The sequence below is a fragment of the Cyrtonyx montezumae genome, unplaced genomic scaffold, assembly GCF_038088225.1.
Source record: "Cyrtonyx montezumae isolate F1298 unplaced genomic scaffold, pur_monq_1.0 scaffold_27, whole genome shotgun sequence".
Lineage (NCBI taxonomy): Eukaryota > Metazoa > Chordata > Aves > Galliformes > Odontophoridae > Cyrtonyx > Cyrtonyx montezumae.
Window position 1 is genome coordinate 243,818 of NW_027072014.1, and position 118,740 is coordinate 362,557.

The following is a 118,740-nucleotide window of genomic DNA, read 5'->3' on the forward strand; positions in this document are numbered from 1 at the left end:
GAGAAACTTCAACCCCAGAGCTTGCAGGAATCCAAGCACAGACACTGCAGCTTTTATATTTTGTGTTAGGGTGGCGAGGTATATTTTGTATCATACTCACTTCCGTACGTTGATGGAATAGAGAGATTGAGCATTTATTTTTTGGAATTTGGTCCATGGAAGGGTAACCTGTTCAAACCACTGTGAGTGTAGCTTTGGGGATGGTTGGTAAGCTTTGTAGGATGATGTCCCACACCAAACTAGAAATAGCTGCAATATTAAAATATCCACTCTTTTCAGATTGTCTGGCTGCTAGCAGAGCACCAGCTGCTCTAAGAAAGGGCTGGCTGTACAGCGCTTAAGCTGAAAAGGTCATTGTGTAGGTCCCTTTCAGTGAGAGCTTTCATTTGCTATCTGGGACCCAGCAATGGAATTGCTGTCTGTGGGAGCACTTTTTTGAGTTAGGAATATGAAAAACATTCTTGTGTGACTTGCTGCATGGCAGGAGAAATGTTAATATATGGGCAAATGTGAGCAGAAGGCCTCTAATATCTATTCCTTATGAAGACACATGATATGCAGCTGAACTAAGGCTCCTTTATGCTACGCAGGAGCTGTGGTGATGGTACATTTTGGTGGCAGCTTCTCAGCCTGGAGGTGGCTTTGGTTGGAGCAGCTCTGCGATGAGCACTGTTGCCAACGGCAGATGCATCTCTCAGTGTCCCAGCATGAGACACAGCATAAAATGGATAATTTTTCTGAATCCTCCTTTAGCCTTGGCTGTGCCCTTCAACAGCTGAAGCTATGCTCATGTTAGTCTTTCCTTTCATAATCCTTTGTTCATAAGACACTTTTCCATGTTCATGTCCTTGTCACTATCTTCTCCAAAAGAGTGATGAGATATTGGAATGTGCTGCTCAGGGAGGTGGTTGAGTCACCATCCTTGGACGTGTTCAAGAAACATTCTGATATTGTACTAAGGGACATGTTTTAGTAGGCAATATTGGTGGCAGGAGGACGGTTTGACTAGGTGATCTTGGAGATCTTTTCCAACGTTGGTGATTCCATGATTCTATAAAAAGGTTCCCTTCAAGGCTCCAGTAATTGCTTTTATGAATGGTTGGCTATTATGGTGTCATCTATGAGATCTCATGGCCCCTAATCTTTCAGCAGAGATGTCATACTACTCTCCTTTCCTGAGCTCCTTCTGATGCTGCCTGGCTTGGTTTGCTGTTTATGTATTTGTTCATTCTCAGTTGCTAGCAACCTCTCTCTCATGTTTTCTCCCTCTTTCTTGGACTAGGGTCTGTCACGGCCCACAGTCAGCACAGCCATGAGATTTCTCAAGTTTACACTGATTGAGCTGGTTTCCAGTTTGCTCACTCCACACACATTACCTTCAGTCCTACAGAATCAGCAAGTGTCTCTGCAGCTTTTCCTGACACAGGGCTTGTTGTGGCTGGATGACAGCCACAAAAACTGTCCCAAGTTGAAGGACAAGTCCACAGGTGTTTTAACCGTGAACCTAAAGGTAGTGAAAGGCCTGTTGCTGCTTTGTATCCTTAAGACCATTTTTGATCTAGTTCTTTAATTATCCATACTGTTTAGTATTTTGCAATTAGCTGTAAAAGAATGGAAAAAAGTTTAACAATCTAAAGATTTCCTCAACTTTGCCTCTTAACATAAAGGTTGAGATGGAATTCACTGCTGCTTCAAAAAGAAAAATAATAATAACAGCAAAAACTTTGCACAAAGCAATGAAAATAAAAACATTTTCTTCCTGATTCCCTGTTCAGCCTGCTTCTCATTAGTTTCGCAGTCATTTAATTGAATTGAGAGGAACAAAGCTTGTCAAGCAGATACATGCAGCACAGGTACCTCCACCCATGGTTTGTTCTGTCCTGTGCTGAAAGAAGGGGTTTGGGTTTCAGAGGCAGCACAGCATCATGTGGAGCATCATCCTGTTCCCAAACACAACTTATGAGTGAGGAGTTCTTCAGCTCACAGAGTGAGAGTACTTTCCCAAGAGCAGGGAGGCAAAGGAAGGAGGCAGATATGCCACATATTCATGAAAGACACATATGAGCAGAAGACACCAGGCATGCTCTCTTTACAAGAAGGAAAGACCCTGTAAAGTTTTCCCTGTCTGATTCTCCTTAACAGCTTTGCAATATGGCAGAAATAGGGAAAAATAATTTCACCTTACATCCATCCTGTGTGTCATACTCTTGTTCACTTTTTTTTCTCTCTCTTTTTTTCCCCACATCTTGTGTGTCTGGATTGCATACAAGAAAACAATTGCAGTGCATGGCCACGGTGACATAATTACTATTTGTCCGTAAGACACTGAATCTGTAGTATGGAATGGTGTGCTGAAAGTCATCAGGATGATGCTGAAAGCAGCAGAACAGGCTGGAGTGTGTTAGGAAGTTTTAAAGGGCATTAATTCTGAGGAATATCGAATGCTCAAGGCAGAAATAGTCAGGCCCTCTGTGAATCAAAGTGAAATTACCACAGTAGTGTAAGAAGTGGAGAGTGATCAGCAGAGGTTGTATGATGAGAGAGGTTTTGCTAGAGCCCACAAAGACTCTAGCATCACAAAATAATTAAAAGAAAAGCAGAATATTCTGAGAAATGAAAGACAAACAAGCAAATTTTATTTGTGTTGACTTTTATTTGAATAACAGAATAGCTAAGGAAGGAAAAGACCACAGGAAAAGGCCAACCATCAGCTCATCACCACCATGCCCACTAAACCATGGCATGGCTTTAGGGTTACTAAACTATTTCATAATGGGAAATTGAAGAGGACCAGATGAGGAGGGACACAAGTGATGGGAGACTACAAGTATGGGTGGATATCTGGTTGCAGTGCAGATGATGCAGTGTAAATATCCCTGTTCACACATTCAAAGACGTGTGGATCTTCTCATAGTGTCCCCACATGCATCTCTTGTGACCCCCCGGGCCACTTTGGGCTGTGTAAAAGAACTCACTGTTCACCAGAGGCCAGGAAGCCTAGGGCAGCCTCCGAGTGTGGAAAAAGCCACATTTCACTTATCTTCCCTCTTCTCCTCATGCCCAGATGCTTTGCAAAACAAACAAGCTACATATCTACGTATCATAGCCAAAGGCGGGTATCGGAGTGCTCTTGCTGAAAGCCTCACTGTCTGGGGCAGTGAGATTCAGCACAGCTTGGCGGGCCTGCCCGTGAGCCTGCTGCTTAATTTATGTTTTCAGATGGAAACTATATGAAGCTCTTAGTTATGCCTGGTGTTCTGCCAAAATCTGTTTGACCTAAACTACGCTTTATAGAAACTTAAAACACAAGGTGAAATGTCACATAATCCTCAGCGAAACCTGGCTGCTGCTGCTTTTTTTTTTTTTTTCTTTTCTCTTTTTAAAGAAAAGTTTTCTTGAGCCAAACTCTGAATTTTTCACTCCCGTTAAACTCCCCCTGTGAAAGGAGTATCTGGGAGGCCCACAGGTCTCAGCCTCGCCTTCTCTCACGGTGTATTGCTTGAGCCCGGCTCCAAGGCAACAGGAGAGGAATGAGTGCCGAGTTGGACTGAAGGCTGCCTGTTTTCAATAATAGGCACTATCTCCGGAGCAAAGGGTCCTTGGTACAAGCAAAGGGTACAGCTGGGACAAGTTTCTGCAAAACTGGAAAAGAAATTACAGTGAGCTCTGCTCTCATTGAAAAAAAAAAAAAATCTATATATATATACATATATATAAACAAAAATGTATATATACATATATACATATAAACAAAAAAAAGAAAGAAAAGATGAGGGAATATTCACTTATCTGGACTTTTGTAAAAAAAATAAATAATTCAAAATAATCTTTCTTCTTCCATCCCCCCCCCCTGACGAGCAGCACCAGGGGAGAGTTAATTGGTGTAATTTGCAAGAAGGGAAGTGCCACCTAGCGGCCGCCGGGGCCGACAGCCGCAATGAGTCCCGCTTTGGGGGCAGCGGGAGCGGTGGGTCCGAGCAGGCACCGCCTGATGTCCGGCGACAATGCAGCCCAGGGAACCCAAGATGGATGTCCCGAGTGCAGATGCCTTCCTCTTAATTCTGTTTGGTTTACCAAATAGGAATTCGTCTCGGAAACCTCAACAAAGAATGGATTAATGAGGACTCTAGCAGAGAGTGTTTGCTGTATAAGCAATTCTGAGCCTAAGTAAAGCAAGGGGCAAAGTCTGATGAGCGTTCAGTACCAAAGTCAAATTCTGACAGGAGCAGGCGAAAAATGGACCAGCTGCAGGTCAGCACGAAATGCTTACATCCCTCAAGCGCTGGCCTGCTTATTTTCATTAAAAAGCAAGCAGGGAGCAAAACAAACACTCATTTTTACCCTGACTTTTGTCATTCTCCTTCAGTTACAGTGCCTCCTGTTTTCCTCCTTTTTCATGGCACCTTGCTGCTCCTCATCCCTCTGCCTGTGCAAGGACAGACCTCTCCTGCAACCAGGCCACTTTGTCTCTCGCTGTGCTCCTGCCTTACTGCATCCAGGTCATTTTATGCTTTCATGCTCAGAAGCAGGCAGACCTCCCCCCCAAGGCTTCCTTCAGCTGCTCTCCAAGAGCATTCTGGGAGCACACTGCCTTTTCTTGCAACATCCTGACCCTGCAGTGATAAAGACTTGCTCCATACAAGAGGGGAGGGTTGCTTTTCCCTGAAGGACTCTTGAAACAGCTAGGTCATCACTGCCATGCAGCAGCATTGTCCAAAGGACCAGCCAACATTTACTTCACCATGAGTTATTGCTTCCGTGCTTTGGGATTTCCTCTGACTTACACACTCCCTATTACTTCGCTTTCCAGATAGGCCCCATGCAGTTTAGGGATGCGGAATAGTTAACAGGAACTAGCCAGAAAGCAGTCTGCAAAAAGCAAACTCCTCAACCCTACCATTCCACTCCTACCATACCATGACCACCACAGCCACAATGTCACCTGTGCATCTCACACATCTGTATGAGGGGATTAAAAGCAAAGAAAAAGATCAAGCAGCTGCAGGCTGGCATTCCTCAGAATATTATGTGCATGTAACTGGGGATAAAAGCAAGGAAAAGAAATGGATCCTTTCTTAATTCAAGCAGATCCAAACCACCCCTCTGAAATAAAATACCAGTCAGGTGAGTTTGTGTTCATTGTACCGCAGCCTCCTCCTTCCCTGGCTTGCAAGTCATGACTGCTGGCAGCACCAGTGGGAAGAGCTCGTGGTGATTGCGAAGTACCCATACAGCAGCAGATTGTGGCAGGTCAGGTCCCAGCCGAGCCACACTGAGGTGCGAGGCAGCCCCAGTGTGAGAGCTCCTTATCTGCCCAGCAGCATGTCACCATCAGCACAGACAGCACCAGCTGTTGTCTCAGTGCTACGGGCATGGAGTTGTTAGCTGCTGGGGGGGTTTGTGTGGAAGGTGTCCAGGGTGTCCAGTATGAATCAGAGATGGATGCACTCCTGCGCCGGCCTAGCAGCTGCAGTAGGTTCACTAGCATTAGCACAGAAAAATCTCACCAAGTTTATGCTACTTTTGTCTGATTTTACACTAGAAGGCACATTTTTAGCTCCTACAGCCAACATTAAGAACACTAGAGTTGTTCCCCTTCACCCCTATCATGGCAGACTTCACTCATGATAAGAGGAAACATTTCACTAATACCTGGATCTCAGAAAGGACTCTGATGCTCTTTTTATGTATATTATTTGAAATTAAAGTGTCACAGGCATTATCCTGGCCACATCTGGGAGCCAGTCAGCAATACCAGGAATAGGCCTGACCCTACTCTTTCTACTTCCTTGCACTCAACTCCTTGAAATAACTATCTCTGTAGACATGGATCTCTCTCTCTTTACTTGCTTCCTAACACCTTCCAGAATTTGTCTTTTTTATTTTAATCTTTCGACAGTGGTCCCTGGTGAGGAAAAGCAGAGACTTTCAGGGATGATGGAGGACAAGAAAAAAGGCCTGCCGCCTAGCACTCTCCTGTTTTTAGGACCTTCCTTTTCCATTTTATCTCTTTACTCCCCTTCAAATGTGGCAAAGGGGAAGCAACTACTGACTGATACTTGTGGAGTCAGCGGGGTCTTTCTAGTGACTTCAGAGGGTTTAGGATTAATCTCATTGCTAATGTTTGTTATTGCATTAGCAAGGGATGAGAAGGCCCAGGAAAAAAGAGATTAGTTAAGAAAATCTTTCTTGATCCGTTTCAGGAGCTCACCCTATCAGTGCAGAACCAGACCCAGCAAGCTTTTCTTTGCACAGTAGTGGTATCTTCATATCATATTAAATAAATTAAAAAAAAAAAAAAAGGTTATGAAAGACTCACTTCATTTGGTAACAGGGAACAAAACTGCATTTGATTCCTTGTGATTACTTCTGCACTCAAGCTCATGATGCAGCCACTGAGTTATCAAAATAAAAATAATGGCTGTCCAGGATGGAGTTTATCAGAGGAAGCCCAAGACAGCAGGGATTAGCAGAACACTTGACTATGGCCCAGCCTGCCCCACACTGATATGTTGCCCTGTTTCTTCCCTCTTCACTTTTCTTGTACTGTGTTCACTTCTTACTGGGATCACTGTGGATAAGCACCTTGTCTGTGACCTTCTCACCCTAACAGCTCCTCCCCAAAATTGGAAAGCAACTGTTCCTTCAAGAGTCAGATCTGACTGCATAAAGCAGACTGCTTTAAGAGCACAGCTTAAAGATAAAGCCTGAATTTTTTGCATATATGGGACGGAAACAAACACCACCAGCTTTCTAACATGGATTTCAGGGAGTCTAGCTGTGGAAACAGTGACGCCCTACACAAATGAAAGTATCCCAGTGCGACACCTCACCCAAAGCATCCGGGCAGAAATATCAGGGCAGGACAGAAGGCAGCATTAAAATGCAGGAGAAAAATACAGGTATGGGGTGTTAGAGCTTTGCCATAGTCAAAGGCTGCTGACTTTGTGTCCTGGAGCTCCTTCTGCCAAATGCAACCCTGGAAGCTGGCTATCCTTCTGTAGATAATGTGGTGTCTGAATCATTACATTTAACACAGAAATAATACCTAACCATCAATTGTGGCTTGTTCTGATACCAAATGAAACACTCTATTCATAGTTTTTCATAGCTTAGTGCTCCCTCCTCAGCTACAGAAATACAGAGCATAAATAGGTGGAGAAGGGCTTTGCCACAAAAGAAACATTGACATAAGCCATCATGTGCTTCTTTCCAGAATATGGTTGTGCTCACTGCTGCTGCTGAAACTGACTAACTTGAAGGTTTTTAATTTATCTCTACAGATCAGTGTGACTAGCAGGAAAGAGAACAACTGGCAAAAGCTTTTCTTAAATACAGCATGAGAACTTGTTGGTCTATTGTCCCCAAAGAATCTACTGTTTCTGGAAACACACTGGTTTAGATAACGGAATAACAGTAGAATCAGGAAGCAATATACATTTCTGTACAATTACAAGGAAGATCAGACCCATGCTCTCACTGTCAGCGCAGCTGGCTCGGCATGGCTTGTTAGTAGGTGGAAGGGCATGGAAAGTGGGACCTCCAGAGCAGATCCCAAATGGAGTAACTTTATGGGGATCTTTGATTTGCCTGAACTGCCGGCAGTGTTGCCGGCACTCATATTACGTTGTTTCTTTATGTCAGGCTTTTTGGTCACAGCAGCTTGGGAGAAAAAGAAAAGAAGGATAAAAAAGAACAAGAAAAGACAATGTGACTGTCAAGCCACAGAAGATGGGTCAGGAGAACCTATGCGAGATGAGTGAGATTTTCCTGGATAGTCTGTATTTCAGATTCACAATATTCTTTCAAGTGATGGGAAGCCTTTTTCTCTGCAGATGCTCAGTTTGATATTTGCACATTGGCCAAAGCCACAGCCTAATTAATTTCAGATATTTCAAAACAATGGTTTCTCATAAAGAGCCATTTAGGGTCTGTGGTTCACATTTAAAATGATAATCATTGTTGAGTCAGTAACATAAAACCTGTGCTTAAAAAGTGTGTAATGAAAATAATATTTTTCATCATCTCTGGACAATGATGTAGCTAATAGGTTTTGTTGGTTTTTTTTTCCCTTCCTCTAACGATATATGCTCTAGGTTTGAGACCGCCTAAATATCTTTGTTGAGTTTTCTCACACAAATCTGAACATCTGAAAACAATGATTTGTCATGGGAGACATTTGGCAGCCCGAGCAAAGGTTTACTGTTTCTACTTTGCCTAAAATATTTACAGAGAAAAAATATCTGACATTCACAGTAAATCAGACAGTGTTTCAGGCCCCTGACAGACCTCACGGAGGAAGTCTCGCTGCGAGGAGAAAAGGAGAGCCTGTTTCTGGGCGAAATTTCGTTCGGGCTCGAGCTCTCGAGGAAAAAGGGGAGAACAGAAGGAGGCTGAAAGCACCCAGAGGTCGACCAGGGCCTGCCCTTCCACCTCCTCACCTCCCCGGGATGCCCGAGCGCCTCCAGCCCCTTTCCTCGGGGAAAAATCCTTCGGCCGCCTCAACCAGGCGACACAGCCACACCTTCATGGCCTCCGCCTTTGTCTCACGGCCTCCACCTCGACCTCCCCACCCTCTCTCTTCCACCCTGCCGACAGCCGAAGCCCCGCGCGGGGGTCACAGCTCCGAGCCCCGTGGCTCCCCTCGCCGGGAAGGTGCGGGGAGGCGGTCCCGCATCCCACACCCCCCATTCTCCCCCTCCACCGCCGGCCTCCGCCCCGGGGCCTCGAGGCTCCGCGGGGGCGCCGGGAGCTCCGCGCCGGGGTTTGGCCGAGCCCGGGGAGGGGGCGAGCGGGGCCGGGGAGGGGGCGCGGAGCCCGCGGTGGGAGGGGGGGGAGGAGGAGGAGCGGGGGAAGGGGGTGGTTTGTGCAGCCTCCGCTTTCTTCCAGGCTCTGTGAACGAGCGGCTCGCTCGTCCGGTTCCCAGCAGCACTCCGGCGCTTGGGGAGGTTGAGTGGGGAAGATCGGGAGAGCAGGTCTTGTCCTTTAGTAAGCACCTCTTTTTCTTAGCCGTCGTCGAAGATGAGGTCCGAGTGAGAAGACCCGCGGCTGCCCTGCAGTGAGGTAGCCCAGGGGTTTAAGCCTCGTTGCTTTGTGGCAGTGGCCGTGGGCTAAAGGACTGACTTACCCTTTATCCTCTAAAAATCCTGCTCGTACGCAGTGTCTGCACCAGCTATTCAGATGAAGCCTGGGATGGCCAAACGCCATTACTTGGGCAGCCTAAGCTGCAAGAAAACCTTCTGGGCTCAGAGAGGGCTCAGAGAAAGCAGGAAAGCACTGAGCTCCCTTCCCTTCCTTTACCAGGTGAAACTGTCCAATCTCCAGTGGTTGGGAGTGAAGAAGCGAGTGGAGAAGCAAGACCAGGGCTGCAGAGGTAGCTTCTGCTTTGTGATAGATCCCCCCAGGCCTGTTGAGGCTGAGGGAAGGAGAGTAGATGGAAGCTGGATGAGAAGGGTGGTGGGGGCTGGAAGACAGATCTGATCGTCCTTTGGTTGGACCACGATGTCTCCTCATTTATAATGACAAGAAGGAAAGATGCCTCATCCCCCAAATTGCATTCCACTTTCCTTCCTGTGGCCTGGGACAGTGTCAGGGTCCCACCAGCTCCACTGGGAGCTGCAGTGTTGGTGATGGGCCACAGGGGGCTGGTTCACAGGGGAGCTTGATCCAGGCAGATGCTCATGTTGCCCAAAACTTTTCACAGCATTCAATTAAAAGCATGAATCAAACCAAGAAACCCACAGCACAGCTGGAGGAGGTCCAGTCCTCTGAGATAGACTCACCCAGGCAGCAGGGAACTGGAGGGCCTGCTGTCAGGCAGGTGGGGACGTGGCTGTGGAGGTGGGCATCAGCCACTCCTTGCAGCCCTTGCTAGCAGGGAAGCAATAGTGGGGTCCCTTTGGTTAAAGAGGGAAAAGCAGGACACTCTGAGAAGGTGTGATTAGGATTTCATCCCACGGTCCAGCTCCATTTGGGGCTGGCCCATGGCTCATCCAAACCTGAGCTGCTCTGAGCAGCCTGTCTCCCTGTTTGGCTGTCATCTCCTCTGCCTCCCACTCCTCCAGCCTGGCACCGAGGGCTGTGTTTGGAAACAAGGGCTCTGGGCTGGTTTCAAACCCGCTGTCAGCAAAACTCCAGGGACAGGGGGGATGAGGGGGTGAGGGGAGTTGGGGGGTGGGTGGATTAGAGGGTGGGGGGGGGGCGGAACAATAAGAGTGAGAGACACGAGGAAAACCCCTCCTGCTCACTGCTGGCGATGCTATCTGGGGCTGCCAGAAACGTGCCTGGAGCAGCAGATCAGACGCACCTATTTCTCCAGGCATCTCTTTCCTGGCTCCAGATTTGCACTTTCCTGGAGGAGGGGGCTGTGGCACATGCTGCTGCGGGCGCTTGTTCCAGGGTGGTGTGCCCTAAGTGTCTGCCACAGAGTGGGATAGGTACATTTTGGGGTAGGAGCTGCCTGAGAAGCACGAGAGATCCTTTATTAACTGGTGAAAGTCCCCTTTTAAAGAGTGGTTAGAGAGTTCTGCTTATGAGTTCGTCTCCGAGAGTTTTGGTAGAAAACGCAAAGGCCAATGTTAAAGCAAAAAAAAAAAAAAAAAAAAGAAAAAGAAAGAAAGAAAGAAAGAAAAGAAAAGTGGTTGGAGATGTGTAAAACTAGGGTGGAGAAGCTTGGCTCGGGAGTCTGCCGATGTAAGGCTGCCTGTGAATTGGCAGGGCTAGGGGAACTTTGGAACAATCACCCGTATATTCTTTTCTTGCAGCCTGTGCTGAGACTGGGGAGGCAGAGGGGAAAAAGGGATTTCGGTCCCAGCCACTTTCCCCACTGTAGCCGACTCCGGGAGCCAGAGTGGAGGAGGTCTCCCCATTCTCTCCCCGGTTAATTGTTTAATTGGGGAACAATGCTCCTCTCGCGCATGCCTGCCCCTCTCCGCGGGGCTGATGCCGGTGAGCGGAGAGACCCGTGCGGGGCTCCCCGGCTCTCGGGGGGCTGCGGGACCCCCGCGGGGGCTGCGCGGCGCAGGGGCGGTGCAGAGCCGGGGTCTGTCCCTCGCCCAGCTGCTGGCTGCGGGATCCTTGCAATCGCGAGGAGGCTGTGGTGGAGCCTGAGAACCCTCCTCTTGCCCAGCCAGCGCCCCTCCTCTGCAGCGCTGACGGTACAACGATATAATAATGATGGGTGGCTGAGGCTCGCATTTGAACTTGCATGCGAGCTCCGTGTGCCCGCAGCTCGGCGCGGCTCGCAGGCAGGTGCTCGCCGGTGGGAAGGGAGGGAGGGAAGGCTTGGGACGAAGGGGAGACCCCGGAACCAGCACCTCCTTCCAGCACCAACCAGGGAATTTACTCGTTCACGCGGCCACTGGGATCTCTGGACTAGCCTGGCCACCGCGTTGTGATTTTTTTTTTTTTTTTTTTTTGCAATCTCTGCAATACGCTACCTTTTAAGGTAACTATAACTCTTTTTAACGTGCTTTCCCCCCACCCCCTCCTTTACGTTTGGTCTCCGGCAAACACCTAGTGAGGTTTAAGGCGATCGTTTCGCTGTCGGTACCTGTAAGGACAAAGAGTTGAACCGCAAACCTTAAGCGGGAGAGGATAGTAATGATTGGTGAATTTAAACAACCTGGGGTAAGTTCAGCGACAGGCGGAGAAGGGATGCCCGGGCATCCAACGAAACCCCGCGGTGCAAAGAGGAGAACAAAGAGAACTGGGCAATTTTGGGGTTGGTGCCACAGCAGAAGTCTTCGTACCGGTTGCTCGGGAAGGTAGAGCTGCACCTTGGTGTGCGATGGGGCTCCGGGGGGGGGGGGGGGGGGAAAGAAGGAAGCTATTTCCTATGGGTACTGCAGACACAAAGCGCTCGTGCAGCAGGAGCAGGGAATGGCCAGAGGGAACCTTTCCGGCCACCAGGTCTCCTTGCGTTGGGAAAAGCGTGCACTCAGTTTCCTCTGCTCTTGTGTGCTCTCCACACCCCCACCCCCCACCTTTTTTTTTCTTTTTTCTTCCCCTTTTTCTTTCTTTTTTTCTTTTTTCTTTCTCTCTTTCTCTTTTGTCTTTTACTCTTTTCTTTTTAATTTCCCCCTCTGTGTTCCTGGAAAACTGCTGCCAGAGCAGAGTGGGGCAGAGGCGCTTGGGTAGCAGCATCTGTTCGGAGGAACCGGAGAACGGGCATCGTCCGAGCCACGTTTCCACGGCAGGGAGGGGGGTGGCAGGGGGCGCGGAGAGAGACCCCGGGGTCAGCGGAGCAAAGCAACCTCTCCAAACCGCACGGACTGCTCTCGGGGGCACGGGGCACTGCCTCCCCCCGCCACCCCTCGGCTTTTCGCCTTTGTGTCACAAAGAAAAGTGAGAGAGCATCGTGGAAGGAATTAAGGGAGTTCCGACGGCGGGAAAAAGAGGGTCTGTGTGTGCGATAGGGTGGTGGTGGGGTCTGCAGGAGGGTCGGGTACCCACTGCACGGGATGTGGCCCCGCGGGGAACCTCTGTCCCTCCATCCGCCTCCACGGGCGGCCCCGAGGTGACTCTGCCACACAAAGGGGCGACGGGGCGCGGGCCAGCCCTCATTGTCCCACTTGTCACGTCCTCCCGGCCACCCCCATTCCCTTTGGGCACTGGGATTAAGCCCCGAGGGCTTTTTTTTTTTTTTTTTTTCCCTCCCCTTTTTCTTTTTTTTTCTTTTTAGAGGAATGAAACGTGTTGCAGAAACCCATCCCAAGGCAACTACAGTGTAAACGTTGGGTGTTCTTTTCTTTCTTAAAAGAAAAAAAAAAAAGACAAGGGAGAAAGAAGGAAGTTTCCTTCCAGAAGGGGATGAGTAAGTGTTGGCGGCGGGCGGGGAGCGCTGGCTTGCGGCGGCGGGGCGGACCCCAGGGACGCGCTGATGGCCGGAGCGGGGGCAGCCGGCGGGGCTGGCTTAGCAGAGCGCTGAAACCGCGCCCGGAGCCCCATTCCCCGCGCTCGGAGAGCGGTCTCGGGGCCGTGCCCCGTGCCGGGGTCCCGCTGCCACCGGGCGCGGCCCCGCCGCTCTCGAGGAACGGGACGGGACGGGGCGCGGCGGCGGCAGCGTTATGGCGCCCCCTGGCGGCGGCCGGCGGCGGGGCGTGGGGGGGGGGCTTTGGTTGTACGAGGGTTTAATTTCCCGCCAGCGGCGTTGCTCACGTTCAGAAGGAGAAAGGAGAATGATTACGGGGATAAAATGGTCGCCGAGCGCCGGCGGCGCGGGGGGGGAAGGAGGGGTGCGGGGACACGTCGGGGCGGCGGTGGCACGGCCGCCGTCGTCGTTGTGCTTTGTTTGCCAGAGCCCTGAGGGGTGGGCGTCCCTCGTGTTGGTAACGGCTTTCACAGCGCGGGCGGACATGTTGTGAGAGCAGCACGGTGGGCTGAGTGATGGCACGGCGGAGATGCAGTGAAGCCAGTGAAGACAATTAAACAACACTTAGAGAAAAGCTGATGCGTGTCGGCAGTTAGCAGTCAGGTGGCATGGAGGGCATCAAAAGCGTGCCAGCAGAGAGGAAGAGTGCAGAGCTTTGAGAACGGGCATCAGCTGAGGATGTCGTAGCGCCTGGTGCTCCAGGAGAGGCACTGCATCTGGCACAGGATGTTTCCAGCTTGCGCTGGAAACTTGCTTAGTTTACTGCTTTTCCCATTAGTAGGAACTGCAGCTTCAACTCATGTCTCTAGAGCCAGGTTCTCCTAGGTGTTTCCCCTCTCCCGCCACACCCCCTTTTTTTTTTTAATTCTTATTTGGTATGAACCTTACCTTCATTATACAGGCAAAGAGGTGAAGTGGGCAGACGACTTCCTTCATACTCAACATACAGTGCTGCAGCTCATGCCAACTGCAAGAAGAATATGTGCTGAATCAGTGTGACCTGAGAAGCTGCAGCCTTTTATGACACTGTCACCTCCAGGACAGTAGTTAATGTCTCATTTTTCCAATTTCAGGGAAACCTTTTGGGTGGTACATCTCAGTCTGTCCCACACAGCTCAACTCACAGAATTCTTAACCTGGAATTAGAGAGACATGATGTTCTCCCATCTGGTTAAATTAAAATAGCATTGGTGTGAGATCAAGCTTGCACTGTAAACTAAACACAAGCTGGAATTTGATCAGAACTTACTGCTCCTATGACTTTCTGCTGTTGTAGGGGAAGGAGCAGCGCCTGCAAAAATAAAAGCTGTGTTTTCTCCCCAAAGGGAGAACCCCCACCATTAGTTTTCAGAGATGTAAATTTTGTCAGGGACTTGGTATCTTTTTACTTAAAGCTCAGAGCTGCATCCAGTTTGGAATCGTGAGGCAGATGACTGCTATGGATCGGCCTGTGTGCAGCAACTCGGAATGAAGTGGACCAGTCCAGTTGGACTCCTGTCAGCAGGCAACCTAAGTGTGGTCACATGAAGTAAGATGGTTTCTGTAGGTTTTTGGTTTTTATTTAATAGGAGGTGGAAATTAAACACTTTCTCAAATCGTGCAGCCTGCAGTTGGCAGGACTTTCTAGCTGTGTCCATAGTGTTACGGCTTTCTCATCCTCTAGGTGTAGTGACACCAAGGGGAAAAAAAAAAAGGTTATGGAAAAGGTATGACTGGATAGAGTTTGGCTACTTACTGCATACTTAATACTGCAGCCAGCCAGAAGAGGCTTTTGTAGAGGGCTAGAGTGGACTAGAAATCCACTCATAGAGCAGAGGTTCTGTTGTAGGAGCAGCCCCATCTGATCTCAGTGTCTTGAGTTGCTAGCAGGTTCCTCTGCCTTATAGGCTGCTCTTGAGGGAGATTGGTGCACACCCAGAGAGGCTGGGCTGCTGTTGGGGCTGGGCTGGGTGTTGCTCTTTGCATCTCCCTGCTGTTTCTCAGGCAGGGTAATGGGGTAATTTCACATTTAGTTCTGGCAGCTGTGGTGGAGCAGCACTCTATAACCCAGGAGTGTTTATGGGAGCCCATGGAGGACCAGGCTGTGAAAACTGTCATGCATGGCATGTTGCGTGGCAGTTGTGCTCATGATGCTCACGAACCCAAGGGGTGAAAATTGAACCTTTCCCCTAGCATTTTTCATTGCTTAAAGGCCTCAGGGTGGAGGAGATTTATAAAATCGAGTGAGAGGTGATTTTTGAAGTGCTGGGTGGGGATTTTTGGCAGGTGTCTCATAATTCTGTGCTCATGCGCAGTACAATTTTGATTTTTTTTTTTTGTTTTTGAGCTCTCAATATAGCAAATATTATTTCATCAGTCATCATCTAAAGGCTGAATCAAGATCCCAATCATGAGTGCTGTAATAGTTTGGTACCATCTGGACCTCAGCAGTTGCAAAGTGTATTGGAAGTCACTGGAAGTGCAGTTATCCTTTCTTTTTCCACATTTTATTTTGAGAACGTGTATTTTTTTTTTATTTTGTCTTTAGTGGTTGAAAGATGAAGGTGCCCTTATTATAAGATTCAGCAAATTACATTAAGAATGCCATTACCAGCATCATGCTGGAGGTGTGGCACTCTGCATGTGTGTGCAAGGAGGGCAGGAATGAGAAGGTGAGATCTTTCATGTACTAACTGCAGCTGGTTGTCAGCAGCTCTGCAATATGGCACCAGGTCTGGGGAGATTACAATGTGGGACTGGTTGCACCACTTCTTGTCACAATACTCCAGTGAGCTTCTGGAGACAGAGGACTTTGCATGGGTGCACATTGTTCACTGACAGAGGGGCAGCTACAACAATGGAGTGTGCAGCCCACCCTGCACACCTGTCTTCCAGGAAAGTAATTTATTCTTTTTTCTTTGTGAATTTGCATGATCCCATTGTCCAGTTCCCTTGCTTCTGGTCTCAGAAACCATGGTTGCCTTCTGAGGGAAAAGGAGGTGTATGGGTAAACATGGAAAGCCAAACTTGTAAATAGTTTGTTCTAGTTTTTTTGTTTAGTTGTTGATGCAGCCAGTGTGTGACGCATGGGAAACACATGTGGACAGAACAGCTTGCGAGGTTTGGAACTGCCATGTCTTCAGAAAGGCCAGAGGTTTTGCATTCACCATCTTTGAGGTTGGAGAACACTGTAGATCCTCTGCATTTTCTGCTACCTTTGCAGTTTCTGTGTTGCTGCAGGAGCTAGTTGGCAGTGAGCTGGGTGCTTTACAGCGATTTCAGGACACAAAGGTGCTTGAAGCATCTTCTGGTTTATGCACATCTGTAGGCTCACAGTGACCTCTCACTTTCTGAGATGTTGTGTAATAACACAACAATGGATCACTTGAGTGTTTATCTAAGAAAACATGTGGCTGCCTGTGTTTGAAAACTGTTCCATTGCATTAAAAGCACTCTGATGTCTGCAGCTCTTACCTAGTGCAACCTTCTTATTCTTACTCTTGACAGCATTCTACAGGGGCATAGTATTTTGAGGCACAGTATAGGCTTTTAAAGTTAGTTGTGAAATAACCACTTGTGTATTCTCCATTTGCAACTTTGCTTAAGTGAGCTGTGAGAAAGACAAAACCAGTTCAAGTCCTCAGAAAAAGCTTAGTGGAGGATGAGACTCAGACTGAATAAAGTGAAAGATGTCTTGGTTCTTGTTTGGGACTCGCTCATAAAAAGTGCGATTTCTGTGAAGTTAATATTGCCAGATCAGTGATATCACATCATGCTGTGAGCTCTGTCAAATGGACGAAGCGGAGATGAGGCGTCTTTGGCAACGTGCAGCCTGCTCCGTGGAAAGCAGCTGTATTCTTTCCTCCACGCCCTGGGAATAGGTTGCGGCGTATGTTTCCCAGTGTAACCAGCCAGCCCTGGACATCTGTGTATAGGGAATGAAAAAGTCTTGGGTTTTCAGTCCTTTTGGGTGGGAATTTTGAGCATGATGCTGTTATGTTAGAGATTGCCTCATTGGAAAGTCTTCGTTTGAGATGTTTTACATCTTTTCTGAACCATTCAGCCCTTACAGGTCAGGTGCCAATTCACACAGATTCATGGGCTGCAGCTGTTATCATTCTAGGGAGTTTTCCTGGGGTTGAGCACATCATCAGTAATTTTCTGAAGAAGTTACTCTGCATGTTTCGCTTTCGTGTTCAGTAAAGCTTATGGAGGTTTGTGGCTGTATTAGTTAAGGCTTTAACCCTAAAATATTACATGTAAATACTAAATAACAGAAATGCTCATGTAAAAAAAGGCTGAAAATGTATATATAATACAAGAGTCATAACATAAGTCTGTTTAATCTCTATTTTGCTGTTCATCCGTAATCTGTGTTTGTGTTCAGATTTCTTGTCCATTTCCTAGACTGCATAGTGTGTTTTGACAGCAGTATCAGGAAACTCACTGTTCTGTGATTTAAAACTTTTCAAGGCCATTTGACAAATCATTGCTGAGTGGGGCTCCTTATGATGTCTCAATAATGCGTATGTAAACTGTGTGGGGAAGGAACAAAAGCATGGTGGTGATGGGTCAGCTGTTGGACTAAGTGATCTTAGTGGTGTTTTCCAACCTTAATGATTCCATGATTCTAATAGTTTACGCTTATGGGAATTGTGATGCTTTTGCTAGAAGGCTTCTTAAGTTTTCAGGATAATTGCAGATGTGTAACTAGCAACTGGAATAGAAACGAGAACATACCATTATGAACATGCAGTGTATTGTTATGTATGTATTCTATATGCTTTCTGCTGTTAGAGCATGGAGCCTGTAAAAAGAGCAGTGGGTCAGCAAACGTGAAGGTGATGGACATGTTTATTACTGTAGACTCAATAATCTGAAATTAATTATCAATTAGTATTAAATAATCATTAGATTATTACATTGCCACTATAGTACATTTCCACTATGAAGTAATATGTACAGTGATTTTAAAACCAGGGAGATGGAAAGGGTCATAGTGCAGATGTTGATTCATGCTCAGAATTCATGAATTTATTGTAGGAGCCTCTTTGCAGAACAAGCAGGTTGTTTGCTGATTTGTAAGTGATAGGGTAATCTGTTTTACAGACACAGGGCTTCCTGGAGGCTGCATCTGAGTTGGCAGCACCACACCAGGAGAAGTCATCATGTTATACTTATGGACTGCTGTTGCTGTGTGGTATTAGATTTAAAACAATGAATAAAATGGTAAAAGATCAGTATATTGTCAGTTATTCACTGTCATCACAGAACATCATTTTTTGAGCTCATGACTGCTTCAATATCAAGCAATGATAAATAGAGTTGTGCTGACTTGCCACATTTTGTAAGGACACAGTGTGATAACTAACCACGTAATCCGTTTTTCTTTATTTGTAGGTCAAGATGTTAAATATAAAAAGCATCATATGGATGTGCTCTACATTAGCTATAACATACATGCTACCTAAAGGTAAGTCTGTTATGTGTGGAATCATTTATTAAATTCATTCCAGTGACAGTGGGAGGCAGCATGGTTCAATTGGTAGAGAATTTCCCAGGACTGAGGAAATTTATTTTCTGATTTTTCCTTTGCCACTCTTTGCTGTACTGTGTAACTGACTTTGTTACTGTTTTTTCCCTTTTGCCTACTGGTGTACATAGAAAACTCTTGGTGGGTGAGCGCAAGGTTTTTACACATCTGTTTGTGTCTCCTGAGGTTTGTAAGTGCTATTACTGTAAGTCAAGTAATGATAAAGACAGTGTGATAATGTGATAAAGACATTACCAAGTATAAAGCTAATCAGCTTGCCTTCTTCAAGTGTTCAGGAGTGTGACTTACTGCTTTAACCTCTGTTGTGAAATGTATAGGACCTGTTGGTCAAGATATGTCTCACATCTTCATTTGGTGTGGCCCACAGAGGAGTTTCCCTGCATGGGCGAGGTGGAGGCTACTGGGAAGGGATAATTTTAGTGCAAGGAAACAGCTTTCATGAGGGCTTTAGCAGCAAGCAGTGCCAGTGAATGAGAGAAAGAGCAGCTTGATGGTACAGACCTAGTGAGGCTGCAGAGGTGGCAAATTAAGAGGGGGAGTCTTGAGGCTAGAGGATCAGCAGTTCTGCACGCCTACCAGTCAGGTCCCAGTATGCTCATGTAGTTGATGCAACAGCAGTCTTATGAGTTTGTACATCTATTATACTCTATATTCAGGGTGAAAAGTGCCACTTACAAGTGAGATATGGAGGATCAGAGAGCCCTAGTCTCTCCCTGTCACTGTGAGTGTTGAAGAATGAGCCTTAGGAGACCTGCATTTGGGATGGGCAGTGTGTCCCAGACCCTCCACTGTGGGGGCTACTGTAGGCCAAGGTGGTTGGAAGCTGTGGCAAGCTCCTAGCTGCTGGGACCTGGAGCAGGAGAATCTTAAAGAAGCTGCAGGTCTTAGCTTTGGATAGGGAGGAGGAGCACTGTTTACTTCTCATGGTGATTACACGTTAACACTGAAATATAGATTCATATATAATTGTTACGGTGGTTTGAAACTTGACTCAAGGTTAGTGAGGAGCAGGTCCCTACAGCAGCTGCGGACTCTGAAAATTGGGATGGTGGTTTTCCCAGGCCTCAAATCAAGACAATTTTTATTCTTCTTTCTTCGTCTCAGGAGCCTTTAGAAAATCAAATATCTTTTATTTGTAGCTCTTACACTGTGTCTAGCGAAGTTCTTCCTTAGGTTGCTCCTCCTGTAAGATAAAAACTATTGTGCTTAGTGTTGACTTCAGAAGAAAAGTTGGTGGGCTTTTTTTTTTTTCTCTTCATGCAGTTTGGCCATCCTTCACTTGTTTCTGTCAGCACTTCCTCCTTAAATCTAGTTTTCTTTTTCCATTCTTCACTAAACACACAGCAGACCAAGACAATTAGAAGACGTTCTCAGAGACAACAGACTTGAGGCTTTGGGGGAGGGCAAGGCACTAAAACTGAGCTTCCATTTTCTCAGACTTCAATGAGGGCTGAGGCTCATTTGGTTATTAAATGTCAAGTTTTTGGGTTTTTATTTTTCCTCCCATTTTTTACTCAGTAAAATGTTTGTAAATGTACACTGATGTACAGTTCTTGGATCTGCAGGCATTTAGCTATTCGTTCATATGAAGTATTCTGGAAGGCAAAGCAAGTGTTTGTCTGAAGAGGTCATGCACTAACAGTGCCAGTTTACATAGGGAATTTATAAAATTTTATTTGATAGATTATAGCATGATTAGTCAGCTTTGGAGTGGTGTAAATGCTAGTACATCACTCACATGAGGGGAGGTATGAAGTTAAGATTTTACCTGATAATCAACCTTTGGGTGGAGAGCATGTAAGAAGAGAATAAGCAAAACAAATGCATCTGACATGATATGTAAAGGTGACATTTCTGTTACAGCGTATTCAAAATATGATAATGTTTAGTTAGGGCATAATTAAGTGGTAACTCTAATCTCATATACATCATTTGGCACTACATGGGATAGTTCTACCCCTTCTCTGTACCCTGGTGCAGGCTGACATGCTTTTCTTTGTGCCGACAGAGTATTTATGGGGATATATGTCCAGCTCAGCCAGGTACATTACTTGTCTGAAAGACAGGAAATAACGCCTTGTGCAACTTACTTTTCAGCTGGATCAGATCTTTGATGCCCCTTACTACTTACTACTGCAATTGCTTGAACTGATAGAATTAGGGGATTGGGAGAGCATCAATGTTTGTGGAGCAATGAGACTGACTGCTGGAACGAGGGATGACACTGTTAGGTGCCCTTCAACTTACAGCAGCCTCCATTACTTCTGAAATGGTTTGGAAATGGTTCATATGACTTCCAGAAGAGAATTTTGAGAACTCAAGTTACCTGTGAATTTTAGAATCACTCAGGTTGGAAAAGACCTCAAAGATTGAGTCCAACCATGACCTAACCATTCTACCCTAGCAACCTGCCGCTGAATCCTGTACCTGAGCACTGCATCCAAACAGTTTTTAAACACATCCAGGGATGGTGACTCAACCACCTCTCTGGGGAGCCTCTTCTAGTGGGATACTATACTTTCTGTAAAGGTCCTACAGCCCTTTCTGTAAAGAAGTATTTCCTGATTTCCAACCTAAACTCAGCCTGGCACAACTTAAGGCCACTTCCCCTTGTCCTGTCACCTGTCACCAGTGAAAAGAAACCAGCCCTACTGTCACTGTAAGCACCTTTCAGATATTGGAAGGGAGCAGTAAGGTCTCCCCTCAGCCTCCTTTTCCCCAGACTAAACAGTCCCCATTCCTTCAGTCTGTCCTCATAGGGCACGTTCTCCAAGCCCTTCACCATCCTTGCTGCCCTTCTTTGGACCTGCTCCAGCACCTCGATGTCCTTTCTGTACAGAGGTGCCCCAAACTGAACACAGTACTCGAGGTGAGGCATCACCAATGCCAAGTATAGCGGCAGGATGACTTCCCTAGTCCTGCTCACCACACCATCCCTGATAGAAGCTAGGATGCCATCGGCCTTCTTGGCCACCTGGGCACACTGCTGGCTCATATTCAGCTGACTGTCCATCAGTACACCAAGGTCCCTTTCCAGCAGGCAGCTTTCCAGCCACTCCTCCCAAAGCCTGTACGGTTGCCTGGGGTTGTGACCAGAATGCACGACCTGACACTTGGCCCTACTGAAACTCATACAGTTAACCTTGGCCCATTGATCCAGTCTATCCAGGTCCCTCTGTAGTGCCCTTTTTCCCTCAGGCAGATAAACACTCCCTCCCAGATTAGTGTCATCTGCAAACTTTCTGAGGGTGCACTCAATTCCCTCATCAAGATCATTAATAAAGATGTTAAAAAGAAGTGACCCCAGTACAGAGCCCTGGGGGACACTGCTCAGGATCGGTTGCCAACTGGATTTAACTCAATTAACCACAGCTCTTCGGGCCCAGCCATCCAGCAGTGTTTCACCCAGCAGAGTGTACACCCATCCAAACCATGGGCAGCCAGCTTCTCCATGAGAATGTTGTGGGTGACAGTGTGAAGGGCTTTTCTGAAGTCCAGGTAGACCACACTGACAGTCTTACAGTCATCTACTAAGTGGGTCACCTTGTCATAGAATGAAATCAGGTTTGTCAGACAGGATCTACCATTCATAAACCCATGCTGACTGTGCCTGATCCCCTGGTTGTCCCTTAACTGGTCCTTGATGGCTCCTGTGATTATCTGTTCTGATTGTGCTGGTACAGGCATCTCAGGAGTATGGACCAAGTTCTGACTTGTCCTTATTCACTTGAAATTTTTGAAAGAAGTGCAGAAAAACCTTTGTGTTCCTAAAAATATATTGTGGACTTCATGGGTTTTATTTTTGAAGTTGAGGATTATACTTGAGCCACGGATGTTCTCGAATGTGAGATTTTTTTCAGAATATGGCCACGGTGAAGAGAACAAAGATGAGGTAAACTTTAATGTGAATCAATCCAGGGCTTGCTCCATATCCTTCTGTTTTGTAGAAATATTAGAAAGTTTATGTAATGAAGTTTATGTAATAACTTACTAATGAATGTTTTTTTGAGGATGAATGAGAAGGATGAATGATGAACAGACTTTTCCAGTCCAGCTTTTAAAAAAAAGAAAATAAAAAAGAAAACCACCTTTAAAATAAAATCTGTTTGCATTTTGAAAAGTTAGACAGCAATTTCTTACATTTTAATTTTTTTAAAATCTTGAATTTTAGTGCAAAAATGATGTCTTGAAATCTTTTGTGAAACGTGGAAGATTTCCATGCTTCCTGTCACCAAGTGGGTTTGGTTGACCATGTGGGTTAATTGAATAGTCACTTGCTTATGATTAATGGCAACATTTCCTTCTGGGATTAAAATCATCTTTTGAAACTCATATGGGAAATGTGTCAAAATCAGCAATTATTTTGTGAAAGAGATAAGCTTTGTTGAGTTGGCATTTTCTCCAAGGAAAAATGTAGTGTTAAAAAATGTTTGAAAATGTGTGCTGTTTAGAAGTTAACCTTACTGTCCAGTCTGCACAGCACTGTAATCATCTGTCATTCAGTCTGATGTTTGATTTTGGCACCATTGTAGCTGCTTCTTTTATTCAGTCGCTTATTACAGCATCTTCCCAAGCACTTCCTTTCCTTTTCCTGTGCCTCCAAAAGGCATTATTTGGATGTTTCCCCAGACACCCCTTTTTAGAAGATGAGCAAACAAAGCTGTTAATTCTGGAATCCAAGAGATTAATCAGGTTATAGAATCATAGAATTGTAGAGTCATCAAGTTTGGAATAGCCTGTAGACCAGCTGTCCACCTAACAACAATATTTCCCCACTAACCTATGTCCCTTACTACAACATCTGAACGTTTCTTCAACACCTCTGGGGTGGTGACTCCACCACCTCCCTGGGCAGCCTGTTCCAGCACCTGACTGCACTTTAACAGATATCTTTCCTGATATCTGACCTGAACCTTCTGTGGCACAACTGGAGGCTGTTCCTCCTTGTCCTGTCGCTAGTTATGAGGGAGAAGAGGCCAACCCCCATCTTACCACAGCTTTCTTTCAGGCAGTTGTAAAGAGTGTTAAGGCCTTCTGTGACCATTCTCATCTCCAGACTAGACAATCCCAGTTCCCTCTGCCGTTCTTCATGAGGCTTGTGCTCCAGACCCCTCTCCAGCTTCGTTGCCCTTCTCTGGATACTCTTCAGAGCCTTGATGTCTTTCTTACAGTGAGGGGCCCAAAACTGAACACAGTACTCCATGTGCTGCCTCACCAGAACTGAGCACAGGGGGATGGTCACCTCCCTGCTACTGCTGGCACAAAACTGAAGCTTCATTAAAAAAAAAGATTATAAGCACACAAAGTTTTATGCCTTCACCAAGTATGATTCCTGCCTTTGTTTTCTTTTCTGCTCTCATCTATTTGAATGATCACATTCATAAATACCTAGCATATTTGCATGGCTTGCTCTTTAGATTTTATGTAGTGACAGAAGTATGTTTCCTTAAAGAACTGAGAATGCTTTTGCATGCATTCTTTAAAGCTTGAAATACTCAGAAGGCATTTTTTTAATAGGAGGGCAGCAGGAAATACAGTGTAAGCTTCTGGGGTTGCAGGAGTGCCCTTCTTGTAAGACCTCTGCTATTTGCTGTGGTGCATGTGAAGAATTAATGACAGAAGTTCATGAACAAGGTTTACACCTATTTACTCACTGGTGTTACAGTTCTGTAGATTACAGTCTGGACCTTGTGATTACGATCATTGCTGAAGTTCACCTCACTCATTATAAGCTACTATTTGTCATGTCATGAATAAGTGTGCTTTCATGAAAGCTCTATAATCCAGAAGAGAATACAAACACCCTAGGTTGCAGTATGTGATAATGTCATTTTGAAGTTGTATATATATATATACATAAGTTTGGCATGTCAAGTTAATGTTACATATGTGCTAAAAATATGTGCATGCATATAATGTTAGCACATCTGTATGCATGTTACAATGAGTTCAGCAGCTGGGATTTATGTTTTTCTGGCTTCCCATGATTTTCTTGCAATAATTGTTTTTTCATTACTTGGCTTACTTCTCTTACTGTTTCCTCTCAGGACAGTGCATGAGAAACGTTTTCATTCTGCTCCTGCTTCTTATTCTGATATTGAAGCTATTTAATATTTAAACTGAGGAAGACACAAAAACCCAACTGCTAAGACACAGAGTGTCTGCTGGTAACCTGAATGCATGTCATGCTCTGGGCTTGGATTTGCTGTCCCATCATCGAATACAAGACTCCCATTGACTTTACTGGCAGTTCTGGCAGGATAGATCTGTAGCAAGGTTACTTGGATTAAACTGTGTATTTTATTTCTTTATTGTCTATGTGTTTTCCCTAGTAACTTAAATATGCTCAAGAGTTATGCATTTTAGTTTGCAGCAGAAGAGAATGCTCATATTAATTACCAGCCAGCTTAGTCATATCAAATCCATATCTAATTTAGGGATGTTATCAGTGTTTAGGTTTTACTTGGGTAGGGGAAGATGTGGTTTGAAACAGTGTCCAGTGCTAGGGTAGCTCTTCACTGGAGACTGGGCAAATATCTGTTTTTCTCAGGTTGTATTTAAATTTATAAACACAAAATATTTGTTTGCATTTTACTGGCCACATCCCTTCTAAGGAACTATCTTTCTCAACTACTTTGGACTACTGCAAGAAACCAAGCTTTTTAAAGTGTACAGGAATAGCTCCTAATCTTCAATGCCAAATTTTTTTATTTTATTTTTTTTCAGTAGAGTAAGGTGTCTTTTCTCCCGTTTTCTCCTAATCTGCTAGTCAAAACAAGGAGTGCTTTTTAAAAGCACATTATAGTGCTTTATACAGCCAGATGAGTTTGTTTGTAGGTACATAATTTTCCCTTTTTCTGGGATCTAGTCCAGTTTAGGGTAGATCTAATTTGCGTATCATTATGATATGTGTTTGCTGTTGAGGGTTTCATTCTACTGATGAGAAGACACAAATTCTAAAGAGGAAATTTCCTTAGGGTTTGGTACTGATATTCTAGATCACACATAGCTGAAAACTACTCTTTTGAAAGTTTATTAAAATTCTGTCAGTCAGCGTAATTATAACTAGATCATTTTTCATTTGAGAAGTTCCTGTAATGTATATAGATGACAAGAGATCATAATAAAAACTAAATATTTTGAAACTGATTTTAATCTCCCACCTGTGCAGTTTGGCATTTTTTCCATCACAACTGATAGGAATGAGTATTCATTCTATTTCTCTAGCTCTTCCCAAATGTAATTAAATTAAGTTTCAAGGAATTAAAGGTGATGTAAGAATCAGTGATGTTTACCTACTGTAAATCTTTGGGATAATACCAGCTCATTACAGTTTTTTAGCAGTCAGCTGGCTCTAGGGAAGAAGTCAAGTATTTATTTCTTTTTAAGCAATATCCAGCTTCCCAAAATTCTTGTTTCAGTATTTTTTTTTTTTTGAAAGAAATGTGTTTACAATCAAAGCTTTTCAGCTAGTCTTCAGTCTTCAGTAACTTTCTTCAAGCATTGTGAATTCTCCAGTCTTAGTTATGTGTTGGTCCTGTTTTTGTCATTCACTGTTTTATATATGCATCTTTGATAGATCTTGCTCAGGTTGTGTGAAGCAGTTAGGTTGTGTTTCTTAAATGTGGGTTGTAGCATCTCACCAATGTTTGTCAGACTGAAAATCTCACTGCATGCCTGAATCGGGGTGAAACGTCTTGGTGGTAAAGCAGCTCAGTTCTGTGTAAACTTTTCAGCTGAGCTTTGGATGCAGTGCAGCTGTATTGGCACAGCACTACGCTGTTGTTGTTATACTCTCTCTGGTCTAATCAGTTCTGATATAGCTAGCTTGAGTGTTTCTGCACTGAGTTCCCAAGAATCTTAACTTAGGTAGGCATGAATGGAAATGATTTGAGGACATCCGCTCCAACTTCTTGGTCATCCTTGGCTGGGCCAGTATTTTTCTGGTTAGGACTTCGTTATCAAAATGCATGGCTGTCATTCTGGTGATCGTTGAATTGAATCTTCGTAGATGTTACTGTTAATGTTTTATTCTATGTATAACCATGTGCGTCTGTTAAAACTCATCAGCTTAATAAGGAGTTTTTCTTTTTTCTTCTTTTTCTCTTCTGTTTTTCTTCCAAAATGTTCTGCTCTTTACAGTATTATGATATTTTTGATGGTAGCCAAATAGCTAGATAATTTTCAAGTGCTGGTATCTCATATTTCATGCTGGTGCCTGGTATTTGAAGACATTTTGTTTCTAAACTTTGTGAATCCTAGATGACTTCAAATTAATGATTAGCATTTTCAGTCTTTGAAAAAATGTTTGATTGCAGGTCAGTGAAAGAGGAGATACAGATTCTATTATATGTTAGCCTTTAATCTTCATTAGGCCATTATATATGATGAAGTAACATCACATAATGGCATAAATCTAACTGAAATCCTGTTTTCAGACAGTTGCTGTATGCAGGTTGGATGAACAGTAGTCAACTTTCCCCTTGGGATATTGTCAGATGGAAGTATTTCACTGTAAAGTGTTTGCAGCTGGAGATGTCATAAAAATGATAAAGGTCCTATCAAGTCAAGTTTGAGCCTAGCAGGGACTTTCTGTGTGCTTGCTTCCTTCTTTGCTTTAACATCCTAAAATACCCCTTTTCTGCAATATGTTAAAGGCCCCTGGGCTACAAGGAAATAATTTTGAAAGAATGACAACTTAGGATAATCTCACTGGAAAGGCGTTTTTATTGTATACGTTTCAGCACGTATACAATAAAAGAGTTAACCCTTGAAAGAGGGGTGGAGTAAGGAATGCAATGTATGCAAAGTCCTGGGCTGTATTTTACTTCTGGGACACGAGCACAGGACCACGCTGCTGTGAGGTAAAACAAAGTGGAAACATCACTAGCTCCCCTAAGTGCCTGGTTTTGGCCAGCAACAAATGTGAGATAGCTGGTTGTCTTTCACCAGGTGGTTTTAGTCCGGTGAAGTTTGAAAACATAGCTCTTGCAATTCAGCTGTCATCTGTAGACTTCCAAACAGTTTCCAAGGGAAGCCAATACCCGTACATGTTACAGTCAATGACTACAACAAATGGAAAAAATAAATCAAAGAACAGTGAATTAATCTACGCAGACAGGAAAGGGCTCAGTCAAGGGCTAAGGATGTTGGTACAGACTCTGTTTTGGCTTACTCCTGTCAGACCTGTTGTGAACCAGCTAGGGTTCATGGAGTTCAGATCTTAAAAGTATGTTAATCATTAAATGGTGATGAAACGTAACTGTTTCAGATTTTGCTTATGTGATTTATCCTTTCTCTTCCTCTCTCTCCCATTCTTCTAGTTAAAGCAGAAAAAAAAACCCTGGTGAAGGGATCCCTCTCTGGAACGTCAGTCCTTCCGTGCTTCTTTTCAACCACACCCACCATAGCCTCCAGCTATGCAGCTGAATATCTTCGAATCAAATGGTCAAAGGTTGAACTGGATAAAAGTGGAAAAGATGCAAAAGAGACAACAGTCCTTGTGGCCCAGAACGGGAACATCAAAATAGGCCAGAACTACAAGGACAGGGTATCTGTTCCAACCCATTCAGAGGAGACCGGCGATGCTTCGCTGACTTTCTCTAGGCTGCGTGCAAGTGATGCAGGGGTGTACCGCTGTGATGTGATGTATGGAGTTGAGGACACACAAGGCATTGTATCTCTGGCTGTTGATGGTAAGAATTCATTTATTTCATTTGTAGTTAGCAGTAATCCCAGACAAACTGGTAGCAGCACATATAACACGTAAATATAAATAGAAGGCAACTAGAAGGCTCTAAAATATGACCATTTTTAGGAAATTGCTCTTCCCTCACTATTCACTTGTCCCATTCTCTTTTTGGTTATTTAAGAATTTTTTTCCAGCCCATATTTTTCTGATTTCTCCTGCATGTGTTTTGGGAGGGTACTCTTGATTCACAGGGCAAATGCTGTTCTCTTGTCCCAGTAAAACATTGATCAGTTCTATATTCTTTACAAGATGAACTCCTGCTTATTACATGTTATTATATATCCTGCTATTACATGTTTTTTAGCAGGTTCCTCTAAAGTTTTCCAAAACCAATCCTTTTGAACCATGGTAGATAACAATATATCTCTCTGAAAATGTCTGTGTCTTTATAAGGAGACACTATGAAGGCAGAAGCAGTTTCTTAATAGTTGTTCCTGTAGGATGAAAAGAAGCAACTGCTCTGCTCTACTGGGGCTCTGGCTGCCTTCTTTTACTACTTGGCATGTGAGAACATAAACCATCTAATCTCAGATAGCTCTTTCAGTGATAGAAACATCCAGCACCAAGGAAGGGTTTCTTTTCTCTCTGTAATAACAGTTGAATAGGTAGGAGAATCAATCTGCCAAAAGCTTCAGGAAGACAAGTAGGTAGAAGGCTGCTAATATTCTTCTGTGTGGAAGAGCCAGGCCTAAGAGCTGGCTTGCAAACACTTAAGGAAATAGCCTCCAAAATTTTGAGGAAGAGAATTGTTCTTGTAAAGAAGCAGAAGAGACAAAACGTTAAATAAGAGTCCAAGTGGCAAAAGGAGCATCTCCTCTGTTGCCCTTTTTCTCCTAAGATCCTGCTTTTGCAGCACCATGTGTAGACTGCTCCAGAGCCTGATGTTGTATAGCCCTGTCAGTTTGGCACTAAGCCTGAGCTAATAAACTGCTGAAAGGCGGGACATGTTAGCCCAGGCACTGTGCCATGTAAATGCAAACTCTGGACCAAAATTACTCAGGAGAGCACTGGTCTGTGTGGATGTACCAGCTTGCATAAGCATTGGTTTGGACTCTACCTTGCACGTCTTTGCACTCAGGTGTTTTTGAAACTTAGATAATTACTCAAGTGACTGAGTCCCAAAACAAACATTAGGCTCTTCTGTTGGAAATCATGGCTTTGGCTAAGATTTCTCTTAAGCTTAATACTGTATTGTTCTTCCACTGTGCTTAACCTAAGTTTAGCAGTCTTTTGGCATCTGTTCAATGAGAGGTTTTGAAGGTGTGTTCTTAATTTGGAAATACAATAAATCAGTGTAACTTAATGTCTTTCTAACTTCATAAGCTGTTTAGTCTTAATGGGAAAAGCAAAAGAATCCTGGTTTGAACATTATTTTTCAGTAATGAATGTACCTGACATTCCTTAGTCCTTAGCACTTTAAAGTGCTCCCTTGACTATGTATCTATATCCAGGAGCAGCAGATGTTCACTACAGTAAAATATCATATGATTTATGGCAATACTTTAGCTTGTGTTACTGCTGCTGCAGAGCACTGCAATGAGATGCACAGTTCAGTTATTTTTTAAATTGAAATAAAATTTCATACACAGCATTTTCTTTCTAAAATGGCTCTTTTCTATGATTACTTTGATGTCAAAATCTGAGGAACAAAACAATCTGTATCTTCACCCACACAGTAAAATAGAATTGTTAAATTATCACTTGTGCACTTGATTTATATTTGTTTAGTTAATGTAGAAAATGGAAACTTATCAAACTTCGAAAGATGCCAAATCAGTATTGTTGCTTAAATTTTGTACCCACGATTTTTGTGAGTTAAGCTATTATCTTAAAAAAACCCCCAAAAAACAACACAACAATCATGTTACTCACAAATACAATTTTGTTCATGTCATCTTTTTGAATCTGCGCCCCAAAATAATAACAATTACTGAAGGAGAGATATGTGTTCTTTGTGCATTCTTCCTCACTTGGTGTTAGTACAGTATGGGAAAATCTTTATGAGTTAACTGCAGTAACTTCTGAGTTGAGAGCTGTGTGGCTCAGTGCTGCTTTGGTCCACTCTTCCAAGCAGAGCTGATGCTGTTGCTTGCATAAAGCTGGGTAAGATTATCACTCATTTTGCTAATGTCATGGAGTGAAAGATAAAATGCATTTGTGTAGCACTTCTTCTCTGAGGCCTGAATAAACACCTTTTGCTTCACCTTTTCAGTGCATTAAAATTGTGTAGGCAAAGAAGTTACTGTGGCTCTTGATTGTATAGCTGAACCGTACACAACTAACTTATTGGAGGCTTTTGCCAACTTCACTCTCACCACCCTCTCAGTGAAAAACTTCCCCCGACATCTAATCTACATCTTCTCTCCTTTTGTTTAAGACCCCCTTGTCCTATCACTATCAACTTCAGTAAAAAGTTGTTTTCCCTCCTGATTATAATCTCCCTTTAAATATTTTATTTCAAGTATTTGAATGCCAACACTGTTCTGTGTGTTAAAGCAAATTAATAGATTAAGGGAAAATCATACCAACATATAACCAGAAGGACCTGCTCGTTCATTTGAAATCTAGCTCTTCTGGTGTTGCAGATAACTGTGTTTCATGTTGTGTTATATGCCTTCATTAACACCCAAATTGGACAGCAGGCCAAGTACGTGAAAGCCCATCTTGTTCCAAACCCCTGCTATGGGCATGTTGCCACCTAACTGATAGGACCCCATTCAAAGTGGCCTTGAGCACCTCCAGGGTTTTTCACTGGGCAGCTGTACCACCACCTCGCCAGTCTGTTGAGTGAAGAATTTCCTCCTAATGTCTAATCTGAATCTTCTCTCTTTTCCTTTAAAGCACTTCCCCCTTTTTCTGTCACTGTCTGCCTGTGTAAGGAGTTGGTCTCTCTCGTGTTTATTATTTCCTTTAAACTACTGAAAGCACACAATGAGGTCTCCCTGGAACCTTCTCTTTACCAGGCTGAACAATCCTAGCTCCCTCAACATTTCTTCCTAGGGGAGATGCTCCAGCCCTCTGATCATCTTCATGGCCCTCTTCTGGACCCACTCCAACAGCTCCACATCTTTTTTGTGTTGGGATCTCCAGGCTTGTATGCAGTACCCCAGTTGGGTTTTCACAAGGGCAGAGTAGAGGGGAACAGCCACCTCCTTCTCCCTGTTGGTCACTCCTCTGTTGATTCAGCCCAGGATACAGTTGGCCTTCTGGGCTGCAAGTGCACATGGCCGGCCCATGTCCAGCTTTCTGTCCACCAGAAAGCCCAAGTTCTTCTCAGTGGGGCTGCTCTCAATGAGTTGTTCTCCCCCTCTGTACTTATATTTGGGATTGCCCAGACCCAAGTGCAGCACCTTGCACTTGGGCTTGTTGAACCTCATTATGTTCTCATGTGGGCTCACTTTTCCAGCCTGACCAAGTCCCTTTGGTTGGCATCTCTTCCTTCTGTTGTATTGTCTGTATCACTGCTTGGTGTCATCAGCAGGCTTGCTGAGCAGTGCACTCAGTCCTACTGTCTATGTCACTGAAAATCAGCAGGGCCAGACTGAACTTGTACCCCTTTTGTTAATATTTTCACTTTAGAGCTGATGAAAGCTTAAGAGAGAAGCTTGAAATACTTAATTTTAGATGCACAGGAAGCTTCAGTGCTGCCAGATGCATACCCTTTTTAGTTAATGGCAGTTATGGGTAGTCTTGAGACTGGGGAAGGAGTCTGCATCAACAGCTCTGCAGTTTTGCATAGTTTCATCATGCTGGATACCTCCTTTTCCATTACTAATTGTATGAAATTCTTTCCTTACTCCCTGCTTGTTGCTATAATTACATCAGCTTCACAGAAAGGATGATTTTTTGTTCATAACAGGTTTCGTAGTCTCCAGTATTATGCACTTGGACCTCTTACAAAAAGTGGAATATGCAGAACACTTCGTTCATATTTGCTTTTTCTTTGAGATACTGTCTCCTCTTTACACTTCACTGTTGGAAAATTTCTTTTTCTCATGAGCAGTTCTTCCTTTTCAGCTGTTGTAATGTTATATTTCTATGGTGTTTTAAGCTTATCTTCAGGACCCTTCTTGTTACTGATATTATTAAACCCACATCATAAACTGTCTCCTGTTAGGAGTTCACAGTGTACTTATTTTGCCATTGTTCTTGGTTGCTTCCTTGTTACTGTTACCCAAAAATGCCTACCATCAAGAGCCTTCAAGTGCTGAGGAGAGATTATTTTCCTTTCTCCTTAGCTGTCACTGAGCCATGTCTCCATTCAGACTTTGAGCTGCTTTTTGATGCAGATGGGGTTTCATCTGTATCTCAGTGTAGACATATGGATAGAGAGAACGTAGACGCTGGTTACCACCAGGCAATGTTCTTGAGGTCTTCTGATCATCATCCCTGAGTGTTCAGCTACCCACTAATAGTTCATTTTTCACAGCTGTGTTGGGTGCTGTCTGAGGTCAGGAAACATGAAATCGGGGTGGAATTTGCTTTATCTTCAGTGATTTAAAGCCAGGTGCCTAGTCTAAGCTAAGCACTCAGCTCTTTTCTGATGAGAGTTGTGGGTAAGATGAGCTCTCTGGCAGTTCTCATTCCTGTTCCTTGATCTTAGGCAGCATAAACTGGACTCCTAACCTTCAGGAGCAAATTGTGTTGAGTTTGAATCCCACAAAGGCTTTAATAAAGTTTGACTGCAGCTCTCCATGTTTATTCCATTTCTCTAGGTATAATAACGTCCACTTGTATAAGACACATGTAAGATTCCTTATAAAAAGCAGTCCTGGACATGCAGAGTAACAGTACTCTTCATAATTGAACATTTAATGGAACTGTTGTTTTTTATAGAGATATGAGATATTAAAAAGCAATGTGTTTGGCCAAGTGTAAGCAAAATGAAGGAATCTGAACTGACCACTCTTTCGAACCGTTTTTCAGTTGTTTACCTTGGAGATGTCCACATGTTTAATTGAAGTGTTGACTGTGGTCCTACGGTTTTCTTGCTCTTTTTGAAAATCTTGTCAGAGAGTATTTTTCGGCAGTAATGTTACCCTTTTCTTACTGTTGTCTTGGGAGCCCACTGCTTTCATGGGCCTTCTTTTGTTAGCTTCTATTTGAATCCACTGTTTGAGAGGCTTTTTACAAATTAGATTTAAAAAAAAAAAGGCAATAAGGAAAATCCTAAGCTTAAAATACTGACCTCTTTAATGGGAAGAAGCAGCAATTAGGGAGGCAGAGTAGACTGTAATTCACAATTTCATTTTTATGCAAACTCTTCTTTCTTGCTGGCATTATAATGATAATTAATGGATGTTATTTCCAATGTGGGAACACTGCCTCTCAATTGTGCCCTGAGCCCTAAGAGATCGAGTGTTGACAACTTAATTGATTTATTCTTTCTAAAGCCAGAGTTCCCCTTTATTAACGCTGGGCATTTGAAGAGATGGAATTTTGTAATCTTTTAGATTTACCTATCTTAAATTCTTGTCACCTATTGATGTTGAAATTCCATACTTTCTTGATAACTAAATAAAAATTGCTGCATTTTTAAGCTTAGTCTTTACTGTCCTGAGGAAGTGATGGTAAGGGAGATAGAGGTTTCTTAGCTACGAGGTAAAGAGAATATATAATGGCTGTCAAAGGGAGGAGAGGAGAATGACTTCTATGTTTAAATACCCGGTTCCTAGTGAAGTGTGCCTAGGGAGTGGGCATGAAGATACTGTGCTGCATCTGGCACAGGGACTTGGGAGGTGGCAGCTGATGCTCAGGCTGCAGGTGATTTGGAGTCAGACTGATGACCTGCAGAGGTCCCATAAGAAGATAGAGCAGATGGTGATATGCATGTCCTGTCAGTCGCCTCCCATTGTGAGAGCAGTTCAGAGAGGCTGTGTTTTTAATTTTAATTTATTTTTTTTAACAATTTATATTTTAATAGCAGTGCCTTGGCCTCACTGAATGTTTGCGTGTCCAAGTACCTCACTGTGCAGAGGTCACAGGGCAGATAGATGATCTAGGCTATCTGAGCACAGGTAGTGCAGGTCTAGTAACCAAGTCCTCCACTTTGACAAATCATCCCTGAGAAGAATGCAGTCCAGGCTCATCATCAACTGCTTTCCTTCTTTGAATCAGCTTGTTTGGAGGAGTCTGTGTACACTTGCATACTGATGCATTACTCTGTGAGGATGGAGGCAAAGGTTTTGGGCAGAGGAGCAGTTTGTGAGTTGGTGCAAGAAGTCTTGTCCCTGGAGAGCTAGCAAGAGTGTGTTTGGTTTGTGCTTTCTCTTTGCATGCAGAGAGGATCTTGGAGGCATGTTGCAACCAAGATGCTGTGGATGTGATGCAGGCCTGCTCTCAGGTTGCCAGAGCCAAAGATGGGAGTCACAAGATGGCTGCAGAGCCTGGAGTGGGGAACACAGATTAATTATTACAGGAAACTCAAAATACCATCCTTTTCATTCCTTTGAAGGATGCAGTGCTCTGCTCCGTTGTCTCTGTTTTGGATTGTGTTTGTAATGTAAGTTGATTTCTGCATAAGAGCAGGGAGGATCACCAAATTTTTTTAGAAGTCTATTTGATTTGGTGTTAAGGGATGCTTGAAGGTTCTGTACCACTTCAACTGAGATCTGAAAATAAAAATGAGCAGAATAGCAACCACTACCATCATTATCTTTTCTCTTTACGTAGTCTTTGCAGTATGAGACTACTTCTGAAGTTCAGTCTTTATGTGACTCCAGGAGGCAAGTTGCAGCAGCATGAGCTCACCAGTGAAAGCTGTTGTTTATTAGCCACAATAAAGCAGGAAGTGTCTTGAAGGAGCCCTTCCCTCCAGTTCTAGGGAGTGTTGCAGCATGATACCCTGGCAAGTGATAAAGCGAAGCTGCAACCCAAAGGTGTGAAACCACAGTATCAGTCTCTAACTCAGAAGGGTCCTAGTTTGCTAAGTGAAACAGTTCGTGCTTTCCTTCTCTGGTATAAGGCAAAGATAAGTGAATAAAAGACATTCTCCCTTGCTCAGGCAGAAGTGAATTTTGGATGCTGCAAATTACTTTCCTATGAGTGCTCTTTTTTGCAGACGCTGCTGCTCCTTCCTGTAATTAGACTGACTTTGCCAGATGTTCAGTGACAACATTACACTCCTGTAGTCTGTTTTCCAGTTGCTTTATTTGTTCCTAGGACAACTCCTTTCTTGCCTTTTCTTTCTGAGGGCAAGTGGACAAAGGGGAAAAATCTTTTACAAATGTTGTAAAGTGCAAGAACTCGGACAATGGATTTTGCCCTCTTCTCTCTGTCTTACTGAAACAATGAAAGTCCTGCACTTTAATCTCCTTAGCCCCAGGGGGTCTTCTAATTATTGCAGCTGTTGCACGGGCTTATACATACTGAGTCCTCCTTCCCATTCATCTTGGGGGCTCTTTTATGTCCATTGGCTCCTCACTGGAAATGGAAGAGCCTTAAACTCTGAGAATAGGTGAAGTTTACCTTTTGGATCTGGGTGAGCAGAACAAAGCATTCCGCAAGTTCCTTTCCAGGATTTACAAATGACCAAAGGCATTTTCCCAGCAGCTCCTTTAAAGTGATGTTAGCATTAACTCTTTAGTCTTGCCTTACTAAGGTAATGCAAGGTCTACATGTATGCCATCAACAAGGACACTGATTGCTTTCTTTCAGTTTGTAAGAAGGAAGGGGCAAGATAACTGCTTGTTGAGAATGCACTCGAATTTAGGCAGCTTAGAGCTGAGTTCAGAGGTGTGTGTTGCCTTCTCCTGCTAAGTTAATAAGCCTTTCTGTGGTTTTAATGGAAAAGCAGTGTTCTTGTGCCTGGATGAAGTCATGTTACATTGGTTAAGTGAACTTGCAGGGGGAAAAACTTATTAGAGGCAATGAATCTAAACTTCCATAAAATACGTTTTAATTAGAATTAAAACAACAAGCCAGATGAGCAAATTACTTCACATACTTGTGCATTTCTGGTTTACCCTGCAGAATAATCAGTATCAAATGCTGTATACCACTGGTACAGTGACATCCAGTGAGACTGAGTTAGCCACCTTGTGAATAATACAATGGCCAAACTGGTCAGTTGAACCTCAGAATTTTTATTTACTATTGTACAACTGAATAGAGTCATGTTGATTTATGCTAGCAGGTATGTGGCTCAGAGTATTGACTGTTACAAAATACCTAATGTATTAAAATAATGCTCTTAAATCTTCAATTAATTTTTTTTTTATTTTGGACTTTTAAATTCCAGAAGTAATTAGTTGCTGTTACCTTAACTTTTTTGTGTTGTTAAGGCAGTGTTCTGTGTTGGGCATGTGATAAGGAACTTTACGGTTTTGGAGTAAACAAAGCAAAAATTCTGCTACACATATGCTTATACGTATGCAAGCATATACAAGCTTTGCACAACCTAAAGCAAATGATCTGTAAATTTTCCTGAAGCAGGTAGTGGAAGATGCCTTACAACAGGGAAAGTGTAGGGCATAGGAACTGGGAAATCTCTCTGACATTCCCTTTCTGTGTCTCCAAGCATGGAGAGTTTACACTAGTAAGAACATATACTTCCTTGAGGCTGTGCCATAGCGCATGGGCCATTGGAGTGCTGTGATCCTCATTTGTACCGTTATGCTTGCTCTTCTCATTCTCAAGAGAGCTGAAAGGTACCCACTGAAAGTTGTCCCAAGTTGTCCCTGCTCTTTGCTAACTCCTGAAGTCAGCCTAGAAAATTTTACAGAAGGATGTTACAGGGCCTGAGCAAGTAACTTAGTGAACTAATCCATCAGTTTAACAGCCATGATGATGGAACTGCAGGCACCTGGAATACTTAGTTTACAAACAGAAAGAAACATAGCCACAGTTTTTTGTGATCTGCTCTTCACTTGGGGCTTTGCCAGTTCAGTATTTGAAGTTGAAATTACGTTGCTGCTTGGAAGAAGCACTGTGCATTATGTATTCTGCCAGTGACTCTGAAAATGCACGTTGTAGGAACAGTAGTGGCCTGTTGAGGTTCCAAATGATGGCTGCAGCTGATGTCTGCGTCCATAGTAAAGTTGCAATTTCTGGTGCTTCTTCCATTTCTCGTTTCCCTGCCAGAAGCTTTGATGAAAGTTGATGTCTGATGTCTGAGATTTGAAATACCTGTGTGTGAGTACACACAGTGTATTCTCTTTTTGTTTGAGAAACTTTCTTAGCAAATCCCATTGAGGAAGAAAAACATAATATTGTCTGCTTATTGCCCATGGTTAGACCTTTGATAATAGGATAATTTTACTGAATAAATCTTTAAGAAAAAAGCATACAATTTCTAAGTTTGTTGGAATTTCGTCATTTAGTTTAGTAAGTTACTCATATTGCTACTTCCTAGTAATTTGACTTCCTTCTTTAAACAATATAATAATAACAAAGACTTGTCATTATATTTATTGTTGCTTCAATGCCACCATTTCCCAGGTCATTATAACAGGATGCTGTTTCCTCATCAGGAAGTACTCCAATAAAATAATCATAAAAAATAACATTTTTTTATTTATTTTTCTTGTTCTGTACCAATTCTGTGTAGCAGATGATTTATGGTGCTATAATGCTTATGAAGTTTTTGAGTGAAGTAGAAGAAGTTAGATGTAATTTTTAAAGCATCATCAGTAGACATCTTTTTGGTGATAAGTTGTAAAATATATTAGCAATGGGGAGAGATGTGATTTGTCCAGGTGGAGTATCTGCTGTCTGACATCTTCTAATTGGTGCCCTTTATGGGTCATTTTAGGAGTGCATGCTCAACTGTTATCAAATTGATTGGGAATCATAAGGGTTTGGAAAACAGAATGTGGTTCCTTGACAGAACATGTCGTAACCAAAACCATGTTCTCTCCAGACATCTGACTTGTTCATGTAATTTTGGAAATTGTCTAGATTCTTTCCAGAACCAGGAAGGCCATAATAAAAGCAAGCTTTGTTTTGTCTGTATCATTGGTACTGTATGCAAGAAAGCCTAGTTATGAAAAATAGGCCAACAGACATATATTTATACATGTTGTGCTTGCAGTAATCTGTGAATGGGTAGATTCAGACACCATGGCCAACTCTGATGATCCAGCCTGCATCAGAAGAACAGTCTGTTTGGTGTGCCCACTGGCTGCATGCTTCCCTGTGTCTGGCAGACCTCAAACACTCAAGAGATGCCCTATTCACTCTTGGCACTTCTGCATGCAGTTACTGTGGCTGACTGCTTCCAAAAGTCTGGTTTTAATCTCACTTTTTCCAGTGATGAGGTGTGTTTAGTCTTGCCTGGTCACACAATTTGACTTGCAATTGGATGGGACAACACAACAGTTTGTCAGGTAGTGCCCTTAGCATTTGGAGGTACTTCAGTGTGAAGTACTCTTCCTTTTGATCACAGTGTTCCATTTTTACTTAAGTGAAAATGCTCACATGATTTAATTACTTTTTCAGAGTATGTTGAATACAGCTCCAACTGTCAACAAGGTAGGGTGTCATATAGTTACTGGTAGTAGCTACAAGAGGTGTGAACATAATTCAAATGATGGAATATCTCAGACTTCTAGTATTTTAATTGTACCCATCTGTTTTTACCATCATAACAGTATCTAGGCAAAGTTACAGCATAATGGTGATTGCAGAACTAATGCAAGATGTGTCAGTAATCTGAGTTTGTTATCTTTTCAGGTGTAGTATTTCACTACCGTGCAGCCACCAGCAGGTACACTTTGAATTTTACACAAGCTCAGCAGACATGTGTGGACAACGGTGCTGTCATAGCAAGCCCAGAGCAACTGAAAGCAGCTTATGAAGATGGATTTGAACAGTGTGATGCTGGCTGGTTGTCTGACCAGACTGTTAGGTGAGACATTTAAAAGGCACTTTGACAGAGTTTCCCCAAATTAGTATACTTAGTCTGTACAGACTTAATGTTCTGACCTGTGTTAATAAACCTGGGACATGCTGCATTTCAGATATCCAATTAGACATCCAAGAATTGGTTGCTTTGGAGATAAAATGGGAAAGAAAGGAGTCAGAACATATGGACGCCGTTTTCCTAATGAAACGTATGATGTGTATTGCTATGTGGAACACATGCAAGGTAAGATAGATCCATATTTATTCTGCGTGACAAATTTAAAAATAACTTGGTGTTTCAGTGTGGAAAAGCAAAGAAATAAGTTCTGTGTACAATGCACTGTGGCTGTTTTGAATCTGAACTGAATTGCTATATGAAGTGAACGTATAGTTTGTGGTGTACCAGACCTTAATTAAGAGCAAATGTGAAGTCTACAAAGAGACAGTCAGGTTTAAAGCTGCTATAGTTAGTGACAGCAGACAAAAGACACAAAACTGGTGTTGAAATGTCTTATTTTTTGGATGCTATAAAAGGATATTCAAAGAACTGCATTAAAAGTTTGAGAAACTATATATGTTCTATTTATATATATATGCAGATGGATATAGTATAAATTCTGCTATTATAGCTTGTAAGGAATATAAATGAGGATTTTACATGATGTGAACATAAAGTTAGAAATATATTTAAATGAAATCCAAGTTGAATCGTTTTAAAGAGAGGTATCCAAACATCAAAAAGAAAAAAACAAGCATGAACTTTCCATTGTGGATTAGCATCTTTAGATAAATAATTTGCAGTTCCGTAGTATAACCATAGTCTTTGCAAAAGTTGCTAGTTAAATGGCTCTAATACAGCAGAGAGATTATGATTCTGTCACGTGTTAATTACAAAGCATGTATCATGATGTGAAGTCCATGGTATTTCATGATCCATTATATGACTCTGTCATTAGACTTAGTTCAACAAAGGGTTGGATGGTGAAAAGAAAACATGTTAAATTTTCCTGTAATTGGTCTATTCTCATATGCACAAGTCCATTCACTGCAGTGGTTTGAAAATGTAACATTTCTTCTGTGTTGGCAGATTTTTATTACATATCAGTTTTACTGTTATTTTCTAAAAAAAAAAAAAAAAAGTACTTTTAGTTCCTAATTATAGATTTTTTTGAGCTGATCCTTGACTGATATACATTTGATTTACTGAGGTTAGTGGAACAGTAAGTCAGCTATGGTTTTGGGTAAAATACATCTTTGTATAAGTACATATACCAAAATTAAGATACTAACTGCTCATTTGTACTCTTATACAAGAGCAGAAATACATTGGAGCACACAGAGTTTTTCTCCTGATTATGACTTCTGGAGACCTTAGTCACTGAAATCAAGGATGCAGTTTTCTCTTACATTTAGAAGCCGTCTGTGTTCATTCTTTAGGAGTTATCAAATACAATCAATACAGCTCTTGCAAAGACTATAGAATCATAGAATTGTAGAATCACCAAGTCTTGAAAAGGCCTACAAGATCATCTAGTCCAACCATCCACCTGTCTCCAATAGTTCTCTCTAAATCATATCTCTCAACGCAATGTCTAAATGTCCCTTGAACACCTCCAGGGTCGGTGACTCCACCACCTCCCCTGGGCAGCCTGTTCCAGTCCCTGACCACTCTTTTTGTTCCTAGCTTTCAGAAGCAGTTTTGACAAATCTGTATTGTTTTGGAATGAGGAACTGATGTGTTCTTCAAAAGTGAATCTTCATTTCCCTCTGAAGAACAGAGAACTGTTATAATGTGGAGAAACTCATCCTGGATCCTACTCCATCAGACCCACATCTCTACTGAAGACACCAGAACTAAATATAGGTGGCACCTCATGAGAGTGCATTAGAGGGAAACAATTACTTCCCACAACCTGCTGGTCAGGTGGACCAGGGGCTTTGGGGACCACTGGTTTTGTGGGCTGCATGCTTCAGTTGCTCTTCCCTTATCCACCAATGCTGTAAGCCCACTGTTGAGGGCTTGAAAGCTACAGAACTTGTCAGGCAGAGTGAAGTCATATTGCCTGTCATCAGTTACTTCTCTGTTTTCCATGTGCCTTAGCATAGTTTCCAGAAAGATCTGCTTTGTGATCTCACCAGACACAGGAAACTTGCTGTTCTGTGATTTGCTGATTGTTCCTTTTTGCTTCTTTTTTTTTTTTTTTTTAATTGGGGTTATGTTTCTTCTTTTCAGTCAATGAAAACCTCACTGGGCTACAACTGCTTCAGAAATAAGGTGGATGGTGGCTTAGCAGCTTCATCTTCCAACTTCCTCAGAACCCTTGGATGCATCTAATCAAGTCCTGTATACTTGGGCACCTTTGGTTTCCTTAGTTAGCCTCAAACCTTATCTTCTCTTTTCCTATAATGAGTTTTTCTTCATTCTCCCAGTACCTGCCTTTGCTTCCTGTGACTTGGTAATAAATGCTATAGCATTTGTTAGTGAAGACTAAGGCAAAAAAAAAGCTGTTGAGTACATCACCATTCTCTACAACCTGGGTAACAAGGTGTCTGGTTTTCTTCTGGACAAGGGCTCACATTTTTCCTACACTTTCTTTTATCGCTTACGTACTAGTAGCAGTCTTCCTTGTTTCCCTTGACATCCTTGACCAGGTTTAAATCAGATTTAATTCTGTCAGGACTTAGATTTCCTGCCCTGATCTTGACTGCTTGGACAGTGTCACTGTATACTTCCTATGATTCATGTCCTTGCTTTCACTCTTTAAAGTCTTCCTTTTTGTGTTGGAGTTTGTCCAGGATCTCCTTGTTCATTTCAGGCCTCCTGGTGCTTTTATCTGACTTCTTTGTTGGAATGTATCACTACAGAGCTTGGAGAAAGTGGTTGCTGAATACTAGCCAGCTTTATTTGACCTCTCCTCCCTCCAGGTACTCTACAAAACAGATCCCTGAAGAGGCCAATGTCTGCTCTCCTTAAATGTGAAGAATTACACTAGTTCTATGTCCTCTGTATTGCTTTAAGAGTCTTGAACTCTGTGTTAGGGTTTCTCGAACCAGAGCTGCCCTTGTTTACATTCCCTGCTAGGGGCTCCTTGCAAGTCTACCATACCACCTCTCCTCGTTGGCTTCTCTTGGTCTTGGAGGAGGAATTTATCATCAGTGCACCCCAGAAATCTTCTGGTTTACTTGCACTCTTCTGTCTTGTCCCACCAACAGATATTGGGGTGTTTGAAGTCCCCCTGTGAAGACCAGATGGTCACAGAATGGTCCCAGTTGCTAGAGTGTGTGGGTTATGTTCATATATGATGGTATTGCTACACAAAATACTTAACTGTGGTAATAAACTGAATCTGAGAAGAGGGCAGAATTCCAGTAGGTCAATCACAGTTTTACCGCTGACTTCAAGACTGTACAGTCAGATCAATAGTGAGCACATAATAAAACTTAACCTTAAGTTCTGTATTTATGTAGCCAGAAAATCCTTTACATGAAGAGGCAGCTGTGGTGGAAAAGATAATCGCCAGTTAACAGTTGAGTCTCAGCCCACTGAAGAGGGATTTTGTTGCTTCTGTTGATTTTAATGTCAGATGATTAGATTATTGCAATAGCTAAGCACATTTTTTTGTCTATTTGCTTAGTTTTCAATGAACTTGAGTCAGAAAATAGTATCTACAAGTCAGAGGTGTGTTAAGTGCAAGGGAATTCATTTATTCTCTTTGGTGAAGAGGAACAGAAGCAGTACCATGTTATGGTATAATACAGGATAACTTTTTTCCACCAACTTCATGCAAATGTGTGCCTCTGAGCCAGACTTACTTTTTAAGAAAGAGCTACTGAGCCCAAACAGCTTTGTCTAAATAACAGAAACTGTGGCTTTTTTTTTTTTTGTTTGTCTGTTCTTACTTTGCTTTTATTTATTTATTTTTTTATTTTTAAATTTCTTTTTAAGAACAAGTGAGAATTTTAAATGCAGAACTTGTTCGAAGTTACATCAGTGGGATTACACTTTGCAACCATTCATTTGCAAAAAACAGACTAAACTTAGATAAACTGCCAACAGAAATTATTGGAAAGTAAAAGCAGAAAATACAGAAAAACAGCTTCTGTGTTTTGTCTCTGTATTGTAGCATGATCCTCCATTGGTGAGAAATTCAGCAGTTTAAGTTTTAGTCAAACTTCTCATTTCCCTACTTACCCCACCTGAGGTTCATTCTGTAAGGTGCAACCCATCCCTCATACAAAGTGCTAACAATGCTTGATTAAAAACAGTTGATGCTTGACATAGTGTAGAACTGTGCTTAAACATGATTATTTCCACCCAAATTTGAAACTTTTCATCTACATAGTCTGTTCTGTTTCAGTGCCAAATCTAGTACTTGAGCTCAATAAATCCTTATTCAGAGAGCTCATGTCGGGGGATGACTATTCATGGAAAAAAATGACTATTTGATTAATGATATCAAAATCTGGACCATAATGAGATGTCATCATGGAAGTCATTGAATAGTTAATGGTCTGTTGGCCAATACTAGAGATATTATTAGTCTAGAAGGCCATAAATGGTGGTAGAATACTTGAAATACATTGTATTACTGAGTTTGTATTGAATTTGCAGTACTAATTTGGATTTGTTACACTGAGGATTTGTAGGAGCAACACCATTTCAGTTTTCTCCCTTTCTGGCCATATAAGTTAGCCAGAAACTTGGATTTCTTCTTGAAACACAAAAAAAATTAAATTAAAGCCAGTTGTCTAAACTAAATCTTAGCATTTCCTTGCTCTAAGGAAGGCCATAGAAATAAAAGACTTTACAGTTATGCATAAAATATTTTGAGTTTTACTAAAAATAAACAACAACACAGGGTAGTACTTCTGGGAATGATTTTCAGTTTCTGAGCTCCTAGTGATAAGAATGTGGAGATTCTAAAAAATGGAGTTAAATCTTGTTAAATATGTACTGGGCTTGGAGGTCTTACTATGCACTTATATACTTTTTATTCTTCGTATTTCATTGAATATTTGAGTATGCTAAGTGTTTAAAAAATTAGAATATCTATCTTTAAGTGTAAGAGAGGATTCATAAATAAGAGTTTCACCTAAAGAAATTCATTGCCAAAGGTAAAACCTCCAACTGAGAAGTGTCCAGTGTCTGCTGTAGGAGACTCCTTTGAAAGGAGATGGTTGATGAGGGACGAGGAGTTCCACTCTGTCTTCAGATAAGGTTGAGTATGATTGATTAAACACTGATGTGGTGTCAGAAATAGAGACAAAGTGAAATCTGGTCGCCAAGGCCTAATGATGAAGTGAGGGGCTGTGAAAGTGTGCTGCAGAGCCAAAGTACAAACTACTCTATGCAGCATTATCTTCTGGCCAAAGCCAGTTAGAAACCATATATGTCTAATTAGCATATATAATATGCAGATGGGAAGTCATGCTACAGAAGTTATTTTTGGGTGACTGTGGGGAAGACTATAAAGTCTCCTTTCCATGCACCATTTTCAGCCCCCCAGTGAGTGTGGGGAAGAAAAAGAAAACAAAACCAGATGGCCTTTAAACGCTGTCTGATTAGTCTCTTGAGTTTTTAATATTGTCATGGAAATTTGTGTGAGAGCAGTAATGATTTAAAAGGTCATGGTCTAAAATACAGCTTCAGGTGTGAAGTCTCTTTTGTGTTTTGGGCAGCTGAAAGTCTTCTCTAGAGTCCATTCTGACTCTGGAGCAACAATTGGATTTTAAAAAGGAAGCACAGAGAGGTATTTTTTCTTTTCAGTTCAAGGCCTGTGATGCAGTCACAGTTTGTGCTGGCATGTCAACCTTGAACTACGTGACTTAATGTAGATTTAAGGATACAGGAGTTCCCAAGAACCCAAGTACTGGGAACTAAATAGAAAGTAATGGCATGCTGCTTTTTGTGCATGACATGATATTTGAGCTTCTAACATGAGAAATCTTGTCTTTAGGGAGATCCAAAAATCCTGACTTCTGAGTACTTGCTGTGATTGTAGAGCACAAAAGGAAAACAAAATATACATACGTATGGAATTCAGAGTTCATTTTTTGCTTTTGTATGCTGCAGTGACACTATGGCAAAGCTCTGTGAGGTTATAGCAGTTGCCAAGGTATTCTGCATGCTTGAGGGCAAGCTGATGGAAGAAGTATACCCTTCCAGTCCTGTCAAGTGCAATAGATTCCTGTTCAGCCTGTGATTTTGCATAGAACGGATCTAAGACAATCAGGAGAGTTTAATTAAATCATTACTGATGTGTATCAGAAGGAATCAACTAACTTGTTCTAACGTGTAACAGAAAAAGACTTGCTCAGTTTGTCTAATACTGTGCTTTAAAGTTCACCATAACTGTTTAAGTCTTTGTGATAAAATGTTCAAAGCAGCATAAGTCTGTCTATGTTTTCTCTAAGTAAACTTGAGTGAAGCTGTACATCCAGGCTGGTTTTCCAGGTTTTCTTTTCCTAGAAAGCATTTCACCATTGTTTGGGCTGCTGCTAAGGATGCTTCAGCAGAGACAGGATGGAGGAAAAGTACAGCTGAGACAACAAATCTTGTCTGTGCAGCTTGGAAAATGAAGGCCAGTTCAAGAGCTGGACTAATAAACAAGCTAACTGCACATAGCATCTAAGGACCCTGCCTGTGATGAAGACAGATGAAAATTCTGAGGTCTGTCTTGGCCCAGATGTGTATGTGCTTTTTTTTCCTGATTAAGCAAAACAGAGTTAATGGTCTCTGTTGTCTTCACCCATGTGTATACTGGTAGCATGGATGTGGACAGTAACTCTCTGTGGTGCACAAGCAGTCTGATAGCCCCGTTGGTGTCTGCATTTTGCAAGGGTATTTTGGCCAGAGAAAGAGAAGAGAAAATGAAAGTTCTTTGGAACTACTAGTTTCTTGTGTATTTAGTATTCCCCTGGATTCTCTTGATTTTTCCCCGTCTTTCTTCGAATGACACTGATGATAGTGGAAGTAGAATCTGAGCACCCAGCCATATGATCGGTGAATGCTTGTGAATTCTTCTTCCCCATCAGTGTTGCTGAACCCTAGATGGGATATTGTTTGTGAAGAATCTTGTTGCTCTGTGAGAGTAAAATGTTCAAAAAGGCTAAAAATACTAAACGCTGAAAAATATAAGGGTCTTTTGGTCATTCCCCAAAGGTGGGCTGGGTAACAGGTGGGATGCTGGTGGTTAACAGCCACCATCCACACCATTTGGTGTGCTACCACATGTACCTTCAGCATATTCAGTGAGAGACTCACAGGTTCTCTTGTAAGTCTGTCTGCAGGTTGAGGGAATCCTTCAGACATCTGTAAAACTGTTGTTGTGGACTTGCATGAGATGCCTGCTTCTGTGAGTGTAAGTGGCTTGTACATGATTTTGTTGTGCCTGTCACACTGAGTGAACCTGGAGGGTCGATGCTGTACTCGGGAGGAAGAGTGCCACATAGCCGGGTTCAAAGAGCTACTCTAGGAAATAGCAGCATACCAATCCCTTAGTTGTGGTTTCATCTATTGGAAGATAGATTACTGGTGAGTTCTGAGCTGAAGGACTAAAACTAGCTTCATTACTTTTGCCCTAGTCCGATACATGTTGCATTTTTACCCCTGGCTATGCCTGCCCTTATTTCTGTGCTTGCCTTTAAGATGTGTGATTCATGAAAGTCACACCTACAGACATGCCTGGCGCAGTGAGATGTGTCTGATGAGAGAGGATAAGTGAACTAGCCTTCAAAAGAATTAAGTTTGCTATAAAACTAGCTGATAAATGTGTAGATTTTAAGCTTTTTCCTTGGGTGTTGCAGTGAATCAGCTTTTGTCTTCAAGAGAAAAAGCTGATTACCTCTACATTTTTGATCTGTTTGAAAGAGGGAAGAAGCAATGCAGAGGTAAAAAGACAGCTATTATGGAGGACAGTGTGACTTCAAACCAAGTTCTCTTTCTGACTTAAAGCACAGGTTTACAGTGGAGCATGACCAACACTCTTTGAAAAGTCTATGAACTGAATTTCCACTCTGCTGGAGGGATAGAAGTGCAGGGAAAAGAAGTGGGGGATTATTAAATAGTCTTTCCAGCACATTCACCAAAAGTTTTGGTAATTTGGTCATCACTTCCTGACCAAATACTAATAATGTCAGAGAGATGACACAGATAGCAAAGTATCTCATTTAAACATAGAGATGGGAGACTTCTGCATGATCTGAGCAGTGTAAGGCTGGTTTTAGGAAATACTGGACATTTTACATCCCCACATCTCTCAAGTGATTGCACTTGGTGTCTACAAACAGTAGGTCCTGATGAGTTGTTCCTGTGTTCTATGGGTCAGCAGATCCCTCAAGTGCAAAGAATTCTGTACACTCATGTGCAGGAAGGATTGTGCAGACTCTCTTACACCACATGTTTTTGGGCTGCTATAAATGAAACTGATGTGCTCCAGCTGATAAAAGAATTCTCTTGATTGTTGTGGTACCTTTTTACATTCTTTGTGAATTTATCTTCAGATTTTATTTTTAATATGCCAAATAGGTGGAAAAGAAAAAGCATGACTTCTACTTTGCTTGCTGATCTGTCCTAGTCAGGCTGCATTTTTTCTTAAGTGTGTGGGTTTTTTTTTTATCGTGGGGTTTTTCTGATAAGATACCCTTTGACAAAGATTGTCTGTATGGGTACATACAGCTTCTAGAGATGAAACAAATAAATTGGTGTTGCATCAGTAGAACCGATTCAGTACAGACATGCTACTCACCTTTTAAAATTGCAGTATTATCACTATTGCATATACAGACAAATTCAGGCATATGTCCACATAAAAATCTTCCTGATTGTTTTGGGTAAGTTCTCTGCTGACTACAGAGCAACCTATGTAATTTCTGTACATATCATGGCTGCTATGTGAGCACGTAGTCCTCAGAGAAGAGGGAGCTGTTCTAGGGAAGTGTTCAATGATGTTGGTGTCGGGATGGTGTTATGGGATATCTGCACTCCTCATTTTGTGTTGATCATGATTCCAGGTCTGCCCCACAATGCAGAAAAAGCTGACTTCTGCAGATCTGTTAAATAAAAAGGTGTATTATCTGTGTGGTCTGGAGCACTGGATGAAGCATTCTGGTACTTCTGAGGGTGAATGAAACTTCACTTTCTTTATCATGAAGTGTCCCTGGTAGACATGTTCTGTTCTTCAGTTGCTGCTTTACCTTTAATTTAGAAACTCCCTACAGCATGTATGAAGAAACTTACACTGTGGAATTGATATTACAGCTGTAATAACAAACGAGAGTTTCTACCTAGGAGGAAAAAGAAAACTGGCACATTGCCTTCTTTCACACTTGCATTCCTTTCAAGCCTGAAGCAAGTGTAATATGTGAATGAAATTGCTAGGGGTGATGTAGTCTGTCTGCCTTTTGCTAGGTTGCATTGAGACAGCTGTTGAGGTAGGACAGAATGCATGTACAGTGTGAATAAGCAGTTATGTCCTGCAACACTGGTTGCTGTGTTCTGGTCTGCTTGGAAGGTGTAGGGAAGAAAATTGCTATCTTGTAGCAAGGATTTTGAGTTTGTGCTGTTTTCTGCAAATGTTTGATCAGTGCTGTCTGAAGCCTGAGCAAAAACTGGAAAGAAGTCAGTTTACTTCTTCATTCCCAGGACAGAAAGATCAGAGCCTTGATTTTGATTATAGTGTTTGGGTGAACAAGGCAACAAATCAACTACATAATGACTATTTAACTTTGGAGCAAAGTATTAGACATCCTGTTTGTTTTCAGTCTCTAACTGAGAGGTTATTAAGTGCAAATTAGTATTTAATGAAAACAAAACTATAGTAGGAGTAGTCTAGATTAATTTAGCTTCTTCACAAAAAGGGCTGTGTGCACACAAGTCTAGTGTATTCCCTCATCTGTGTTTCCCCACAAGGCAAGAGCAAGATTGATGTGCATACTATATTTGAAGCTGCTGTGAAGCAGACGGGGAAGTGTGTTTGCTCTTTGTCTGTGTCCCAGATGAGATTTTAGTGATGACTAAAAAGGCTAGGTAAAAGGTTTGCAGATGTAAAGGATTTGTTATACTGAGAAAGTAAATTCTGTTGGGCTGGATTTAATTAGTGAAGTTGAGTTGGAAAGTCTGCTCCAGCAGAGGTCACAGAGGAGCATCAGGGCTCTTGTTACCACTGGCTGTAGACTCAATCTCCAACCACGATGTAGGTCATTGTGTATAGTATGAGTCTAAATGCTTGGGCTTTCTGGTAGACACTTTTTTTTTCATATGAAAACACGAGAATTTTGTTTCCTGTCTGCTTTTTTTTTGTTTGTTTGTTTGTTTTGTGTAAAGTGGTAACCAAAAGCTAAACAAGCAAAATTTGAAAGTAAACTTGCAGAATACGGGCAGGATGAGGGAATTTAACTATTTGACTAGATCACAGAATTTGATATTCAGTCTTTGTTGTCTTTGTTTTCTTCCTGCAGATGAAGTTGTTCACGTTTCAGTTCCTGAGAAGCTCACCTTTGAGGAAGCAAAAGAGCTATGTCAGAAAAGAGATGGTGTTCTCGCTTCTGTTGGGAACATGTATGTTGCCTGGAGGAATGGCTTTGACCAGTGTGACTACGGCTGGCTGGCAGATGGAAGTGTTCGTTACCCGGCCTCTGTGGCTAGGCCCCAGTGTGGTGGAGGTTTACTTGGGGTGAGAACCCTGTATCGCTATGAGAACCAAACAGGATTTCCTTACCCAGATAGCAAGTTTGATGCCTACTGCTATGAACGTAAGCTTTCTTTAGTCGTAATTTTCAGATCACTCATTCTAAATCTGGAAACTGTTCACTACAATATGTTTTGTTTCAGTTCTTGAAGTGCACGAGTTCTTAAAAAATGCTTTATCTCAGTGGCTTTAAAAAAATAATAAGAGAAAAGCCAAACTGAGACAAACGTCTTAAGGTAACATCTTGGCACATTGATGCAAAATTTGAAGGTAAGATTTCTTCCTGCTGGGTACTGTTGCATTTATGCAGTGATACAGAGTATCCACAATCACCCTGAGACCAGGGACTGTGAATACTATGTTATTCGTTGCCTGATTGTGCCCTGATATCTTCTGTGTAATGTCAATGAACATGAGAACAGAAAAAATGTCTTCCCTTCATGAAGTGAATAACTATCATCTAACTTGATGCTCTATTCCAAATGATGGCAATAAGAGAGGCTGTTTACAGACTGCATACAGCCCTAGCCATGGAAATGCAAGTAAGCTGTCATTGGATTCTAGACATTTCCTCCATCATATTTTTCTGCTTCTAAAGCAGTTGTAACTGCTGCTCTCATCCACCTAATGTTTCATGCACTTTTCAGCTGGCACTGTGGATAGTCTAAATTGCCTTCCTTACTGATGCTTTTATTTACTCTGGTGTTTTCCAAAGAACATCAAGTATTTGCCACATCCATCTTTAGACTGTATCAGTCTAAACCAGATCTCTTCCATGCCTGTCAGCTTTCCTTGGTCTTTGGGGTTAAATGTTTCTTTGTAGCTTCTTCCATCTTCTGTTCAAACAGCCTTGCTCTGCTGTTATTATGGTGTTGTCTGTTCCTACACAAATTCCATTTTTCTCCAAGGTTCCCCAGCTTCTCTCCCCTGTAGCATCACCTCACCTGTGCATTGCAGTTCTTTATCCCTGCCTCTCTCTCTGGCTTCCTGGAACTGACAGTGCTTCATATACCACCATGAAGGGCCTGGCCTCATCTGCCCAGCTTCCTCCAGAGTGCCTCTCTGACATTTCTATCATTATTGTCATTATTGATGACTACTTACACCTCCACCTCCCCTACATCTCCAGATAACTTATCCACACATCACATGATGTTAAACATGTGATCTGCTATGTAGACCTTTCAGATATCTCAGACCAGCTAACTGTGTCTATTAGCAGAGGATTCCGTCACCTTGTTTCTGTCCTTTGTGATCCCGTCTATCACAGGACTGTTCCTGCTGCAAGAGGACACTGATACTATTAGAAGGTGGGTCATGTTTAAGAGGCTGGAGTTTGTGTCTTCTCAGCTGAACATCCTAAGTTTTGCAGCCTCCTCACCTGCACCAGGGAGGTTGAAGTGCTCAATAATTTCCCTACAGTCCGCTCTGACGAAGTTTCTGTGGTTGCAGACAGTGCTATTGGCATTAAGGAGTAAAGACTGCTTGTGATGTGTTGGTCTTTAGGTATGAAGGTACAGTTTGAAGGAACTCACATCAATGACTGTAAGTCACCATTGCTTGAAATCTGCAACCTGTGCTATCCCCCATTTTGTCAGTGATGAGCTAGCTGAAGATGTTGAGCTCTTCAGTCAAGGCATTGAAGACTCCTTTATGAACAAATAGTATTGCTTGAGAACAAATCCCAAAATCTAATGTAATGTTACACTCTGTTCTCACACACTCAAACATACACTTTTTTATTTTTAATGTTGTTATTTATTGCTAGTGAGTTAGATGCTGCAAAGCTTTGCATGTGAAAGTACTTCTGGTGGACTTCAGAGGCGGTGTACACCAGGAATAAGTCCTTATAGTTATGTTCAGGAGTGTGTGTTTTAATCTGCAGGGCATTATTTTGTCATATCACTCCTTCTGCCTCTTCACTATATTTGTTATTTATAAGTTGCAGGTAAAATTGATTAATGGACATCAAACTTACTAATCCCTGTAAAAAGCCTAGGTAAGGACTGAATAGTTTGCCTATAGTCTAGTCTGCAGTTAGGACAAATTCCTGCTTTCTAGCATACTCGTGTAAATGAATTTCACCCCTTTCAAACAACATGAGCCATTTCAGTGCACTTTTAGGAAGTTTTATGTATAAAATATTAGTGACATATCATTTTTCCTAAAAGATATCCTTGATAAGAATTGGGCTGGAGCTTTTTATCTAAGTGCTTTTCTGTCTGCTGTTGCCTTTGATAGATGGAGAGTCAGTTTGCCACCCAAGAAGTAGACAGTCTATGATTATGGATCTTTTTACAAGATAATAAAGAAGACTATAACAAACCAGCATAATTTGTTAGATAGTAAGCTTGCGCTGTAGGAATTCTGATTGAAGTCAACGTTACATCAGACATTCTTAAACGCTTCTAGTTAGATGACTTTGCCAAATATACCTTGTTTTGTGCAGGGAGAAAAGAGAAGTGTAGCACTAAAATGTACACCCCCCTCCATAGTTACTGAAAAGTCTCTCTCCTTCTCATAAGATGCTTAGAATTTCTCAGAAACATCTGAAGTTCTCTGTTGTTTTTTTTTTTTTTTGGTTGTTTGTTGTTGTTGTTGTTGTTTGTTTGTTTAAAGATTTATGCACATGATAATGAGACTTTCTGCCTAGTGTTTTGGTCTTTCATATCCCAGGCTGCTGCTTGAAATGGCAACTGCAGTGAATCACCCTCTGCTGGTGGAGCCAGTCCCTTTTCTGGGACAGAGGAACAGGGAAAAAGTTAAAAATGACTTTGCAGCATAGCAGGAGACATGAATTAAACTCTTTGTTTCAAACGATCCTTTATATGGAAGTCGCATCTAAAGCTTCCCAACTGTCTTTGTTTCAGAATGGTAAATATAACATGAAGTCTTCTATCCTGATGTTCTGAGTGCTTTCAGCTTGATGTGAAGTCTAATGCAGTGATTCTTGCAGCGCCAAGCAACTAAACATTCTTCCCTCAAACCTTGATTCTTTGCAGCTAACTCTGATAGATCGCCTGTAAATCTTGCTATGCTCATTAGGTGTCTGATACTACAAGCATTCCTGTGTCTGAAAAAGAATAAAAGAGGGAACTGGCTACACACATCTGCTAGAAGGAAAAACACTGAGTGCCTCTGCAAACAAGGAGCAAGCTGACTGTCCAGGTGGCACCAGCACCAAAGGTCTGCAGCACAGGTGCTCATGCAGTAACCTGAGGTTTTTAAAGCATCCCCGTACAGTTTCCTCTGCCAGCAAAGTTTGCATTGACTCAGCCTCGAGGGCCATACCCACATGTTGCTGTATTTTTAAATGCAATGGCAATGGCTGAAGACCTGCTTCTCACAGTTTTGCTCATGCTGAGCAAGTTTCCTCCCTGAATAAGGCCACTATAGCAAATGCTGCCTATCACCAGGAGTGAGTCTTAACTCTCAGATTTACATGTACTCTGAAGCAATAGGTCTGTGACAAAGCAGGCAGCTGTTTGAATTATTATGAAGACAAGTATTGACTTTACAAAAAGGGATACCTCTTTCTTCAGCACTCCTTGAAGTCTTTACTTCTAACTTGTGAATAGAAGTATCTTAGATGGAAAATCACAAAATACTAATTTTACATTGCAGTACAGTTAGAAGAAGCCATAACTGATGCTTTGAAAATCTTAACTTTCAAACTCACAGTGATCAAAGTATACACATTGAGAAAAAATAAAAAGTCATAACTCAAACGGTGAATTAAAACTGGTAGGCACTAGTTTCAATAAAGCAGCTGACCTGAACAACATTTAACAGTAAAGTTCAGCCTTTTAACTTTGGCTCTTTCTGGTTACATAATCATGTTGTGCAAAGTGTCTTTACTTCTGGAAAGCAGAAGTGGCCCAGACTAATAATATGTGATTTCAAATCTAAAAATCTTGTTAAAAAATAACAACCCTCTTTACTTTGATCACAGGCTTTCTTGTTCTACAGAAACCACATGGCTCTGAGTTTCTGAAACACTATCCATGTGTTTCATCTCATCCCTTGACTATTGCCAGACATCTTAGTTCTTTTTTTTTTTTTTTTTCCAGAGGTGCTTAGTTGTGTATCTGATGAAGCTTCAAAAAGTTTCAGGTTAGACACATGATTAAGTACTTGAAGCTCCTTGGAGGCCATCAGCAGGGGAAGTTTTTCAGGTGTTAAGCTATAGGACTTCTATTCACAGTTTGAAAAAAAAAAAAGAACAATCCACAAAGTAAATAAATAAATTAAAATAAAAAACAAACCAGAATTAATAGTAGAACAATTGTAGAACACTGATGTTTAATAGGACAGCAAAAAAAATTCCTTCATTTTTAATGGATACCTGTTTAATATTTAGTTGCTGCATAGAGCTGTGGGCTATTTATTTAACCCTGTTCTCACCCCAGCCTCTGTCTCTTCACGCTTAATTCAGTGAAGTGTGTGGGAACCTTGCCACAGACTTCAACAGACTTTGGATTAGGCATTTTCTACTGCAGTATCTGTAGAATAAATTGTGCTCCAGAAATGCACTAAGCAACATCTGAGCAGTTTTGGACATGAATATCTGTAGCAAAACAGAGATAGATACACATGGAAGTCAGTGAATCTTTTAAAATCAAATATGTGTTTTGTTGAGAAATACTGGTTTATTGAAGCTGAATACTTTCATAGACCTCTATGTTTTTTGTGAATTTCTCAGTAAACATTTTTTGCTTGACTCAGAACACCTCTTTTGGTATTTTGGAATAATTTTATTCTGAATTGACCATTTAGTTTCATGTTTGCTTTTTCATTTTGACATTTTATTTCATGCACCTCTGCTGATTATCTTTGGTTTGGCTTTATGATTTCATTTTAGCTGGGAATCGGAAAATTACAGATAAGACACCTCACACTGCCTTACATGGTCATACATGAATAGGATCTGTGTTGTTCTGTTTCAGTAGAGCTGTGTCAAGAGTGATTTCAAGTTATCTACTTCTTGTGAATGGGTCTTGCTCATTTTCTGCTTCATCTGTAGTTCAAAACCAGTGCATTTTTACAAAGAAATACAGGAAACAACACTCTTCATATATGCAGTAGGACACATTTTTGTAAGACCCAAAGGGAAAATATTTGTCTTTATGTAAACCTCTCCCCTGTCTACCCCAAAACCTCTCCAACCTGAACTCTCTGTGTTTTCATTCAGTTATTTCATTTGCTGTGTTTCAGTGGGACATGGGTTTTGGTAATTTGATAGCAGTTTTCTGTGGAAGTGGGGAGAGAGAAAAAATTAGGAAGAGGAAAATGTCCTTCAGCATGAGCCATCATAGCAGCAGACTGCTGCTGAGGAACATTAACTGTGTTTCGGTTGCCTGACAGCGCAAAGGACAACATTTTAATAAAAATAACTCACATAGTTATAAGGTTATATAGTGTATATATATATATAATATATATAGGTATACTATATAACTATATAAAGTTATAACATATTTTATTCATAAAATAACTCACAAGCTGGCAGAAACACTTGTGTTTGTTTGCTGCGTGTACCTTGCTTTTGAAAACTGTAATTAACTGAGCAGTCCTGTCCTTCTCCACAGCATCTGTTAGTGGCTGCATGTCCCACCTATTTCCTGGATGAGAGGATTACTTCTAGCCTGATGTCAGGGGCAGCACTAAGGGAGATCTGTGGGTTTTTGTTCAGCTTGAGAATGGTTGCAGAATGCTGTAGACATCAGCTGTAGTGATACTCAGCACGCAACAATGTAAACATGAATGAAATTTTTTTTTTAACAAGTTAATCTTTAGAGAAACACAATAGAATACAGATTTTATCAAAGCCAGCATTCCCCACCTCTTCATAGCTTAGTTCAAGTTGTCAACATGGGCAAAATAACACTGAGCAGGCAGATGTTTCGAGGTGGCGGAACCAACTGCTGTGAACAATGCTGTGGGCTGTGCTCAAGCTCCCTTTCCCTTTGTGGAGGTAAGGCCTTACTGCAAAACAACATTTCTCAGGCTTTCATTATTTGGCTCAGATCTCCCATGCATCTCCCAAGTACACTGTTTAGCCAGGACTATGAAGCAGTAGAGCTGTCCAGAAATATCTTGGGCCTGGTGCAGGAGGACTAAATCACCAAACTCTCTGCAGGGTCTGTGGATGAATGTCATGAAGGCAGTCCAGGAAGGCTGTGCATGAGGACAACTTCCAGTGATTCTTATCTCAATCTGCCACATTTACAGAGCATAGGGATTTTGGGAAAGCATTCAGAGCATGCCAGAAACGAGCAAGGAGTTTTTCTCTCTCTGCCACACACTCCCTAACAACTGTAGAATGAGGGGGAGATGGTGGCTGGGTGCAACTTAACCCTCTAAATATCATGCAAAGTATAAAGACAGGATTTGATTTGTCCTGGACCAATCTCTGTAATCCAGCTGCAGCCCTTTGGTGCCCCTGGAGCTACAGCTTCAGGTACATGCACTTCTTTTCCCAGAGAATGTGAACATGTGTTTCTCTGAGATGTCCACAGGTGGGGTTGCTGAAGAGTATCCCTGAACACAAACTCTGAACAGGGGAGGAAAGGGGAAGCAACAGGACACATATTTTTCTTTTCATCCTCTTTGATGAAAAAGGTAAAAGGTCCGTCCCTCTTGGTGTTGAAGTATAGGGACGACAAATCTTTTTTGCTCTTTATTGTCTGTGCTTATTGATTTGGGAGCTGCATACCACCCACAACAGGACATACAGGTAATTTCTTTCCTTTCACAGGAGTGGGTGGGGAGAGCAAAGCAGCAAAATTTTTTGTACCAGTTCCTGACTGAAGTTGCAGTCTTGGCTTTCTTTATTCTTCCATCATTTATTTTTGCTGCCAGAAAACAAAGGTTGTTTCTTCTATTTGGTTCTGGAATGTGGACTTTGTTAGGAAGAGGTGAGTGAAGAGGCTCACCTCAATTTTGTTTCCTTTGGCAGTTTAATTATAAATAGCATGGAAAGAGAAGTACTTTATGCTTATTTTCTTACGTAGGTAGGCAAGTTATAAGTTGTTCACAGAACTACATTTACATCTGGGGAAAGTGGGGAATAACATCCTTCCCCCCTGAGCTGCCTGACTTCTGCTATTACAAAACAGCAAATGGTTTAACTCAACAGTATTTGTGTTCATAGTGCTCATGGTGCTGCTGCCCATTCTGCTTTGTTAGCTGGAAGGAAGCAAACTTAGCTGCTAATGTCAAGACGATGGATAACCTTTCTGAAGTTTTTCCTTTCAAATAAGGTAGAATGCCAACTAGTTATTGATTTTAATTATTACTTTTAAGAATCCCACTTAGTTTTCCTGATTTTGCATATGTTTTGTAAGTGGGAAATGACACTACATACAGATTTTTCTTTTTTATTTGTTTTTTCATTACATTTGGCTGGTGTTCTGTCTGTAGCCCAAAGTGCAGTTTTTATTTTTTACTGTTCTGGTCTTACTCTTACCAGGCTGCGAGGTTCTGCCAATAGTTTAGCTTCAGCTGGGACATCCTGCAGGGGAACATTCAAGACTGGGCAGGTGGCAGGGAAGGAACAGACACCCAGAGCAAACTTAATGAAGCAACAGGTAGGAATGGACTTTCCGTAGTATATAGAAATGAAACACAGCGAACTGTTAGTGTAGGCAGTATGGTCAAAATGGATGGAAGATGTCAAACCATTAATTTAGACTTTTTCAACATCAGTGTTATTCTGGAAAAATTTCTTTTGGCTGCTGTGTTTCATAGAAAGAATTCAGCAATTCCAGGTTTTAGTGAGATCTATTTATTTATTTGTTTATTGTCCTAAGTTCTGGCTATGACTTGAAGAAATCTCTTTTTTCTATCTGTAGGGTCTGTGTTCATCCAGGTTCTTACATACATACCTAAGTGTAAATACAAGAGCAGTATTTTCAAGTGCAATGAAACTGCTCAAGTGGCTTATTTTGGACACATGATTAAAGTTTTGTGGAACTGATTATGCTGAAAACGTATATATAAAAGTTATAATATAGATAATGTATGCAGTCTTTTAAAAAAGCATTTTCTCCTCCAAGAGGTACACCTAGATATCCTGATATTATTATGAAACAGAACAGAACATATTAAAATCCTTTTTTGGTAATTACAAAGTTAAACCACATATAAAGTAGTGCAGTGTAATTTCCTTGAAAAAATATTAAGTTTTAATATTACTCCATTATTTTCAATCCTTCTTTAAACAGTAGTGGAACAGAAGAGGAAGAAAATGCTGTATAGTGAAAGCTTAAAATAAATAAACAGAGAATGGAAATGTGCAGTATCTATAAAACAATATACTCCATCCAAAATCAACTTTATTCAGATTGTTCCATATGAAATGAATCAATTAAAAACCTGAAATATAGTCTTTGATATGAACAGCTGTTGGTGAGATAATTTGCTTTCTTGCTGCTAATATGTTCGTGAATTTTATTAGGAAAATCTGCATCATGTCTTGCATAAGAAGGACAAAGGAGATAGCATATTGCATGCATGACGCAAGGAGTACAGTAATACAAAACATCTGGGTGGAGAGGACAACAGTTCAAGCTGATGTTCAGTCTGCTAAAAAGGCAACCTTCTCTTTGGTTTGATTTTTTCCACAGAGAGAAAAATAATAATAATAATAAAAAAGAACACTGATATATTTCTCCATGAAGAACCTCAAAACACAAACTCAAAAAAGTCTGTGAACCTGAACGATGTGTATGGAAAGCCTTATTTATCGTATATATGATGAGCCAGTTTTAGAGACCCTGAAGTTTATTTGAGCCAGAACTACTCTTTCTATGTTGTCAATTGCATGTCTTGGAGAAGAAAAAGTTTGGCTGTTCATTGGTTCATTATTAAATATATATATATATATATATATGTATATATATATATATATATATATATATATATATATATATATATACATATATATATATATATATATACACTTACATCAGTATATGGATTCACATTTGCTCAGTCAAATACACCTAGTGTTTGGTCAAGTTTAGAGTTAGGGTTAGGGTGTTCTGATTTTATCAGTGATAAGCAGAAAATTATAGGGAACAACAAGTAACTGCATTTTGGGCATAAATCTATGATTTTTTTGTCACTTACAAACATTTCCAGATCATGAAGTTACTTAAATTTCCCAGCCACAGGGGAGTAAGAATGAAATTACCTTTCACTTCGTTGTCTGTAAAATCTACTTTCGTACGGTCACTTTTTTTTTTTAGCTTTATTAAAGAGTATTAGATACCAGTATTCTTTCAAAGAGAGGTCTTGATTGTCTCTTGAAAGAAAGTAATTGGGCTCTGAATTGATTTGGACTCTGAATTTGCTGCAAAACAAGTTCAGGCTTCATTAAGGAAACGTATCCTGTGGTTGGAAGGGATAATTGTGGGCTATGTTGTGTGCTTCCCACTTTGCTATATAGAAAAGCTGTATGACAGATCCGTGAGTTCTTTGGTGTTAGTGCAGCAATTTGCTGCTGCCACTCAGCAGAGCTGTTCTGATTTACTTTTCACCTTCTGCTTATGAAGAGAAATTCCATGCCTTTGACCACCCTGTACACTCAGTGATTAAAAATACCTGTAACTCATAGCACCTTTTAAGTTGATGATTTTGGGAGCAACATCTTATACTCAAATATCATAGGCATTGAAACAGTTGTCCTCTTCAAGTCATAGGACCCCAGAATTCAGAAGCTACTAGCATTGAGGCTGTCCTTTGCTTAGTGAGCTTCCAAGAATTTTGCTCCTACTTGCTCAGCTGATCCACTTTGGCCTACAAAAAATGTATATAAGTGGCTAAATCTTCTTTATAAGGCCGCGCACGCACACAAAAGATCAGATATATGGTGGAGACTGAATCTATTCTGCTGGCAAAGTACATCATCATTTTGAACACAGCAACATCCTGTCTTTCTACCCTCACAATTTCTTTTTCACTTTCACTTCTAGAAAGCTGAAATATCAGTTCTTTTTCCTCATTCCATGGCTCTGTTATTCCACCTAGAAATTCTAAGCAGCAGCATCTGGCAAGCAGCTTCCGTCTCCTTCAGGGTAGATCAAATAGGTCTCTTGCAAAGGTGACGTTTTCAAAGTTTGGTGTGTGAAACTAAACAAATATTTGCATGACCTTCACTTGCGCAGGCAGAATCCATATATTCAGTATCAAAGGATCACCCATTTAGGCACGGTTATGTGCATACATGCTGTGTCTGCTTCAGTATAAACTGTCACTGTACAAATATATATGGCTACAGTTGAGCCTTCCTGAGTGTTTTTCACTTGTTTACATTCTGTTATTTCTGCATACTCTTTTAACTCCTTTAATTTTTCCAGTGCTAATGAAGTCCCTGGTCAGTGTCTGGAATATTTTCATCTCTGCTCCAGGCAGTAAAAATCTGTTCTCAAAATGAACTTTTCCCCCAGTAACTAACTTGTATTCATTCCTTACATTGGATAGAGTTTCCTGGTCTCTTTTTACTATCTCACATAGTATCTTCCACCTCTCTATTCCCGTTGCTGAATATTGCTGACCTGGAAGAACTGGCAGAAGGGGAGACATTTGGATTTGGACTTTTCCTGAGTAAATCTTGCTTTCTGAGCACAAACTCACCTTTTTCAAGAGTTTAAATTCCAATCCCAGACTTCGGAGTGGAATGGTGCATTTCCTGCTCTGGTGGGATAGCAGTCTGTGGCAGGAGAGGACAGAGAAGCAGAACCACAGTCCTTTAGATCATCATAATTTGGTTCAGTGGAAAGACACAAAGTTCTTTGTACCTAGATAGTTATGCAGCATAGCTGCTCCTTCCTGCCCCCATATTCAACACTCTGCTTTTTCATGTTCAGCACTCTCATAGAAACACTTCTGCCTGTGAAAGAGGTTCAGAGTTATATCTTTGAAGTGTTTTCCAGAGATCAACATCATCATAGATTGAATTTTATAGTCTTATGGTTTACTGTTCTCACCTTTACACATAATCAGAATTTCTCTCAGTGTAATTTAAAGCAGTACAGCAGTTTTTGCAGATTTTAATATTGTATTTTCTGATGGCATGTTTGTTCCTGTTGCTCAAGCATGCTCTTGCTCCTGTTAGGCTTCCTTTTTTGCAATTAGTACTTATGTACTGAAAATAAGATGAAGTGCTGTTTCAATCCCTTTATGCATTTGAGTTCTATGCTATAATAAGTTTTGAAGAAAACCTGCAGAGTTGCAGTACCATTCATTATGACATTGTGAAATAAACTTCTGTATTTCCCGATCAGTATTTAGCTGTCTAATGGTTACTTGTATAGTGTTATGACATCCAGGGGTAATTATATAAATAACAGCTATGAAGAATACTGCTCCTGTTCTCATTTCATCTGACATTAAGTTTCATGCTACTTAAATAATATGATATTTATGTCATTCAGAGCTCAGTTTTATGCTCAACAATTGTCTAAAGCTTTTTGCCTCTATACTTATTTCTCAGTGTAACTTCTAATTTCTTCTAGGAACACGTGAACTAATTGAAAATGTTTGTAATCTTACTAAGTGATTCGTTAACTTTTTTTATTCTCTTTTTTTTTTTTTTAAGGTAAAAAAATTGTAACAGAGCCTACAACTGTTAAGCTGGTTACAACTCTCAAAACTGACAGTGTGAAACCATCATCTGCTAAAGTTACTCTTAAACCTTCTGTTTTTGAGAGTTCAGTTACTGAAGTGGCTGTCACTGAAACAAAGGTCCCTGCTTGGGAGGAAGCAACCCTAGAGACTGAAGATACAAAAATGACTACTGAAGTTGCTGAGGAGAAAAGGGAAATGGAAGTGCTTATGGAGAACATTAAGTTAACCACCCTTTTACCTCAGACTGTTACAGATGGTGAAATAAGCCCTTATGATACGCTGGGAAGGACTGAATATGATGTTTCACCTAGGTTAACAGAGAGCACATCTGCAGCTTTGGAAGTGGAGCACACTTACTCTGAAGCAGAATTATCCGAGGAACAAGGTAGGTCTGAAAGCACTGAGGACGCTTTCTTGACCTCTGTAGTTTTTCAGGATAGCACAACTGTAGCTAAGAGTTCCACTGGTTCATGGGAAGATGTTGAAACGGGAGATACACAAAAACATGATGCTGATAATCAGACTGAACAAATAGAAGTGGGCCCTGTGCTGGCAGCTACAGATAGCTTGGTACCAACTTCTCAGAGAGAGTTACCCAGGACAGGGACTTCAGTTTCACTAACAAAGGAAAATCTGTATCTTGGTTCTCACTCAACAAAAGAACCCACAAAAAAATCAATGGAAGCAAAATCTGACAAGAAACTTACAACTGTTGTAATCCCTAAGGCTTTGTTCACTGATCAGTATGATCTTACTACAGAGGGGGAGGGAAGAGAGAGCATGTACACCGTTATGCCTGATAGAGTTTCTGGCGTGGCTCTGGTTAGCGTCCCAGAATCAGATGTGCCTGCTGTATCAGAGACACTTGTGGATGAGTTTGCAGTAACCACCGGACAATCTTCTACAACACACGAGTCAACATCATTCATTAAATTTAGTTCCTCTGCAACTGTGTTTGATAATGAGGCGTCAGCTGAGGGAAGCCAGGACACCGTGTCATCTGGAATACCTGTATCCTTTTCGGTATTTACTGCCAATGAGACAGGATCTGAGGTCACTGCTCTCACAGGAGGTACCACTGCCCCACAAAAGTTTGAAGAAGGCATCACATCTGTTCTTCACTCATCTCGGAAAACAGAAGGATCAGCTATTTTAGAAAAGCAAGAAAAAACAAAGGAGCCAGAAGTAAAAACAGTAGATGATAAGGTTCCTTATATCACAACTGTTGTTCCTACTTCTGTTACAGCAGGATCTGAGGGACATTTTGGAAGTGAGAAGTTCACACACACTCCTCCAGTTTCTGGAATGGGGCTGCAGACAGATAAAGATCAGGGCTATATGACAGAAGAAACATCTCATACTAAGAGAATTGAGTTAGATACTGAAGATGGTATCTCTGGTATGGAGCCTACATCTCCAGGGCAAATTATAGAATATACAAAGCATCTAGGAGCTCCAGTTTCAGCAGTAACAGATGAAACCATGACAAGCATGGTGACAGCAGAAACAAAAGATGATGAAGAAGCCGTATCAGCTGATTTTGATCAGAGTAAAAGTACTACAGACGTCTTCCATTCAGGCAGCTCTTTAGATTTGGAAATGTTTACTGTATCTAAAATGTCAGTGCATGAAAGTAGTGCAACAATGAAATCGTTTAGCTCTTCAAGTGGTACTGTGTTGCCAACTGCTGTGCCCACTGTCCTGGAGGTGACTGATCATGAAGCAGATGAAACATCAGGATATGTTTTGAAAATGACCATTTCTACCCCAGAAGGTGAACAAAGAAAGGCTACTGAGAAATCGTCAGCAACCTCTGCTGAAGACAAAGTCTCTTCAAGGATGGAATTGTCAAAATACACAGTGACAGAGGAAAGCCAGATGAGTGCTGTGACATCCACTGAGGAGTCATCACTGGCAACACTTCAGAAGGGAAAAGGGGCACCATCTGTTGGCTTAGGAGAAACAAAGGAACCCTTGAATTTTACAGGTGTAACAGAGATAGAGACAACAGTTCCACAGAGAGAAGATGATTCTTCCCTAGTTCCAGTCACTGTAGGTAGTGAGAACATTGGAGAGATGCAAGTTACTGATCAGACTCCTTTTGACAGTGTCATTCATACTGAAGCAATAGTAACAAGTGCAAAAGCTAGTGAAGTGTTTCCAAAGGAGCTCTCCACGAAGGATCAAGATAGGGAACTAGATACTGCCACGGGGTCTGCCTTACCTGTAACATCTGCCCAAATGCATGCACAGAGGACAACAGCAGGATTTGCATCATCTCAAACAAGCACTCAGGAAAAACACGACGAGATGGGTTCAGCCTATGATGAGATGTATCCAGCAACAGAAGTATCAGTGCCTGCATTAATACTTACAGAATATGGACAAGTTCTGAGGCCTGTTGAAACTAGCACCAGGTCTTTGCATCTCACAGTGACGCCCAAAGTTGAGACCACTACCGACCAAGAAAAGAAGATTACAGAAGTGATGCCTGTAACATTTGGTACACAAGCAAAAGTGCATGAAAGCAAAGGAACCACCACAAGGGAAGAGGACAGAGATGTAGGAAGCAGGGTTTCTGTGTTCCCCGCCCATACAGTGCTGACTAGTCCTACTGCAGGAAGCATTAGTCTTCTGACTTTGGGAGCTTCTCCAAGTGAAACTCCAGAAGGTTCAGGAATATCAGAAGAGCTGGAAGAAGTCAAAACAGTTCCATTTTTATCTAAGGCAACAGATAAAACATCAGTTCTCAGTGATGTAACTACACCTTCCGTTAGCGCTGTGGACAAAATTCAGCCTACATCAGCATCCAAACTTTTTGTTTCTCCAAAGTCACCCCGTCTCATTCCTGAGGAAGATGAGGAGATAACAAGCAGTGACATCATAGTAATTGATGAATCTATTTCTCCCAGTAAAGCCACTACTGAAGATGATCTGACAGGAAAGATGGTAGAACCAGAAATTGATAAGGAATATTTCACATCATCAACTGCTACTGCAGTTGCACGGCCTACTGCACCACCCACAGTGAAGGAGGCCACAGAGGCCTTACAACCGCAGGAGGTGTCTCCTACTTCACACCCTGATAGTGGAACTGACATAAGATTGTATGTTATTCAAATCACAGGCAATGATACAGGTAAGATTTTGCCTTTTAGACCTACAGTCCATCGAGATGGACAGTGTATCATAACAGGCTGGTGTGACACTTTTAGAACATACTGGAAGTGCTGCTTGATCACTGAAGCGTACAAAGTACAAGTTTTATCTAGACAACAATTTGCTAAGTATTGGTAGGTCTATTTTTTTATCAATTAAAAATGATTGGAAAAGCATTTTATGTATGGTTTCAGGTGAGATTAATTTATATGAAAGAATAATACTGAACTGTTATACTTTCTATTGAGGTTAATGGTGGTTAATATTACAGTTTTTGTATTTAATGTTGTCACGTCACTGATTTAACTTCAGCTATCTGTGAAACAAGCATTTTAATTTCACAGCTTCCATTCCATGCATTACTAGTCCTAAAAAAAGCACTAGATTACTTTAACATTCCATTAGTCTGTAGCAATTAACAATGCCATGTACATGTAGTCAGCTAAAAAAGGCTAATGCATTCTGCTGTGTCCTAAGATGGATCTTCTGTCATTTTAGAGAAGGACTTTTAGAAGTTTTCTTAGATTCTTTTCTATCAATGTTGCAGAATTTGTGTTGCAAATTGATATAATTTCTGCAGTTTCATTCTGTTTTTAGCTGATGGCATTGTACATGTGTATGCAGCTTCAATTCCATGGGTATCCAGAACAGAAACTTCTGAAGTAGGAATGAACTCTTTAGTTTTATTATGAATGTGTCTCCGTAATTCAAAAGTTGAAGACTATTTTACAATAAGGAAGCCTGTAAAATGAACGTTATTTAAGAAGCCTTGGTAAAACCTCATTTTTAAAAATTAAATGCAGAAGAAGTGATAAAAAGGAAAAAGCTCAAATACCTAGTAGGTTCAGTATTGTATTCCGTTTATTTATTTGTTTATTTTTAAACAAAAATGATAAGAATCCATTCTATGATTTTTATAGCTTAACTGTATGTAATGCCTTTGAATGATTATGCAAGAAAATGTGTTCTCATTCATTCTTTGCCATAACATCCATATTTTGAATAATATATCCAACAGAAATCATAATTTCTGGAAGTTTGAAAGACTGTTTTTATCAGGTTTATGGTTGGTAGAATTATGTTCAAAATCAAGAGGGAGAGGTACATCTCTGCTCTGAGAGGTACATACTGCTGTATCAGTATTTGACTTCCCAGTGGACTTTCTGCTTGATACTGTGCTTTATATTTCCTAGAGATAAAACTACACGTCATATCAACAGTGACAGTATTTCAGAAAATAATAGTTATGTTGTTTTCAAACTTAAATGCTACCTTTGTTTCTGTGATATATTATCATTATCTTTACTGAAGTTGTAGTTGCCAGTGTCTTGGAAATCTCAATTGAGACAGGACTGGTAAGTCAGAATGGAATTTTTCAAGATTAGAGTGAAGTTACATGTTTTTGTACCTTTGGGAGTTTGGTTTATTCTGTTTAATAACTAATATTTGGACTGTGTAGTAGTGAAATAGTTTTCTTTGTTCCATTGTTGATTTATAGAATAGTTTGTTGCGCAATTGAGTAGATGTCTTCAGGCAGCTGTTTGTTCCAGGTGGATGGGAATAAGTAGGATGGTTTGGGAGTGTGTGGAGTCTTCTTGTTCTCTTCAGATAATGCCTACAATGTGTGATCTGGGATTTCTCTCCATCTCACTCAGAGAGTCTTTTTTTGTGCTTTCTTTGGAATGATGTTGGTAATGTGATTCCATAAGGTAGGAATTAGTCCAGTTCCTAATTTCTGGACTGTCTAAAGAACAGCAAATCAATGCACAGCCATGATTTCTCTCATCCGGGTGATACAGTCCTCAGGATTGGCTTTATTCAGGGTTTACCTTTTGTGTCTTCAATTTTCTAGTTACATATGTGCATTTTTTGATGGTTATATGCTGAATTAAAATTTGAAGCCTTCAAATTCTGCCTTTAGGAATGATGTAGTCTATCAGCATAGGAAAAAAAAAATTCCTAAAATAGTATGAAATTCCATGTATGGCAATATCTTCATTTTGCTTAAACATAACAGGATTTATCATGTTTCCAGTTTTCTTCATTTTTCTATTTTCAGTATGTCAGTGGTAATTCCTCCATTTAGATATTCAGAGGGAAAAGCCGCCCTATACCTACTTGCAACAAGTTAAATCAGAGCTGCAAATGATTTGTTTTGTCTGAGGGTATGGTTTAGGGCTTTATTTTCTTTCTCCAGAAATGAGAGGCTGTGTTTGAAACAGGCTGCCAAGCCCAGTTTCGCTTCATTGTTCTGCAGTCCATAAACTGTTCTTTGTACTGAAGAAAATGTATATAAGGGGTGCTAAAGAGAAATGAATTTGGCAAGTATTACTAACATACATCCTTCACTCAGACACGGTTCAACCTTTTATTCTGTCATTGTTTGAAAATTGATCTGCAGTCATACTCAAGCTACATAAATTCTACCTCTGACGTTTTGTTCCCAGCTAAATGACGACAAGACATGGTTTTTACTACCTCTCTGCAGCTCCATTTACTCTCTGTAGTGTAGTCATAACAATATTTCTGTGGCATTACCGCTGGATTTATAAGCCGTGAGAAGTATTTCACACTCCACGAGGGGGACTCACACCAAGGGATGTAGAGAGGTCATGGGCATCTCTCCTGTGCCCATTGAAGCGAGGAGCATTTCCATGGCCTTGCTCTGAGATGAGGAGGAGAAGTAGGGAGGTTTTCTTGCGCCTTTCTACTTGATCTCAAGCCCTTGCTAAAGTGGCATCACCTTCATTGAGGTGCTTTGAAGTCCTCAGCTGGAATGTGCTGTAGATGCATGGAATGTGTTATGGATGTATGGAATGTGTGGGATATGGTTCTTGATTATTATTGTGGACTCAAGCTGCACTTGAAAGACTTTGAAAATGTTGATGGTGTTAAAGTCAATTAAATCTACTGTCTAGAATTTCAGGTTCTCTTAGAACCCCCCAGATTACTTCGTAGTGGTACCATATATAAGTCAAATATTTGATTTTGAATAAAATAGGCCTTTGGTTTGTTGGGACAGCCATCCAGGAACGTTTTCGCCTAGAGGGCTCGTTCTCTTATGCTATGCAAGAGCTTATCAGTTCTCCTAGTTTTTAAAATGCATGCTTGCAATCCATTAAAAATTTAAAAAAGGAAGTTTCAGTTAGTTTTAAATTATTAAATTCAGCTATGGAAGCAGAGTCAATTTAGGGGCCTGTTGGAAGGTCATCCTCATTAACTTAAATTCTGGTAAATACACTCAAATGCTGACAGGACAGAACACATCATTGGATGGATTAGACAGCTTGTTTGTATCAGAATGTGTCACCTTTCAGTGAGAAAATGTCATGTATAACACCGCTGAGGATAGTGTTTCTGATGGGCTATTATGGTACGTGGACATATCTGGAATGGGTGTTCCAGTTAGTGAGGAAAATATATTTACGTTCAGGAAACATTCTGCTGTTGTTATAAAGAGCATCACACATGTTTCATGGTGGAGAAAGCCAGGAACTTCATCCTCCTTTATGAAGCAGCAGACTCCTGCTGCACAGTGACACGAGAGCGGCTCTTGCCCTGGTGTCTGACCACATGAGCACTTCTTCATTACATAGGACAGGACAAAGGAGTCATCTCTTTGAAGGCAAAGAGGGAAATCGTGTCCCTTCATGTCCTTTTCTCCTCACAATTCTGCTACCTGTTGTAGTGGTGAGTTCTGGTTGTATTACTGGAAGGTAGAGTGTATCAGCAGCTGGAAATAAAAGAAGAAATAAAAACCAAACCTGAAGGAACTTTTCAGCTCATAAACATTTTATGAGCTGAAAAATGCTTGTGGGGGTGTTGTTGAACAGTGATACTGGAAACAACTTCTGTCTGTATCAGGAGTAATTTGCACACCTGCATTTTTTGGAGACATTTAAAAGTCTTTGCTTAGTGAATATGTTTCAAATTGCTTATTGGACCCTGGGATTCACACCAGCTCCGTCTGTTTTCTTGTCTCCTCTAGCTTTGAGCAGAATGAAATTGCAGAAACTTGTGCTTTGTAGTTGAGGAATTTTATGGAAAGAAGGCTACAAACCTTTTGTGTTTCAACATGTAATTCTCTGACATGCATATTTCTTTCTTAGAAGTGTACGAAGATTGTGAAATTTGAAGGAAAAGGAATACTGTAGAATGCAGGATGTTAATGAGTCATAGTCATAAAGCTGAACAAAGGAGGCAGAATAGGGTCTTTGCAGGTCCATCTTAAAATTCATTTAGTCCTTTTGTCTTCCCTGCTCCCTCTGGAAGGCTGTCCCAGATGATCGTGGCTCTCCTAAAGTCTGATTCTAATATCTAGCCTGAATTGTTTCTTGGCGAGTTCAAACCCGTGTTTGTTCTTGCCAGCATTGTCTTTAGCTTGAATAGGTCTTTTTTCTTCTTGACACTTATCCCTTGATACTTTTATTTCTCTGTTCAGTCATAGAGAATAACCATGTCTCCTTTCAGCCTTTATTTTTCTCATTACTGGAGGGAGTGTGGATATGCTGTGGGAGCCTGCAAGGAGGAGGCTCTGCTGCTCAGGGTTGTTGGTGTGGTGCTGGGTGATGGTGTGGAGGGCCAGGACTGCTTGCCTCCCAGCTTTCTCCATGTGGAACTTCACATGTCATGGAGCCATTTTAGAAGCTCGCAGCATCTGCGCTTGTAGCTGTCTTCACTTGTACCCACACTGTTCTGTTGTTTTATTTATGCCTGCTGGCAAATACCTATCTGGACACTGTTCTTTGTAGTAGGCACATGTGTGCTACATGCAACTTTTGGTGTACTTTTCAGAAATTATTAACATAACAATTTTTATGTTGGAGTTCTGCTGAAGGGGGAGAAACGTTGTCATTTATGTGCTGAAATAGCTTATGTCCTCCTGCAAATGATAGATATTTGCTATTGAAACATCGTTTATGCTTAGTAATGATTTCAAATCAAAGTCTATTGTAAAGAGAAAATTGCTGCCCTGCATGAAGCGTTCTCCTGCTTTATGAATGCCTGCTAACACACTCCAACATGTATGGCTAGAACATCCCTGCCTGCACAGGTTGTTCAGCTTTCTTAGCAACTATGTGATTCTTGATACCAGTTGTGCATTTAAGAGAAAGATAACTGAAAATGTGCCTGAGCATCATGGTGAGCAAAATGCCATTTAATTTTCAAATGCATCTCTTCTGATGTGGTATTCTATGGCTGTGGTTCTATTGGTGCTCTGCTGAGCTAAGTTCATTTCTGATGGGATGTTGGAGCAATAGTTAGGTGACTTCACTTGGGCTGACCCAACTTCCTCTCTTATTAAATGCAATATCTCCTATTTGTTTAATGGAAACTGGATTTCTCTGCTTACAAAGTAACATTCCAGCTGATACTAAAACTGTGGGGCTGCTGGCCTTCACTAGCCCCAGAGGTGGTCACCTTCCCTGCTGTTCGCAGCAGTCAATGGGCATGGTTTTATTTCAGTTATTGAATTATTAATGCACTCTTTCCTAGTGGTGTTTTGTTTTGAGCTCTGGGCTGTTTGTTCAGATAGGAAAGAAAAACACCTAGCAGTTCTGAAACACATTTCTCAATGAAATAGATTTGTCTATATTAGCCTGAGTATATTGCATATAGCTACACAAATAATTTTCATACCCTGAATGACCGAATTCTCCATATCTTGTAGCATACAGACAGACAAGTTTTCATTTTGTTAGAGTAACTCAGGTGTTAAATACCAGCAAACATGGCCAGATTCTGATATCATCTTCCCCAGTGTAATTACACCACAGTAATTCTAATGAGGTGATTGAAAGCAGAATTGTTTAGGGGATGTTAGGTGTCTGAATGTATTTATTACATTTGCAGCTTCGCTTTTGTTCTATAATTAGTTAATTTTTACTTCAAAAGACACTTGTACCATAGGGACTTAAAGGAACATGTTTAACTTTAACTGATAGACCTGTTACTGAATTAAGCCAGATAGAATTTTTCTGTATTAGAATATTCATGTTGTACAGGTACGATGAAGGGCCTTTTAAGAAGTGCCCTTCAGTTAGGCACTGTCACGTGTAAATTATAATTAAAATACACCAGCAAAGATGTCTGGCATGAGAGAAAGTGCTAACAAACAAATAACAGTCAAAAACCCAAAGTACCCCAGGCCTTTTGTTCTCTGTTCTTCTTTTCAAAAAAAAAAAAAAAAAAAGAAAGAAGGAGGTGAAAGAAACAACTCCAGACTCAACAGAGCTGAAATTTGATATTCAGAAAATACGACAAACTAAGACTGAATTAATAAGAAGTTCTTAAGGCACTATTGCTGGCTCTTCCTGCAGTCTTATTAAAGAGCAATAATTTCTTTTTTTACATTCCTTTATAGACTTCCATAGATACAAGAAACAGTACCTTCACATTAAATACTGCTCGGAGGATGCGTACACATTCCCTGCTGTTCTTGCATTGTTTCCAAGGAAACGTCTCAGTCCTAGACTTAGGGATTACACATTTCTAGCTTTCTTATAGCTCTTTGTTTATTCATGAGACAAATGAAGGAATGTTATTCATAGGTACAATGTAGTTTTTCATACATCTGCTGTAAAGGAAGAAGAACCCTTTTAGGAGTTTTGTTTACATGTGAAGAACGCCTTAAAAATCCTTTGGCAGAAAAAGAACTGTCATTAACATGGAAACTACATCTACAAGATGATTTTTTTTTTTTAAGGAAAATGATTGTTAAAAGTCTTCTGAGCTTATCCCCTTTGTAAGAAATCTAGTTACTTACGATGAGTATATCAACTTTTTTTTTTTACCATTTTCAGAAAACATTATCTACGCTATTTTGCTTTACATGAAATCTTAATTGGATACTGTGAGATTGTGAGTGCATGCAGGATATGATCCCAGAAATAGAAATAAAGATATTTTTATAAGTGCTTCATATAATTAAATTGCAAATAGAAAATCATTCCTTTAAGACAGGTCACTTCATATCTACTCTGATAATGGTGCTCTAAAATTGTAATATTCCTTCTTTTTGAGTGCATAGTTTTAAGTGGTCCTTTTTACAGCTGTTTTTTGTCCCTTTTAGATGTAATGATTGAATTCACTCCTGCTGATGCAGCTAGCCTTTTTCCATCACCTTTTTTTTTTCTTTTTTTAGTGTTGAAATGATAAATTTGATCAGTAATATACATAATGCCCACTGGTTTCTTTCAAGAGATTTGTGAATTACTTCCTGGCACAAGTCAGGATGTGTTAGAGAGTCTGCTGCATATTTTCTGTAGCCTTTGGGAACATGGAGTTGAAGTCATTCATCTTGTTCTTTGGAGCAATTCACATTTATTAAAAAAACTGCTGGCTGAATTGTATTAGGACTTGTCTGACCAGTCTTGTATTACTGGGCTTGCTTCAGAAAGGATAATTCAGCTTCTAAAGTCATATGAACATTTCTCTTCATTAGTGATTAGAGCTGAAATTTTCTCTTTCCCTTCCTGATAAGGAGAAATGCAGTTGGAAGTTTTGTCTTCTTGAGGATTGATTTTGTCTTTCAGAATCCTCTGCCGTATTTGATTACTTTTTTTCTTTTTGTAACTGTAAACTTAATTTTTCATCATCCAGTGAGAGTTTGATAGTTTCAAGATGGAATATTTTGTCATTTGAAGAAGAATTTCCACATACTTGATGTAATAATAGGATAAAAAATAGGATAGAATAAAAGGAATATACCTATATGTACACAGAGTGACATTCTTTTAATTCAAGAATTTGTAGTGGGATTTTACCTAAACTATTTTTTGTTTATTTGTTTTTTTCCTTTTTTAAAAGTGGTGACTGAAATGACTCCTGGATTGCTCATGCACTTGTAGTGAGTCACCATTAGATGTTACAAGCAAAATTCTAAAGTCCCTTGGACAAGTTGTATAATCAAGGTCTAACTGGCAGTTTAAGAGGCACTTAAATAATTATTGACAGATAAGCTGGAGGTTGCTTTCAGATAAGACTTCTGTAGTTATAACCTCATTCTGAAGTTTTTCTACTCCACCAGGCTTCCTTTTTGGCAGTACTTCTCTTTCTGTCTCATTTGCTGTGCACATGTACCTTCAGATGTTGAAAAGTGTTGAAAAAAGAAAAGAGGATCAAAAACATCCTAAAATTAACTCAGGAATAAGTTATGTATCAAGTTTAGTCTTTAGTTAGTTGTCCAGTTTATTTCCAAACTGCTTTGAATTTGTAGTACCCAAAGCAATCATACTTATTAACCCACCTACTGATAAACTTCAAATGGGTGAGGGCATTTTCATTGTTTTTCTCGCATATCAAGAGATGATACTCTGAACAGTCCATTAAAATTGTGATTACAGAATCTATTCTGTATCTTCTGTGTAAATTTGTAGTGCATAAAATATGCAAAATCAACATGCTAAGTAATCTATGTGTGCATATCTATGTGTACAATCACTCTAACTATTTGAAAGCATACATTTGCATTTAAGGTATTATGAAGATAAGTATAGTAACACAAGTATATAGGTCTTGGCCAAGATTGATTTCCCCCACAATGGACTATTCTAGAAAAACATTTCAGTGAAGAAAACTCAAGCCTAAAGATTGGTGAAAGTAGGTTGTCACAAAAGTGATAGCTATAAATTTGTCCCAAGAAGGAACAGGAGCTGCAGCTAAACAGTGTGTCTGACTGGCCGTGGTTTTGAGAGCTGTTTGCTTGGCCAGTGGGCTTGTGCAGAGGTTAAACTTTTAAGTGTGCTTATGGGGTGTTTGAGAGATGGTATTTTTTTGAGAATTTTAGGGGATACAATTTCAGAGAAGCATTATAATAAATGGCAGCAAAATGTATGAATTACTCCAATTTTCTGTAAAAAAAGCATTGTGAGTTAGATCAGGTGGGACATATTCACCTAACTGTGTGTCTGTATGTATCAACACAATGGCCTGCTGTAGAGCTTGAACCTTGGCACATTTTCTAGTTTAATTTTTTCCACATAAACTTTCATCTTTGAAGCAAATGACATTGACTGAGAAAGTAAAACTGAGCCCATGCCTACTCCATAAAACCTGAATTACTCCTATGTTAATATGAAATCAACCTACATTTTTTTTTGGAACTACCACTGTAGGGAGTGTACTCTAAGTTTTGCTAAAGCTGAAGAGTGTTGACGTTTACCAGGGGATTGGGCATTAATTACCCATCATTTCATGTCTGAGCAGCCTTTGGAGTTGCCAAATGGTGGACATCTGCTTCAGCACAATGGCTGCTGCATTTTGACATTGGCCCAAATTTTTGTGGCTACAGGTCATTTTTCTGCTGGGAAGGGGCACGCACTTCCCACATTAATAGGGATGGAATTAATTCTATCTTGTTCCAACAGTGTAGTAACAGAAGCATTTTGGGGCTGCCCTCCTGTAACTGACAGTTAGCAAAGGGCTGTTTCCTTCTTTACCATGCAGGAGTACCCGTGGGATCAAAGCTGAAGTTTTGGTGAGCAGTTGCTTTCCTTTCCCAGCCAAGTCTTCTGTCTGCCCTGGTGAGCTGGCCTCTGGAGTTGGTCTTCTATATATAACAGACAGAACGGCTAATCTAGGCTGCGCAATTTGACTTTTTACTTTGTTCAGGATTTCAGCTACAGAAAAGGATGTAGTACTTGCCAGTGGTTTGTTTTGGGTTTGTTTAGTCCCGCAGAGTTTTAAAAGTGTCTTCTCTGTAGTCGTGAAGTAAAATGTCGTTGTTGGAAGGATGCTTAGGAGCTGGAGCAGAGTTCTGTTAGTGAAACATGGGAGCAGAGAGGAAATGGAAACAAAATAGTTGTGCTTAGGATATCGTATGGCAAATACTCACTTGTTATCCAGGAGGGTATATCCTGCCCTTGCAGGGGTTCAGACTTGACACTACAATACTGCCGTTTTTAACAACTTGACATTTACTCAATCTGTTTTTTCTTAACAAACTTACCATTGTGTCAGAGGGGGAAAGCAGGAAGCAATGAAGCTGAAGGAAACGCCAAAGGCTGCCAGAAAGTTTCATGATACTCTTTTATAATAAAACAGTTCCTTTATTTCTGACATGGTTTTTGCATCATCTTGTCTATTACTTTAAAATTTGGCACGGATGCTGAAGCAAAACGATGCTGTCCAGAGCCCTGTGCAAAACAGATGTCCAGATGAGTGACATCCTTTACACAGGTGTTTCTGGTCATGGCCAACAGTTCACTTGTTTGAATATGTGGGAATGGCATAGTTGGAGATAGGCCGTAGCTTAACAATATGCCAGCAACTGATACTCAGGTTTCCAGCAGGACTGTATCTCACATGGAAACTGAGGTACCCAAATAAGGTAAAGCAGAATGGTGAGATGAATTTGAGTAGACAAAGCTGACCACCCACCTTGAATTGCTTTCAGCTCCTATCCATCTAGCTGTACACAAACTCTTCCTTCCCAATACTTTATTCCAGATATTTACTTGAATAATTTAGATTTCTATTCAAGCTCAATGTATATGATTTATATATGATTTTTATGTTTTATTTCTTTTTTTTTAATGGCTGATGAGATTTAAAGAATAATAACTTCACTTTTGACTGTCAAACAGAAAACAAAATATAAATTTTGATTAAGTTTATAAAGGAAAAAGGAGCAACCAAAAAGCCCCAATGGAAATGTGTATTACATCCTAAAAATTTTCTAATGGGAGTCAGAGTTAACAAAACTTTCAGAAATATGTACCTAACTGGGGAACACTTTTAAGTGAACTAAAGAAAACCCTTGATTTGTGTAGACTGAAGAGTAATCAAGGACTGGCTGTAACTAGACCTCATTGTACACATTGTCTATGTTAATGGGGAGTAAAAGGATTAAAATAATCAGAAGTTTAATTATTTCTGGACTTGTCTTTGTTGCCTTTTACTTAGGCATACGTGTACAGTAGTAGCCATGTTTCTTTAACACCTCAGACCAGCTCCTTGGCAGCATTCCCACCTTTTTCTGGTGGGGGAGATGAGGTATGCCTGGAGCACTGCTGCACTTTGACCGTGCCTAGGTAGGATAATGATATTACAAGATGGCACAAGTTAGAGAAATTGCATATACTGTAGACTGACACTTGGAATTTTCCTTCAGCAGGAAATGTCTGTATTTCAAAATCTTATTTCTTTTGAAATGAGATGAAAAGAATAATAATAATAATAAACCCTCGCTATGAAATAAAACAGTCCAAAAGATGTTATCAAAATGTTTTATTCTGTAAAACAGGCATTCTATACCAATTTAAATGTAACTTTCTTTTTTTTTTTAGTAGGGAAAAAAAATAATTCTACATACCCACTTTTTGAAATGTTAAAATCTAGTACTTTTTGCTCAAAGGCCATCTTGTCTAATTGCTCCTTCAGCGTGCTTTTAAATCAAAATATCCATTGAGACTGACATACTGCTGTGGGATTGATTAAGCTTTCTTTCACGGGAAGATTTTCAGCAGGTTCTGGTCCTCAGACTGCTTGAGTGAGCTTCTACTGCAAAGCTGATCCTCAGCAGAGCTGAAAGCTCCGGTGGGGTCAGTGTGTCACCTGGAGCTCTTTGAGTCATTCCTCAGGCTTGGTGTTCTCCAAAGCCTAGATGTGAGCCCTCACTGACTTTTTTTATAGTTTAAATAATTCAGTTTGGACTCTTTACTTTGAGGACTACTAAACATTTTACAGAATAAATTTAACTGTCTGTTGTCTGATCTGCTATCTAGTGACTCTGTGATTATTGTTTGGTAGGTCACACTTGCTAACCTATCAGGTGTGTCCCACAGATGTGTGTGAACTTTGAGATAATGCGTAAAAGTCACGAGTCTGGGTTCTGCAGTGTCTTAATAATTGAGCACAACATGCATGTTGACTGAAGAGTTCCACGGATTTATCTATTTGGATCAGTTTTTCAAAGTGTCTTTTATCCATGGTGTAAGGTTGGACTTAGTGAGATTCTGTGACCCACTTCATGTGGGAGACTAGGCTAAATTCTGTGAGTATGCAGAAGTAAATCAGGTGCTGATTTGTGCATCTGCCCCCAGTCCTCTCTTCTGTCAGTGTGCTTTCTATAACATGTTTTTAAAGTATGGCCATGCTCTGCACTGCCTTTTTCTGAATGATGTTTTCAGAAAAGTCTGATCAGTAGATGATTTGAAGAGGCATCTGCTTGAGATCTCAGACTTGTGTTCTTTTATCAGCTTGCCCAAGCTGTTGATCTGTTCTTCCACACTGCTAAGGATTACAGTTTTGTCTGTCTCCTAGTCCCCATCCCAGACATCCCTGACCAGAGGCCCAGAGCATGTGGTCTTTTGGAGGTGATGTTTAAGGCTGTTGCTGAGGTGCACGTTTATCATAGCAAATGTGATGAAGGTCTTCTGCAGGAGGTGGTGGTCATTGTTCTGTGCTGACCAACTGTAGCAAAGAAGAGGAGGTATATGAAAATAAGTGCAGACTGTACAGCTATGGGGAAGAAATAAGGTGATTTAACCAGCAAAGCACAGAATTTAACAAGTAGGCTTAAATAGTTAATCACTTTTCCTTCTGAGTCAAAGGTTTTTTTTGTTCGTTTGTTTTTAATTTTCATTGCTAGTTGTCACGTTATCTTTTTTACATTCACTAAATGGCACATTTACAGAAATATGAAAAAAACACATTTTTACAACGTACAATCTGTTATTGTAGTCATCATGTGAACTAAATCCACTATGATGTAGTTCTGATGGAGCCAAAATAAAGATTTCCTGATTATCAAATGCAGGAATAAATATGAGTAATGCAAACTATATTTTTTCTTTCATCCTAGCCTTGTGGTTTTTCTAGATAGTGAATGCTATGTAATTTGTGGTAGTGTCACACTATGGAATGATATTCACACTTAAAAGACAAACAATTCAAAATGTTTTTGTTCTTCTTTTAAAATCATCTTTTATTTTTATATTCTAAATAAAACATAGGGCCTGAATCAAAGTCCACAGAACTTTATGTGAATATTTGAGTGGCTATTGTGGGTTTATCAGACCTCTAGTCCTGCAAAACAACAAACTGTATGACTTCTTACACACAACTTGGCAAGTTTCACTGTTAGTGGAAAAGTTGCAAGAATCCACAGGTGAAACTGTGCTGTTTGTAGAATGTCAGATTGAGTACTGATTGTCCTGTTATGAACAAGACTTAAAAAACATGCTTAATCCACAAGTCTACTGATTTTTTATATTTGAGTTTTTTAAAAGTTTGAAAAAATCAGAATGTTTTTCATTTAACTTTTTATTCTAATTCAGCTGCTTTTCAGAAGGGTTTTTAGAGGAAAAGCCCTCTCTAATGCCTGTCCCCTTCCCAAATGATCTTGGAAAAGCCTTTTAGAGTTCTTTGCAGAATATTACTAGTGTTTGAAGAGCCAAGGATCATGAGAAGGATTGGAATGAAAGTTAATGCCACCTTAATCCATTTTCAGTGGTAGCAGTCAAATCCTCTTGTGTCCAGAATGTACCTGGAGCAGGGGCATGTCCATTTCTTACACACAGTTATGCACATTATGAGATAGATGCCTGTGCTATGCAGGTAATTTAAACATCTAAATGTATTGAATTGATTAAAAAGCACTCTAGGTTGCATGTAAACCTACCCACCTATCTATTCCATCTTTATTTTGCTGCATACCTCTTCAGTTTTCCCAGTAGAAGGCTTTACTGGCAGATCTCAGTTGGACTGACAAACTAGGCCAACTGCACCTGTTTAGACTACGTGCTCGTTTTTACTTTCTTCTTCTGGGAGTGATAGTAGAAGAGCACCTCTTTTAAAAAAGTGCTACTTTTGTCTTATTTGTCATTGTAATGTGTGAACTATTGATAAGAGCATTTAGGAACTGAATTTCTTTGTCCTCACCCCACCTCTTAATGACAGACTCCAATCTATATGTCTTTCCCTGCAGATGAAATGGGCAGAAACATATACATAGATAGCATCTTTCAGCTACATCTAGTCAGTTTAAAGCTGCTGCAAATGTTTATGTGTCTGCCCTGTGCATCTAACAGTCTACTTTTTCCCTCTCTATTCACATTTAATGATTGTATGTAAGTTTTCATCCTAGAGTCTTGCTTACTCGTAGAGGACAAGGTTACATGGTATGTTAGCTGTATTGTTTATTAGATTATTGGTCATCTCTAAGGCTTACAAGAATTTACCATAGCTGTTACTGCTAGGTATTGGCAACTTGAATATCCAAAAATACAGAAGGAAGAAGAAATTTTAATAAAAAATAATTCAATTGGAATCTCTATTGTTTTCTTAAAAGCTGGTAATCTTGTCCATGGGAAAAACAAAACAGTAATACTTAGTATTTGATGAAAGTGTCTTCTTAAAATTTATTATTGGAACATCATAGCCAGTGTTCTTTTATGTGGATCTCCGTGGCATGTGAGGTCTTGAAAAAGCTAAGAAAGGTAGAAGTAATGTCTGATAGAGATCTTTGCATGTGTAAGAATTTGTATATGTCTTCTAAGTGAGTTTGGAACAGATGTTGTTCATTAAATTTATTACTTACTGTGATTTAGCATGAGCTAGTAATTTGAGGGTCTCCCAGGTGTGCACTGCTACAAAAAATAGTGCACTGGTCAGAACTTGTTAGTCATGGTACCCTCCTACAGATTTACAAATTATAACCTATGCTGTTCCATCCTAGTGTTTGTTTTGTTTTTGTTTTTTTGTAAATGTATTGTTCTGTGCAAAAGGATTCTTTGTGCACACAATCGTACTGGCAGTACATGAAATCATAATTAATCCTTATTCCATGTTAGTCTATGTACTAAGTATTTATACACTGTCCTTTTTAAACTGTGAACACAATCATCTTTCTTGTCTGTGCACATTTGCATATGTAATTTTCTGTTTCTGTATTTCTGTATTTCACATTATAGTGAATTTACCAAGTATAAAAAATTCTCAAAGCTCCCTAGTAGATTTAGTTTGCCATTCCCTTTTTCACTGATTGACTTGTGTGTGTTTTTTAATTCAGGATTTTAAAACAAGGTCTACAATCTTGTGCTGATAAGAGCTTCTACTTCTTACGAAAACACAATTCCTTGATACCCTGGTCTTCACTGGGGCAATACCCTAGTAGCTGAGCAGAAATTAGGTAGAAGCTGTTTTCTTTGTAGTGGAAACCCTGAACTTAATGCTGTATAAACTGAATCTTTGGAGGAAATAAACATCACTGAAGAAGGTTTATTCCCTGTAAGGATGACATGGATCTTAATTTTTTGCAAATTCTTTATTGATTAGGTCACAGCCTCTGATTCAGTGCACTTAATACTCATTCTTTGTGAAATGGGCCTAAATTTGCCATTACTCTTCAGCGTGAGATTTATCAAAATGAAGATTCAGTGCTACTTAGCAGTAAGCACAGGGTGAGTTGCTAGAACACTGATTCGTCTTTGAGTTGCAGTAGTCTTTATGAGTTGCAGGCAGTTTGCATGCACAAAAAATCTCAAGCTGAAGATTTCACCAGCCTTTCAGAGTGTTCTGCATCAGTTCAATGTAATAAATCAATTTAATATATTCTTCTCCAGAATTATCTCCTGATTATCTCTGAGGGCTCAATTGTGCTAGAGATTAAGTGATGTTCATATAGAATCATAGAATTGTGTAGGATAATTGGTATAAACTAATGAAATACTTTTCCTGTCAGTTTCTTTTCTTTTCTTTTTTTTTTTTTTTTTTTTTATTTTTAAGATATATTTGTAAATTGTACTCTGTCATTTATTTGGTTTGCTAGAAGACCTAAACATATTCTCTGGATAGTAACCATCAGTGATGGTGTTGCAAGGAGTCCTGTATGTTGGTTTAGACAGGGGTTTGTTTGTTACTTGGCTTTATACCAGCAAATTTTACTTTGCTTTTTTTTTATACCAGTAATTTTACTTTGACAATATGGCTTTGAAAATATCCTCAGAAGCAGAATATGTTCATGGATATACACTCTGGAACAAATTTTTCAGCTTCAAGTGAATAGACTATGTGTTGTATCAATCAAAGCCTGAAAATTGTTTCTTCTCTGAGTCTGTAGTCTGGATGGATGGATGGATGTAAGTACATTCAATGTGGATAGCATCTATTATCTAGTATAGAAGGTTTGAAGTAATGTTCATTCTGAGAAGGAGCATGTACAAAGTGCTAGTGGACTTCATGATCATAGGTCTTAGAGGAATTCACGAGGGCTTCTATAGATGTCTTCTTAGAACTGGAACAGAAGGTGAGAGGTCTGTACTCTGTGGGAGTGTGTAAATCTTCTAAAGTGAGTATTAAACAGGAAAAGATAGCCAGGATTTAATCGTGTTACTGTCTGAATGATTAATTGGGTTTTGTTTGTTTGTTTGTTATTTATTAAATAATTTAGAATGGCAAATTGTGACAACTTTGTAAAGTGAGACTATTTTCTGACCAGTGGTCTGAGTGTAAAGAATAGAGCACATGGCATGGTTTTCATGGTGTTACTAGTAATCTGAGTTACTCTATACTGAAGATAAATGGAGCTATAGAGGTATATTCTGTGTGTCCCACTTAAATTTAAATTTCACTTTGCTTAGCTTCATCTAAGCTCAGTTTTAGTGAAGATTAGGTAACATCACTGATCAGCACAAGCATTTAGTGCAGGTTGAAACCATAGTCTTGTGGCCTAGAAATAGTTCTCATAACTCTTATATGGCACAGGAAAGGTTAGCTCTGGTGTGAACAGCATTACAGAAGCAGTGAATTCAATATTCAGACGGTCCGAAATAAGAAGAAAATACTGTGACAGCATTTAACACACTGTGACTAGAAGAAAATACTGAAGTTGCTGTGTTTTGATTTTCTGTTGTTTTTTTTTCTTGCTCTAAAAGATTGCTTATACTTCACGTGTCTGCAGTAATGCACAACCATGACTGTTACTTAGGGATTATGAAAAGCTCTTTTTTTTTTGCAGATCATCCGATGAATGAGTTTTTGGATCTGTTCAGTCGCCACATGCTTCCTCATACAGTAGATGAATCCCACACTGAAGCAGAATCAACTCAGACTGAACCCTGTACTTCAGACTCTGTGCAGGATTCATCTGAATATATAATATTGGATCCTTTCTTTCCAAATTTTATGGACTTTGAAGAGGAGGAAGAAGACTGTGAAAATACTACTGATGTTACAACTCCTCCAGCTTTGCAGTTCATCAATGGAAAGCAACAAGTCACAAGTGCACCTAAAAGCACGAAAGCTGAGGAAGCTAGAAGTGACCAAATTGAAAGCGTTGCACATTCAAAAAATGTAACCTTTTCACAAATCAATGAAACAAACACCTTTATAATATCTGAAACCGAAGCTTCTGGTACAATGCAGCCAAGCAAAGCTGGGGAAGTAATAGGGGCATTTGAAGTCACACAATCGGCAGCAGATGTTGCAATGTTAGAACCAGTATATAGTGGTGAGTCAGAAGTTACCACAACAGACAAATATTTTGAGATTACTTCTATGTATGAGCAATTACCACCAAAAAATAAGGAGAGAGTAATGTGGCATGGAACTGAGGAGAGTTCTACCAAAGACACAAAGAACTTGCTTTGGATTGCTAGTGAATCTTCTGGAGGTGGTTCCACTGAATCTGATTTGACTAGGTCTGTGTTCACAGAAATTGTGAGAATGTCAAGTCATGAAGATAATGAAAAAAATTCTGGTACGACTTCTGTTCCCAGTGTCTTTTCTGTGGAAAATTCTGCTGTAACTGCTGCTCCAGGTGCAAGTTTTGATCCTGCTACTGTAGGAATAGCTGCGAGAGCCCTTATTCCAGAAGAAGGTACCACTACTCCGGGAAATTATTATAAATCAACTATTAAGCTTGATGCAGAGTCCCCTTTTGAAAGTATTTTGGAAGCAACAAATGGTGCAACAAAGCCAGAGATAAGTGCTTCTCCTTTTATAGTTCTTGAAGGATCTGGAGATGTGGAAGAGAACAGCACTTCAGCTTCAGCTGTGACAACAGAAACAGCAGTTTCAGAAACACTTTCAGTGCAAGATATTTCTTTTGGCTCTGGCAGAGTACTGCCAACAGAAATTCCTGTAACCATTTCAGAAATCACCTCTACTTTGCCTGGGAGAACAAGAAATCTTTATTCTACTTTTGATCAAAGTTCTGAAGCAACTGTTTCCACCAAATCTGTATTAATAATGGAGCAAGTAGTTGGCAGCTCTGTTGCAACTGAAAAGAAAACTGAAGATGAAAAAGAAGTACAAACTACTGTTTACTCAAGTCAAGAAATTTCAGCCACTGCTGCAAAGGGAAAATCAGAACTGGATGAGCTTCGAAGCACTACTGACGAAGTCAGCACTATAAGTCAGGAACCCATTCCTCTCAGAGAAACAGTACCAGTAACAGGTACCATGCATTCTGAAATCAAAAAGGTTACTGCCACTCCTTTCCTGAGAGAGAAGAAGTTTTTTATAAATGAAGGATCAGCTGAAGAACCAGCAGACTTATTTTCAGGGGGTCCCACAAGAAAAGTGGTAAGTACTGACTCCCCATTTACTGATTCAGGTTCTGGAGATATAGATATTATCGAGTCTGCTACTTTGACTTCAGTTCCATCAAGGTCTGTCATGGAAACAGAAACAGTAAAACATGAAGGAAATATTTATGTCGTTGATGTTTCATTGGAGAATGCCACGACAGAATATGAAGAGCACTTAGGAACAGGTGAACCAGAAACATCAGTTTCAAGTACTGGGTCATATGGATTGACAAAGGTGCCTGAAGTAGCTATTCAGATGACTGAGAATGTCTTTACTACAGAAAACCAAGGAGAACAAACACATGAAGCAGAACCAACTCACACAGCTCCTTCTGACATCAAATCAAGACCTGGTTCTAGAATAGAGGTAACATCTCATGTTGCAGCTGTAATCGGAACAAAGGATTTAGAAACAGCTGAGGTCACATCATCTCCAGAATCAGTTGTTAATAGCAGCACACTTGACACCATGGTGACACATGATAGCATAATAGCAGTAGCTGAGTCTACAGAAAGCAAAAAAGGAAAAGGTGGCTTTTCAACTGTTTCTTTGGGAAAAATTCTAATGATTGAGCATGGCTCTGGAGAAGAACTCAAAGCTGACAGCAGCACCACAAAACTGATGTCTAATGGACCCACTGAAAAAGCGCTTGGAAGCCATTTTTCATTTTTTGATCAGGGATCTGGAGAAGCAGAAAGTTTAACTGAATCATTTACAAAACCATCAATTTCATCCACTGGGAAACCACAACCACGAGAGCAGTATGGCAGAAAAACTGTCAGCATGCCATTTGCTGTGGTTCATGCCTTCACTGCTGAACCTAATGAGCCAGTCACAATTACTGAACATGACATAACCACTTTGCAAACTGTAACTGACACAAAAGTGGAAGAGAAAACAGCTAATGAGGTGACAGTGACATCTTTTGCTACAAATCTTCCTTTGGCAGAAGATGGGCATTCATGGGAAGACAGGTCAAGGGAAGTTCTACCAAAAGCAATAGAATCTTCTGGAGAAGCAACAGAAGATCCATTCTTTGAAAGTACACAGGCTAACCATGAACATGTGGAATTTTTAAGTTTTCCCACTGTCAGACCATATTCAGAAGAAAACAAAGTAGAAGCTGAATCTGGTGAAAAAATATTGCTGTTTAATGACAGAGTTACCGAGTCTGCAGTAATCGAAAGGAAGTACTTAAGTTCTCCAGTTACTGATACAGAGCAAGAAGAGGAGTTGGTACAAAATGTTTTTCCTACAGAATATATTCCCAGATTACTCCTGACACCTAAAGAAGAAAAAACAACAAACAATGAGCTCATCAGTGATCCATTAGTTTCAGGACAAGGATCAGGAGATGAGTTTACTGTTCTTCCTTCAGCAGAGTCGTTGGCTGTCAAAGAAACCACAAATACTTTAAGTCCTCAGCCTTTTTATCCTGCAAGTGTAGTAACCAAACTTTCAACTGACAAGACACGGGACTTTGAAAGCAGAAGCACTGAATCAAATGCTGAAATTAATGAAAAGATTAGAACTACTACAGCAGAGCTGCTGACAGAAACTGCATACTCAACGGCCACCAGTTCCCCAAATTTTGAAGAAGAGAATTTCAATCATTCCAACTCTAAAGACAAAGATGTAACACATTATTTTGCTGTGATTGAAGAACCTTACAATGAGGAAATGGACCATAAGAGGAGAGAAAATGAAACAGATGGGACAGTAGCTGCTCCTGGAGATGTTTCTCATGAGGAATCTTCACATATGCTGACTACAGATGATGTAACTCCTGTTTCTGTAATACTGAGTGAAACTCCTTTCCTTGAAATGGAAAAATCTCTTGCAACATCAACAACAAAAATGCCAAGCAGATTATTACCTGAAAGCTCTGGAGAGGGATCTGGCTGGGCTGGTGTTTCAGATTCATTTCCCCCTGATACATTTACTCATTTGACAGTACCTCCTGTGACAAAAGTCAAACTAACTGCTTCATCTCATGTTCCTGGGGAGGTTTATTCTGGAGTTATGACAACAGATGCACCAGGAGATGGATCACAGACTGTGATCACAGGATTAGAATCTCTTTTTACAGAAGAACAAGAGATTGTGGCAAATCAAACTGCTGCTGACCCAAAGACAGCTGCATTAGAAGAGCTGACTAGTGATACTGGGATATCACTGGACATTATTCCAGTGGTTGATGACAGGAGACACATTATACTGAATGTTTCTGTTTATGGTGATATTACACTAATTGAAGAACGACTTCAAATCCCATCAGAAAAAACAACTATTATAGACATGGATCACTCGAAATCAATGCCTGAAGATATACTGAGTGTGCAGACAATGCCAAATCTTGTCATACAGTCAACATATGGCAGTGATGATAGCATGAAAGCTGAAGAGGACAGGTATGATTCAACACATAATTTTTCTGTAATAGAAGAGAATTCACTTGGATCTGGTGATAATCTGTCTTTGACTACTTCCATTCAGCCAAGTAGTGAATCAGTAACAGCTGGACATGGACAAAAATCAGTAGACAAGGATTTAGGTTCAGGGTATGCTGTGCCATTTGCAACAAAAACTCTCACAACTACCGTACTCAACGAATTGGGAATTTTCCTTCCAACAGTACCCTCACTGGTAAGCCCTCTTATGCCTCATGAGTCTAAAGAACCCGAGTTTGAGGATAATCATGTTGGAAGGACAAGCACAGCAGAAGTCATGTATGAGGCTTATACTTCAGCAAATAACCGAATAATAACAGATCAAAGTGAAACAATGTCTGTTTCTGGATTTTCTGGAATGGGACAAGAAGAACCAAGTGATACAAAGCCTACGGTTCTTTCCCTTACACCAGATTTAACTATGGAGACAGAAAAGGCTTTGACAACTGACACATTTGATGTAAGTATGGTCACCACACAGAGTATGTCCCAACATGCAACTGTATCATCGAGCAATAGTGAAGAAAAGCATTCTACAGTATATACACAAACAAAATCAGCATCAGCAGAGTATGAAGAAACAGATTCAGTGAGTTTAAATTCTGTATCTCACAGTCCTAAATCCTCAGTAACGGTTCAGTTAGTTAATGGAGTATCTGAGTATCCTGAGGTAATCATTCCAAGTACATCATCTGCAAAGGATTCAGATCAGTCTGATCATTCATCAGATGGAACTTTCAAAGAGGTTAGTTCTGATATTGCAGCGACTTATAAACCACCCACTACAAACCTAGATACAACAGAGTCTGCTCTACTAGAGTTTTCTCCTGAGCCTGAATCAGAAAGCGTCACTGCTGAAAGTACTACTCACTTTAATAAACTTGTAACAGAGAGGTCAGAGGAGACAGAACCTTCTGCAAATGATCTGGTTGAGGAAAATGCTACTGTTTCTGGAGATTCTCCATCAGTACATGACTACCCTACTGCTTTTCTAAATTTTGGAGAAAGAACAAGCACGGATGTTCCAAAACTTAGCACAATAGAAGTTGAATTTTCTTCAGAGAGAGTGAAAAATCCCAGTCAAGAAAGTGACTGGAGTACTGAGAGAGAGAGACCAGAGCTTTCATCCACACCTGTTTCAGATTCACCCAACAGTGGAGTATTTGAACCTGACCAGGAAGCAGTTACAGTGCTAACTTCATCTTTAGAGCCTTTGGATAGAAACTTGGAAACACAGTCAGCTTTGCTTGGTCGAGAAGAGATCACAACCATTTCCTCTAACATTGCAACAATCAATGCAGCCCCTGGAAACAATCCTTATTCAAATAAACAGTCAACAATAAGCTCTGAGGAGCTAAATACTGTTGAACTTGTAACTTCATCATTTTCCCTCCCGGAAGTCACTAATGGATCAGATTTCCTGATTGGCACAAGTGTGGGTACAGTTGAAGGCACAGCAGTGCAAATTCCAGGTAACTTCCACATATGATCACTGTTATATATTTTTGTTGTGATATTTGTAAATGAATGTCTTAGCTCTGATAAAAGGTTTGGCAATCAAGGCACCACGTGAAATACAACAGAACTCATGAGACTCAAGTTTTGAAATCAGCATGTTTATAAACCCTACTGTGACAAAATGAAGGAGGATGGGAGACCGAAACTCAAGTTTAGTACATTTCCTGAGTGTTTGCATCGTGGAGGTTTGAGCGAGACTTGGAGTGCACAGCAGGTTCTAAAAGTCAGGATGATAACTCTGATCATGGTAGAGATTTCAGCCATGATAATTCAATTTTCCAGTTTTCTATAAAGATATATATACAGTTTTTTTATCTGGTAGCTGTTCTGTATTGGCACGGTGATAGCATTTATGCAGCTGGTTTACAGGTAGGATTGTTTAATAACACATTGCAGAGCAGATCTAGTATGCATTTCAAGCACTGGAATTTTCTATTAAAATTCTATTTTTTTATATATTCTATTAAATTTCTATTTTTCTTAATCTACAAGATAGTTTTCCAAGAAAAAACTGGGTCTTCATGAATTCAGTCTGTCTATATCTTACCTGGTTAATACAGTGTGTTCTTACTTCTTGTTAGACTTAATTTGCTACGATATTTTGTTTACATTAATGGTTATTAGGCTCAATTTAATCAAATACACAGATGATACAGGTAGAATCTGTATGAGTAGTGTAACTTCACTTTATTTTATCTAAATATAGCTGAAGAAAGAACAAAGCAAGTTTAAAATTACAGAGCTTTCTGTCACGTATCTTCATATAATCCAAGTAGCTGTCAATTTGAAAATGTTTGCTAGAAGAATACCTGTAGAAGGACAAGAGCACAGTTAAAAATAGGTGCTTAACATACGTTTAAATCCAAAAAGCAGGCCTAAGCAGTCCTAAAAGAACTCTATTTTAAAATTATTAGATTATTTTGAAAACCTTTAAAGCAATATTTTGCCCACTTACTTTCAAGCCCAAACTCATGTAGGCAGGATTTTCTCCTGGAGGCTTTAAACAGATCTTAGTTACATCCAGAGAGTAGATAGGAAATTTTGTACTGTAAGAAGACCACTTCTTTAACAGTTTAACTTGAAAGGGTAAAAACAGATGTTATCTTTTTTTTTTTTGTAAAGAATAGCCAAAGCACTTCAGGAAAACGTAACCAAAATATAAAGTTTTCTCATGTTTGAGAGTTTGTTTATAACATAGGTTACAGAACTCTTACCCATTTTGTAAACTAGGTTTTTAGTCTTGTATCCCAGAGCGACTGTCTTCATGATTTTCCTCTAACCCTGAGAAGTGGATATGTAGAAATGGTTGTCTAGTGAATTTTTGTGTGAATGATTGCTCCTAGGCATTAAATCAATTGCAGATACCTAGGTATTTAAACTCAATTGAAATACACATCACTAGAAGTCATCTCTGCAAGAAAAATCTATTTAAATGGTAACTCCAGTAAAACCTGAGGATTTCACAGCAGGTAAGCTTTTATCTTTATGTTTAAATCAGTTACAAATGTACTCAGTACTAGTATTTGTATTCTTGAAAGGTGAGAAATGTGCATGTATGAAAACATAGTTTCAAAGAAATATAAATCTGTGGGCATTGATTGGTTGAATATAGTGAAATGAAGCAACAACAGCCAGCCAGTATGTTAAAGAGATATGTTCTGTGTACCCAGTCATTCTACATAAACTAACCCTGTTAAAAAAAAGCAAAAGCATTTTCCATTCATTTTGCTTATGTTTAACTATTTTCAGCTATAATTAATTGTCATGTCATGCTGACTAAATCCTCAGTAGAATATTGTGACTGTCAAATGTAGTACAGATTCTGAAAATTATTTATGTTGGTTCATAGTAAATGTCATGTAAGTTTTAAAGTTGTAAATAGTGTTGCCTGAAAATAAGCTTTACTATTTTACAAAAATATCTTAAAATTCTGTTTTGTTATTATAGTATCTGTAACAATAGTAAACTTGTGATATCAATGCAAAAATGAAGAAAGTTTTATTTCTCCAAAAATTCAAAAAGATGTCAGCTCTTTGAAACCACAGAGTAAGTTTTATTTTCCTACTTAACAGGACAAGATCCATGCAAAAGTAATCCTTGTCTCAATGGGGGTACCTGCTATCCACGTGGTTCATTCTACATCTGTACATGTTTGCCAGGTTTCAGTGGTGAGCAGTGTGAATTAGGTAAGTTGATGCTGTCTAAGTACTGGGTTTTCTGCAGATTAACTTAAGTATAAAGTCTTCGTACATGAGATTTGGAAAAGTAGGTTTTTTTGAAGTTGAAGAAAACATGGGCTTGTGAAAAAATTCTGCAGTAAACCCTTACTTCAGAAGAGAACAATACAGTATTCCCCTGTCCCCTTTTCTCTTTGCCTGTAGAGTACACAACCAAATATAAGTAAATTATTTAAATAAGCTGAATCACTTGGAAGCCTAAACATTAATTTCATGAGTACATCAGGTAAAGTCAAGTTATTATTTGGGATAATTCCTTAAAAGCACTGTATAATTATATATGAGTGGTAAAATAGCCTAGTCCCAAATGTAACCACTGAATGTTAGCTGCTATTTTTTCAAGGAAATTGTAAATATGGCCATAATCAGATATGTTTCTGGTATAGGTTAGTATTTTAGTAACTCTTCTAGCAGAGGGCCTCTTCGTGCTTGTGACACCATGCTATGAAAGTGGGTTTTGAGAAACTCACCCATACAGTTCAGGATAAGCAGTCTTTTCTTTCAAACAAACAAGCCAAATTATGATGAAAGTAGCAGTTTGGCTATTTTGTATACAACTTTTACACAAGTTTAGTCTTTGAAAAAGATTTCAGTTTAATTCTCTGATAAGTGTCATGGATTTGTTTGTCATCCACCGAACATGAAAGCAAAAACCCTTATGTAATATTGCTAAGATTAATTCCACCTACTGTATACTGGGGAGAAAAAGCCCAACCAAAGATTGACATCAGTGCAGAACAATTGTCAGGACTACTTTGGTTTCATTTGTCTTCTAGAATAAGACAGTATATGGTTAAAGAAAATAGTTAGCCAGTTTTCCTAGCTTACACTGATGAAATTGGTAGTTCATCAGTGGATTATTGTTGCAAGAAATCATGTTTTAGATGCTGCATCTTACATACCATGGTTACCAGCCAGAGATCAGAAATAATATGTATTTTTAATGCAGAAAACACAAAAAATATGATGTTTATGTTGTAGATATTGATGAATGCCAGTCTAACCCATGCCGCAATGGAGCCACATGTATAGATGGCCTCAATACCTTTACTTGCCTTTGTCTACCAAGCTATATTGGTGCTCTCTGTGAACAAGGTAAGATGGCATTTAAATCTAGAATAACTTAAGTCATGTATATGTATGTAGCTGTGAAAGAGGAAAAATACTGTCATCTTTTCCATGAAAACTGAAGTGAGTCAAAGTACAAGAAACCATGCTTATGTACATGTTTCTTCTTGTTAGACTCTGAAGTTTATCCTTTCTTCCTTTTTACTTTTCTTTCACATTGTTATGTTACATAGCTATCTTAATTATGAAGAGTAGAATGTCTTTGTTTTGTGTTATTGTTTTTGTTGTTGTCATTTGTTGTGGTTCCTGTTTTCGAAACTGGAGAAAAATAAAACTTCTTTTAGATAGATGAATCATAGCAGCAGATAGCTAAATCACTTCTAACTTTATACACCTATCTGTTTCCATTTAAATACTCTTCTGAAGTAGCTAGGTGAAGCTAGTTTCCTCTAGAAGAGGAAGGATTGAAGAAACTCTTAGAACATATAGGAAATCATAGTGGTGAGATGAGTTCACATTTTTCAGTCTGAACAAAATTTGAGTGTGTTAGACTTCCATGATTTGTAGCTGAGGATTCTTTGTTTAGGGTTACATCTACACCATCTTTTCTCTGTTGGATGAGGGCAAACACTATCCACATGCTTAACTGATCAGAATTCATACTGTTGCTGTACTGAATTTTAACTGAAACTGTGCTCCAAGGCAAGCACATCCTGTTCAGATTGGCTTGCAGACACAAAGTCAGGTTATTTCACTAGTGTAGAGATGCCTATGGGATAATTAGTGGAACAAAGTTCTACTGCCTTCTGAATTTTTGTCTTAAAGGAATTACATGTAGTGTGAAAGATGCATCAGAACCCATCACTTTCAACAAGTGTCACTGGAAAGTAGGAAATATCCTTCTCAGCATTCTAGATCAAATATCAATTCTCTGGGGACCATAATCTTGACATCTTCATCCCAGACTTTTCTAGATTGATTCATTTGGTGTTATTTTAGGATGAGTAGGTCCAGGACCACGATTATAAATAAGTTTTAAAAGATTTTCTAAATGGGACAATTGAAACTAGATCAAACATCTGATTTCTTGTGAGTGTTAGAACATTGCCTGCAAGAAATGCTGCTGTATTTAAGAGAAATATTTACACTGCAAGATACTTGCTTAGTTTGTGCATATACGAGTGCAGAAGAGGTGGTAAAATCTGTTCTATCAGTAAAAATAACAGAGACATCTCCGTAGGAAAAATAAATGATGCCTTAAAATATACTTTCTGAAGCTTATAAAATTATCTTTCTTTCTCTTTTTCTTCAGCTGAGTGGTTTCATTCACAGGTGAAAGAACTGGACCTTTGAATTTGTGTAATTAATGCTGCCTATTTTCAGGCTTGTTTCTTGTCTTCATTGAGTGGAAGGCAGTTCAAAAACTCTTCCAGCTCATTCTATAGAGATCTTTCTTTGAGTTGAAACCTCTTGAAGCTGACTGACTTCAGGAATGTTCACAGTTTAGATTTTTCAGTAGTTTGCCTAACCCTGTGATTTGAAAGGAGTTTCTGAATTTTCCCTTAAAAATTGCAAGTTGACAGTGTTCTCACAACAAAAGGAATAAATGTTTTTGCTCCCCTCCTCCTACCTTTAATTTTGACAAATCCATAGCAATGACTGGCTCTGAGTACTATGGTAGCTTTCAGCTGCTTTTTATGACCAACCTGAGAGTGCATTTTAGGTGGTTAATGGGAACATTTCCTAGTTTGTCAATCAGAACCAGAGCCCTGCTCACTCAGCTTTGGAATTTAAATTTCCTCTGCTTAAAGTCCTGCAGTGGTTTGAGACTTGGGAAAAGTGTTCAGTGCCAAATTTCCACTCCACCAGACAAAATAAAACCGTTGGCAATTGAGACACAGTTGTCTGGCAAGCAGGCTTTATTTCAAGGCACCAGTCCTGACCTCACTAGATTTAAAGACCAGCCAGAACAACAGAATGTGTACCTCAGTGCCACAGGAAAGGTGGAGTTGAGCACACTAAGATTATATTTCATTACTTTCTCTGATTTTTCTGTGGTATATGCTATTCATTTTAGAGGGCCTCAGAAAAAAAATGAAGGGCTTTCTTAGACGTGATGCTGAGTACTCGGGATATGATGGAAGTGAAAGGAAGCAGCAAATGCATATTGCTTCTGAAAATGAAATTCAAAATGAGGCTTTTATAGGATAACGATTCTCCAGCTGACATATAGCCCAGCCCCTTCCCCGGCAGAATAAAGTGTGTGCCATCATTAGGAATTGTGACATGGGGACAAACCCAGGAGCTCCAGCAGGTGGTGGAAGCTGAGGAGCCTTCTGGGTGACCTAACCCAGGGTGAAAGAAATCAGTTCTGAGAACCAGTGAGCTGTAACTGGCTCTCTGACAGGCGTTTTTATTGCCAGGTGGAAACAGTTCAGCAGAAGATCTGAGCCCGGGAACTTCTTCCTGAAGAGAGCTAAAGTTGTCTGATGTTAGAAATAGAGCAACTGAGGGTGTTTCCTTTTTAAACTAGATTTGTAGGTCAGCATGCCAGCATTACTTCTGAATCAGATTAGATTAAAGAGGAGTGGAGAACCTCTGCTAGAAAATACTCTCTTTTTCCATCGCATGCATCTTTTCAAAGCACAGCATGCCTCTTGCTGACATTTGCATGTCATTTCCTAAATGCAGAAATATCCAGAAAACATGTTTCAAAGGATGACTGCATACTGAAGTAGACCTCAGTATGATCCTTATCCCAGGGGAGCCAGTGGTCATTGCCTTGGCATCCTCCTGTGGAAAGCCCTTCTGGGAACTTCTTGCATCTGGGTAAATGAAGTCAGAGCTCAGAGCCTCCCAGTTCCACTGCCTGGAGTGTTGCTCTGCACACTCCATGGCTGAGGAAAGAGGAGGGGAGGCAAGCTCTTCATGAAATGAATGGCAGAGAATGTGTGCAGTGTGGTCTATCAATGTCTGCAACTATTGATTCATTAAATAGCGCTGCCCATTTTTGGGAACAGGGGAAACTCATTTCATGGTTATATTGGAAACAAGAGATTGGTAGGGAGTTACAGTTTAGACTTCAGTTTCAAGAATAACTGGGGGAATGAGCATCTATTTCTACCTTCTTTTTCCTTTCTTAAATGGCTTGAGTTACCTTTGCTTTTTGTTGCCCCCTCTCCCTTGTTGTTCTCCCTGGTATCTACCTGCTTTCAAGGTATGTTGTTTGTATTTGCATTTTAAACTCAAAGTTTGGTTTACTCCACTGCAGGACCTCTGCAGGCACACCTAGCTAAGTCTGTTTACCAAATGCAGCTGCATGCTTGGTCCTGTGTGTTGAAATGATGCGTGTTGTTGCTGGACTTGCCTCCTTGGGATAACATAGCCAGCTGTTCTGTATTACAGGTTTTTAAAGCAAAAAGCAGAAAGCTGTGATTACATCTCAGGATAAGTATATAAGAAACTTGGAGTATTATACTCAGTAATCCTTCCCACCTACTCTGTTCTCACAGGTGATTGGATCAGAAAGTTAAAGCCACATGCAATTAGACTTTCCTGATTTGTGGAAGGCATTAAAAGGCATTAAAGTTTAGAGAGCATTTAGCTCTGTGTCATTCTTTCAGCTTTATTAATGTAGTAAGATACATACATGTTAATATGTGTGTGTCTGTGTATATGTATATGTATGCATACACATGCCTGCACACACACACACACACACACACACACACACAGGGCAAATCACTGCTTGTTTCAGTTCTCTGTAATAGAGATGAAACAGTCTCCATAGTTTTATTTTCTGGTCTACATTTTCACTCTCCAGCTTTCTGATTCTTAGTCTCATAATTCCTTTTTCCACCCTTTTTTCTCACTCTCTCCTTTCAAAAAAATAAAATACTCCCTTCCTCTTTTAAAAATCCTGTTTATTTTTGAGATTTCACTCCTGTCTCTTTTCTTTTGATAGTTTTGGGCTACAAGCAGGCATTGAAGAAGTTATTCAACTTTTCTTGGAAAACAAACATACAATTTGTGATAGGAGGGAGGATTTGTCTGTACAGCATGGGCGCATGCATGTCAGCTCTGAGTACATACACTGTAGTTTGCTACCAGTGCCTGATGAGGAGGATTTCTGGACCCTATGATTTATTCTGAGGCCATTACACCTCATTCTTTGTGCATGATCTTTTAGTTTTTCTGCTCCTAGCCTCCTTAGTTCCCTTTCAACCTCTCTGCAGACCTTCTCTCTAATTGTGGAGTTCCTCCTGTGCCAGAGCCAGACTAGCACAGCCCAGATCTGCACTCCAGCCATGATGTTCTCAACATGCAACACTGCCTGTTGTTATCTGACTTCTTTCCTGTGGGATAAGGTTGTCCCTGAACAAGCTGAATAATAAAAACTGAAGTGCCTTTGGAGAGTACACAGCACTGTTAGTCAGCATTGTGCGGTTAAATGAATGTTCAAGGGAGCCAAAGGCAGACTAAACTTTGAAATGGCCTAGATCCCAGAGATTAAAGCCTTTACCTCCTACAGAATGCAAATCAGAAAACACCAAAAACTAACAAGCTGGTAGTATAGATTGCATTCCTTTTTCATATCTGGTATTAGTCAAAACACAGACAGCTTTCTGCAGCATAACTTGTTGAAAATAGAGAAGAGATAAGCAGTGTAAGCTGTGTTATGCCTTCTTATTCAGTATATCTATGTCTATACTGATGACTTAAAACAAGATTTTGATATCAGACTCCTAAGACAATAGGAATTTTGTAATTAACCTTGCTAAGAGCTGACAGGAAAAACCTCTGAAGTGATATGTTTGCACATATCCATTCAAAGATTTAAAAGTTTAGTTTTTATTTCCGGAGATTAAAAAAGGCAACAGAACTTCCAAAAAATTGACACATTCATCCTTCAGGATGGGAATTGCATCTTCCTTCTGTGAATTAAGAATCAGCCTTCTGTTGTGAATTTGGTTTTCCAGAACTGACTCTCAGCTGGTAGCTGCTCAAACCTGAGAAATACCATAGTTAAATGATTTGCAGTCATGTCATTGGCATATTTTGTAGTGTTTGGCTTTCTCCTAAGCTAGTGCAAAGAGTCCTTTAGACCACGGCATCTTATTGAGAATTATCTATATTGACTTACTGAAAATAAGAGATCAATTTCATACCCACAGACTATATGTCTACGACTGTAGAGGCAAGATGGTTGCTTTCAGATAAAGCTTTTTTTGGGCATTGATACAAAACCTTGGAAGTGGTGAATTCCTGTTTGGAGATGATAGAAAGCTTTTGTTTCTGTTCTTTACCCTCGTGCAGCTGAGGCCTTCAGGATCAGCTGCGTTTGCTGGAACCAGCTGTAATCAGAATATGCCATCACCTTGTACTGAAGCATCCCTTGGTAACACTGGATCCACCACAACTCAGAACAGCCTTGAGATTCCACTAAAGTTTTACCCGTTCCACTCTAAAGCTCTCTTGATGACAAATTCTTCCCATTATCAAGCAGAGATTAGACAAACCCAAGCATCGTATTTGTTAACACCCATCTTATTAATGCTGATCTGTGTCTGTGATTCATTCCTACAGTGCTGGTGCAGAAGTGGACTTGGTATGGGAATCTCGTTGCTCACCATCTATTCTGCTTACATTTGCCTAAACTTGACAAAATAATTAGTATCAAATCCACAGGTCGTTATTGTTCTGAGGCTCATGTTTATTTCTCTCCATATTGTCAAACATTTATGGGCAGGTTCGGCCCAATTCCACGTCAGTTGGTGCAGGGGACCCACGGACCCATGCCCAGGAAAGGGGAAAGGGGAAAGGGAGATGGGCCTAGGAACAAAACAGCGGCAATGATCCAAGGAAGAAAGCTAATTTACTAAATAAGATATCAGAAAGGAAAATAACACAATATAATACAGTATAATTGGAATTGAGGCAGATGAATCAAATAAAATGAGCAAGAGAGAGTGTCCGATAAACCGAAGGCCTTACGCTGACGCTGAAGGCGGACGGCTGCAACAAACACCCACTGCTGAGTCCATCCCGAAGGGAAGAGAGACGGTCCTGTGAACGCAGACAGTTTTTATCTTTCCCTCTGAGCAGAAATACATAAAAATACAAGGCATCGCACAGTCCTCTGGGGAACGTAGTTCTTCTCTTCTGAGACAGGCATATCCGTAACTATTGATGATCCACGCAGCTAGAGCATTAACTCTTTAACTCCCAATACATTACATGATGTTATGATGTAGAATATAAATAATGTAACAGAAATCACAAAGCCATGACACATATGAAAGGAAATAGTGGCTGATATGAACTTCTGTCTGTTACATTCATATCAACACCATCCCTCATATGAGCACTGGCAGTGTCCAATTTATTAGTATTTTTTAGTATTCCAGCTTTATAGCATTGTTTTGAAACTGATGCCTGAATCTCGTTAATTGATAGTTTATCAAGGAAAATGGGTTTTAGAGAGGTAAAATCAGAAAGATAATACTGCAGCTTTGCATCTTTGGAGAGAACAAAAATAAGAACTTTCCTTCATGATTATTTTCCACTTTCAATTTCTTCCAAACCAATGTAATTCAGTGCGGTCATTCACAGAATATTTGCCATTACAAGTAGAAATCCTAGTCCTTGCGTACTGACTCAGAAAGTTCAGATGAAATATAGACTAACTGCAGTCTAGCATAAAGGCATTTCCTTCAGCCTGGGTAATGGAGTAAAAATGTCCATGTGGAATTGCCTGAGTACAGTATAACTCTATCAGCAGGTCACAGAGGTACCAGTTACCAGTGTATTCCTTACATAAATTCCTTACTTGCAGCTTACATTGAAGTGAGTAGACAAAACAACTTGAAAATTTAATGAGCACTCAGGAATGAGTGCTCATTGCTTACATTCATACCACTTTACAGGTGGTGTATATCTTCTTCAACTTTTACTTGCAAAAAAATCCATTCACGTGAAGCATCTCCATTTTTCATACCCATTATCAGAAATGTGGTTTGTTTATTTGTCACAGACACAGAGACTTGTGATTACGGCTGGCACAAGTTCCAAGGACAGTGCTACAAATACTTCGCCCACCGACGTACCTGGGACACAGCTGAGAGGGAATGCCGCCTTCAAGGAGCCCACCTGACAAGCATTTTATCCCACGAGGAGCAAGTCTTTGTGAACCGTACGTACTGCTGTCATCCCTCTGAACAAGCACGGGATTCACAGCATATCCTGTTCACTCAGAGTTTGCATTTCCATGTTAAAACACGCATTTAGAGTGTTTAAAAGATGCACTTTGGTTTCTCAGTGTTTACTTCTGCTGTATGCGGTCTTTATCTCTACTACGTTATGATTTGTTATAAAGAGAATTTTCATTTTTTAAGGACATGAAATAAACACAGTGTTTTGGCACTGAAAACAATATATATATATATATTTTTCTGGTAGCTTTGCATTTCTCATTCAAATAGCAGCAATGACCAGGCCACCATATTAGGTAGGCAGAAAGGTTCCTAATACTGCCCAGTCTGGACCTTGGTCACAGCCTGCAGCCTAAACAAAACTTGAAAAATGTTGTAGATTTAAATACATGCTTTTTTTTTTTTTCTGTATGGTTTCCAGATACGTGCTTCAGAAAGGAAACAGATCTGTTTTCTTTGGGGGATGCAGTCAGGAGAGAAGAGGCAAGATTGTTTAAAAATGTTAGATGAGAATCTCCTTCTTTAACAGACATCCCAAATTAAAATAAAACAGCTGAGAAAGTCTGTAAATAGTTGTTTGCATAGGTATTAGAAGAATCTTAAGAACAGGATGTCTGATTCATTCTTAGCAAATTCTTTTAATTTTCCTTGATGAAATCTCTGTCATTTATGGGAAAGTTAATAAAAATATCCTTCTGGTTCTTTTCCCACTAGGTATTGGGCATGACTACCAGTGGATTGGCCTTAACGACAAGATGTTTGAGCGAGACTTCCGCTGGACTGATGGTAGCCCACTGGTAAGATGCCTTTAAAATGAAATCATTCACTCTGCTTTTTGTGGTGACTTATCAAGTTCCCACCAGAACTGAGAGAAGCTGCATGAAAGCGTGCAATCACTAAATAAGCATTCAAACAAACTACCAGCACACCATCTTGTTTTGGGATTATTACTATTTTGTGGTGTAATTCTAAAATCTTACTAATTATTATTTTATATGTCAGACTCCCAGAGTTTCCAGACAGAAAAACTCAAAAAGTCTAAGACCATTACTTAACTGTCTCAAAAAAGCTTTAAGTTGCTGCTGATACCTCATGTTGCCTTAAAACAAAAGGAAAATCAGCAGAAGGAGAGGGAAAACACTTTCAGCCCACCTTTAGTTAACCTAAATCAAAGAGCTGCTCCGTACAAGAAATGGTGGAGCTCTTTCCACCAGAAAAGAAGGGATAGTTACATTAATGCTGTTTATCACCTGCTGAATAACATTAAGTACATATATATATTTATATATATACAAGTGGACTTCAGGTTACACATGTACACATGTTCACATGTGCACACAATTGCATGTGTAGTTTGCTTCATTCTGCGAGGCTGCAGGTTATGTAGACAGACAACTGGAGCAGAGCAGACTGTCATTTAATGTAAACAGCCAAAGGTTTAAAGTTCTCTAAAATGACTTATAAATGAGCCATTTCTTGGGAAACTACCATGTGTGGGAGGTGACACCATGCAGAAAAAAGGAGGAAGATCGTAAGTTTTGTTGTGCAGTTGGTTACTTGGTGGCTCTTCGGTCAAAACAGTGTGCCCATTTATGCTTGGAACCACATAATCTTGCAGGATGTGAGTGGAGGATCTTTAAAAAATCACTTTCTCTTACCTCTCCTCATGTATTTTGGGGAGCAAGAGATGGGCCACAGCCTCACTCATGCTAGATGAGTTTCTGACTCTTGATGTGGCTTCTCACACCTTGCTGAAAGCAACAGGCACCCTTTGAAGGTGGTTTAACTTTGATATCACTGTTTTCTATTGCAAGTGATTTGTAACTTCCCTACTAATTAACAGAAATAATGACATAATCAACAGTACACATTAAATGTAATTCCTTGATGATGAACTAAAATTCCAATGAATTTCACTGCTGTAGTTCAAAAATTTACATCATTTATGTGTTTGCAGCTGAAAAAGCAGTTGCAATAGTTTTAATTTACAGTCTTAAAAATAAGCATGCTTTCTTAAAAATTCATATTCTAATATGAATTTCTAAGTATAGGTTGTTGCATATATTAAAACTAATATATATCAGAGTGTATCTGTAATTTGGCTGTTTTTATCTCTGTAGCCCAGTTCCTCTCCAAGAGATTATTTTTTAACCAGAATTCTATTCAACACTTCTGACTTAGTAGAAAATTTACCAAATCTGCTGGGTATTCCTCTGACATAAAGAGTTAGTTTCCTCAGAGATACTATCAAAATCAGAAAAATCACACCAATTTCTAGATAGTGTATATCAAAGCAGCTTACAGTTATCTTTATTTTGATACTTGTTTGAATATTAGGATAATAGCTTAACTTTATCTGCAAATTGTACTTATGTGGTTTCTAAGTTTTCAAGTTAAACAAAGAAGTTGTGATATTTGGTAGATTAAAAAAAAAAAAAGAGTAAATAATGCCACCAACAGCAGGACACTTTATGGAGTAAATTCTTGGCCCACTGCTCCAACTGACCTACAACTGCACACACTGAATAGCTGTTACAAGTAATTATACAAAAAATTATGATTTGTCTTTCACATAAGTTTTCTTTCTGACCCGAATAGAAAGAGACATTCTACAACTAGAATTGGCAATCACTGAACCACAGACTTTACATTGGGCAATATGAAATAAGGCTTGGAGCCTTTTGTTACACTTTTTCCGTGGACATAAGGAACTCACAATTTAAATAATCAGTCAGTTGAACTCTTTCACCAGGTGTTTGCATACATTTTATTAACAATTTCTGGAAAAAGGATCAAGTGCTTTTTTAACATTTGCATTTTAGAAGGAATTTAACCAATGAGTTCAGTTGAAGGAAATAAGTCATTTTTTTAATGTTTTCAGCTCAAGAACATGACCTATGTTTTTCCAGAATTTTTGAACTGAAACTAAATGCCAGCCACTATTATCTATGACAGTCAGACAAAAGCACATGTATGAGTTCCTTAGTGAAAGCAAGCAAACGTACATCCAAATGCACTGTGCAACATCTGAGTTACTAAGGACACCAAAGGAGATGTTGGTGCCTTCAGTAATGAAGCAGGTCCAGTCAAATTCGGTGAGAAAGCAAGTAGTAATGTTTATAGCATCAGAAGCATTAAAACTCTTTTTCAGCCCACAGGAGATTTTTCCATATCTCTGTTGCTGAATAAATTTGTTTGTCAGTACCAACATTGCACATGGAAAACATCAAGATGTTTTCTTTAAGGAGGACTGTTAGGACAAGGAAAATTATCTTAACAAAACAGAAACATACGTAGTCATAATTCATATTATTGTGAGGCTCTGTTCTTGAGAAATGTGAGAAGACTTTTTGATGTACCTCAGTGAATCATTTGGTACATAGTTATCTCTGTGCTTTTAGTAGATTTTGTCAGGTTTTAGGTCTTAGTTGTAAAGTACTTTTTAATGTTAAACTGCTCAGCAGTTTACTATCTTTTAGGCAAAATAGCATAATGTTATGCACTGGATTGGTTTGTCTAAATAAAATCTCACTATTTCCTTGTAAAAACACCTGGTAGCATGCTGTTCCCATTGCATCTGAAACACATACTGGGCTCGAAAACTACAAAATAACATGAATGAAGTAGCTAGGTAATATGTTTCAGGTAGTCTAGATATTACTTTCCCATAAACAGATTACTTCATAGGTAACTGATACTGCATTATATGGGATTTTATTAGCCAGGCCATATTTTATTTGTATTTGTCTATTTTTTTGTAACTCTTTTATAAGACAGATCGGGAGCTTCGCAGATGAGGTCAGTGCACATCATCAAAGGGGAGCTTCTTGGCTAAGCATAGGGTGTCCTGTCCAACATGTAAACCAAAATAAACTGTGATTTCAGTAAACTGTGACAGCTATTGCTGGCCACCTGTAAGAAGTTAATTTGTTCTAACTGTTGGACAGTATCAGTATGGCAGTAAGCAATCTTTTATCATATCAATCCATTCTTGATCCATTTCTCTTTGAAAGGAAGAATTTTCTAACATTTCCAGCAGCTAAGAAAGGTGGATTTGTGTTCTGGAGCTGACTGCCACATGAAAAACACTTAAGCGCTGTTCCCTCTGTTCCAGTGCTCCCAAGGGGCTGATTGCCACTGTGTGTGCAACACAAAAAGTGAATGTTCTTTCAGGAAAGCAAGAGCTAGGCTTGTGGTGCAAGTTCAGCTTTCACCACAATGATTGCAAAAAAAAAAAAAAAAAAAAAAAGAAAGAAAGGAAGAAAGAAAGCAGCCACAGCTGCAGATCTGGAACACTGGTAGCACACAAAATCACCTGGGCTATTGAGAAGGAAGACTGGCCTGCATATTTTGTCCTAGCTGCCTGCCTAGATCCCAGCTTCCAGACATCTAACCTCAGAGCTGAGGTGAATTCAGAGCGCATACAGCACCCCAGTATTCCAAGGTCTTTATTATTAATTTCTTCCTCAAAGTCAAGGAAATTTCTGTTCAGAACATTTCAGGTATGATTGCGTTAGCAGGTGGAAGAAGCAGAAGGAAATATTGCAGTGTCTTACAGAGCATGTTTTGTTTGCTGTGCTTTTATTCTTCCACCGTGTGGTTATGTGCTGTTGGTATTTCATGTTGAATAGCCTTAGGTTTACTCGATTGGTAATTTACAAGGGAATCAAAATATATGTGTAAGAGTTTGTTTACTTAAAATTTAGAGGATCAGTATTTCTCATGCTTTTCTGTAAATTTTTCTTCTGGCATTTCTGTGATAGTGAACAACTCTTATGATCAACCATGGATGAATTTTTTGTCGTGTATATTGTAATCTTCAAGCAACAAAAACAAATAACTTTTGGAAAATGACAGTGATACAAAAGGAGGCAAAGCCCAAACAGTCACACAACTCTAAGAAAATAAGAGTTTGTCAGTAACTACTTGAGTCCTTGTAAGTCTTGAATTTCATGTAATGCAGACTACAACATAGCAAAACTTAGACAAACATCTGAGACATTTAACAATTGGCTTCATCAAGGAAAGAGTGAACACAATGTGACATTTGAAAATATCTTAGGGAAATTGAATTTAAATAATTCACTTAGCTCTGTGAATAGTAACTTTTACAGCTGTAAAGCACACCCATCCAAACAGAAAAAAAATCTGGTGTTGCTCTTGGCAGCTTCTCCATTGTGTTTTGATTGCTGGCATTTCACTGTTAAGGAGCCTTTTGAGCTGGCACAGTGGTAAAGGAGTCCTTTGGAGCTATTCATGTTATGGATTAAGCACATATATGGCTACTTGGGGTTGTGCCGTGGGCCTCTGTCTCACAAGGGGTGTTATTCATATCCTTCGGAAAATGCTGTTGATAATTAGTGCTTTGTAGGGCTGTGAGCTCACTCCCATTACATAAGATTAGAGCAGTAATAAAGAGCTGGCTAGTGTCTGTGGCCAGATTGTCTGTCACTGGGAGAGTAATGGGGCATATTGCTGCTTTTAATACTGTCCAGAGACTCCATTTCGTTTTTCTTCCCTTTGGCACTACGAAGTTACGCCCTGCATTCACAGTGCTGGCCCTCCAGTTGTCAGTGTTAGGTAGTCACATAAAAACAAAGCAAAACCAAACAGAAGTTCAATTCTGGCAAAAACAAAGCCCTCTCTTTTCCTCCCTTTATTGGTCAGCGAATCAGAAAACCCTGACCTGAGCAAATCCATAACTGCATCCTCGTAGAAAGAGTAACGTTATTAAATGCGAAGCCCTTCAAAAGGCTCAGGGTACTGCAGGGAGGCAGCCTGCCTCCGAGGGTTAAATAAAGCAAACAAACTAAAAAGTACTGTAGTCAGCTGCAAACAAAAAGCTCATTGTGCCAATATCCCACAGGATCCCTGCAGAAGGAGATTTTAAATCTGCCAAATGTTTTGATTTTGTGCTGTAGTCAGTCATTACTGCCTCTCTTTAAGATGCTCATTTGACCTGTATTTAAATGGAGAACTACATAATGTTATTAATGACAGGTATGTTTCTAGTTCAGAATGTCATAGGCAGTAAGGAGGGCCTCTCGGACAAAGTGTTTTTTTGTCTTATTTTTACCCAAAGGGCCAGTTCTGTCAGAGCCTTGTTACAGCTCAGCTAAATGTCTTGGACAACTTCAGACGTGCTGTAACTGTTGAAATAAATGACAAAGTGGAAGATTTTCTTTTTTGAGTGGCTCTCCTGGAAGTTGCGCACAAAAGGAGAAAGTTACACCCTGTACAATTTGCATCACATTGATCACATACAATTGCGTTGGTGTGACTCCCAAAGAACGTGTATTATGTCAGCCAACATTTGACACTGTAAAACACTTTTCTTCTTCCAGTAAAACACCTGCCCATTAGCAAAAGAATTTCAGCAGCTCTCTGTGCCACTCATTTTTCATTCTCTGTACTAGGGAGTATTCGGGAAGACCAACACACACAGTACACTCTTAAAACTGAACCATGTTCACTGTGTGAACTGTGAAAGTTAATACCCTAAGAGGACTTGGTCCAGAGCAGGTCAAAGTCACTGAGGTGCCGTCCATTTATTTCAGTGTGGTTTTAAAGAGTTAAAAGTATTTTTTTTTCCGGAATAGTGATGATTTTGGAACTACTGCCGGCAGCTGGAGGCAGTCGTGAGTGGACATTGCCATCTAGTGGGAGCTTTCTGTTATACGTGGCAACTTGTTCTCCCCCCAGAAGATGGGCTTGATACTTAACGGCTTTTGTGTTTCAGCTACATCAGCTAGCAAATCATTTGTACGTGTTCCATTCCCAGTTCCTACATTTCTTTCCCCAGTTGTTTATTTTTTCAGAAATCTTAGTACTTATTCAATATGTGATCAGTGATAATGGATATTCACAGAGGTACACAAAAATTATTCAGAGTCCTTATTTGCAAGTTGTTTGCATAGGAAATAAAAGCATTTTCAGTACATCGGTCTGCTCTGTTACCAAAACCAACAACAAAAAGGCCTCTAAAGTGGAATCTTTTGCAGAGGTCTTTAGCAAAGCTCCTTCTGAGAGTTTGACTTTGCTCACAGTGTGGCTGCAATGGGGAGGACTGCATGCCTGCCTGATCCAAATTCTGTGTATTTCCCAAATCTCATGAAAAAAAAAAAAGCCCAGGTTAAGAGTCTAGGGGAGGTCATTCAACTATGATCTAAGTATTCAGAATACTGGGGTCATGACATGTGATTTATCTTGTGTGCTCATAGGCAGGTTTAAACATAGCTGTTGTCTTCAGAGTGACTCAGATTTCTCCCAGCAGAGACTTGCTAACTTTCAGTGTGTTATTTTAGCAAGTCCTTGAAGTGTGCATGGGATCTACCCAATGGAGTTTAGGACACCACCCATGACTTTTAAACAAGGTCTGTGCTTAAGTATCCACTGAATGGAATTTTCAGTCTTACAAATACTTTGGGTGAGTTCTGTCAAACTAGATTCATTCATAAAATTAAACAGGAAATTTTTTCAGAACTGGGGTGAAATGAAGTGAAACAGAGCTATGCTGTAAAGTACATTTTTCTGAATGTATAAATGTATTTAAATACTAGGCGAAGTTAATGTGAGTATTTTATTCACTGCCAAATCCTCACATTAATCTGATTTTTTTTTCTATTGAAAGGAAGTGCAATGACTTTCACCTCCTGTGAATATCTCACGTAACAGTATCAGTGCTGTTTAGCAGCACGAGCCACAAGCCAAGGATTTCTGAGCTGATCCATATACCCATTGTACCCTAGTGCTGATCTGTTGTCATTCAGCCAACCTATAAAGCTGGGTGGTAACCAGGACTTGCTATACAGTTGTAACAGAACCTCCACAGTGTGGGACATGTTAACAAGACTTTTTTGAAGAAGAACTAAGAATTTGTCTGCTATTGTTATAAAGCATATTCCTATTCTATAGCAAAAATGTGGGGATAAAATAGAGACAGTATCCATTAAGCTTTGCAGTGGTGGCTTGCGCTGGTTTAATGATGATGTGCTTCATGTAAGATGAAATGGCATAATGAGCATCTAGTCAGCTGAGTCCGTGCAACACTGCTTATTTTTTGTGCTCTTTTGAAAATGAGATGAATTGAAGACTCATTAAGAAGGAAATAAGTCCCTCAAATAAGTCTGGCCATCTAAAAGTATTAATTAATAAATCTCCCATGAGGTAGGATCTTGCTCATAACAGGGGGTGATAGTGTCAGCTATATGAATGACAAAAGTAGTTACAGGCCACCAAAATCAGTAGTTTTACATCTCCTTTTGTCATCTTGGCTTTCTTTTCCTCCTTTATCCCATCACCTGATCAAGGCTGATTAAGGCTGCAGTTTAATTCAGTGCTGCAGTTTAATTCAATCCTGCATAAGAAATCTTCCTCAGACTTGTGTAACTTTTACTATAAGGCATGAGACAAGAAAAGCCCTGCTTTACTGACTAGAGATGAACACCATGATGCTGAGTGTGGTTTTGCTGGTGTCGACATGATGTGGACGTAGCATGCTGGATGGGATGGTGCCAGTGTGTTTTGGCTTCTCTCTGACCGTGGTTGATCTATTTTGGACATGGTCTTAAAAAGCAAACAATCTTACATGGTATATGTTGCCAAGGAATGAAATTAAAACATTGAGCTTTTTTTTTTTTAGTAACTTTTCTAAAATTCTGTAATAGCGCTGAAATATGAGGATCTTAAGTGACATAGACACTTAAAGGACATCTTATTTAGAATATTCCGAGTGGCGTTTTCTGACAGAAAATTTATGAATTGAGTGTTTAAAATACTTTTTTTTGTGTGTGTGTGAAGGGGTTGGAGTGTTTATGTTTAGCACACTTTTTATGGCAGATTACAAGGTGTATCTTTGGAAGCCATACAGTGTCTGACATAAGAGATTTGGTTCTTTCCTACTAATTTTCAACTGATGTTCTTTGACTGCATATAGTGCAGTCACCCCTGGTTTTCAGTAGTGTAAGTGGAAAACATATTCAGGCCAATGGTTATGCAAAAATATCATCTGTGATTAAAAAAACAAACAAACAAACAAACAACAACAACAAAACACATTATTTGCCCAGCAACTTATTCCACCTGGACTGTGAGAATCTTTTTGTACCATTGTCGTATTATCAGTGGCTAAATAAGGAACTGAAAAACTACAGAAAATCTGGGTGGAGACCTAAGAAAGCAATTCAGCAGTCTGGAACTTCCTCTGCTTAGCAGTTCTGGCATTCAAACCAAGCCAAATCAGAGGTATTCCGCCAAAATAAATTTGTGCAATGATGATATCAGATGTGAGGTAACAGCATGTCATGCTAGAGGATATCAGGCATTCTTGAGTAAACCACAAAGTCCAGATACAATCCTTTGCTGTTACACCACAGTCCTGCCAACAAAGCAAACACAAATTTTGAGCTTAAGACAAGGCAAGTAGCAGTGTATGGAGCCTGTGTGGCTCAGCTGAGAGCTGCTGTGAGGTGCTCAGTTCTGGGCTCAAGTAAAGAACTTAGCATGTATTGTAGTTTAGGACTATTAGACACGGGTGAGACTAAGTAAAAATGAAGTTAAGCTTGTTCCAGTTAAAAAGACGAATGTTTTATGAATTGGAAGAAGTAATAAATTCAGTACAGAACAAATTTATTTAGACTGTTAAATTGCTTGGATAATTAAAACCCGTGATAGATGAGGTGATATATAGTAGAAAAAGGTCAAAGCATTTTTTTTTTCATAGCCTGATTCATTGTAAGGTAAATAGTACCCACATGGTATTTGTTAACTGTATTTCTAAAATGTATTCACACAAGCAGTGAATAGTGGTTATTTGATAACGCTAAGAAAATAGAAAGCTAAACTTTTATGACATTTATAAGGCCCAGCTCTAGCCACAAAGATGTAAGCACTCAGGAAATTATAAGCACTGTAGAGACTCTGCCATTTTGACCATACAAGGGACTATCTGCCCAGTTCAAGTCTGGCATTTATGTGAATTCCTGTTGTTTTTGATATCTATTTTTATCCTTAAATTCTTCATGGAGTGACACACAGAAATCCCAAAGAAAATTGCTAAGAATAGTTTCCCATATCTACTCCGGCTTTCCTCTGCATAACATTATGGAAGTGTCAGATTATTGTGCTTCACTTGGGATGAAGATGAAACAAGAAGTGGGGTAAAGATTAGCCCACCTCTGCTGACTTCAAGGACATCAGACCAAATGTGACCTGTCAAGGACTGTAGCATAGATTTTCAATCTGTGTGACAGTTCTTTTGTTTCTTCTTTTCCTGCTGGTTGGAAAAAAAAATCATCTGAAAAATTACATTCTGCAGTGACAAAAAAGTACATTCTAGGGTGAAATAAATGTGTTCTAGCCCATGTGTTGATCTATGCACAGCCTGTCAGCAGTCATGATCACACTACTCTTGGTAGGGACATATGTTTAGGGAGATTCTGAGCTGGAAGCTGAGAGCTGTGTAGCTATATCTCTGCAAATCTACATATTGCCATCTTAGAACCCAAAATGCAGAGCCTGCCTAAATTGATGTTACAGATCCAGGTACAGGGCTAGGAAACCAAACTTTTTTTTTTTTTCCTAAAAATAAATAACACTGTTCCAGTCTCAGTTTTCACTGCCACACATATATGTAAGTCTCTCTGAAAGCAATAACTCCTATTTATTTCCATGGAAACTTAAACAGATACAAAAAGCACAATAAAGCTATTTAGGAGATCAAATTCTCAGCTACAAAACACTCCTTTTTCATGCAGTCACCACCATTATCTTTGTTTTTTTGTCAGCGATGAACAAGAACCTGCATGCTGTGCTTGTAACTATCTGCAGTGATCTGGGGACACATCTTGACACCTTTATTTATTTGACATCCAATTCTGCAAGCTGTTCCATTGCATGGCTTCATTAAATGATGGCACAGAATAGATTATTTGAATCTGAAAAGCCAACCTATGGTTTTCCATTTAGTGGTCATGGACTAGCAGGGGTAGTAGTCTATTTATTGTATCTGTTAACAGAGAAGGAAGATATTGTAAATCTAGCTTTGTTTAGTTTAAGCATAACTGCTTGAACCAAACAGTTGAAATTGCTGTTCATTAAAGGTAATGTTGCATGCTTTTCTGTAAAATGGAATGTAGATATATCCCAACACTGGGAATAATGAATTTGCTTCTCTTTCCTGCAGCAATATGAAAACTGGCGACCAAACCAACCTGATAGTTTCTTTTCTGCTGGAGAAGACTGTGTTGTTATAATATGGCACGAGAATGGGCAGTGGAATGATGTTCCATGCAATTACCACCTAACCTACACTTGCAAGAAAGGAACAGGTAGAAACATTAGAGAAACCATGACATAAAGTTCTGCATTCCAGTTTTATAATGTGTTGGTGATTTCTGGTGATCAGTACAGTGACCTCAGAAGTGAGTTAGCACCCCAAAATTGCCTTTACCTACAAATTACATTTCCTCTTAATCTTATTTTGACTCAGTCACAGAATAATACACAGTTGAAACTCATGGTTAAAACCAGACAAATTTCTTATGTGCAGATCTTAAGAGACATTCACAGACCTGGCAGGACTGTTCTACTCGCATGTCTTGAAAATACTACCAATTCTTCTTTCCTTTGATAGCATCACTGTGAACAGTGTGGACAGCAAAGACAGCATGTGTGGGAACATCACCAAACTGCACTAGGGCAGGTTCAGGTTGGATATTAAGAAACATTTCCATACTGTGAGGGTGGCCAGACACTGGAACAGGCTTCCTACAGAGGTGGTGGGTGCTCTGTGCATGTCAGTGTTGAAGAGGGATTTGGACAGTGCCTTCTATAACATGCATTAACTTTTGGTTAGCCTTGAAGTGGTCTAGAATTTTTTCTAGATTCCAATTGCCTCTTCAAAGCTGTGCAACAACTGGTGCTGCCATTCCCCTCCACATTTCCCAAAACCACGCAGCTTAATCATAGAGTAATCATTAAGGTTGGAGCTAAGACCTCTAAGATCATCTTGTCCAAGCATAATGACACTTTCTGAATTTTAAAAGCTTACACACTGTTAAAGCCAATTGTTACAAGAAACCTGAGAAATGCTAGGAGCTGTAAATTAACATCTTAGTTGTTCTCTGCCTCTTTGGATTGGGAAAGTAAAGAAAAACAAAAATATTGTGTGTACTTCAACATTTACAGCTTGTTAATATTTTCTCTGTGCATTGATGAATGCATGAGTTTAAACTTCCTTTAAACAGTGTATTGCTGAGGAGGACATGAGGAGTTTTGAGAATAAGATACTTCTCTTAAATGCTTGCTGTAACTTCACTGCTTTTCAGGTTTTACAGCTCTCCAGTGAAAATCTTTTCTTTGTGTGAGTATGAAAACTTTTTTGGTCCAAACTTATGTCAGTAATTTAGAGCAAAAAGAAAGTATCAATGACACAAGCTGTCATTTCCCATTTGTTCTCCAAAATCAGGAGAGCTGCAGAAAAGACTGATCTCCCTGTTCTTACTTGAGCATGTCTCTTTGGAGTCTTGCTGAAACCATTGCTGTAGAAGTCAGTGTCACATTCAGAAAGGCATTCACTAACTGACATTTGGGGTTTTGTTTTTCTTTTTTTGTCTTCCTTTCAGTTGCCTGTGGTCAGCCTCCTGTTGTAGAAAATGCAAAGACCTTTGGGAAGATGAAACCTCGTTATGAGATTAACTCCCTTATTAGATATCACTGCAAAGATGGTTTCATCCAGCGCCATATTCCAACCATACGTTGCCAAGGGAATGGAAGATGGGATATGCCTAAAATTACATGCATGAATCGTAAGTTCTTTGAAAATGTATCAGTGTTAGACTGAGATTAATAGACTCATTAATGTAAACATGATCAACTACAATGATAAGTAATGATAAGTAACAAGCACATCTTATAGGAGAAGTGCAGAAGATAGAAGCAAAGTCTTGCATTACAGATGGTGACAGCAGTACAACTCAGTGTATAAAAATCTATGGGATTCAAGAACTAAAATGAATGTTCCTTTTCTGTTTTTACAGAAGCCATTAAGATTCTTTTAAACTTAAGAGCAGGACTCTTATAAAATCACTGACATTAGGAGGTTACTAATAACACTGACATCTATAGATGTATTCTAACTTTGTGAAAGAGATGCTTCTCATGTCCGTAATTTAATCATTTGTTAGCACTCTTAATTAATCAAGAATAAATAGAAAGGGATGTAAACACAAATGATTCATGCTTGAATTATTCTAAGTTGATTTCCTTTTATTTTTCCTCCTTTTCATTGCAGCATCCACATACCAAAGGACTTATTCTAAGAAATACTACTATAAACATTCTTCATCAGGAAAGGGAACATCACTAAACTCTTCAAAACACTACCATCGCTGGATCAGGACGTGGCAGGACTCAAGGCGCTGAGTGCTAAATGGTGAATGGGGATTTCCACCATTTCAGCCAAAGTTCTAACTTTCTGTGCCTTTTCTATCACTTATAGGAGTATTATGAAATTGTTTTGAAGCTACGGACTCCGGTATTCACAGTGCATTTTGCAAAAATATTGTGTTTATCAGAAAAATTAAAAAAGTATATAGAGGAGAAGTGCTTATGGGGATAAAAAGAAACCATTTCCAGCCTATAATGATCATTAGTTTTCTATATGCCTCCAGTGTGGACCATTTTATGATAGCTACCAGCCTTCCGCAATATTTAAATGGCTCAATCTTAGCACCAATGAAAATGTAAATAAGATGATTTAAATGTTGTTTAATTGTTGTTTTGTTTTTAAAATCCTGTATATAAAACGAAAAGTCACACTAAGTTCAGGCATATTTATGGTTAGAATGGCCTCAGAGGTCTTCTGTCATTTATGACATTGTTTTTATGTTTACCTAGACTGGAAATGGTTGAAATAACTTTACTGACTGAAATTTGCTATTAGCAGGTGAAGATAAACACAAAAATTACATGAATTCTTTTAAAATGCAAACTGTGCCAGTTATCATTCAAGGTACAGTGTGTGTCCATGTGACACAAAATTTAGAGCACATAAGTGGGGATATAGCATGAACTAGGGACTGCAATGTGGAACTTTTTTTCTGCTCTCCATTCCAGCCTCATCATTCGTGAGAAAGGACTGCATGGAGGACTTGTATATGACAAGGAGGGCCTGTAAAAATCCAAGTGCTAATACATTAACTTTATCAACCAGGGCCACCTTTTTTGAAAGAAAGAAAAAAGAAAAACAGAAGAAAAAAAAATGACTTTCACAACATTAACTACAAGGTCTATATTACAGGTCTCTGCATTCTAAAATGGAGATAGACCTAGCGTTTGGGGGATCAATTTTTGTAAAAAACAAACAAAATCAAAAAAGTAAATAATTTTGTATATATAACCATTTTTTAATCTTTTTATAAAGTAATGAATGTTTGTGTATGAATGCTGCAGCTGTGAAGCGTACATAAATAAATGAAGTAAGCCATACTGATTTAATTTATTGGATGTTATTTTACCCATGCAAAGAAGATTAAAAGAGCTCGCCAGAGCAGTATTAGCCCCTGAGCTCCACTTTTGGAACCATCTTTTGCTATTTTCCCTAAAGAACAAAATTCCTGCTAAAAAGGATAATTTGTTTGTGGTTAGATGGGTGAGATCTGTGTGACTTGCAGAAGAATCAGGATCTTGGCTTTCTAGAAAGAAGTGTGTGCACGAAGAGATTATAGGCTGTAGTTGGTGCAGTGTGTGCGTAGGAGTTTTCTGTTATGGTTTCTTACCCCGGTCAGTGTGACAACTGACCTGGATGTGTACAGTAAATGTAGAAGGTAATGTTTGAAAGGACCTCTCAACATAAAGGACTGTGTCTGATTATTTCTGGGAAGTTCCCTGCACAGCTTTGGGTGCAGGAAAAAAGGAAAGAAGGGAAAATAAATACAGTAAATTCCCTGGGATACAGCATTTAGCAAGCACTGCAAATACAGTGACAGTTGGGAGGTCTATGCTTTTGTGTTAGTGTGGGGAGATGATACAAAATGTTGCAAGGGAAAGGAAAAGAATTGAAAACACAGCCAACATGTAAGAGTTTGTCCCAGGCAGACTTGCCCATGAGGCAGCCTTGCCACTGCTTGTTGGGAACACTGATTACAGTCCCAGACAGTATCTCTTAAAAAATGACAGTGACTGCTCCATCCTGAGTACCCAAACTTCATGTGTTCAGCCTGGCAATTTGTCACTGCATTGGCTGGTTCATTCCCCACCCCTGCCCCCAAACGATGCACATAATACTTTTCTCTATTTATATTATCTTGTATAGTGTATAATGTGAATGTCTGATTTTTTTTGTGAATGAAAGTCTAAAATCTTTGTAACTTTTATATCTGCTTCTGTTTCACCAAAGAAACAAGGTTTTGCTATACTGTGACTTGTCTTGTTATTGCATGTCTTCCTGTTTAAATCTATGCAATGTGATTTTTTTCATATGAATACAATTAGACTGTCAGGTACTTCACAGTCATCGTGGGCTTGGTCAAATGCCCACTGCAGTCAAAGAGAATCAGCTGGCTGAACTTCAATAGGTGCTGGATTTGACTTTTTATGAGCAACTGTAGGGGATTTGGAATAACATTTTAAGATATGCAGTATATGTTTTGAAGTCGATTGTTTGTACGAGTCAAGGCTCTGCTCATAAGTATACAGCATTCTTCGCATCACTTCCTTGTACCAGAAGCATACAGAACAGAAAATATATTTTAACACCTTGCAAACTTTCTCACCATATGTATAAAAAACCCTGCATAGATTTGTTGTTTTCTTGTCTGCTTGTTGGATTTAAGCAGTGTTGTAAGGCATTTGGATAACATTGTGATTGTAGTTTAAGTAGGTTAGGTGCAGTGCTTATATTGATTTTTTTTCACCTCCTTCTATTATGCATAATAAAATAGGTCTGACAACATTCCTTATTAAAAAGAAAAAAAAAAAGAAAAAAGAAAAAGAAAAAAAAACCATCCACAAACCCGTGCTTGTTTATTTAGACAAAGGATGAAACTTTTTCTTTAAGTCTGACCTAAAATCCCAAGTGGTCCAGTGCTGGAGCTCGTGTCACAGGGCAGGCCTGTAGGGACTCTGGGATGTGACTGCAGCAACAGCGAGCTCCAGAGCGTGGCAGGGCATTTGATAGCATAGAGAAACAGCTGACAAAGCCAGGGAATCACATACATTCCTTTTTCCAAATGCTTGAGCTTCCATGGCAGTCACAGGCAGAGGCTCTTGATCCTGGTGTTGTGAACCTGAGGTGAAGTTTGGTTTGGAGAGCAGGGAGAGGTGGAGGCCATCTTAGCTCAATGACAGGCCTGCAGCATGGCTTACCAGGCTCCCTGCCACAGCTATCTGCTAGAAAAACACTCCACCAGCAAAAGTTTAACGCTGCCTGTACTAGAATGTTGGAATATTTGTGTTTTCAGTGCAGCTGCATTAAAACTTAAAGGGAAATTTGTCTCTTTTCATTGTATTATTTACCATGAGCAGTGATGTGCATAGGCCTCTACAAGCATATTGTTTTTCCTGACAAGCTGTGAAAGGGATAGAGATGCTGTCTGAACTGAGCACCAAGGAAAGTTGTGGCTGGCAAAGAGGCCACGTAAAGTCAACACAGTGAAGCCAAGAACTACAGTAATTATAAGGATAGAGGTAAAATGCAGCAAAAACATTTATCATCTGAACACTCACGCAGCAGAAATTGAAGGAAATGCTAGAGTTTGCGAACCACAATTTGATTCAAATTCTGGCTTTCATGGAAAATACTCTTTTCAAGTGAGGAAGGCATCAGCTAGTACTGTGCTAGAGGCTAGTATCCTGTTTAAGAGCAGAAGAAAGAGGAATGGGACATTGAGATGTATCAGAATTCCTTGCAAGGTTGGGAATGGATTCATGATGCTGCAGAAGTACCTCCAGATGTCCAGATGCCAACAGCCAGAAAATGAATTCAAGCTGGAACAGTAGTCCTACTTTTCAAATGGTCAGAAGATGCTCAGTTTGACAGTCCTTGTGGGTGCCTTGCAACTCAGGAAGTTCTGTGATTCCATGAGTGGGGAAGCTACAGGCCAGGCAAACACAGGCTGTGATCCTACACCAGTGCAGCAGTTTTCATCAACAACTATGACTTCTGGCTGTAAGACACAGGAGCTGCTTCATGCAGTGGTGGGAAGTTCTGTGATGGTACAGAACCTTACTGCTTTAAGGCAGAAGGAGATCAGCTCAGGAAAGGGAAGAAGCAGTGTGATTGTCTCTGCAGGTTGTAGCAGATGTCCTTCTGCAGTGTTTGTGGTGTTAATAAAAAATAATTTTCCTACCCAGCAGGGAAACAGGCTTGTCAGGAACTGCACACAAGAATCTGTAGCAGACCCAGGAAGTGAATTTGTATTCCACAAGGCTCCTACCCTTCACTGGTTAAAAAATAAAAAAAATAAAAATGTCTAGAAGTTGGGAGTTTTGATTCTAGAGGCACAGGTGAGAAGTCCTGCGATGGTAAAACCCTCACTTGAGGACTAAGAGGTAAAAGGGCTGGTGGCTGGGACACAGCTCCCTGAAACCAGTCCTGGCATCTCCAATGCATTCTCCAAAGCTGCCAGACTGCCAGCCCACACACCTTCTCTATGGCCCTTTGCTCAGGGGAAAACAAAGTGGACTGGACAGCCCACCCTAGCTTTCTAACACTGTTGGGGCATAAGGGGATCCCACACACCCTATAAAGTGATTTGTGGTATTTAGTCAATCACATGCCACTGGGTGGCAGTGTCCATGTGGGTGAGATCTCCATGAGATAACCTGCAGCACAGAGCAAAGGAATTCTTCTTGACACTGCGTGGTCACTGACAGAGAGCAATGCTCCAAGGAAAAAGGCATGACTGGAAAAAGTGACTTTTTGATCCCTTCTCCCCCACATCCTTCCCATACCAGCAGCCTAGTTCTTTCCCCAGGGGCATGCTTTCCAAATGGCCATTTCCAAACGAGTTAAAATGGACCAAAGTCTTACGAAAATAACATTGTTATGAAAAGAAATTGTTGTATCAGAGGCAAAATTGAGAGAAAGATGTCTGTATAAGTAGAACATAGCTATTGATCTGAAAATGGCAAATCAATCCATATTTAATTTGTATTGGGGAAGAATTTGAGTTTATACTAAACGATTTACACCAGCCCGACAGTTATAATCCCAGTGACTTTGCATCAGTATAATAGCTAGTTATAGTATAAAATATACACTACTGTAGTTTTCAATAAATAGACTTAAATGAGTGTGTTTTGTTGGGTAACAGAATTTTCAGTTGTACTCTCTTACTAGAATTTTTAAAGCTCCTACAATCCTTCAGGTCTTTACTTAGTACAGACTTTTCAGCTAGTGTTTGTACAAGTGGGATACACTTTCAGTGACTTCCTAGTCCTGGAAAATTGTTAGGAAGAGCTATTTATACTACTAAAGCCAGACATTTGAGTTTAAAATGGTAAACAATGGAAATACAAAAAAGGTTTTTTTTTCAGGACACCTCAAGTAAAATCAACACAGTGCTGAAGTGAAATGATTTCTAAAGTGAGTAGCTTAGGATATCCAGCATCTCTTACAGTTGTAAGAGCTTGCAGGATTGCCAGTGTTTCACATGTTCACCCAACTGTCTGTGCATTCCTGTGCAATCTGAGTGCAAGAGAGCACAGTGCATGGAGGTAGGGCAACAAATACCAGACCATGAGCCAGGCACTGCAGCACTTGTTCTCAGCTATCTAAACCCCCCACCCGTCTCCCCCAGAGTATGAGATTCAGAGAAAATGTAAAGGCACAGTTACATGTTGAGGGACCAAGAAGCGTTTAGATGAGGTGCTAAGGGATTTGATTTAGTAGTTGGGTAGGGATAGTGATAGGAGGATGGTTGGACTAGATGATCTTGTAGGTCCTTTCCAACCTAATGAACCTATGAATCTATGAACCTATGGACCAATGCAAAGCCATGGTGAGAAGTTTCAGAGCTAGCCAGCCAGAGGAGGAATCCTTTGCTGTGATCTGTTTTTGCAGGGGTAAACTCATTGGAAATATGGGCCAGAGTATGTATGAGTGAGATGGGATTTGCCTGTACAATTGGAGGGAGGTCTTTCCAGATGAAGGGCTGTTACCCACTTTGGACTCACATTTTGAAGCCATCAGGCAGGCAGACAGTCACATCTGCTGCCAAATATGACATCCAGGATTAGGATTCTTCACCTGCAGACAAAGACTCTTTGGGACAGCAGTGGTCCCTGCCATGTGCTCTCAGCAAGAGCTCATACAAGCTAACACTGTGGAGCAAAATGTGAAGGCGTTGGTCCTTTCCTTTAGCCTCACCTTTTCTACAGGGAGAGCAAACACTGAAACACTGAACATAGTACAAACATTGAAAGCATATACATTACATGTACAGATAAGGAAGAAGAGCAGGAAAAGGGAAGAGCAGGATATCTTCAGATGCTCCTTCCAACACTAACCATTTAGTGATGCTATGAAAACAGAGAAACACTGGGAAAAATACGTTGGGATTGGTTCTGGTAGGCATTAGGAGGTCTTGTTCCAAGATCAGCCTCTCCTCATCCAAGAATGAGGTAAGTTCAAAGGGGCATTGGAGTACATAAGATCTTATTAAAGTTTATTACTTCTTCAGTTTTACACACACATAAAAATTAAACCCATACGCCATGGGACCAGGACACTTTCAGGTGAAGTAACCGACAGGATGATAGCAGCAGGAGCCAATGAAAAGCTGTTTTACAGAGGCAGTGCTTCCCTTCTTCGCGTCCTCCTGAAGCAGGTCTGATTTCTACAAGTCGGTCAGGGAGTTAGAGGGGGAAGGCATTTTATTTTCATATATAAAGACCCAAAATGAGGGCAGATATGCCCAGAACTTGTAAACTGATGACATACATTATTTTTTTGGTCAATGACAAAGCTAATACTGCTTTTCATCTATTCAAAGTTTTGCTTTGGGTAGCTACAAAAGTCAGTGTTGTATTGTCTGCAGGTTTATATAATCTGTGCCCACGTGGAACAAAGTCAAAAAGTAAAATGGGATAGCTAAAACAAATGAGTATACTAATTGCAAATCATATCTTTGAAATGTGAGCCATGCCAATAAGACATGTTTTACAGCATCATGGTGCTATGTAGGCATACCTCCTGTCCGAGGATCATAATGAAATACTTAAGTATGGAGAGCTTGGTCTTGCAATGTTTTAGCACTTCCTCACTCTTACTCTTCAATAGATCTGGTATGTGCAAACAAATTATCAGTACTAAAAGATTCAGTACGCCCAGGGTCTGGGGCCTTGCTCCAATATTTTTTAATGCAACAAGTATCTCCTTACGCAACACAGTTAACATCACGCCTCAAGGCCATGTTTACCAACATGAAGCCAAACACAACTAAGTAAATGAAAGACAAAATGTTCATGCCTTTATTCATTGTGTGTTCAGGACCAAGTTCAAAATGGCCGGGATAAAGCAGGCTGATGTAAAATGCTACTTTCTGTAACCTGAAACATCCAGATAGAAATAGTACAATGGGGAAACACTGTGGAAGTGCAGCTTCTTAATGCTTGTATTTTCTGTAGGAGCTACAAGTGCACCCCAGAAAACTGAAGTGGAAGTTGAGCCAAGCTGGGTGCTAGCTCATAAATGTCCCAGAAGGACATAAGCATTTGCTATTGCTGTTGATAAAAGCCTTTCTTCCCAGAGGAAGGTCACCTACTGATACGATCTATCAAGCTGTACAATAGGAAGGTGTGTCTTGATATATTCCCATGTATGGATCTATTTCACTTTTTAGAGTTACAGAACATACATGTACCTCTTTGCCTTCATCTGAACCACAAGCCGTTTCCCTTTAGCACTTCTGTATTTTATGCCTGTCTCTTTTATTTTAGAGCAAACGTTGAAAGTATTGCCAGTGTTTCTCCACTTACCAATACAGAGCCATAAGGTAAGACAACTTTTTGTTCTCTTTCTTCAAGCTTAATATGTTCAGCAAAGGATAATCTTGCTAATTTTGAATGATCACCGAAGTCCTTAGACAAGAAAGCTGATTTCTATTTGGAATGATACCGGTCCTTTCTTTAGGTTTTTACTGCATAATATTAGCTGAACATCTTTGCTTTGCTTCTGAATGAAAGCTAAGTTCTTGCACAGATGCATGACTGGGGACTTAACAAAAACCCTGAATACTGATGTCCC

The 118,740-nt window shown here is 40.0% G+C and overlaps 1 protein-coding gene across 1 annotated transcript; it reads left to right on the forward strand.

Moving 5' to 3' along the window:
• Positions 1-11,300: 11,300 nt before the first annotated feature.
• VCAN (versican) lies at positions 11,301-112,914 on the forward strand. The gene is made up of 16 exons (XM_065740523.1): positions 11,301-11,446; positions 18,251-18,323; positions 27,728-28,099; positions 38,827-39,001; positions 39,114-39,241; positions 49,456-49,749; positions 61,288-64,455; positions 81,436-86,931; positions 89,050-89,163; positions 90,196-90,309; positions 97,316-97,474; positions 98,208-98,290; positions 108,676-108,820; positions 110,117-110,299; positions 110,785-110,925; positions 111,609-112,914. The coding sequence occupies exons 2-15, from the start codon at positions 18,257-18,259 to the stop codon at positions 110,913-110,915; spliced, it is 10,629 nt and encodes a 3,542-aa protein (XP_065596595.1). The 5' UTR covers positions 11,301-11,446; positions 18,251-18,256; the 3' UTR covers positions 110,916-110,925; positions 111,609-112,914.
• Positions 112,915-118,740: the final 5,826 nt, after the last annotated feature.

Bases quoted from the DNA above. Each gene is read 5' to 3' on its own strand.
- VCAN (XM_065740523.1), top strand. From the start codon at position 18,257: ATGTTAAATATAAAAAGCATCATATGGATGTGCTCTACATTAGCTATA. The intron at 86,932-89,049 runs GTAACTTCCACA...CCTACTTAACAG, and splicing joins CACAGCAGTGCAAATTCCAG to GACAAGATCCATGCAAAAGT. The intron at 108,821-110,116 runs GTAGAAACATTA...TCTTCCTTTCAG, and splicing joins CACTTGCAAGAAAGGAACAG to TTGCCTGTGGTCAGCCTCCT.